The sequence below is a fragment of the Lipophrys pholis genome (assembly GCF_963383615.2).
Source record: "Lipophrys pholis genome assembly, chromosome: 17".
Classification (NCBI taxonomy): Eukaryota; Metazoa; Chordata; class Actinopteri; order Blenniiformes; family Blenniidae; genus Lipophrys; species Lipophrys pholis.
Window position 1 is genome coordinate 14068123 of NC_137643.1, and position 141281 is coordinate 14209403.

The window sequence follows — 141281 nt, forward strand, 5'->3', positions numbered from 1 at the left end:
GTGTGTGTGTGTGTGTGTGTGTGTGTGTGTGTGTGTGTGTGTGTGTGTGTGTGTGTGTGTGTGTGTGTGATATTGTCTCCTTTGTCTGCTGGAAGCACTTTGTGATGAAGGTGTTTTGTTAAAAGCGCTCTGCAGATAAACTTGACTTATCTGACCTCACAAATTGCTGCAATTGAGTCTACATAAAACTGTTTTAATTAACCCTCATTTTATACAGCCCGTGTGGTGTTCTTGCTTCCTCATGATGTATTTTATCGCCCCTTGGTCCTGTGCTTTGCCACAACCTTGTGTTTTAACAATGAGGATGGCACCATTGGTCATTCTATCGTGGTTTCATGGGATCTGTAAATGAACTGACAATTTTGTGCAGAAACATGAATTTGCAAGTAGCTTGACATGTGGATAAACCTTCCAAGTGTGGTTGTCATATGACAAGAGGGTGAAAAAAGACAAAACCCGCAAAAAACATGAAACTTTGTTTACACAGTGATAACAGGGACCTTGTGATGTTTCAATGCTTTTTCACACAATTCATTAAAGTCTCTGACTAACTGTAATAATTTTGGCCACTATGATAAGTTCTGATATGTTTTCAGATTTTTTCACTGGAAACTACAGTAGAAAATAAGGTGAGCGAGAGAATGGGGGAAGGGATATTACGCTCTGGACATATTGTCAAACGAAGACAACCACACACACTCACGCCGAGGGGCAATTTTACACAACAATGTATATTCTGATAATCCAATTTTCAAAGTCAATAATAAGTTGTGAGTGATGCCCAGAGAGGATTGGGCACTGGATGGAACTCGCTTGCACGTGGCAAAAAGTGGTAAGAGGGGTTACAGAGGACGGTCAGTATGCTGGAGGGTACATTTTGTCTTGTAAAATACTTCACTACTTTGTAAAAAGGTGCCGCTATGGCCTAGAGGTTAGAGCCTTACAACCTTGAGCCTGGAGGTTCGAATCCCACTGCCAATAGTTGGGTCAATGAGCAAAGCCCTTCACCCACAGTGGCTGCTCACTGCTCCTTAGGGAAGGCTGATCCGGCTGCCGTGATGCAAAGCAGGGTACACTCTAGACAGGTAATTTTTTCAAGTCTTACATTCTTCATAATGAAGTTTAAACTGATTTAATGAAAAGTAAATAAAATGTAAGTGCAAAGATAGAAGTGAAATCTAAGGTGTTTTGAAGCACACCTGTCCTGGCTAAATCCAATCTAAACTGCAGGCAGGAAAATACCATAAAAATCTTCAATTAAAAATAAAAAAAAACAAATACTTAAAAATAACAACTACAAAGAAAAGAATAGATGAAATAAGCACTCTCACTCACTCAACCTCTTCATTCAGTCGAGGTCGGGCACTTTGCCCATGATAGAGCCATCTCTTCCAGCTCTTTCATCACAGTCCTTTGTCAGGAGGTATTTGGCCTCTTTTCCTCCCTCCAGTTGGAGTCCACCACATGGCAACTTTGGGTATCCTGTCATCCAACATGACCAAGCCATCAAAGCCTGCGATTTTTAATTTCAAGAGACATATTCATGCTGTCATTTTTGTTAATGTTGGCCCAGTAGATATTGCAGATCTTATAGAGACAGATGTTGTGAAAGACATAAACATTTCTCATATCCTCTTTCATTACTGCGGCGTACATTGCTGGTGTAAAGCCTGATCTTTACTTTTGTTTGGACTTCAAGATGTTACAGAGTCGACTGATGGCACCTCTGGCTTTGCTAAGGCAGGCCTTGATGTCTTTATGGGCACCACTGTCTCTAATAAATGATCCCAGGTTTGTGTGAAAGAAGCATCTATACAAGGTGTTAACAGACAAGGTAAAGAAGTGAGAATTAAGGCTTGATTAAAAAGAGATAAAGAAGGTGCCTGTCTGCTGTGCAATGGCAAGTTGTTCCATGAAGGCTGACAAAGCAGAATCCTGGTTTTAATCTCCAGTGAGGGCATGTGTGAAGTATGAGGATTTAAAAAAAAATGTTATTACGTTTCAGATTAAAGCACCATTGCATGATTTACATAATGCATAACTTGGACGTTAAGAGTCTCCTTACTTCCATGTGTGTGGAGGGGTTTCCATAATACATATCTGCAGACCGCGACACAGCCGCGTAAAGAGCCTCGGTCACGTGACCAGTCAGCTGGTCTTCAGCACATCCGCCTGACCCGCTTCTGTTTACAAACCAGCAGCACAGAGTCCAACACGGCAGGATGAGGATCTCTGCGTGATCTGAACAGGTAACTCACCAGTAAGACGAGAGGCCGGGGCTGCTGGCTGTTGGCTGTGGCTGTCTCTGTGTGTTTGTGTGACTGAGCTCCAACTTTGTGTCGCGAGCTGCTGTGTGACGGAAGTACAGCGCAGGCCCATGTCTCGACTCGGTTACCGCTAACCTGCCAGGCTAGCTGTCCCTTGTTGAGTTGTCCTGCTCCAGGTCACATGTTAACAGCTTCGGCCAGCCACACGGGACAAGTTTACCTGGTTTAGTTTAGGTTAGTTCGCCTCGTTAGCTGCCATAGCTTAGCACGCGCGCGACTCGCTGCTGCTGGTTGACGTTTATCGCTTCCTTGTTAATCCCGCTGCTCCACTACACCTTATTGCACAAAACGGACAGTGTGTGAGTGTTACATTGATGATATTGTCAATGATGGGTGATTTTGTCACGCTGTCAAATTTGTGGAGGTGTTTGTTCTTGTTCTTCTTGGCTGTTTTCGTCGAGGCTGGGCCATCCTGCAGCATTTAGTGATGTGTTCAGGGCCATGCAGAGGTTCAGGAAAAACTAAAACTGCAACACACACAAACACACACACACACACACACACACACTCTGTGTTTCATACTTGTACAGGCAGCGAACAGTCTATTTGCAGAATATTATTGAATACAAATATGTCTCCTGAATTAGATAACGAAACCAAAAGATTTTACTTTTTGTTAATCCATGCTTAGGCAACAACTGATTTGTTTGGTATTAATTGAAATCTGCTGTACATTAAGTGTTAATATTCGCATGTATTGGAGATTCCTGAATGTGCAGTTTGTCTGATTTCAACCAGTTGTGAGCTGTTCATACATGCCTTTTTTTTTTTTTTTTTTTTTTTTTATAGTAATTATTTGTCTGTCTGAAATGATCCAGTGAAATAACCTTAGGTCAAAGGAATAAATGCCTCCTTTCAGTATAATCTTGTGACTCCTTGAGGTCTCTGATTGTCAGGACTCCCACCGCTGCTCTACTTTCATACAGACAGATGTCTGTCAGATTCCATCTTTGGTAATTGAATCAGGCAGTACCGAGCAAGTTCACAGCAATTTTTTGTTAAGGTTTCGAGCATGTTCTCAGGATCCTGCGGAGCATGTGACTATAAAGACTCCTGAGCTCTCGCTGTGTGAGTTTGTGGAGCTCACCAACCCACATTGTGCTCCTTGGATCATAGCTGGCAGTGACGGCTCCTCTTGCCTCTGTTCGCTGGATCCTCTATGAATATTCATCCTCTTAAAGAGCCTAGAAGCGGCTTATTTTGTATTTGATTTACATTAGAATACAGTACGCTTGAATATTGGATGTGAAGACTGGAGTGGCTTCTTTAAAGTCTTGACTATGAGGAATGAAACGAAGGACCATAAATGTCCCAAAATATGTAATCTGGTTTCATCAGTGTAATAATAAAGGAAGTTGACGGTCTGCTTTCAGTTGGAGAATAGTTTAACCTTTGTGCTTTAGGCCAATATGAATATAGCTTCTCTTCGATTTTTATCTCCTGCTCTACTTTCAGCGGTGTGATTTTCCCAGTCAGTACTTGACTAAAATCTGTTCTTTCGATTTGTTTAGGTGAACGTCTGTGCTCTAAAATACTCTTGCAATAATGGAGATTGTAATGATGCATGGTGTGCAAACAGAGAAAAGAATTGAAAAGATATTTCATGTTCAAATTCTGTGAGACGTGAGTTTGTTTCCAGACTGCTTGTGTGTGTGTGAACGGAAGTGAAAGTTAAAATGCTGTGTTATGGTCATTTATGGTGACTAATTATAACTTGACATGGAGCTGCACAATATGTCCAACGGAGACCAAGGAGAGAATCTGTCGACATATTTGTCTGAGGTCACAAAAAGCAAAGAAATACAAGGCCCATTTACAACTGGTGACAATTAAGGGGAAAGAGCCTTGTCATGTTGAATAGCAAATCTCAATGCACAAAGACATCAACATCATCTTTGTATGCGTTTGTTTTCATCGGAATTCATCCTGTTATCGCAATACTCAACAGGATTCGTGTATCATGTGCTCACATGAAGCCCGTAGTCGGGCTGTGTGATCATTTGTGAGCGAAAATAGTTAAAAACTCTTAAACTACTTTTCAATGGCTACAGTTTTGACTTCTTGGTCTCCTCCTATTAAATCCCAGGAACATCTTCTACCTCAGAACAGATGGACTCGCTGCTATTTGCCTCTTCATTTATTTATGCATTTCATTATGTATTGATTTGATTATTTCATGAAAGATTCGTGTTTTGAATTATTGAGGCGTCTCCAGGTGCTGTGGATTAAATTATGCAGAAGCTAATTTGCCTTGATTATTATGTGGTAAAGTTAAGGTGTCGCTCTGCGTTCGACTGCAGGAGGAAGTAATGAGAGCAGCGAAAGGCCAAGAGAAGGCCGACTTCAGGCGCGCTCTCTCTAACGGGGCAAGGCCTCCAGTCTTGTAACGGCATCGTCTTTCATTCGCTCACAAACGCTCACTCACAACACATAAGGCATGTCTCTTCAAAGAACAAGTAGCAACGAGAGCTATCCGAAGGGGCCTCTCTGGAAAGTTTAGACTGTCATTTTATTTTTGGAAAGATGGGACAAAGGACTGGATGTGACTGATCGCCTGCAGGGACAAAAAAGAAAAAGAAAAAGCCACTCAAAATATCTTTTGACACATCGTGAAAGGCAAATTTTTTAATGTGAATTAACACTCTGTGCAAGATCATTACAGTTTATATTTGTACCCACTCAGGAGACTTTAAATCTTTCATGCCAATCTTTTAAACTCAGTACTTAGAAATTAACTATTTCTAAATCCAACTATTATTGGAGACACTTAATCACAGTATTCCTCAGTTTTCCGCTATAGTTGTGGATTAGTTCTGATTGTTTAATGGGATAATGTCCTTTTTATGAGAGAAGGGAGAAAACCCCCACTGATTACGGGGGAGCATTTAGTCTCTGAGAAGAACAGATGTTTCCCAAGAAAACAGGCATATACATAATGCATATGAAATAATTTCTATTTTCACGGCATGTGTAGCTAATTTATGGAGCCGTGTTTCATTCAGATGGTTAATAGGTTTAAGAGATGCCTTTTGTTCTGTTATTTCCACAATTAATAAAGTGGAAGAAAACGTGATGCGGTGCCGGCGTGCGCTGCTCTGTGGGCCTGTGTATTAGGCTAACCGCATTCAGAAACGGGGGGAAATAATCCCAAGCCGGATAGAGAACGGAGGCAGCGTTGGTTAACCTAGATTGTGTCGCGCAGAAATTTGAAGCTGCTTCACACAGCTTGGCAGAGAGGAGTTGGCTCTTGGTTTACCTGGTTGGGATCTGGGTGATATTTGTCGCAGTAAATTTTTACTTTTTTCTTCTTCTTTTTTTTTAATTCATCAACATGTTAATCTGATCTCAGAGCAGTTCCAGGTCTTGCATTCACTTCCTTCTTACAGTCAGCTAAAGGAGTTCCAGTCAGTGTTGTTAGTTTTGTTTTTACTGGAGAAGTTTTGGACTGCGGGAGGGGAACAGGAGTACCTGTAGAAACAGTCGGGACACACAGGCAGAACATGCAAACTCCCCTGTTTCTTAATACTCATTTAATACTCGTAGCTTTTAGGCGCATCCAGAAACTTATAGGGAAGGGTGCCACAGGAGGTACCAAAAGTTTAAAATGGGCACTTTGAAGTGATCAAAACCGAATGTTTTTCCTTAATAATCTGACGACCAAGGGGACATAGACTTTTTGAAAGCTTTTCATTTTATTTAATCGACTTCGATATTCGATCAAACGTGTTCCACTGGTGACGTCGCTATTTTCAACTTTAAAGTTATAATTTATGTTTGAAACAAACAAATGCGCCAACAGGGTCTGATGAAATGAAAGGAGGGCTTGCGATCCCCCCTGTTTTCCAATGAAACCTCTGCTCCTTCATTGAAACAGCTACTGTTGTCCTCGGTTGATGGTTAAGCATGTGATTAGATATGACTGTTTCAGCTGCTGAGATCAATAGCTATGTGTTTTTATTTTTATTTTTTTTCTTTCTTCGTAATATCGATTGCAGAGTTTGTCTTCCAGTCGAGTCTGTGATTTAATTCCCAAATAATATCTGTGCGCGGGCATATATTACTCATTCATTTTACGCCACATTGTCACTTTCCCGCACACATTCTGACGATCTAATTACCACACATATCTGATCGCCACATATATTTACATCTTAGAAGAGTCGCTCTGTTTTATTTATTCCTCTGAACTGTATTTCCTTAATCGTCTCACGAACTGTGGCCTGTATGCAGTGTGAAGGGAAGTCTGCTGCCATCAGAATATTTAATTAATGCAATAATTTGCCTACTTAATGACCTCATTAGCTTTGCTAGTTATGTTCAATATATCACAGGGAGCACCGAGGAACATCAGGCAGCTCAAGTGCCTCTGGTTAATTTCAGCCATTCCTCACCGAATATAACCGCCGTCAGTGTTTTATGTTATGCTGTGAAGTTGTGATAAAGACAACAGGAGAATATCCTGCACTGTAACGCCACTGTTTGATCACTGCAGGGAAAAAAAAACCTGTTTAACCCAGCGTGTCAGTTATGTTTTTATAAATGGCTTTTTGGGGTCTTTCTGGTGTGACGCTTGTGACTGTTTGGATTAATTAATTTGATGTATCTTAATTCTTTAGTGGAAAATGTGTCAACTGTTGCATCTCTTTGAAGTAGATAAAAGAATAAAAGCAGAAAAAGTTGGGATAATTATTGAGATAGATGTTATTTCTACTTCTTATGTAAGCAGAAACAGCATAGTGTTTGTCGACTATTCCCAGTTAGTTTGATTCACCTCCTAGGTACTGCGTATGATTGATTTGTCTTGAAAGAAACTAACAAAATGTGAAAAACTTTATTCATCCCACTCGGGGAAATTCAGTTATGACAGCAGCTCCGTCCACATTGCACAAAGACATGAAAAAAAAAACAATTCAGTAGATATGAAATCTTTTCCAATATTAAATATTAAAACTATATAATATAATAAAGTTATGAATTTTTAACAACAAGAAGATGGCAAATGCTGTCAGTTTGCTTTTGAGGTGAACATCCAGGTAGACATAAGAGAGTCACGAACCTCAATGTCCAAATCCTGGATGTTCCCCCGGAGTGTGGTTTCCCTGTGAAAGTGTTCACATCTCCAGAGAAGGTTATGACTTCCACGTACTGCAGATCGTTCCCCTCTGAGTACTAAGCCCTGAGGGACTCCTGTACCTGTGACTACCTACCTGTTTGAGGTAGTCTAAAGTACATGAGGTCAATTATACGTATTCTAGACAAGCAAACGGCTCAAAACTGGCCCAAAAAAACCCCAACATTTTTACCCCCAAAATTCGTTGTTATTTATGTATTAGTACATTATTGGCGGAAGTTAAAGAATTTTTTTAAATTCCATTAGATTATTAGCAAAATGTTATTACAATATTGGCTCAAATATCCTATTTGGTTTTATTACTTTAAAAAGGCCAAAATTATTACATTACTAGCAGGTAATATGTCATTAGCCATTATTATTGGTTGTAGCAGTTGTGTACGATAATGCAAATAATCTTTAAGGTCTACGAAAGAACATTTAGAGATTATTTTCAACCAGAAATTATTTTATTTTTAAGATTTTAAAACAATATTACACCATTTCGCAAAAGATTTTTTGGGAAATAGGAGTGTGTGTGGTGGTGTATGGTTATATGTGTGTCCTCAAAGACACATATTTAAGTGTTTGTTGTTTTCTAAAGGGATAAAGTACACATAATATAGTATAAGTGTTTGTGTATATATATATATATATATGTGGTTTGCTGTTTATTTGAAGCCATTTGAGGACTGCGTATTAGTAGCCCACGTTCCAGTAATATTCTCCTCTTTCACATCTTTGTCCTGTGCCTGCCAACGTTAATTGCGCCAATATTTTTTGACCCTTAAACAGCCTTGTTTTTTATGGAAGAGGTGTTAAAATTGTATTCTTCTTTCCTCTGGCAGAAACACCCGTTTCTTCTGAGTTTTGACTGAGGAGAGTCGCGCGGCCGTGACGGTAAGTGCAGTGATTTGAGCAGCAGTCTGGGGAGTGTCCTGTTTGTCTGCACACACTGTTACACAATAAAGGTCAGAGGTCAAGTTCCTGCTCGGAGGTAAAATCTCCGTTCAAGGAAATTCACTGATTAAAAGTGAATGTCTAAGTCAATACCTGCGAGCTCAAAGATCACGCAGAATGTGGAGGACTGGTAGATTGAAAGCCTAAATGATTTATTTACTGTAACATGACATATTCACTTGTTCTAAATTGGATTATTTTTCCCTGTCTGCTGTCGCACCATCCAGGGCCAGCTGGGTCGCGGTCATGCAGCACCCCAATTTTGAGACTCGTCACCCACTCCAGACCGACGAGCAGCAGCAGGAGATGGGCTTCGACCCGCTCCACAATATCAACAAGAATCGCAGCAGTAAGTCAACTCTCCTGTGACACTTGGTTTAATCATGAGCATTCATTTATCGTGTTGCTTTCAACATAATACAATCCGGGATGGGACAGAGGTTAAAATGTCACTTATTCACATGACGGACACACAACAGCAACAACATTATTGTAAAAAGTTTTTTTTGTTTGTTTTTTTAGTGTTGTGCTGGGCAGGAGATGCTCACAGTGTTATTAAAAACATCACACAAAAAGTCTTTTTTGGCGACTGCCGCTGGACTTTGCGTATCAAGCTGATTCTTTGATTAGTGTAAAGGCATACTTGTACTTTTTACACACAAATGTCCGTCAGCATTCTATTCATAGTTGAAAAAAGTTGGACGTTACAAATCTAAAAACTGTATTTTTTGCGCTTTTTGGGGGGCATTCCATATATTTTGGATAGGTTCTTAATGTATCTCAGTTGTTTGTTGCTGTAAAAAGACATGAGGGATCAATAAGGATAAGATATTTATACCAAGTGCCCTAATATGATGGTTATTTGAAAGATGTACCAGGTATTGTTTCAGGTAAGGAAGAATGCATTTAATAATGTACAAAAAGCTGCTGTGTGTGTCTCATCGTCGCTTTATACAATAATACAGGATAATTTAATGCCCCAAACTTTTTCTACCTATTATTGTTTTAGATTGTAATGAACCACATGAGAGATTTGTGGAGGAATAATTACTTGTACAGTGATGGACATACTGACAGAAACCAGATAGTTCAAGATTCAGCCATGAAAAGTAGAAGTTCATGAAAGAGGTAAAAAAAAAAAACCACGTTCCATTGAGTCACAAACTTGGCGAGCTGTGCCCCCCCCGAGGGCTCAGGGTGTTTTTATGTTTACATATGCGTGTGAGAGAGGGGGAATGTTGGGGGCTGGCATGTTGTGGAACTGATGAATATTCATACTGAGCGTCCCTGTGGAGTGATCCACTCCTGCTGCTAATGTTGATAGACAGCTCTCCGACTCCAGCGCGTGTTCACCTGCAGGCCAAATTAGACTTATTACTGTCAATAAGGAGGAAGAGGAGTATGATGCTTTACTTTCCGTCATCACTTTCACTGCTCCTGGTCCTCTCCCGCTCAGGCGCATCTCTTGTTTAATAAAAACAAATAACCGATGGGTCATTTGGACTCCGTGTGACAATCCGTGTCTTTTTATGATCCGTATTGAATGTTAGGAACTCACATTCACAAGCTGTAAAGTTTTATTCACACCCAAGCTCACTCTCTTTCCTGTGGTGTACATCTCCACCTCGTGGTTGTGTGTGTGTTTTAATCAGGAGGATCACTTGACAGCAGCGCATACGCACAGTCAACCTTCCTCTCGTACAGGTGAGTTTTTCCTGTTTACTCCGGTGGGTAAATCATAAAGTCTCTGAGCTCCAGCTTTACCTCTGGATGACACATTGGATGGAGAATTTTACCCAATTTGCGTGGAGAAGCTCATAAATCTCCTCGCCCTCTGCCTCCCCTCTCCTGTGCAGGAAAGAATGGGACGACTTGTTCCTCAACAGTAATTACCTGGCCAGGATCCGGCAGGCAGGCATCAACGGTCGGCTGAGGAGCAGCCGCTTTCGGAGCGTATGCTGGAAGGTGAGTGCCAAATGGATCAAGCTCTCCGATCGAGTTTGATTAAAAGGGCTTCGGCCAATTCCCCGTCACAAAAAAAAAGAGTGCATTACTGGCAGCGTGCTCCACCTTTTCTGGGTGGAAAAGCAGCTCGGAGTTATTTGTGTGTTTTTGTGGTATCTATTCAAAATAAATCTTAAATCCTAAAAGGATGAATTCCTGTTGCAGTAGCATGTAGTGATCTGTGTACTGTGTCTGCAGTTGTATCTGGAGGCTCTCCCAGAGGATAAAGACAAGTGGATCAACAAGACCAAGGAACTCCGGGCCCATTATGAAAAAATCAAAGAGACGGTGAGAGCGCCTCTCTGTGGCCACTTTCTGCACTGTTCTGGGAAAGTGATCCTGTCGTGTATTTTTTTTCCATATATTGTGATCATAAGTGAATAGTGTTCACCTCTATCATTAACATCACTCCACACTGGTCATAGTTAGGTCCTGCACTCTGAGCTTTGCAGTCTGTCTTCCGATTACCTCTCAGTGATTGTAGTGGCGTTTTTCTTTGCAGCACATCACAAACCCTCGTAAGGCTGCAGGCCAGCAGGACCTGGTGGTCAACAACCCGCTGTCCCAGGACGAAGGGGTGAGTGTCCATCTGTCTATGAGCTGGTAGCGCTGTTTTCCTCCAGAGCTGGCGGTCATTTGTTTCATGTTTGCTTCTGAAATAGAACATTAATTTTCTCCAGAATGTCACTGTAGTGATTACAGTGCATGCCATTGATTCATTATTGTTCATTAATGATTGTGCTCGGTTTTCAGCTTAGTTGAAGTTTGTCAAAGTAATTATGAAACCATCAATTTCTTTTGAATTAATAGTGCATAAAGTTAATATCCAGAAACTAATTTAATTTAGTTCTAGAATTATTTTTTCATCGCGCAAGTGTTTTTCTTCTGCCCGCATACTTTTCTTAAAGTATCCAGGTGTGATTTCTAGAATTGGCTTTTAAATTTCCTGCTAATTACAAAGGGAGCCAGATTCTGTGTTTAGCTAATGCCCTTCTTGTTAATAAAATCCAGTTAATAGACTTTTTAGTCAGGCCTCAGACATCAAACAGCTGGTCGGCAGAGCGTGGATTCATAAAGAATCTGTCTGCAGATGAGCCATGAATCAAGTGTTATGACAAGATTTCTACTTATCAGTCAAAGGCTGATGTTTCGAATGAGAGGCAAACTGTCTTTCACTTACATGTTTTTATTTTAGTAATTATGTATGCTTTTGTTTTTGATTCAACAATAAATTTCACACAATGAGAAGTTGGAACCAGGAGCTACTTATAAACTAATCCTCCATCTGTCCATCCATCCTCTATACCGCAGTGAGCGAGGTATGAAACGATAACGAAATATGAACATGCAGCTACATGAATGTTTATTACTGAAGGTTAGAGGGATAAATAACGATAGAGTATGTACATTAGTGCAAATGATGTATTCAGTGCAGGTGGATAGTGAGTATATAATTCTCACTTTTGTTGTGGTAATGTTGTATCACAGTCATCCTTTTGGCCCAAATTCCTGGCGGCCTTTTCTTTTCCCGACATATCCAGAGCCTGTGGAACAAATTTTTCCAGGATAAAGAGCTGAAGGGGATGATCAAGCAGGACGTACTGAGAACGTAGGTACCTCTGTCCCTCTGTCAATCATCAGCTTTAGCCACATGACGTGTGCTCCATATGCTCTCTTTTTCTTCTCGCCATTAGATTCCCCGAGATCCGTTACTTCCAGGACGAGGATGTGAGGACCAAGCTGACTGACATCCTCTTCTGCTTTGCCAGAGAAAACGAACAATTACTATACAAGCAGGTATGATTGCGCAGTGTCATAAATTAAGGAAAACACACATTCCCTCTATAACCTAGGCGTTTTTATGTGGCGTCGACAGAAGAACAAAATGCCTTTGTAACCTCATCGCTGTGGGTGTCTGTAACAGGTGCTAGTGAATGAAAAGACGGCCAGTGCAGCATCGATTTTTGCAAACTGGAAGTGACACATGGCCGGGCAGTAGCTAACAATATCTAAATTAAACCTGTCATCGCTGATTAGAAATCTCGTGCATCACTATTAAGTGGAGACTGACCACAAATGAACCATATTTTCTCTCGCTCCTCCTGCCCTTAAACGTCTTCCACCTCGGCCGGGTCCCGTCTGCCTGTAGGGGATGCACGAGCTGCTGGCTCCGATAGTATTTGTGCTGCACTGTGACCATCAAGCCTTCCAGCACGCCAGTGAGACGGCCAGCCCCAGGTCTGTTTGTGTTTTGGTAACCTTTTAGTCACCATTGGGAACTTGTTGACCTGCACCTGCTCCAGTAACGTGTACCGTTCTCTTCATCCCCATATCTGCTTGGTTTTGTTCGCTCGACAGTGAGGAGATGAAATGTCTGTTGAACCCAGTGTATCTTGAGCATGATGCCTAGTAAGTATGCTACTATTTAAAGAGATTCTATCAAACACCTCGTATCTCTAAGTGTTTCCTTTTTTCACCTTTGCACCGCAGTGCTATGTTCTCACAGTTGATGGAGACGGCAGAGCCGTGGTTCTCCAGCTACGAGAGGGAAGTGAGGAAGGTCGGTTTGATGTAAAGAGCAGCTTTTACCTCCAAAATGATGGTGCCGTTTGCCAGAATATGGGCTTATTTTGTTGTCAGAAAGCCATGATATATTCGCACTTGGTTTCAATCTTGAAGCCTTCACTCCGGTTTAATTTGATAGCAGGATTGGCTACCATGGTAACAGCCCATGCATTTTAATGCTGGAGCAAACACACATTGTGCAACTTCTCTCAGAATCCCAACAGAGGAGCAGCAGCCTGTGAAAAATAATTGCAACTCCTATGTATACAACTGAGTGTTCACTGTGTGCAGCCCGTCACTACACATTTATATCACATTATCACCACTTTTAGCAATCTCTGAGTGTATTACGCTTACTCACACACAAGTTTTCCACAAATAGTCACCAATCAAAGATGACTGATGCCATCTATCCTGCTAATATATCCAGGTGAGTCCAGGGATCGACCCCCCCCAATAACAACATTTTCTATTGTCCCGCACAGTCACCCCAGCCGGTTCATTGCCACTACTGCTGTTACTTCGCACTATATTTTAATCCATCAGAAAATACTAATTTTCCTGTAGACACACAGTTTTATGTTAAAATGGAGAGACTTAAGGCAAATTCATCATATAGGGCAATATAACGTGTTTCCTGTGACCGTATCACCACAGAGCGAAAACCACCGAGTGTCCTTACCAGTAGGTGTTTTTAATGTGAACTAGCAGCAGTGGGAAGTGGTTGTGCCAGCAGTAACGTATTTCAGCACTGCCACGGCTGCAGGAGTAGGACAGTAAACAGTGAGGCAAGGAAATAAAATTGGATTACATGCTGCATTGTTTCTTATGAATCCCCCTTGTGCTCAGGCAGGCAATTTAAACCCGGCATGAAAGTTAAAGTCTGCCACTAGCAATAAAGACAACAGTATATAGAAAGGTAATTACTCAGTGCTGCCTTCTTCACGGCTGTATCGAAAAATGGTTTGTCATCAAAGGCAAGTTATCAGAACTGCATACACCTGCAGAGTTTTACAGGAAATTTGTTAAGAACGCGGTGACTACATGCGTTGCCCCAAAAATGATTCCCCCAAATCATCCCTTGTCAACATTGGTGAGGAATGTTTTGTCAGTGAGGAGGACACAGATGCTGCACATTGATATTTACATAATGGCATGCTGCTGATGCAATAATCTTCTCCCCCAGGGTAAAGAAGAGATGTTGACCAGCATCCCGTTTGCCCGGCCCCAGGACTCGGGTCCCTCTGTTGCCATAGTTACCAAAGTCAACCGTATCCAGGACCAGCTGGTGAAGAAGCATGACATAGAGCTACATATGCACCTCAATCGCCTCGAGATTGCGCCGCAGATCTACGGCATGTCAGTGTTAACTCCCTCTGTCGGCCTAGTGTTCATCAGTCCTGCAGCCAGGCTCGAATGCAGCTTCACCTTGTTTTGTTTTTATCTTCAGCCGATGGGTTCGTCTGCTGTTTGGCCGCGAATTCTCCCTCCAAGACCTGCTGGTGGTATGGGATGCTTTGTTTGCAGACAGCATCACCCTGGATCTGGTGGACTACATCTTTGTGGCCATGCTGCTCTACATCCGAGATGCTCGTACGCTCCATTTATTACTTAAATAACCCAATAATACCACATGTTGTCTTTGTTGCATGTAATTTGATAAGACAGACTCTTGACTGGAAGAATGTGATTTACTCTATGCTTCATTTAATCTGATGGAGCCATATTGCCTTAAATAGACTACAGTACATCTTTTCTGCCACGCCGACAACTTGAATTGTGGGTAAAGCTTTGTTGTGAGAATCCATGGTGCCTCCTTTTATAGAAGAAGTCCATATGTCTCAGTGTTGTTCGGTCCTGGTCCTGCCAGGCCACAGTCCTGTGTGTTTCAGACAGATCCCTGCATTTCACTTTCTTCAGAGCAATTTGAAGATCACTGGAGAAATCAGTCTGCCGTTCAGCAGCTGAGGCACATTTTCCCAAAAAGATTAAGCACTCAAACTGAAAACTATTGCATTTGGTTTCCGGCGTTAAAGGACAATGTCCTGTCGAACATGTGCTATACAAGACTGTGCAGTGATTGTTTTTCCATTATATTCTCAATTTCAAGAACTGTGTATAAAAGTGTTCAAGGAAGAGTCGTGTTTAGAGTCTGCTTCTTGCAACAAACCCGTTTGATCCTAGAAAATTGATTCTTTGTGTGTTTTTTTTCTTTTCTTCTTACAGTCATTGCTAGTAACTTCCAGACCTGCCTGGGCCTGCTAATGCACTACCCTCCTATTGGAGACATTAACGCTCTGCTGCAGAAGTCGCTATTCCTCCGAGATCCCAAAGTAAGCTACCATTATATCGACCTCATTGTTTGGGCAAAAAAAGTGTTTGTGTGGCTTTCTTGTCCTGTTGTGTTGTATAGTTAAGTGGTTTTGTTTGTGCTTTTTGCTGTTGTCATATAGTTTGCACTTTCATCATCCGTAACCGGTCACAAGTTAATGGAGAAGTAAAGAAATGAAAATGGGAGAAAAAAAACAAAAGTTTTGAGATTTACTAACTCTTACTAAGTCTGTTTCATACTTAGAAAGTACTGCAAAAGACAAGCGTAGAAAATGTCTCCATTTTCTCGCACAGGAAGTAGATTTGTGGAAGTGAAACGCACAACAACCTGTGGGCTGAAATATTTGAATTGCAGCCCTGTGGCAGAGACGAGGGTTTTTCCAAGTGTAGGAGTATGACGGCCCATTCATGGAGCTTGTTCAACACACTCCCAAGCTCTCACGTTGCACGTATGATTTTGAATCAAAGCTTATTTCAACATATGAAATAGTCTCCACAACATCTTTGACATTACGTCGTTCTTCTCAAAAATTCAAAGAAGAAAAAAAATACATTAAACGGTAAAAGTATGAAATGTGCCGTCATTGAAAGATGTTGAAGTCAATAAGCTGTTTCATAAAAGTACAGCAGAACTGCGTGTTATTTCTCTGATTAAAGCATCTTCTTGTTAAACCTGCTAAAGATCAAGACTTGGATGTCTTAATGCTGCTAGATGGTGTTACTAACATGTGGTGCTCAGACAATTAATCTAAAGATGGAAAAGTCGGAGCTTGGGGGAAAATAAATCCTGCCTATGTAGGGAAATATATCTGAAAGAGTGGAGGAAAAATTTAACATACTCTATAGTTGTTAATCATAAGGTATTTGGACCAGTTTGATGTTAATTTAAAAAGATGGTGGTTGTTCAGCCGATCACTAAATCCATTTACTTGCTGAAGCAGCTTCTTCTGTCATCTGTGTCCCTCTAAATCCATTCAGCTGCATTAGTTTATTTTTGAATGTCTGTACAGAACTCCCTCACTAAAGTCCCTCAGAGTGCTTCTACTATATGTTCAACAACCGTAAAGTGTCGGTCTGACTCAGTTTATTTACATGGCGCTACTCTAAAGCCGACTGAAAGCACGGTCTCCTGCAACTCTCTGACCTGTTTTAGCTTCCTGTTTGTGCAGAGTACAAAAAGAGAAACTCAGAAACTTTCTTTTGAGTGTGAACATTAAACATTTATTCTCCAAACCCTTCCGACGGTTGTTGTTGCTGCTTCCTACTGCACTTGTTTATGTTAAGGCAGTGACAGTGAAACCAGAGCAAGATGAAACATTAAAAGCTTGTTTGTAATGTAAACGCACGTTTCGTTTCATTTTCTTACCACTTCCTCTGTTGGCGTCTTGTTATTCCACTTGTAGGAGGGTCATGTTATGTTCCATCTTTAAACAGAAGTGTGATCTCCTTCTGTATATAAGTTAAATCTGACCGCACCAGTCCTTCTTTGACCTTCTTTGAACACCTCACTGTCCCGGTACAAATAATCCCGCGTCCTCTCGTCCAAACTCACTGACCTGTACACCCAAACACGACGACTCACCACTCCCCTGTCCGCCGCTCTCCTGGGATCAAAAAACCGGGAAAGTGTTGATCCGACATGACAGCGTTTTCCCCCCAGTGAACGACCATGTCACACCGCTTCCTCTTCATATTTACACCTGAGGGGGCGTCATCCATAATAGCTGGGGAATAGAGGGAAGGCAGGATGGAGCCTTGTTCATAAGTGCTGATTCATAAAATGCACGTATTTGCTTGTGTACGTTGTCATGCATTGGGCACATGGTCGCTTAATTTGTTTACTTTCTTGTTACTTGTTTGTCATGCTCGGCAAGTCATTTTTAAAAAAGATACCTGTGTTGTTCCTCCTTTTGCAGAACAATCCTCGTCCTGTGAACTACCAGTTCCAGCAGAACCTGGATTACTACAAAACAAGAGGGGCTGACCTCATGAACAAGTCACGGTAGAATCCAATAACCCAACTCACTGATACTGTGTGTTCACCAGAAAACACCAATGAGCATTAATAAATGATGTTTCTATCAGTTTTAAGGTGACGTTTTAATTTCAATATGAAACGCTCAAAGTCCTGTAAAATAAGCTACAGTCGCTGAACTTCACTTGCATAAAAAAACTGAAAATACGTAACCGACCTACAGCTGGTTCAACAAACATAATCATACCTCCAGTTTACTTGTCTTGCAGGTATGTCACTTCGAACCATATTTTTCAAACGCGTTCAGAAGCATTCCTGAAGCAGTTCTTCCTCAACATTAAAGCTGACTTTGCTTTGCCACCCCGCTGAGTGAAACTCTTAGATTATTTCCATGTCTGCTCCCTCTGAAGGTCTTCCTCTTCGATGTCTGTGAGCACAGTGCCGCACTTCTCTGCGTATACAGCCACCTGTAGAATAATAACACTAGTTCAAAACATCAGCAGAAGTTGTGCAGAAGTGTGGATTTAGGACTTGCCCATAAAAAAAAATAAAAAAAGGCTCCTTTGTAGAATCAGATCTGAGAGCCTTTAAATAAAAGAAAGTGGAACTCACATGAGATTTGCTGTCCTCGACAGTGAGACGAAAGGTGTTTTTTTAAAAGTGGAATGCTAAAAATAAGAATTTTGTGATTATTGTTTTTCTACACCTTTGGAAAGCTTCGCCCAGCTATCAATCCTCATTTCATAATCCAATAAATTATTTAGGATCATTCATGTATCATTAATGTCCAAGCTTGTTTCATTATCATAGTACTAGATCCTAAATATAAACCCCGAAAAATGTCTTTATAAACTGTAAAATCTGTGATTATAATTTCATGTTTGCATCTGCAAAAAAAACCCCAAAAAACAACATACATTTGACATATTTCATAATTTACGTCTCTGTTCTTTTAGGACCACTTCGAGTACAAAAGCAGCTCCTCTGAACATCAACAAGGTGTCCAGCAGCCTGCTCAACTTTGGCAGAAAGCTCATTGCTCCAGCCATGTCGGGTGCACCCAGCGGCATCTCGCCCATCAACAGTGAGGTCCACTCTTCCTCATCGTCCTCCTCGTCCACGTCCCCTGCGTCGGCACCGGCGCCCATCCTGCCGCACCCGCTGGCCGAGCCCCCCGCCCTGGCACAGACCCAGCCGCAGACTCAGCACTACCGTCTCCTCAAGTCTGAAAGCATGCCTGTCCACCTCAGCAAAGGTGAGGGAAAACAAAACCAAACGAGAAACCTGCATCAGATTTTTTTGCAGAACCACCAGCTCCTAATGTGCATTTGGGCGGATGAATTACCCTGCATGTCCAGTTTCACGTTAACGTCAGTTCCCTGATCTGTTTGGATGTGGCAGCGTCAGCTTTGACTCTCCTGTCTGTTAGATGGAGTTTCAGGTGGAGTGTCTCACGTCTCTCTCCCAGCCCAGACTCACACTGACACACAAGGTAACCGCTGTCATGGCAACCGCTTGTGTGACATGCGCCCCTCACACCCGCATTCCACCTTTGACTTTTGTCTCTGCTGCTGCATGTCAGAGCACCAAGTGTGTTGTTGTCTGCTGTGTGTACGTCTGTATCTGAAGCCTGTCATACTCAGAAATGACCAGCAGGGGGAGATGACAGCTTGCCCCATCAGACTTGATGGCATGAACCTTAAACGGTGTTGTGACCTCTGCTGTCAGTCCTGCTTTGATTGTGTAGACGAGAGCTTATGATGTATTTATTTGCCTCTTGTCTTGTGTTTTCTTAACGGAACAAATCGTAGTAGACCAACAGATTTACAGCCGGTTGATAATTTCAAAAACCCTTTATGAAGCAATTAATCACATTTGCATTCAAACGATGCATTAATGAACATCCTTCAGCGTGCAGCAGCAGCAGCAGCAGGAGCCCTCAGTCTGACTTTCTCCTGACTGCTGCCAACATTTAACAGCTGGCTGGTCAGAGCTCCTGCTGTAGCTCTCTGGGCCTGCAGACGGCTGCACATCTTGACATTAGTTAAAACAGATTGTGAGGAGAAACGCTAAATTCAGGGAAAGAAGAAAAGAAAAAAATAATGGACAGGCTCAATAATGTGTGGGGGAAAAGAAAGTTTTACAACCACTGTTAATTCACTTATTATAATACTTTCTCATTAATTTGGTATTTTCAGACAAATTAGGCATCAGAATAATTAACTGGCAAATTCAATCCACTTCAGATTAATGAATTATTGAAGTGTGTGCATGATTGGCAGTTATTGATAAGTTTCTGTTCTGCAGTCCTAACATTACTGAAATTTATACTCTATTAAGTAATTTTAGTTTCACATTCATGCTGGAATTACTAACATGGTCAGAGTGTCGAGACTTTTGTGGCTTCTTAATGTCACTAATGCTTTCTCCTCTGCCATTTGCCTCCTCCCCCTCTCTCTCTCTCGCTCTCACTCTCTCAGGCCAAAGCTCCCGGACCGTCAGCTCGGCCCCGAGCTTCGAAAGTCTCCCTGGTGGGCGAGGTCAATCCACTGCCTCCCCGCCCCCTCCCCTCTCCCAAGGGAGTGATGTCAGCACTTCTTCGCCGCCTCTATCGGCCACCAAGAAGGAGTCTTTCTTCAACATCACTCGCTCTCGCTCCCACAGCAAGACCATGGGCAAGAAAGAGTTGGTGAGCTGTTTGACCCCAACGTCTGTTCCAGTATCCTTTGTTGTTTTCGTCCAGCCCGGCTGACGCACGCCTTTCATCTCGCCTGTCAGATCGTCTCACGTCACTCTTTCCCCACAGCTTGGTCCTCTTCTTTTTTTTAAATGATCTAGTGATTCATGTGCGTGTGCGTGTGTGCGTGTGCGTGTGCGTGTGCGTGTGCGTGTGCGTGTGCGTGTGCGTGTGTGTGTGTGTGTGTGTGCTGTATCAGCAGGACGAGGATCTCGAAGCGCAGGTATCCTTCCTGCAGGGCCAGATCAACGACCTGGAGGCCATGAGCAAATACTGTGCCAAGATGATGAACACGCACATCTGTGAGTGCAGCTGCAGATAGTTTTTACCATCCCAAGCATAAGATTGACATATTTAATAGAAAAAAAGATTGTTGCTTCATTATCCATTCATATATATATATATATATATATATATATATATATATATGTCGATGCAAATGTCCACAGTAAATATGCAAGTGCAGTCTGAGTATTTCAGTTGTACATTTGGCGACTACTGCACGGTGGAGTAGTGGTTGGCACGATCGCCTCAGAGGAGGAAGTGCTCTGCCTTCACCCAGCGCCCTGGGACCCACGTGTCGGAGAAATCAGTAGTGCAACAGAATATGTTGCGTCGGCTGATTCCACATCAGTTTAGCTGGTGCATGATACTAGACCAGGCGTGCCACATGCAGTTTGAGATTTTATAAATATTGACTCTTTTCAAACTTTTTCAAGTAAAAATAGTAAATAAGTAAAATGGCCAAAAGACTCACAATAGTGAAACTGTAAACAGCTACAATAGCAGAAGTGGCTAACATGGCTTAAACAACTAAAAATCACTTAAAAAAAAAAAAAAAGTCAGGATAACGCTGCAAAAAAAAAAAGTATGTCCAATGTTCTAAATTGTAGTTATGAAACATCAGGCGGGTTATCTTTCTATTAAAAGTTAAATATTGTGACTTCAAACAAATGTTATTCGGTAGAAAGCGACTCTTTGGGTCATAAAGTTTGCAGAGTTGAAGTGGCGCCCAGCCTGAGGTCTGGGACCGAGACCGCAGAGGGTTAGAGGCTTTTATCTAAGTCATTAGAATCCAGGGCAGAGCTGGGAAACTGCCTCGGAGAGTGGGCGCGCCTACAGCTCTGTGGTTCCACTGTAATTGGAAATCAGTGAGGTGGTCCGCAGCCGCTCCAAAAATCAATCTGGGTGGTGCTCCAGGGAAAAAGAGGTTGGAAACAGTGAGTGACAAGTAAATTTGTCAACAGGTAAAATCCAAGAAGTTATTCTTCAAGAACACCTGGAGAAAGAGGATGAAGTCTTGGTGTCACTGGCTGGACTCAAACAGGTTGATTATCCCCCGACATTTCAGACACAAAACTCGTACGACTTTTTTTGAAATTCGTCTGTATTCATTTTTTTCCCTCTCCTGTCAGATCAAAGACATCCTGAAGGGGGCGCTACGCTTCAACCAGAGCCAGCTGGAGGCCGAGGAGAATGAAGAAATCACCATCGCTGACGATCACTACACCTCCACCGCAGCCGCTGAAACCGCTCTGATCAGCAACAATCACCTCAGCCAACTCCGCCAGCGAGGCGGCGTCGGCAGGCCGAGCCGGGACTCCCAGCTTGATGGGGGCGGGAGCATGGATGAGAAAGAGGAGGAGCAGGCCACGACCCCACCTGAGCAGCAGGTCGGCAATCAATCAGACATTTCCTCTTCCTGTTGTAGAGCTCAGAGACTGGTTCCTAGTTCTCCTTGTTTGAACTTTAATCCGGGATTTGAATGTGATCGTTTTCAGGTCCACAGATTGGGCCCTGTCTATTCTCCCAGGATTAGACCATGTGACATCAAATCTGTCCCGCGAGCAATGAATCAGAGAACATGACAATACTCGGTCACGTGGTTCTTGGTGGCTGTTTCGACGCACTTTGTAACCAACTGTTTGACTCTCGCTTCGCAGGTGGCGTCTTCTCTCGGTTCGGAGGGTAAAAACTGGGACGATTACATCCTGGTGTCTCAGGATGTAGATCTGCATGCTGACGGAGGAGGAGGAGGGGGCCGGGCTGCACCCGAGCGCACTCCTCCGATTAGGCGGGGGCGTGGCATGGTGCGAATGGAGCCGGAGGGCGCAGCTGGGACTTTCCATGACCCCCTGATGGCTGGCACCACCTCGGGCTCTTCCAGCCCAGACGAGGGCTCCACCCACAGCAAGGACTCTGACTTTACCATCGTGAACCCCAACGACCTGTGAGCGCTGAATCGGCCCCGTCCTCCATCTCTTCTCTGCTCTGTTTCGCGTCCCATAAGAGAAAACGAGTGCCGATCAGAGACGGTGGGGGGTGGGGGGGTGAAAATAAAGATTGCACATTTGGATTGTGACACAGAGTCACGTATTATACTCTGTCTCTTATACTGTCATCTGTGCCACTTCAGTTGTGTCTGAGCTGATACTGTATGCCGTCTCATCCACCTTCTGCCTGTCTCCACATCCCCACATCCACCCTCACCTGCCACTTCATGATTTGTAACTGTAATTCCCTGCTCCACGGAGAGGGGGTGCTGTTGAACTGCTGACCCGGTCACTTCATGCTCACCGATTGAACCTCGAACTGCATTTTAACCTCAAGGGAGTGTGACACTCCTCTAAATGTGGAGATCTGGCCAAACCTCTGCCTGTGCTACGTCTGTCTGCGTGTCTGTCTACGTCCCCACAGAGGGAGCTTTTTTTTTTTTTTTATTTAATTTTTTTTTTTTTCTGTGCCGCTCGAAGGAAAAGAATGATGACGTCCTCCTGTCGCTTATCGAGGGCAGCTTCCCCCTCCCCTCCTGAACTAGTGCCTCTGACCATTACTCTTCTCTCAGCCAAACAAAACCTAACTCTGTGATCTTACTCTCTTTCGATTGTTTGCTTCTTTTTTTTTTTTTTTTTATTTCATAGAAAATATTTTTTAATCATTTAGAAGTTTCATTTAATTTCCATTGAGATGAATAAATTATGGAGTAGGCCTGCTTTTTTTGTTTTGTTAGTTGTTGTTTTTTTTGTTTTTTTTAAATGAATTCCAGTGTAGAGGTTTTTAATGTGACAGTTTTCATTTCTCACATTACACGTGAGCATTTTTTGTGTTTTGGTGAAATGATGTAAAGCAGCACACAAAGAATGTCCCTCTAGCTGCCCATTCAGCAAAATTAACCCTATAGACCAATAAAACGACATTGCTCTTGCTACAGACTGAAGTCACAGTGTTTGTTTGAGGAGGCTTTGCTTGCTTTCACCACACCGAGCGACACTTTAATGTGTTTGTGTACAGTGGGAACACGTGGCTGCTGTGTATGATGTCGATTTTTAAACATTCGAGAGTTGTTTTAAAGATCGCTTAGGTGTAAGAGACGTCGACGCGCTAACATTTGCATCCTAAAGCGTGCAGAATTGCACAAACATGGTCAGTAACGTTTGACATGTTCGCCTTGTCGGTGTCTCGTCAAATATGAAGGTTTAAGCTCAGGTGATTTTCGAATTTGAATAATGAAGAACTGCACAGTGATGTAGAAATGAGCGCCTCACAACATTTCTTATATAAGATAAACCTCAGTAAAATACCCAATATTGTTTCAGTTTTTCCCCGTTGAATTAATGACTTTAATCGTGTGGGGTTTTTTTTTTTAACCTTTGAGCCCCGAAGCTACAAATGAAAACTGATTAAAGCCTTTCATCTGCCATATTAGAGAAGCACCACAGGTCTGTTTCCCGGACACATCAGGTGAGCGTCCCCGGCTGTCCTCTCGGCAGACATTGTGCTGCGTGTCACAGCGAATCAGCACACATCAAAGCCAAAGTCTCGCAGAAAAACAGTGGCGGACATCAATCGTTTAAAAACTAGTTTTATTTCCAACCCGACTCTTTAGGAAGAAAACGGTGAGCTGTTACAGAACAGGTCGAGCTGCATCTACTGCACCAATAAAATGTGCCTGGAATGTTTTCGTTTAGGATCAATAACTTATTGTAAAATATACTTTACGGCGAAGGGATAGAATTACATACTAAAATACTGTACAGTGTTTTCCACACAAAGTAAGCACTTTGAACACAAGTCTAAATTTGTTGGGAGGGGCAACGATTTGAAATGTAACCTTGGTTTAATCAAGCATGAGATTTTTCCAGGAAATACAAAAATACGGAAGATTTTAATGTGGGATGATATTTAGAGGATCTCGTAGCGGGACAAAAACCTTGAGGTGATCGGATGTAAAGCAGCAAATCAGGATCAAAATGGATCTAGTTGGAGTATCGTAGAGATTGAACTGATCCACAATATACAGGAAGAAAAACCTGAAACGGCCACGGAACTCGCCGGCAAAGTTTCCCATCTTTAACTTGCAGTCGAAATGTCCTGAAATCTTTGACTTGATATCTGCTGATGGCAACTTTGGTGAAGTACGAGCTGCCGCCGTGCGGCGCTGGCTGCCGTCCCAGACTGTTCTGGAGAAACTCTCTTTATGACACATCTTGAGCCTCAGAAACATTGCACATAAACATTTGATGTATTTACAGTTTTAAGACAAATAGCTGAACCTTGGCTTTAAATCCAACTACATTCATCTCCCAGCGTTGCGTTTCCTGCGTCTCCTCTCAGGCTTTTACATTCATCGACTCCTCTGTCCCTCCAGAGTCTGGTTGCTCGCGATAATACTCCCAAAGTATTAAAAAACTGTTTCCCACTGCGGCAGATTAAGACAGTGGGAATAAATGGACGACGCTGAGACAGTTTGTCACAGCAGCATGGTCGTCGGCTCGCTTATGCCGAGGGCCCCCGAGCGTTGGCGGCTGCTTGGTCCTCCGGGCCTCGTCTTGTTTGCGAGCGGACTCTTCTCAATCCGGCGCCCTCCTTGGTGAGGTTCCCAGTCAGGGCGGCGTCGTGCACCTGCTTCATGTTCTCCTGGACTTCAGCCTTGGCGTGTTTCAGCAGGTCGGCCTGGCCCTGTGAGGCAGGAGACCAAAAGACATAAGCAACCATTTGGGAGCCAGACATTGTTGCGCCGATCGACGCCCGAGGCTGGTTGTGCTCTGCGGGTTGGCGTTTGGTTCGTTCCGTTGATGCTGACCTTCAGGATGGTGATGTTCCAGCTGAAACTCTCCAGCGCTCGACTGATCTTGCATCCCTTCAGCCCCTCCTTCGTCGCCAAGCTTTGCAGCTTTTCGTGGAACTCCATGGCTGCAAGGGAAAACAAATTATATTTTTTACTGATCACGTTGGTTTTTGGGGACAGAATTGTTTGGTGGCCTTGTTTCAGAAGAGGGTTTTTCAAATATCGTCATGCAAACATAAAATGATGATTTTAAGTCATCACACTGCAAACAATTCATGCCGGCTGTACAATAATACTGCAGTAATATTGATCAGGATTGTAATATATGTTCACATAGCATGCTGCTCACTGATCAAGCAAGCTATTCAACATAGGACTTCCTATACTCCAATAGTTTTTCAAATGCAAGTCTTAAATCTCTGCAAATTCCACATATCATGTTGTGTCAATGGGAATTTTTCACTATAACGAGGCAACGTGTAATTTAGTTCCAAAGCTGTGAAAGGCTCTCTTCTCTCGATTGAAAATATATTGCAGCCCCATCACAGCAGCGGTGATTTAAAGGGGACATATCATGCTAAATCCACTTTTTTAGCCCTTAAATGCATTTTGTTGTATATTTAGAGTGTTTAGAAGTACAGAAAAGTTCAAAGTAGTCTCTTCAGGTGCTCCGTTGATATCTTTATATTCTGTTTTGGTCATATTTTGCGATCGGTTTCGATTTTTCTATTCTCTATTACGTTTTTTGAACAATGACGTCACAGTATTCTCAGCGGAACTGCCAAATTAGGACATCGACATTTCGAGCAATCCGCCATTTTTGTTTCTCGCTGCGATTTTGTAGTCCAACCGAAGTTACGAGAGGATAAGTCGAAATGTTCGGTTGTTGGATGTAGTCACCCACAAGTTTCGTTACACCGTCTCCCAGCATCAGAACCTTTTCGAAGTGCCTGGTTGAGTTTTATTTTTCACAGAAATGTACCCACATCTGTGGGTAAGGTCATTTTTGTGTGCGCGAATCACTTTAAGGACGACTGCTTCAGCAACCTCCGCCAGTATAAAGAAGGATTTGCCGAAAGACTTCGTCTGATTGAGCGGTCAGTTCCTTCTATCTATGGAGACGACGAACAGAGCACTTCGGTAAGCTGTATATAACGCTAAAAAGTGTGATGATAAGACGTCCCTGTCATTGTTTTGTTAGCATTAGCAGTTGCACCGTCTTCATATGTTAGCGCTGTGTGCTCGTTTTAGATTATAATGTAACTTCTGTGTTAAATAGTCGTTGTAATACAGGCAGTATTGTAGTAGTGGGCATGGATGGAGAAGTTAGTGTAAATATAGTAACACACCATTGCGTTACATCCATATGAAGACGTTGTTCTGTAGGTGCATCATCGTCATTTTCATCTCGCTCCGCCGGGTCCGACTCTGGCTCCAACATGTATGGCTGGATGGACAAATCTTCCCTTGTTGACATTTTGTAAATAATGTGTGAATATAAAGTTTCTGCGCCGCTAGATAATTGTATCTGTTCTATCAAACTACAAAGATGGCCGAACAGGGTGACGTTGAACCGAGTGTCACCTCTGCAACCTGGAGAGGAGGCGGGGTATGAAGTGTCTCATTTGCATTTGAAGAGACCGCCCCAAAACGAGTTGCTCTCAGAAGCGCATCAGAAAAGGGGTTGAAAAGGGGCCTGTGGAGCTATAATAATGAGGAATTCAGACCCAAGCATTGCAGTTTCGCGTTGTATAGACCACAACTGTATGATTTATATGTAAAAAGGAAGGATTTAAAAGCATGATATGTCTCCTTTAAAGCAGCGAGAGAGGACCAGGCAGGCTGGCATGATTGAGCTAAAAAAAAACGCTTTGGCATTGTCTGTTGTGGGTATTAAAGCTCACATACTGCACAATTCGACTACTCTAAATGGGACAACAGAGTACTTTCAACCAACCTCAGACAAAGTGTTTCAACATAACCGAACAAAGAATGACGGGATGCCGTGGCTGCAAAAGCAGGTTGAGGATGGCGTGCGCACTCTGCAGAGGGATTTGAAGGTGAACCACCGTGTTGTTTGCCAGTCTCATGCAGGACTCCTGCTATTACTGGCTTGTGAGTGTCTGATCAGTAAACACAGTTACAAAAGGGTAAATCACTGTTCCTGCAGGATTCATCAACCTCAGCGAGTTTCTCAATATTAAAACATGTCAGTACAATATGTCTGACTCCGGTTATTTGACTACAGGTAAATTGACAATTTGGATAAAGTTTTTTTTTCCTCCATTATCTTAAGCATCAACTTCACTGTTGGCCATCTTTTCCTACTCTTATCGTTTGCTTTTCCATACTCCCTAATTCCATACATTCAAAAGTTCTGGCCTCATATTTGCACAAGAATATTTTTTGCCTCGTCCGGTTTCCATCTTTTCGTCTCCTGATGGACCTACACTCTGAGCAGATGTTTCACATTGACGGGGTCGAATTGCCGAGTCAGTGTTGTGTTTATCAAGTATTGCTTTCAGTTCGTCGTATTGAGACTGAAGTCGCGGCTCAACGGCACTGGGAGGGGAAAAAGTCAAAACCCTCATAATTGTTTAACTTTGGGCTTATTTTTGCCAAACGGTGAAATGCAAAGAAACGACTAACCATGTCAAGGAATGACACGAGGTGTGAATGGAAAACCAGAAATATACAGAGAGAGTAGGACAACGTCATGGACGTCAGGCCGGCGGCTAGTTTGGAGTGTGCGCAATGAGTTGTGCTGTGTGTGTGTGTGTGTGTGTGTGTGTGTGTGTGTGTGTGTGTGTGTGTGTGTGTGTGTGTGTGTGTGTGTGTGTGTGTGTGTGTGTGTGTGTGTGTGTGTGTGTGTGTGTGTGTGTGTGTGTGTGTGTGTGTGTGTTGTGTGTGGTTTGCTCTGGCTGCCCCGGGCCACTGTCCCACTGTTACCATGGTAACCCGGAAGTGGGTTAACATAGGGCACACATCACTGTGAGCCATCAACGAGAGCCCAGACGTAGAACATGCCAAGTCGCGGACCACACACACACGTACGCACGCACGCACGCACGCACAGCGACAGTGTAAACAGGTTGGGCAGGAGCGTAATTTACCAATTCCAAACACATAATTCCTCGTGGCCACTAAACATCTGGAAGCGCTGGACACACACCTGCATACACATACGACGTCGCTGCTCCACATTCACACACACCTACATAAGTTGCCTGAATAATAACCTTTACTGCAGGGTTGCTAGGCAACTCAAAGCCTACGTGCCAGTATAGTGTGTATGTGTGTGTGTGTGTGTATTTCCTTGTGAAACCAAGTGAAGCCGGGGGGGGGGGTGACGGACAATATTTCCCAGCCAATACTGGGACAGTACATACACACAGAGGAACTGGGTCTTCACCAAGAGGCCAAAACAACCTTAAGGGCCAGTGAATCAGGACGTAGCTGGAACGTGTCCCTTTCACTCCCTGTCCTCTGACTGAACTGCGAGCAGTCAGGATGGAGACGATCGGACTTCAAGTCTGATCAAGTCATTAGGATACAACTGCACCATAAGCTGCGAGTGTAAAAAATCTCTACTTCCAGATGCATGCCTCAGCATGATAGAGATCAGGAGACCGGAGGGGAAGCAGCTGATCAGCTGAGGTTAATAAAGGGTTAGTTGACCTAAAATACAAGCGAGCATCTCAGCGAAGCCACAGGCCTCAATTTTCCAAGTGTGCAGACTTTGACATGCTTTGAGGACAAACAGCAAGGGTTGACGGTGGGAGGAGAGAGGAGTCATGGCACAGCTCCTCTTCACTTCACGTTATCACTGCGGCCTGTCTGTACGGAAGCACAGGAACATAATCCATCATCTCTGATGCTTTGATGTGCACTTCAGATTTTAATTTTATAGATGGCTGAACAGCACAATGGGCTACGAATGCTTGTTATCACGTATGTTCTGAGGAGCTGCAGGTTAGTTGATATGTCAACAGATGTCATTAACTCTGTGATATTGCTTTGGCCTCACAAAAATGGGATTTATCCTTCACCTCATAGAAGGTCTTGCGGACAAAGTGGATAAAAATTGTCTGAGGGTCAATGAAAACTGCTCCTGGAACGAAATTTCTTAGAAAATCTGTAAAGATTTTTGTAAATATCCTGTTTTTACTGATCCCAGGTGATTCAACTTCCTTTCTTGCTCTAAGAGCAGAGAATTCTCAGCCAGAAACATGACTAGACTCTTTCAACTATAGACTAAAGCTATATGTGGCTTTCGTGTGAAGGTCTTTTATCCCAAATGTTGACTGGATGAAGCTCCACTGATGATCACAGATATGCCATAAAGCAACAGCTACCTTAGAAAATTCTGTGTTTTCCCAATTTAGTTGTTGAACCACCTGATAAATACTGATATTGATGTGATTTCATTCCGTCTCGTCCCTTGGGGTCCTTGCCTTCCTCGCAGCCTCCAGCTATCTATCTCTGCCACTCATCTCCCCATGGCTTTTGTCTCCCTCTGCGTTTCATGTGTCGGCTCTGATGTAAATTCCCAACATCCATCTCTGCCACCAACAGTCCCACAGCTCCCGCCGACTGACCCGCTTACGTCTCTCCCACTGCCCACCCACTCTTCCCAGATGACGAGGTGGGCCTCCGTCTCGGGATCACCTGATCACCATCTTTACTCCACACACACAGGAAGAGCTTTGTTCACCAGATCAGACCTCGGCTCTGCGGCTGCTCTCATTAGATGAAGGTGCTGGCACCGGGCCGACGGCACAGGGCTGACAATCCCACACTGAAAATCCCACTTTGTCTTAATATGCGCTCACACAATATATAAAAAACAAACTGCAGTTCTGCCCCGAAAAGCCAATCGATATGTGACTTTCTGTTGGACCCTAATAGAGCCCAGAGCTCAGTCCAGTACAGGATACACAGAGTCTGGAGACAATTTAGAAACAGCGTTTATCTCCATCAAATATCCTCCACAGTGGCCTCAGCTGAACCATGGTCCTATTCTGAAAATATAATTCAGGTTTAACTTAAGTTCTCTTTTTATCCCTCCCCTCTAGTCATACTTCCCCTTTATCGGACAGTCGGAAAAGAAACATATGTTGACGTTTGAGCTCTTGTTAAAAAAACACTGATGCTTAAACATTCTTTTTGAAACTAAAACATATAAAATATGTGCCTGCAGATTTCAAAGTTAAGCACTTAAGACACACAAAATATACCATGGAGGTTTTAAATTGGTTGCACCGAGCCATTGGTTAACACTGCAAACATCAATCAGGCTGTCTCCTGGGTGTCAGCCAGAGACTGAATCAGAGCGAGGAACGTGACATGGTTAATGTGAGCGCAGTGGTGTGTTTATGGCGTTGTTTATTGCCACTATGCCAACAGTGCGTCTGACTAATGTCACATGACCCAGGGGGCCCCGCTGGAGTAAACAAAGCTCTGCCAAAGATCACGGAAACGATATCAGCAGGTCAGATTTTTGTGCCTTTCCCTGAAGACACAGAAGGATGATTGAAGATTGGGAGTTTTGCCAGCTTGAACCCCGTCAATCCAAGACATCCAGATGAAACGGGTCTCACCTTATCTAATGGCAATTAGGCAGATGTCTGCACAAGATGAGGCAAGGAGAGGCAAGGAGAGGCAAGGCAACGAAAGGAAAGGAAAGGAAATAAGCTAATGACAAAAGCATGCTTCCTCTGTGGTACAACGCTAAAGCTGAAGAGGCTGCGTGGGAGTTGTCATGAGTGAACGAGGAACATGGGCCTAGCCTGGGGTCTATTCATTACACACACATATATTATAACACACGCTCCACATAGCAGTATCTCACACAGCCACACCAGTGCAGACACACACCCGCACGCCTACGCACCCGTTGTCTGTATATGCAGGATCCTGTCGTAGATTCCAGTGGAGAGCTCCATCACTGCTCTGCTCGCATGGACCATCTGCAGTCAGGGAAATATCTATTAGCACCTAACACAAATACACACACAGTTGTCGTGCACCGTGAAACCTGGACTTACGTCGCACTCTTGTTTTTAGTGTGTAAATCACACCGTCAAGGACATACGCAATCTGCTTTATTGTCTGCTGGAGAGGAATTACATTACAAAGGAAAGAGTGAAAACAGGCGGGTGTAAGTCAGTACGAGCTGGATGTTCCCAATAAGCAGCATATGTTAGTTGTAAAACTGTGGGAATTGCAAGTAAATACATGCACACACACTTGAAAAAGTGACTAATGTGACAGCTTTTCTAAAGTAATGACCATGCACTCGAATAATCACATACACACACGGGGATGACATGAGCAGCTTCTGCCTGATTAATTGTGCACCTTCTCAGAAAAACCCTGCTGGGACTTGACCTCTCTATGGGAAAGAAAGGCTGTTTAACAAATAAGGGATTAACTACAGAAGCCTTCAATGACCATATCCAGCTCAAAACACACACACACACACGCACACGCACACGCACACGCACACGCACACGCACACGCACACGCACACGCATGCACATGCAGTCCCATTTCCTGTCACTAGTCCTTTGCCTCTCCCTCTGGGCGTCAGAATTGAGGTGTGGAATCCATTTAGCTGAACAACATTCAAATATATGCTAATGGTATTCGGCACCAACACGAGCGTTTTAACTCTGATCCGCATGGATGGAAACACAACAAACACACACACTCCTTCTCACGTGCACACCAAGGCACAAACGGTCGCAGGTCTGTGCAAATGCTCGATGCACAGCGGTGACAAACAACTGTAGTTAAATTAAAGTGTCACGGATTATACACCGAAACCTTAATCATAACTTAATAAGACTGGAAATAGACGCATTTATCTCGCTGAAGCCGGTTTATAGCTGGAAAACATGAGCGTCTCCTTTTCCTCAATCACAATGCACGTACGCTCACATTGCATATGTGCCTTGGATAGAAGGTCTAAATTGGTAATTCATCCTGACTGTCCATCATCCTGCCCAAGAGATTCCTGACGAATCTCTAATATAAAACATGAGCAAGAGCACTTTAAGCAAATACTAATTTAAGAAATATTGCAGCAGCCATACAGGAGCCCAAAAAGAGGGCATGATGTTTTTTGCCACAGCAAATTTGTAATATTTGAATATAGGATACCAGTTCAGTGAATGCTGGTCCACAGCTTTACAAAACCCAGCATTACTGGAAAGCCACAAGGAGACCCAGAGGGAAAAGAGGAGGCAGTGACTGAAAGAGATTAATGAGGGAAAGAAGGAATGGACACAGAGACAGAGACCACAGGGAAATATATTGGAAGTCAGATATGAGAAGTGAGTGCAGAAAGAAAGGACTGATATTGCATCTTGCAGCTGTGACACATGTCGAGTAACCCCCCCCAAAAAACCCCACTAAAACACTATGATTCACTTTGCTTTGCTTTATTGGCCGGCAGAGAGTTAACTAACAGACCATTTGACCTTACTCGGCCCTCTTTACTCCCGCCCTCTCTTCCTCTTTGTGTTTGTATCCGCGGGGCATATTTTCTCGATGGCTCGCTTTATTTTTAGAAATCATTACATAAATTAAGTCTGTTAAATAACTCGATGAATGTCTGCAGTTGACTTGGGTGGGAACTCGCCATGGATTTAGGTCAAGGCGAGGATGTCGCGGATGTGTTTACGGGATTTGCTAAGGCCAGAACGAACGGGGATGTTGTCCGATACATAACAATGAGACCTCACTGAGTTTTTCAGAACATATTGGCCAAAAAGGAAGCTTTTGTTTGGACGAGGGATATTTATTGTGAGACTGAGCCACCAGGGGAGGGGAAGTCACAAGCTCATTTATTGCTTTTGTTTGGGTTTTTCCTTCCTTCTGATGAATTTCAAGTTCATGAGCTACGGCTTTATATACCTCCCAAGTACACGACGAGTATGACCCCTTCCGTGTTTTGCTTCCTCACCATGTCATAGGTAGAGACGACTCGGCGAAGGACGTCGGGCAGGGGCCCCTGGGGCTCCAGGATGGGGTATTGGTCCTTAAGGTCAAACAGAAGCAACGGCGTCCCCTCTGGTCCTGACACTCTGGAGCTGAGAGCCAGGATGCACTGCATGAGGTTAGCCACGGCCGACACCCCACACAGCTCCCTGAATACTGCTACTGAGTTCTGTTTGAAAAGATAAGACACTTTTAATATGCATACTCATACATGACTATACCTTTGATCTTCTTGATCAAAATGTTTTTGCTGGATAAAAATCCCCTAAAACAAACGTAATTTATATAAAAAAAAATGTCTTCCCTTCTGTCTTCCACAAGGTTCAACAAATGTCACACACACTCTCAAATGTACTCAGGTAATACAGACAACCGCTTTTGAAGGACCTTCGAGTGAATTGGAAGAAATCCAGAGAGGTGGAAAACAACAGTGTAACCACACAGACAAAGCATATAATTACTGTTTTATTGCAGCAGGCTGACACATGCACCCACAAACGAAATTGCTACCTTCCTTTAAGGTGAGTTCAGCTTTTAACAAAACAACATTGTGAAAAACTCTTGACAGTTTTGTCTTTTCCAGAAGTATACATAATATAAAAATTGTCATCAAATTACTCAACAAAATCTAATTAGGATAAAGTTAATCTGTAATCTGAAGTCCAATGTCTGATCTATGGCCACAGTTCCTATTATGTATTGTTCATTCTGGTAATTATTGCTGGATATTAGTAAAAAAAAAGAAAGAAAGAAAGAAAGTAGGACTATGTGTATTTTACACATTGTCAAATGATCACACATGTTGAAAATACCAAATGGTGATGAGCGTTATCATTTCCTCACCTGCATGTTTCCCCTCAGGTCCGTGGCTTCTCTCAGCAGAGGAGCAGCTGACTTGAAAGCCTCATCCACAACCCGTACTCCCAAATCCCTCAGAGCTGTGTAGTCCCGTCCCTTCCGAGCCTTCCGCACTGAGAGACCCCTTTTGTGGGGCTTGCCCCCTCCTCTACGGTTGGTGAGGGCCACGTGGACGAAGAGCTTGGCGTGTGGAAGGTCCTCTCCCGTGAGAGACTGCAGAGGTACGTGTCGGTAGCCAGGCTGGACACACTCCAGTGGTATCGTGTATTGACCTGCAGTGAGACCGTCACATTTCAGTTTGGAGCTTGAAAAACGCTGATGAGTGAAATATTCACTACCGACCACTCTTGCACAAAAACAGATAGTTCAGTGTTATTCTATTTATTCTTAATCCTTTACTGACCAATGAATTCATCCCCAATGAAGTCGTCATCCAGCACCACGAAGCGGACCATGGCGAGCTCAGGCAAGTTGATCTGGAACTCAAAGCTCTCATCAAAGACGGGGTTGTCCCCGTTCTGCATTACAGTCCTGGTGCGGCGCTCCGTACAGTCGGCTGGGATGCCGTGGATTTCCACATACACGTACGGGTCCACCACATCCCCTTTGGCCCCGGAGCCTCGTGGCTTCGGCAAATTCTGACCGCTAATTACCTGGGAGGAGAGAAGTCGCAATGGTGGGGTCAGAGCAAGGGTACACCTTTCTACTGATCCATGCATAATTCTACCACACCTTCACATGGAGCAGCTGTGGAGACACACCAGGCACCGTGTCCCTGGTGTCCGCACTGAAATACGACACCTCCTGCCGCATAATAGCTGGCCGCAGAACGTAACCGCAGTTCCCATTCTGTCGAAACCAGGCCGTGTTCAGGTCCATCATCAGCCCGGCAGTCTGGAAATTCATTGACACAATCTGGCAACCGCATTTCCACAAGTCCTGGGGGTTCATGTTGCTCGAGTCAATTCGCATGGGACTGGGATACACTCGTGTTAGGAAGTGCTTGTTGTGGTTGACAAAGTCACCGGGGCTCTCACCGGTGAGACGCACAGCCAACGACTCATGGAAGGAACACAGTTCCCAAGGTTTTTGGCTTTTAGATGATGTTGGAAAGTCAATGAAGCAGACGGAGCGGCAAAGGCTTACTAAGCCAGAGAGTTCCTTTAACAGTTGGAGACGTTTGGGAGGAAGAGGAACGGGATTAGGCTGAGCTGTTAAGGATCCTGTTTTAGGACCCGTGTCCTTGTCGCTCCCTCCTGGGGTCACCCCTCCACTATTGGCAGCTTTCATTCTCTGACACATCTCTGCCCCTTCATCCTCCTCACTTACCTCTCCATCCTCACCACACAAAGCAGGCTCCAGTTTTTTACCTTTTAGTAGGACTCGATGCCTCAGGGCATTTGGCGACGGGAGGTACAAGGCCCCCTCTTCTGGGAAGTCTGTATACAGCTTATCACCAAACACCCTCACCAGATGTTGTAGCAAGACTTTCTGCTGTGGCAGTGAACAATGGTTTTCAATACTCAGAATTAACGGATACTCTGATGCCACAAACGCAAACCTTCCGATTGCCTCTAAAACACATCGCAGAACCAGTGGTGGGGAGAGGGAGTGTCCGGTGCACACCACCGGCTCTTCCTCGGGGCCGTCCCAAACGTCCACCTCCACAAATCGACAACCCATCTTCAGGGCGCGGATGTACCCGGAGATATCCGAGGGACCTCGGAACTGGTCTTCAATGAGGTAGGTGTTGTGGGAGGAGTTGATATAGTAGTGGGACAAAGGCTGGCACATGTCCTGGCACACGATGTCATGCTCACGGTCAAAGAGGTGGCACTCTGCAGAGGTGAGGTAGCTGGTGAAGCCGTCCAATGACAGGTAACCCTGCTGGCGTCCCTCCTCCGATGGCTCATGGGACAGAATAAGTTTCATGCTGGTCTCCTCATTCACCTGAAGGCAGAAGAAAACAGAAATGGAAGAGAATGATCATGATATTTAAATGAGCAACAACAGTAACACTTCGATTATATTCATCTGTGAATCACGGAGATGTTCTGTAAATGTATATACACTGATTAGTTTTACCCACTTGGGCCATGCCCTGCTCAGCCTCGATGAACCTCATTAGATCTTTGGTGTTCAAGAACTCCTTGTTGCTGGAGAACTGCACCAACAGAAAGTAGATCTCTGGACGTGTGCAGAAGTCATGGAAGACCTCAATGAACTCCTGCTTGGTGACGAGCTCGTTTCTTCCTGTTATTTTTTTGTTTTCGCTGGGGTCTTTGAATGCAGATCCGTTATCTAGACTGAGGCCACACATCCTCTCCCTAACCCTTTGAAGCTCTTTAAACCTGTGCTCCAGTTTGCCACTGCTCACTCCAGGGTTCACACTTTGGATCAACTTTACAGCTGACGGGAGGCAAATCCCTTCCTCGACGTCTTCCTGTTCGTCCGAATCAACAGCAGAGGAAAACAAATGCTCCAGCCAGCCAAGACGAAGGCTGTCCTGGCTGCTAGCCAGCATGTCCAGGGCATGTTTCCCATATTGCATCAGGTACCTGAAGGCAGAAAAACAGAGCCCTATTTAGTTTAATAGAATATTACTGTTGTAATTCTGAATAACAAAAATTTCCATTTTCCTTTCAGTCATTTTACACTGTCTGAAATATATAATACAATATCTTCAGCAGCACAATCAGTTAAGTCCAATCATGTTTACTGGCACAGCCCTTCATAACAAAGGAAACTTGAAGGACTATACAAAGGAATCAGCCCACCAAAGTCTCACTGTTCTCACTGAATGCTGAGGAAAAAGCAGAAGAAACCCCAAAAAACATTGTCAGACAGACATGAAAGACTGACCGAGATGAGTTGAATCTATTTAACCTTCCCTGTAACATCAAACCACAGTTCAACCACAAATAACACCTGTGACTACTTATTCTACTATATGTGTCAGAAAACCAGCACAGGAAGACAGCAAAGTGTCTGACCTCCTGTCAAATTCAACTCTTACTAAAGGCTGAGCTTGTGAGGGCAGATGCTGCCTGGCTTCAGGTCGATGGAAACCAGTGAGGAACCAGTCCCTTAATTGTGTGTAAGACTACATGGAAATTGTATGTTGATGCTGATCAGGTTTATTTATGTTCAACCATTGTAAAAGTTGGTCGTAACCTCAGTCATAGTAGAGCACAGAATGTCAAACAGAAGTCAAATGCTATCCTACATTAATTTACAAAAGACACATTTTTCAAAGACTTGCCATAAATATCTTGAAATACAATTCAGCTTAGAAAGAAACAAACAAACAAACAAAGAATGAACTAAGTCTGATCTTAGTGGGTTTTCTATCAAAATAACATTTGCAAATGATATCAGAATTATCACAATTTATTAAATTTCCTCATATATTTTACATGTTTTTTATTTTGTGTGTATTTTTCACCACCTTTTCTTTCCACTTGATGACAACATGTGATGTGTTCTATCTATTCTACCTTCAATCTGCTTTAGCCAAGCCTTTGGATGTGGTTAAAATTTCTCTCATATGTTTCAGATATATCGCCCTGCAGACAGTGTGTCACCAAGAAGTTAATTATGACCCACAAACATTGTTCAGGGGCATAATTTCATTGTCATATCATACCTCAGGCCAGTTACCCAAATGTTAGCCACTTCAGCGGAGTTAGCCACCAGGTCTAAGCTTTCATAAATCTCTCCATAGATGATGGAAAATGCACAATCCTCCGAGATCTGGTCATGCACTCCGCTGGTGCGGAAGGTTTCTGTGTTACGACCTGTCCGGACCTAATGCATGAGACCAGGAGAGATGCAATAAAGAAAATCAAAAATCAAATACAACACAAAACAATCAAACATAAACTGTTGTTTTGTCACGGTTCAAAGCTGTAAATATAGGTTTCAATCTGAAAGATTCGGTGAGGTTGTTCATGAAGTCAGGATGAATTTCATTCTCGTCACTGACCTCACGTATCGAGTCGAGAGAAACTCGAGCTTTATCTGACTCCTTCTTGGATGGCTCCCAGCATAGAGCCTGAAGGCCTGCATCCAGAAGGTAGTAACGCTGGTAAACACGCGAGTTGGGTCGGATTTTTTTCAGCTCGCTCCCTTCAACCTGAAGATGAAGACGTAGAGGACGTTTTAACAATGCGCGGCACAGTCCGCTTCAGGCCGTGAACAAGCTCAGCTGGATGTTCAACAGCCTCAGAAACCTTTGATCCCACAGAAACTTTTGATGCACGTATGGCACATTACATATTTAATGTCCGAGCACATAAAGCTTTTGTCCCATGCCAAAGGTCACACAGTAACTGACCCACCATTGAGTGGATGCAGTCAGCAGCACTGCTGATCTTCTTCTCCGACAGACTGCTGCTGAAAGAAACCGTCTTCTTCCTGTCCCGACCAGCACGTGATCCGTCCTAAGAAGGAGGGAGTGAAGGAGGGAGCGAAGGATAAAAGGATGGGACGGATAAAGGCAGAAGGAGGGGGAGGGGGAGCGGGAGCGGGAGCGGGAGCGGGAGCGGGAGGAGGAGGAGGAGGAGGAGGAGGAGGAGGAGGAGGAGGAGGAGGAGGAGGAGGAGGAAGGGTGTAATACAACAAGGAGAAATGAGTGGAGAGACAGACAGACAATGATCCCTCTGAAGACTATTCTTTGCTCTGGCATGACAAAAATGTGTCCAGACCAGAATGGATCTCAAAGGATTAAAAGCCATATCAGCTTATATAAGCATACATAAACACAGATTATTTGGTCTACCATGAAGAGCCTCCTCCTCCCAATCTGCTATTGTTTTTCCTGATACCATGCTAAAAGCCTTTGCTTGCCCTTGCCCTTCACCATTACACCATTAATCATACCTGACTAGACAGAGGCGGCAGGCTGCAGCATCCTAATTCTGCCGCTCCACAACGATGCTGGCGGTCCCAATCAGTTTATCTGAGCACACCATCACAACCGATCCATCTGATTTATTGACCAATCAGATGTCACCCCCGCAAAGAACCAGAAACTAACAGATAAGAGCATATATGTGGGCAAAGTTATTCAATTAAGGATATATTAGTCCTCGTCAAAATCAAATCAAAGGCTTCATTAAAGCAAATCGGATGGAGGATAAGCAGGATAACAAAATTACATTGGAGTCGATCCCGAGTGGAGTGACTGAAAACACAAACAGCCACTCACACAATCAACTTGAACGAGAAAGAATTGAATGAAAATGTAAAAGGAAAAACTTATGGGTCACAAAAATTAGATAAAAGATGAATTGATTGCATCATTAGGACTTGCACAAAATGCTTCATATACATGTTTTCAGTGGAAAATTAAATTCAGCAACCTGTTGCTTTATCCTGTTGATTTGTAGTTCACAAATAGGCAAAAGTCCTGTTTTCTATAAATGCTTCCGAAGTATCAAAGAAGTCATTTTGACCACCAATAAGATTACAAATAATTTCATATTTATCATAGATGTTCATGAATACTGATGCGTGGTTGAAAAGCTGCACTCGCGTCAGCGTAACTCTGATTTCATTCAAATAAGACTTAAAATGAACCTCAAGAGCACTCGTCTTGTATGAGAGAAGAGAGGAGGGAGGCCTTCCTCTGAAAGAAATGTGATGAATATGAAAGGCAAGAAGAGATAAGAGAAAAAAGCTGTGTTTCATCTAAGGAATATAAATGAACACATGAAAGAGAAGTAGCATAATTCACAGAAGATGAAAACGCTTCCACTCAGATGGAAGGAGTCTGGCTACCCGTCACAAATCCTCACAGAATCAATCACGTCATTGGGATACAGAAGTGTTTTCAATGGCAACAAGTTTTTTTGTTTGTTTTTTTATTCCCGTGATGAGGGAAGTGCTCTAAAAATATCGCGGCTGCCTTGGGGTATGACCGAGGGAGCGAGAGGTTGCAAGGGCAGGACCCCTTTCCAACCTCGCTTTGCAGGAAAAACGAAAATTGTGGGCTGTTTACGCACCATTAAAAAGGATTTTTGCACAACAGGCAACAATCCATTTCAACAGGAAAGCTGTGAGTTGTAATTGAGCTAATTGATTTTGTCTTATTGCAAACCTGCCCCCTCCGGAGTGCTGCGGCAACACCTCTAAAATTAACTCTACCTGAAATAGAAAGAGCCGGATGCAGCGCCAACACACCAGCAGTAAAAAGCAAATCAAGCTGATCATTGAAATAACGAAGTTCCGTTAAATAAGCCATCTTCTTGTTTTCTTTTTTAAATTCTCATACGCTCCTGGGAAAATCTCCCAACAAATGCAAACACAGACACTTTTTCACGGTGCTGCGAGTAGCTTCCACTTTATCATTCACACTTTCCTTTTCTTTCATGCAATACAGTGGCAGCCGTGGGAGATTAATGCTGGCCTCAATCTATATCTCTTCCTGTGTGTGTGTGTGTGTGTGTGTGTGTGTGTGTGTGTGTGTGTGTGTGTGTGTGTGTGTGTGTGTGTGTGTGTGTGTGTGTGTGTGTGTGTGTGTGTGTGTGTGTGTGTGTGTGTGTGTGTGTGTGTGTGTGTGTGTGACATTACCAGTAATAGTCCCTCTGCGGCTGTATCAGCACCAATCGCTGTGCACTATCCAGTTTAGAAAGCCCACATAAATAACGTTATCTCCCGTGAAACTGTTGAACTATTTGACAAGAATGAAAGACTCTCCCGATTAATAGATAGGCCATAGGTTAAAATCATTTTTGAAGTGGTGAACACTTTACCTCTAAAAACTGATAAAGCCAACTGTCAGAAGCTCTTTGAGCAGAGAAACAAGAGGATCCTTCTTGAGGCATGCTCAGCAGTTGACATTCAATTATCTCCTGTGTGGAGGCTGCCCTGCGTGCTCACCTCTGATGGCCGGCGACATAAATTACAGCTGGAAAGAGAGGCAGAGTTCAAACACACAACCAAACAACGCTTACGTCACTGTGGACTCTGAATAAATTATCCTGGCACGATAAAACTAGAGGGCACATTTTAACCTGCAGGAAATGGGGGGGGGGGGGGGGGCTGATTTTTCTGTGCAGAGAAAGAAAAAAAAAGTCTAGAGAAACAGATTAGAATTGCGAACACGCAGGAATTCAAAAACAAGCTGGGGCCGCCATCCCCTGATAAGACTCCAATTCCATTTTCACCTAATCTCTATACTGTAACGCTCCTGTCACAAAGACATCACTTTGGTTTTTCTCACATAAAACAAGATGAGCCTCCAAAACTGCCACCACCACGCTTCAAAACAGGAAGCAGCCTGTCACGCCGTCACACAGAGTTTCCTGTAACTCTACAGAGAGGCCGGTTAAATGACAACAGAGCAGACAGGCAAAGAGAAATGTGTAAAACCGTCTTCACAAAGCTTTAGATTGGGCTTTTTTAAGACTCAGATCATGGGACCGGTGTATATGTGCAAAACGTTTTGGCAGGACCAATAAACATCTATTTTAAAACACTATTTCTGTTCAGTACCAAAGACACATGAAAACAGAGACAACCAAAACCACAAAGTCCATGGCTGTATTACCTCTAAAAAGAAAACTTTGAGGACAAAACACTTTCAAATGACATGTTGTAGGATCCTCACCATCATCATCATCATCATCATCATCATCATCATCATCATCACCACAATAGCTCAGTGACTGAGAGCACCAGAATGTAGACCAGGACTGAAGGTTGCAGCTGCATTGGTGAGATTCTTCACTTTGTGTCCTTGAGCTTTAGAGCTCTTTCTATCTGGAGAGCTGGTGGTGATGTATTGTATGAACTCTCATATTTTCTAACTGTATAATGCAGCGTAACCCTTTAGGCACCTTTAACATGACTATACAATTTGTGTGCGTAGTTTTGGGTCAGAGAGATAGTGGTGCTGCTGTGTTTTATTTGTTCTCAGCTGCTGAAGAGATTCAATTAGTTTAAACATCAGGGATGACCAATACTTCATGTATTTGCATCAGCAAATATTGTAAATTCAACATTAATCCAATATGACATTGCAATCAAAGAGCTGAAGTCACATTTATCTATTTGTATGCAGGGGTTTTCTTTTGTTGTTGTAGGAACAATATATTCTGAAAGGACTATGAGAGGAGGGAAAAGTGTTCAAGTTTTAACAACAAAACCTGGTAGAGAACCGAAGATTTCATCAGCCATTATTACATTTGGAACGGCTACTATATACTTTGAGACTTGTCTCTACCCGCCTCGTGTGATGGAGATGCTTTCAAAGAATGAACTTTAAAAGAATAAAAGTTGAGAAGTCGCATCTTTGAAATGTTTCCATATTTCGCCTCGTACAACTGTGCAAACGTTTGATCTTTTTAAAAAGCAAACGTGTACATTGTGCATCACAACTAAGCAATAATTAGAAAAGTTGTCTTTTTGTTTTGACATTTTTTAATCAGCAAGATTTTTTGTTTGCTTGTTTGCTGGAAATGACCCAAAGATTACTGTGAACAAATCTGGATGGTGTGGCTGTGAGATTACTGGTGTCCCTGTTAGAACATCAACACTGATTGAACAGATGGACAAATGGACAGAGTGTGAGAGGAGTGAGAGGGACTTGGTGGCGGAACACATTTGATGTACTTATCAGAGGACACACAGATTGACAGAGAGTAATTGGGAGACTTGGAGAGAGGACAGACATAAACAAAACTGTAAAAATAGATAAGTTAAGCAGAGGAAACGCAAAGAAATATAAATACAGCTGCTTTTGGGCGATGGCGATCTATCTTTAGTGCGGACACCGTGAGCTTGTGCTCGTTTTTGCATATATTTCCCCGTCGGGTACCACCGTGGGCTCGTGCTTTCATTAGTAAGCTCAGATGCATGCATGCTATGATACATGACGGCAAATGTGTCCATTGATGCAACAAGCTTGTATCACTAATTAGTTTGCTGGAATCAGCAGAATAAGCAGGCAGGTCATTAGCAGGTTTCTGTCTTTGATCTGTTAATTAAGATTGAAAGAGAAAGAAAGACGATTTTTTTTTTGAGTTGAGGGAGAGTGAAAATCGGTCGGTATTGTGAACAGCCCTGCCGGTGGCTTTGAGTGTATGACTGCACATGATGGATGCTTAATGGCATAACTTTATTCCAAGAGCCTTTCACCCCAGAGCACAACACCACGGGGGGGGGGGGGGGCTTGCAGTCAAATGTGAGATGATCTATGTAATGTGCAAAGCACCATCTACCATAGTTTTAAAAATCCGGGGGGTCCTTCAATCAGAGTCTCACACGCATGACAGCAGCGTAGTTTCAGATGAATTGATGTATTCATCAATCCGAGCCTCCGCGCAAGGCGTAGGCTATTACACTGTGGGGTAACCATGGCAACAATAATGATGCTTTAGACAATCATTCTTTCTGACAACACAACACACACTTGATGCTTTTCCTCCACCTTCACATCGTCATTTATTTTTGTCCTGCGCAAAGCACTGAAATAATCTATGAAAAGAAATTGATTTGGCTTTAAGATACGAATAAACCTGCAAGCTCTCCCTTTAAAGTGAGAAAAAAATTTACTAAAATTGACCTTGGAAATTTACATTTATGTGCATATGTGATTAGATAAATAAAGTTTGAAGACATTATCTTTGAAAATTGCCTGTTTTTCTCCTTCTTTTTATAACTGTGTATTTTGGGCGGAATGCATGAACAAAATTCAGAGTTTCCATTTTATGTGCATGAAAAATGCAATGCAAAGATCTGAAACTTAATAGTTAACCGCTTTAAATTTTTATGAGGTAGTAGGCGGGCCTGTAATAAAGAGGTGATGATGCATGCCCAATAATCTGAAGCTGCCTGGTATTAAAGCCCCAGGGTAAGCATTGTCGGAGTTACCCCACCTACACCAGAACGTTTGCTCGCTCGCTGTTTTCCTTACATAAAACAGAACTTCAAACTCTAGAATCTGTATAAAGGATCGGCTCCTTTTTTGAACTGTCTCACAATGATGAGATGACGGGCATTATTTTAATGAACACTCGGAATTACCAGCTTCTGATTACACACTGGTCACACCAATATCACAGTGGAACTGTGAAGAAAGTTCAATCAAAGAGCTCAGTGGTTCGTGAATAACCCGGCTGCTATTGCTGAATAGGACTGAATGATCTCTATGCCTTTTGTTCACCCTTCCATCCCTCTGACATAAAGCAGGAAACAGGCAACTGTGAGGGCCGCAAATAGTGTCATCCTCACTACCAGAGGGCCATAATGCGGATTTATTGGAATTATGGCAGCTAATGTTTTTGAAATGGGACAAATTATATGTCTGTAATTTGAATTATATTGCATGCATTTGATATGACAACCTTGAAAGAAACGGACTATTACAGTAGTCTGGGGTAGTTTAAACTGATGCCTTGCTCCAGTCATCTTCTCCACTGTTGTCATCCAGCTGTGGGTGGCTGGAGCCAATCTCAGCGGACTATGGGTGAGTACAGGGTGTCCCACCAAATACATCAGTCCATCACAGGGCAAAAACAAACAGTTACACACACTCCCATCCACACCAAAGGGTAGTTTAGAGCCATCACTTAGGCTAAAAGGCAATGCAGTGGGAGGAAACTTACCCACGCACAGCGAGCACATGTAAACCCCACAGAAAGGCCCCCTGGCCTCACCCAGACTCACATCAGAGATATTCTCACTGTGAGGAAAGTGTTCCCACTACCCACCGAGCACTGCCCCATCATCCTTCCCTTATCTGTGAAAAAATAACTATATGGAGTGTTACAGGTGCATATTAACTCCTTTAGGTTAACGTCTGTGCTTATGTTAAGATTATAATAATCAATAGATGACTGAAGGGTCGACATTCAAATGGAGACACAGTTAGGGTCGTAAAGGTGCTCATGTGAAACTCCTGAGCAGCCATGTTTTTTCCTGCCATATCAAGGGGAAGCTGTGGCTTGGTTGGTAGAGCACTTGTCTCCCATTCGGAAGGTTGCCAGTTTGATTCCCTTCTCCACCTGTCAAAGTGTCCTTGAGCAAGACACAGAACATTTTTTCAGTGCAGTGACAATCTCAGAGCACAGAGTTATTATTTCTATACACAATCTTTACTGTACATATCGATGTATTTAGAAACAAGTCATTGCTATTGCAAAACATCAAATATTTCACAATCAGAGAAAGCCATACACATATTGTTTGGGTGGGGTTTACACATGCGTCTGGGTTGTGCTACAGAGGCAAGGACACTCACAGATGATGTAGCGGACTGAACAGGAAGAGAGCTCAGCGGAAAATGTGGTGAGCATTCACAGCAAATCAACGAGGCTCTTCCACTATGAACCCCTACCCTTGTGGCAAGAAGAGCAGCAGATGCTCTTTTACACTTCAACCCTTTGAAGTCCTATGTGCATGCAAGCACACACACACACATAATCAAACACACACACACACCACACCACACATTTAAGCACGTAAAAGGTTGGACTTGAAAAGGTCATCTTGTCACAGGGCTAACCACAATTTCAGCCGACGAAGCATTTGCCGAAGATATTGGCGTCACTCAGACCGAGAAACCGACAATCGAGAGACTTGAACTGGTCATCAGCTGTGAGGATGAATGCAGTGCTCAAAGTGGAGCTCTTGCACGCCTCAGTGGAAACTTTGCTGTGCCTCACTAACTAGGCGACAATTCAGACATCCCCACACACACACACACATATTACTGCAGATACAAGGGTATATGCACGGAGCCAATACAGAGTACAGACGCAGAGACATTCAATCACCAGCTGAGCTCGCAGCTCTGAGCAGTCGCTCCATCACAATCAGTGAGAAGGTTGATCCCCTCCCTGGGCCGTATGGGGCAATGCTCATGTGGGCAAAAGTGCTTTAAAGCAGACTAAGGATGCTGATTTGAACTGCGGGAGGGGAGAGCTGAGAGCTGCTCTGCCTCAACCACTAACCTCCCCAGCTGTGTGCTAACGCCTCTGGCTGACGCTGCTCCGGCAGCCACACACACACACACACACACACACACATACACACACACACACACACACACACACACACACACACACACACACACACACACACACACACACACACACACACACACACACACACACACACACACACACACACACACACACACACACACACAGAATGAAGACCCCCATTACACCGCAATAATACATTTATTGAACATGAGAATGGGTTGAGACTTTCATAAAGACGATTGGTTGTTTGGTGAAAGGTTCGGTGAGAAGAATAAAACCACTCTCATATCTGTCTGTGCAAGTAGAGAAGCTTCCCTCTGCTCTCGTGTTTCTGCTAATCGAAAGGTAATTGAATGAACTGTATCAGGGCTCTTGTGTACTAGTGAATACATTAAACACATGTGCAAACAAATCAAATTCATTTCATTTTCACAGAATAGGTTTACTGTGTGTCCTGGGTATCTGGGTAAGCGTCACTGTCATTCACAAACAGTTAATAAACTGGTGTCTTGTGAACAGAAAGCTGTAATTTTGTGAAGTGTGTAGCTTCCAATCACATGCAGTCATACAGACATTTCCTTGGCATCAGTAATGAGAGAAGTGAAAAGAAGATATTTGTTGTGCAGAGCTGAATTTTACTAGAGGGCAGGTCTGTGCAGATGTGTGTGTATGTTTGTGTGCAGGAAAGTGAAGACAATCCACATTGAACTTTAAGGAGGCCTAAAGTGAGCGGCCACCTAATTTAGCCTCCGTTTCATGCAGACAAGTGCAGGGTAGAATGAATGAGAGGGCAGCATGATGTCCCGACTGATGAAATACAATCATGACCAGTGTAATTACCTTAGCTGAAACCAACAGGGACACACACAATACTGGGACATAAATCCCGACTCCTGCTGAAATCAGTGTGGAATGTCATGTTTCCTGTTTATCTACCTACATACCAGTGGACTCCTATTGTGTGGAATCCTGACTTCAGTCGGAGGGGCAGCCTGGCAAATCGAGAAACTTGCTGCTGTGTTGAGAGATGGATTTACAACTCTTTGTTTTTTCAGACTGAGTGCCATCCATTTAAAGTCCTGCTTATGATTCAAAGCACAAGCGAGTTTGTGGTGAAAGCGCGAATGGCCGCTCATTGGACACTGAGCATTCCTGGATAAATGTGCCCACTGAACAATAAATCAAACACAACATCACCGAGGCATGCTAATTTCTGCTTCAATACAAGGGAAGCATGTGAAGCGTACAGTGTGTTTTCCCACGCTGTCCCACACCACCACTCTTTAAAGGGAGAGCAGCAGCAGGGGTAGAAGCGATGTTCCGGGACCATTAAATGTCGCACATCAAGCACGGCGTGGCGTGGAAGGCGCCACCCTCACCAGGAGTTACTTAACACCATTTCGCACCCAGATCGAGCTGCCAACCTTCAAGCAAAACAAAAGGTTTCAAATCCTCTGTTTCAAGCTGGCTGCACTGTTGAGAACAACAGTTGAAAGACGAGAGAGCGGCCTGTGTGTGGGCACGGAGGTGAGAAACATTTGTCTGTGCGTATTTCAGTGAAGGCGTAAGCGACTTGTAATCGCCAACTGCTTTTGACTTAAGAGCAATATTGCAACATGAACCGTGTGAGGAAATTGGCCAAGAGGCCGTCTTCCTGTCTCTTGCCGAGTTGGAAAGAAATCTCACACAGATGATGACATGCTTGAATATTCGTGCCTTTGCATGCTGGAGCTCTGGAGACAAGCAGGAACTAAAGATCAATATAAGACCTCCTACATGCCGAGGGGCTGAAACCATAAAAGGAGTAAGTCGGGGGGGATGAGTTATTGATTTACCGTTATTGACATGGCAATACTTCAAACGCTGTTTCAGTCAAATGAATGCAACACAAGTTGTGACTAAGTGAGACATCTTTGTGAGGAGCTTTATTCAAATGAACTCTGAGCTCATGTAAGCACAGATGAGCGCAGGCAGAGGGGTTAATTGGACAGGGGTATTCAACTATGAGCCATCCAGGGTGGACCGAATCTAATTTCTCCTTCTAATCAAAGACCATGGTAGGTGGCTTCACTTATTAGTTCCTCCCCGTCCTCCCCGTCCTCCCCATCCTCCTCCTCCTCCTCCTCCTCCTCCTCCTCTTCCTCTCCTCTCCTCTCCAGACTGTTACTAAGTGACAATGGCTGCTGGAGTCTAGGAGAAAGGAAATCTAATTTGCACATAAGTCAAAAATGTCTGAAATCGAGAGCAGCCTTTCGTTCTTCTCGTGATTCCTGGAAGACAAAACTTGCCATCTGTATGACAAACTCGCTGTCATCTCCAATGTGACACTGTCTGGCCTGATGAAAGGCACAAAGCACTTCTACTCCAATTTTCCTAAAGGACAAGTGCAGCCACAAAGGTAAGATGAGGTGACGGGATTCTTCTGCAGGTTTGACACAGATGGGGAGAGGAAGCTGACAGAAGGCAGCACCACAGTGTACAAACAGTTTTATTTCCAGGGTTGCAGCTTGATTTAATCCAGCTGTGTTTGAAGGGGGCGATGTGAGTGCATGACATACATGGATGACACAGTGGTAGACTTTTAGATATTTTTCTTAAGAGTCATTTCTTAACAGGAGAAACATTTCCAGGGGGCTGTCGTGTTGTCACCTATAATATTGAGGTGATTTATGGCCGCATGCTGCTGTGCTCAGGATCATATTTATACCATGTGGCATAACTGCATGGTTTTGCAGTCTGGTCTGGACTTGCAACAGTTTGCGTGCTCTTTTTCTTCTTCTTTTTTTTTTCTTAATCAGGTCTTCCTCCAGACCAGCTGTGCTGCAATGATGTAAATACTGGCCTACCTTAATCAGACTGCTGCGTCGGGGAATTGCTGGACCTGTGTTCTCCCACGTCGGGGACTCACAGCTGGACTCGGTTTGGACTCTCCTCACGGTGTCTGGCGCGCCACAGTTGCCGTTTGACACGGGCTCTTCTCGGTGCGCCTCCAGGCACATTCCGGCTCCTCCCGACGCAGGTTTCCAGCCAGCAACCGGTGGACTGACGGCGCTCTTGTTTTGTCCAAATTCAGCCATGGTGACACCTTCTTTTTCCTCCCCTTTAGAATCACTTCTTGTAAAAGCAGCGGAGCTCAATAATCGAACGCGCCGCGCACGGACGCGGACGTGCCATTGCGTGAAGTGAGCGATTAACGACGCGCGCCAAGAGGAGAGGAAACTTCTCTCTCTCGCTCTCTCTCTCTCTCTCTCTCTCTCTCTCTCTCTCTCTCTCTCTCTCTCTCTCTCTCTCTCTCTCTCTCTCTCTCTCTCTCTCTCTCTCTCTCTCTCTGTGTTTCTCACACACAATGAGGGGGGGGGAGGCGGCGAGGGGGAGAGACAGCTGTGAGCGACAGCAGTGACCGACACACCTTCCACTCCTTCCCCCGACGACACCTCTCACATCTCCGCGTCAGCTGGTTGTGCGCTTGCGTTCAGGAAATTTTGCTGGCACTGAGCTTGTCTGCTACTCCTCCTCCTCCTCCTCCTCCTCAGCGGCCGCCGTGGACTAAATCCTCATCACACCGCTTCACAACATTACGTAAAAACAACAAAAATATATATATATATTTTGGACGGGCACCACAATGCAACAGCAAACAATAAATCCATCATCTGTCTCTTCTCATATGAGGTGGATGAAAAAGTGGGTGGGTTTGTTTTTTCTGTATCACATCTCCCTATTAAGGAGTTCGAACTAATCTCTTGATCAGTGATCAATAAAGCTCAACAAATCAGTTATTGCCACTAATGAAGAAGAACCACCAGGTTCCCAGGTTGTGATAGGACCCTATTTTTGTGAAACACGCACCATAATTGATTCACATTTGGAACAATGGCATGGCTTTCCAGAAAACGATTGTTTAGGCATTTATATATCCAAAAAGAAAACCCTTCCCCTGCAAGATAGGTAAGGGCCTCTTCATTTCACATTTTTTCTCCACATCACAAGACAGGACATGTCAGCTGAGAAGAGTTCATGTAGTTTCCTGTGGTCTTGCATAGTTTAAATATGCAGACTCTGTATATTCAAGTTCAAGTACATCCACGTTCAAGATCTGGCAAAATGCCAGACCTCCAGTCAATCATTGTTTGTTGACAGATCTTTGCCATGAGATGTATCACTATTAGACAGTTTCAATTCATTTTTTTTATTTTTTCATATTGGTTTATGCACTTGAAATGAGGTGCTCAGGGCTCATGATGACCTGAATCACAAGGTATAAAGTCTGTCACTCTCTTTATTTACATTTTTGTGAAATGATGAGATCAGGAAGTAGAGTAAGTCAGTACAGACACACATTGATGGAGAGCTGATGTTTACCAGCTACATCTGCCTCCACAGCAATGACTTTATACCAGGTACTGTTATGAACTTTGATCAACTAGGACACAGATTTGTTAACTAAATTTACCCCGATATGGTTCTAGATACATGATGAAATGGGCAGTATTTTTACGTTCTTGGCTTTTACGCATGTATTGTTGAGGTCCTCCCTCAATCGGCAAAGACAAACTAAAGCAATTCAACACTACCACCAAGTCATGCTTTCATTTTACACAGAGCCCCTTTAGAAATGTAGAAATCAAGCTTGTGCCATACTACTGGTTTTATAATCAACATGGTGAATGGGCAACAATGTTATTACAACTAACATTTTAATATTTGAGACAGTATTAGTAGAATCTATAATCTCACCGAAATCAGGATGATGGATTTTGACAGAAAACGAGTTATTGTGCTGCAATGCTCAAGGTTCAGTGCTAAGATGACATCCTCAAGGGGAAGTGCCTAACAAGATGAGTGACTTCGCTTTACTCATCCCCCTGAAATGCAATTAAAGGATTTTTATCAATCTCCCAGGGTGAACGCAACCACAGGTGTGTGGAGGTCATGTAAATAGACGAGTGGCCACATCCCCTGGGCAGCAATGTTTCTGTGACTCAGCAGGACAAACAACATGCTCCAAATAGCTTCAATGACTTGGGACTGTTGACTTCATTATTGTACAAATCAAGGTCACTGCATCATTTGCTCACACAAAACCGCAGTGCTGTGTGATTTATGCGCTGGAAGCTTGTCCCGTTTCCTGTAATAAAACTCTTTATCATTGAGTTAATCATCAAGGGGAATCTTATCTGAAGAGATAGAAGTGTCTACCATTTCATTATCAACTCTGAATGAACTTCTTCTAGTCACTTCAGTGAAGTATGAACACTGATAAAACTAAGCCGAGACTTCTGTCATTCGATTATAAAATCACACTTTCATTCAGTGTGAGCAGAGATAGTCTGGTATATTTAGTCATCTCCATGAACTGAAAGTTTTTATTTCCTTGCAAATATGGATTTTTTTCCTGGCGATAGTTGGTCTGAGGCGCGAAGATAGTTTCACGTAAAGCCGAAACAGTGCATCTTTTGCTTTATTGAGTTCCTAACATGTCTCACAGCTTGAAACTGTGTGAGGTGAAGTGCTGGAGAATGACTCCAACTATCACTGAACACACATCACCACTTAAGTTGGGAGCATTCATAACAGGAACCTCCATCAGCTGGGTTTTATGATGTATAGATTTAGGGCTGCAATATTTTATGCCCCGTGATATAAAGTGGGTAATGGTGCAGCAGCTGAATTCTGATGTTGAATGAATTATATTCAAACACACAAGTGCTGACTCCAGAAAAAGAAAATGGAGCAATGCTGCCATAAATACAGCCAGGCAGTGCCACTCACCGCACAGAAGATCTAAACTTATTGTGTTGGGTCAGTCAGACCATCCCCCTTGGGACTTAAATGCAAACACAATCCCATTAGAATAAAAAAGTCATATTTTCTTTCTTAGAAAACATTTAGAGTTGATGTGTGGCATCTTGTATTATGATACATGGCCTCATGGTAAGAACAACAATTATCCTATGCTGAGTATCACTAGTTTACAATTAAGCTATGAATCCTCTAGCCAGGACAGGAAATCAATGTCACGCTCTGGGCCAGAACTTAATCAAGTGTGGTGAGGCCGACATTTAGCTTCTTACACAAGTAGATGGATGATCAGTTATCAGAGTCACAGTCTCGGTTTTACATTTTTAGACCAGGCAGAATTATACTAGTGTTTCCTTTGAAATGTGCATAATGTACTTGATGAATATCTTTGTTTATAGTACTTCTATAGAAACTGCAGAGTAAGGGTCTATAGAGCTCAGTCAAGATGTAATAAACACCAGCTTCAGGCAGTGTGGGGCCGTTTGGTCAGTAATAAATGCTGGTTTGCATCTGCTGCCATCTTGTGTTTGAGTCAAGAACATAAATGCTTTCTGCAGTATTCTGTGCCGCCTGCACTCATGTTTAAGAGATTGACACTAACTTGTAATGTTCACCTCGTCTCTGCATACGTTCATTCAACTTGGGGATGCAACGTTTGGCAAGAAGCAATCCCAGCTTACATTGGGCTGAAGGGAGTTTACATCCTGGATGGAAGAGACGTCAACTCTCCTAATACACATGTGGGAGGACACCAGGGTGTCAAAGACGTCCCACACATGAGGAAACATGCAAACTTCAGATGTAAAAAGGCAACCAAGCCCGGTAGTGAACTTTTTGGTTTTTGTTTGCCGAGATACAAAAGTTCGAACCACTGAGTTCCCAAGCAGCAGGTTTGAATTGTAAACTATTGAAATGTGCATCAGACCAAACTATATGATACGGAATTATTCACAACAAACATGGACGTAAAGTGTAACTAGTGGTCTGACCAAAAATTTTATTGAAAATTAGTAAGAGTGCTGTAATTCTAAATTATTTTATTATTTTATTTCTGAAGCAAGCAACAAAATATGAAACCAGCAACCATTCTTTAATAAGTCTAGCCCTATAGGACATATATATACCTGTAAATTGCATCATAGTGTAAATAAACACCAGCATCACCATATTATGAAATGTCAAAATATTAACAGATGTTTTGAAACTCAGCCTTTAGTGACTGAATTTGTATGCATGTAGAGCAAAGATATAAGTATATTTGTGTATGATGTTTACTTTGAAATATGAGAATACAATAGGACTAGAACAGTGAGTGTCAGTAAACGCTTTAACCAAGTAAATCTAATGCTAAATAGTTATTTAGTGTGAGGCTGACATACTATATGGCAAAACAAGGACACTTTGCATTGTGTGTTTGTGGAAATGTTCTGTTTCATTTACACCAATGAAATAATATTCCTGTAGTCAAAAACGTTGTGACAGAGTTCAGAATTTATTAAAACATTCCAAATCATTCCGAAACCGCAAATCTATCACTCCCTCAACCCTCTCAACCTCCCTCACTACTCATCTATCCCCCCCCCCCCCCCCCACACACACACACACTTTCTGGTAATCCCACTGAACTCGTCAACTACTACAACGGTTTCATCCCAGATAGACGATTCCCAGAGAGACGACACAGAGATTGTTTCAAATCACGGCGGGGGAAGAAAAAAAAAAAAAAAAAGCATGTCCGGCTAAAAACATTTTGATGACTTAGTATAATATTTAATAATAATAATTATAAAAGTGAACTAACAGAGAGAAGCAGCACAGCTGACGACAGCTGTCCGTGGACGAGTTGTCCGTTCACCACTGCGGGCAAGCGGCCGCTGTTGAGCTACTTTATGTGTCTTTATAAAACATATAAACTATGTGTCTTTATGTGTAAAACTACATTACTATTAATCCTAGGTCAGTGAAATGTTACAAATAATTCACTTATTCTAATAAGTCATCTAAAAGTTTTTAGTCCAACATGTCTTTTTGTTTTTCTTCCCCCGTCGCGATTTTAAACTGTCTTTATGTGTAAAAATACAATACTATTAATCCTAGGTTACTGAAATGCTACAAATAATTCACTTATTCTAATAAGTTGTCTAAACGTTTTCGGTCCCAGGTTTTTTTGTTGGTTTTTTTACTTCCCCCGCCACAGTTTTAAACTAAGTCGTCGATCTGGGATGAAACCGCTACAACAACACTCTTTCCTGTTGTCTTGACTAGCTAGCCCCTGTTAAATCTAAAACTGTCTCCAGAACTACGTAACATAAAATCCCATCAGAGCCATCTTGAAAGACTCTATAAATGCAGGCTAATATAAACTCTCAGTCATCCAGCTGGCAGAGGCATGCTACGCCACGGTTAATCCAGTGTTTCTGTGGCTTGTCAGATGGAAGCTCAATGGATAGGACGTAGTTAGTAGAGTGTCCACTGGTGGACAAGGTCCCTCGGCGAGCACTGGTTTTGTAAACAGGACAAGTGTAGATGTTTTCATGCAGGATCTTTGCCATTTCTCCTGGTTTCAGCTTGATGATGGGCAACGAGCCAAAGAGAATCTTGGGGAGGGATTCCCCGATCACCATATTCTCCCTGTCCCAGCGTGCCCCCTCTAAGAACAGCCCCCTAATGTAAGCTCCATCCTCTGGCTTCTCCTCCATGTCGCCTTCCTCTTTGGTTACCTGAAACACAGCTTGGTTTGAGTATATGTCCTTGAATAATTATAATATTTGAAATAACCAGAAGTGCGTAAAAGGATAGAAATATAACAACATGCCTCATATTCAAAGCCAATGGCGAAATTCTGAGACACGCCAGTTAAAAATGACTGAGGGAAATAAAAACCAGAGAGCCAGAAGACTGTGGGCGGCCCGTAATCGATCCAACTCTGCCAAGGAATTAAAGCATAAACATAACTATTAGTGTGAGCAAGAGAAATGTGATAAATGCTTGATAACAGATACATTCAGAGTGATGTTAAGCTCTTCACTTCTTGCCAATACGTGCTGAAATATATTGTAAATTCTTTAAATATTATCATATGACCAATCAAAGAATTTAGTATAAAAAAAAACATTTTGGCACTCCAATTTTAAATGAGCTCAAGGTCATTGTGTCCCAAACAACACTAATTCTTACTTGAAAGAACTGCAGCCTGGCTAAGAGATCAGTCACGTAGCTCCCCAAGGGCTTAAGGGAGGGGTATGACTTGGCTGCCCACATAGCGGGCACCTTGCCCACCAGCATGCTGTTGAAAACCTCCTCAAGTTCAGAAGACATGACAATCTGGCCCTTCAGAGCTTTGCGGATGTTTACCAAGCTGATGCGGATCACATCTGTAAATCTGACATAAAAGAGACAATGGTGATTAGTCGCTAATTCTGAAATCTTTCAAGGGTTCTCCACAAACGGATGAATGAACATGACTCAACTGCTACCTTTCACTTAAAGTTACTCTACCAGAATCCACACGGGAAATAGGAAAATTTTATGACCCAGTTTTCATTGTTACTGTACATCTCTGGAAGTCATACTTTTCTGGGAAGTATATTTGAAAGATATTTTCTGGTAGAAAAACTAACACTTAGTGTAACTGCGTGGTTTCAAAAGTTGTCGTTACCTGTTAAAACGGATGACCTCCTGTCTCAAAACGGTGTTCATGGACTCTTCATAGGTAACTGGGTATTTATCCGTCACCATTTCCATGTCAAAGTCTGCTGGCAACTTTGACAAGATGTCATCTGCAAGCTCATTGACGACTTCCTACAACACAACGTCACACCACGAAGCAAAATATAAGAACAGAAAGATAGGTTTCATGGGTACCGTTCTCAGAGGCGTAATAAGACTAACATGTTAATTGACATGGTGAGTGATTTAAACCATCAAACCTGAGAAGACTTGGCCCCACCAGCCGACTGCCTGGGGAGAGTCAGCAGAACTCCGCTGAGGAGCTGATTGGTTTCTTGATTATCCTTTGTGATGTCAGCATTACTATGCAGTCCAAACACACAAGGATCTGCAGATACTGGCAGGCCTCGAATGTAATCGACATATTCCTGAAAAAAAGGAAATTAAATATTTATTCTGAAAAACGATTCTGAATTCTGAATCCATAGATGATAAGTAAATTATCTATAATGTTGCTACTCAACACGGCCATGAAAACCCAACGTGGGCGAGAAAGACACTGCCTCATTTTGTTTTGTTACGGATAAGTGTAGCATAAATTAGTAATTGACCAAAACACTGATAGTACCTGATAGGAGCCATGAGCAGGAACATAATACAGATCCCCTTCACACACATGGTAGCGCTCCTGCTCTATCAGCTCCCAGTTATAGAAGACGGACAGCAAAGATAACAGCAGACGTCTGTCTTTGTCATCTGTAACTCTGCCACCATAGTTGCACTCCCCTAAGAGGAAAAAGGATCATTAAAACCTAAACATAAATCTAAATACAAGAACATATGAGTTCAGAAGTTATGTCAAGTTTAAAATGTATTACGCCAGTTATATTTACAAAAACAGGACACATTATGTATGACAATGTTACAACAAAAATAACAGATCAAAAGTTTTGTGTACAGCAGCAGCAAGTTACTCAGGAAGCTGCTCTGCAGGAGGTTGACTGCCTGCAGGTTTTACAACAATACAAATGATTACCTGTGAGATAGCTGAGTGCCTCGAGAGGAACTTCATCATAGTCTTCCAGGAACATCTGGATTTGCCTGACACTGATTCTCAGGTCAGAGTCATTAAACTCATAGGGAATATTCCAACCTGAAAGAAAAAAATGGACGAAATCAAGACCAACAGCTATTTTAGAACACAGAATTATCATAGAAATGAACCAATTAAACATTTGAACAAGCGAAGAATGAATGAAAACACACAAGGATCAAATAGCATAGGAGTCACAGTCTATTCTGTCTCTTACCCAAAGGCCCAAAGTTCCTCCTTTCCTGCACTAGAGCATGGAAGAAAGTGAGACCGAACAACAGCTTCTGCCAGATGACCGGTTTTCCGGAGCATCCAAAGAAGTTGGGATCACATATAGGATGACTCAGGTAGGACTGCAGAAGGTTGGCTCTAATTCCTTTAGGAGGCTCGTTGGTCATCTTGATTCCATTCTTCAGGATACTAACTGGGAACTTGTCAGACGGGTAACTGGTTAACCACAATCGAAAGAGAGAAGCACACAAGTGTTATTTTTTTCATTGTGTCATTTCTAAGAGAGTCTGTTTTTTATTCAAATGTAGTAAAGCCTACCTGAAGTTAGGGTCTGTGTTCTCTGGGGTGATGGTTTCCTGACATATCCGCTCCAAAGCTGCCCTCCTTGATGGCTTTGTTAATAATTTGAGCAGCGAAGGGTCCTTGTTCTTGACCAAGAGAGATGGTTTGAGTCTTAGAGCCACTCATGTTAAGGTCAGCAGCGAATTTCAGCAGACCTGATATCATAAAAGAAAAATGGCAAGTTACTCCTTCTCTATCTCAATACGGCTGTTATTTGTTAGTTTAGACACGTAACATTTTCTTGATCTATTACCTGCAGTTGGATCTGATCCTGGCGATAGCACAAAGATGAGAGGAGAGCAGCAGTTTGAGTCTTTGTAGCTCCCTGCCAGGTCAAAGGTCGGTGGTTCAACGTATGCTTGCCCCATGTTGTCCACTATGAAGTCTTGCACTGCCGGAACCAATTTATCTGGTCTGAAGCACCTGATCACTACCAATCGATCGAGTCCCAAAAGCTCACTCCACATGTCAGGCAGCTGTTCCTTGTGAGGTTTTCCAGAATCATAAAGGTTTTTCCATTTGGAGACATTGTCTTGAACATGTTGGAAGAAACCTTTCAGATGTGGAAGACTAGAGGCCCTGACGATTTCAGACCAAGATTTTTCAGACAGCCACTCTGGAGCAGGGTTAGGATTAGGATTATCCAAAGCAATGCCACCGGTCAAAAAGAATCACCAGACCTGATCGTCAATCAGGCCCTTTCCTTGCATGATGCCAACAGTCAGCAGGAGAGAGAAGAGCAGCTTATCTTTCTCAAAAAGTGAGCGACAAACATTATTGTAGATGCTGAGAGTAAAGTGCTTTGTAATGTTGTCGATTCTTTGGGTTACATCATCACTCTTTGCACTCTTAGCAATGGAATTGAGGTAGAGGTTCATGAACCAGGTCAAGGAATACTGGTACATTGGCTCAATGTTAGCCAGTTGCGAGATGCAGAAAAACAAGAAAGAGGAATGCTCAGCGACAGGACAGTAGCCCATACGAGTATCATCAATCTCTTTCTCAGTCACACTGGCAATTTTTTGCTTTTCAGAGATATCCTCAGACAGGATTTTGGAAGAAGACAGGATCTTAATTGCCGACTCATCCTCAAGGATGTTCCCTTCAGAAGACGAGAGCATTTTTAAGATCTTATCCTCGATTTCCTTGAGCTGCTTGTTGTTAGCAGCACTCTCCAGAATGAGTTGGTTCTTTTTTTCCTCCAGCTCAGGTTTGTCTTTGGCAGCCACGAGCCCCAATAGCTGGTCCTGCAAGCCTTGTGGAGTGATCATAAAATTCAGCAGGCAGACTTTCACAGCCACTTCAGGAAGATAATGCAGGTTCCTCAGTCCAGTGGTCATGTAGAACAAAAAGTCTTTTGAATATTCCACAATATTCTCCCCTATTTTTATGTACTCTACACCCTGCTGTTTGAAAGTTTGCTTTAGCAACACAGGCTCAAGTACTGGGTCAAGTTCTTCACCAACATTTTCTAAAAGAACTGGGGTCCCCGTTTGGATGCAGTTCTCCAAGATTCGCACATAGTTGGCATCCGATTGTTTGATGACAACAAGCTTATTGGCCTTTTCCATGTTTTTGATCCATTTGTTGGCTTGATCTTGAGGATCAATTATGAGGGGCCACCGTCGGGAGTTAAACACAATGATTCCATTGTCTGTGGAGAAGGAGTCCACTGGCAGTCCTGCAATCTGCCACGCCTGTATGGCCACCTGGTTTCCTAGAGTGTTACTGAGAGAAAAGTCCTCAGAACATGGGATATTCTTTTCATGGCACAGGGTGTGCCACTGCTCCTGGCACTCTACGCGGTATTCTGCTGTGAAAGCACCAAGGTACGACACAATTCCAGCCGAGAGGAGTATGTCACCTGTCAGATTTGTGTATCTGTAAAAGGGAAACATTACAATCTAATTAATTATACATTTAACACACCATAATACAAGACAATAAGATTGTTATAATGTACCTTATCGCTAGTTGTTCTGCAGCGTCTGTCCATCTACTCTTCTCTCCACCCAGACCTCCTATTAACTTCTCCAGTCTGATGAGCTTCTGGGAACATAGTTCAATCTTTTCCTCATAGTATTTCTTCTTATCCATCATGGCTGCCAGCTCATCATTGAGACTCTGCAATCTGTCCTCAACTTCTTTCAGCTCAGCTCTTTTCACTGCCAATGTGCCCATCTGCACAGCGAGCTCATCCTCAGCCACTTTCAGTTTCGCCTTTTTAGGAGCAACCACTTTGGCTACACGTTCATAGGACTCCATTGCTCGCACCCATTTGCACAGGCCCTCACATGCAGAGGACACCTTTTTAATAACAGAGGGCTGAAAGTCGGGCTGGTTAATGAACTTATCTCGGATTTTCTTGATGGCTGCGGCAGGAATGTTATCTTTGTTGTAGGTTTTGAGACTTTCCAACAACTTTAGGTCTTCTAGAAGCTTCGTCGACGGGCCCCAATAGTCCTCAATCATTTTACCTGCAAGACATCAGTTTTTAAATAATATCTCAAAAGTATACATTGAGAATCTTTTTATAAATAGTTCAGCAATAAAGAGAGTGTTTCCAAAGTGCAGATCTTACCTGAACCACTGGGATCCGGCTTTCTTTCAGGTTTAATGAGTTTCATGATACAGATGGACTCCATTACCAGTTTCACTGGACCAGGTGGATTCTTCATTGACTTCACTAAAGTTATGTCTGAAGGTTTCAATGTATTCAGGGCTGAAAGAGCAGCCTCTAACGCAGGCATTGCTTCTGCTAGATCCCCCTCACACTCATCCTGTAGGGCAAGTATAAACAATCAGTGTGTGAAAACTGGATATAGATAACAGCCAATAAGCAAACCCTACTGCAAATATGTACTTTATCAATAATCTTCTGAGACAATTACTAGATGTGATGAAAAAACTAACTGAACCTTACATGAAGTATTTTAAATTCAGCATTTGCAAAGTATACGTTATAGCCCTTAAAAGACATGCCTACCTTGATTGCTTGTGCTGCAGCTGCTGCTTCATTTGCCACTTTTTCATCAGCAGAAACAAGTTCTTTCTTAGCATCTACTTCCACTGTTTCCTTCTCTATCTTAACCAACATTGTATCCGTCTCAGCTGAGGTCTGGATGAGCTGTGGCTGCAAAGCTGTCAGCTCCTCTTGCATTACTGATACCTGTAATATATAATATGAAATAAGAAACACAAAGTACAGATTTCATTTGTTCACAATTCAAAAGCTTGACAGAGTGCGTCACCTGAGAAGAGGCAAACTCCAGTTTCTAGAGACCAGTGATGTAGCGATTCTTTGCAGTGTTCACTTCATTCCTCTTCATTTCAAGTAAAGTCTTGAATGTGAGAATGAGCTCAAGGTAGGAAGTGGGAGTGGCATAGTTGTATCTTCCTAATCTGGAGAGATACTTTTCAGACATCTCCCTGACACTTGTCTGGAAGGTCTTACACATTTCCACCACACTTTAAGTGAAAAGAAAAACAGAATGTCAGAAAAATTAAACAATGCAATACAAAGTAAGCTCATGCACAGTTAGTAGAGGTTTTTTTTTCTCTTTTCTCTTACGCTTCTTTGGCATCACTCTCCATTTCTATATCCTCCAGAAACTTATGGGCCACCATCTCCAGAGCATCATTTGGCCAATCATGAAACCAGTCAATTGTGCAGCAGTTGATGAGAGAAGGGAACATCCTGAGGCGGTTTCTGAATGCATCACCGATGGGACTCATGGCTGTTGAAAAGTGATATTAATTTTTGTAAAAAGAGTAAGGCAAATACAAATGTGAAAAAGTCATGGGAAGGAGCCTACCTAGCACAATGTGAAGCTTGGATTTCACGCGTTCAATGAAGAAGTTATACATTGACAGTGGCGTTGAATCAAGCTTTTTGCCTTCCATCCTGGCAATATTCTGAACTTTCTCAATAATGTCTGCACGTTCATCAGCAGCAAAGATGTTAGGTACGTCTCCCATGTTAAGAAGCATGCTGATGTCCTCCAGCATGGCCTCATCCTTAATTTGGCTGTCGTTGAACAAAAACACAAGACACTTTCCCTCGAAGCCAGCTTTAAGCATCATGCGCTTCAGGTCCTCTCGCCAGTCTGCTAAGCTGTAGGTCCTGGTTGGCTCAATCTGGAACAGGACGTAATCACTAATGAAAGTGGCGAGTTTAGTGGCGCTTTGCCGCCCAGATCCTCTGATGCCAACAAGTAGAAGGTGGCCGTTGTCTTGCTTCAGGACACGACAGATGCGAGAAATATGCTCAATAGCAAACTTGAACATTACGAGGGACATGGGTGTCTTGCTGAAGGTATTATGTTCATTCAGGTAGAACTCCATCACTTCTTGTAATGACTGCATGTCTGAGATTTCATCATATGCCTTCGTGTCAGAATCGGGAAGGGCATAGTCTCCGAAGAACAAGTTGCGGATGCTGCAGTTGTCTACTACTGTCAATCATTTAGACTGAGGTGACCCAGGAGCTAAACAAAAAAGAGGAAAGATTTGGCCATAATGAACAGAAGCTACAGCTCCAAGTTTTACTTTTTTGTTGGGTTACCGTTTTGTGACAATGTGTTAGATGACAAACTTCTCAAAAACGTTTTGTGTGACTGTGTACCTTTTCCAAACTCAGCTCAAAGAAGTCTGAAGTTCTCTCTCTGACAATGTTAAAGAATGTTTCATTGTCTCTGTTGTCAATGAGCCGGTCAGAGAATACACGGTAGACTTCATGGATCCAGAGACGAATCAATTTATCTCCATCCTAACATAAATCATACAAAAACATAGATAAAGCGAAGCTGCAAGAGTAATTCAGACAACTTATTTTAACAGTTGATTATATTCTTTCCACTCTTACTTGCATGTGCGTGTGTGGAGTCAGGAGTATGCCTCGTATCACTCGAGCAAAGTCTCGCAGGGTGAATATGTAGTGTGACTTAGAAGGAGTTGGAATGAAGCTGTCCACTGCATCCTTGTATACCGCCATCATGGCTTGAACTATATCCTCACCCAGCCTGGGATAAAAAATTACATTAGATTACATTTTTGTGTTGCCAATAATACAAAAGAGAAGAAATGTGGGGATGTGAATTATGGAATTACATTCTAAAATGTTCTGTTTGTAATTTAAAACAAGACATTACATTTTGAACGTGATTATTCTTCATAATGTGCTTCTTACCTCAGGAAAGAAGCCTTAAACCCTTTGCTAAAGTGCCAGTCAACAATGGAGCTGAATATCGTGGTCAGGGTTTCATCGTCGAAGGAATCAATTGAAATGACATTCAAGTGACGTGTGAAACGACCTACAATTACAAACGTTTTGTTAATTACAGTCAAACATCCAAGTGCCATTTTCTTCAATACAGACCCCCACCCACCCAAACACAGACAAACAAAATAAAACCAACAACTTTCAACAGACCTGTAATGTCATTCTTTCCACCACCAGGAGGCCCCATTGCAGACATGAACAGCACATCAACCATGTCCAGTCTGAAGGTGTCTTTCTTGTCATACCAGTGACGATGGTCAATCCACTGTCTTAACAGCTCGATTGGGGGTTGGGCATCATATATTTCCTTAGCTGGCATGTTCAGGTCATCTACAAAGGAACATAAATAAAAGCTCTCAATGACTCATGATTTAACATTTCTGTTTTGCAATATCAGTTGGTACTATTTGTGAGTCACCCTTACCAACGTAGACGACACACTTCTTTCCCACCGGAGGCCCAAACACACCCTTCTTTCTTCGGTCCAGCTTTGACATAATTATGTCTTGAGTCTGATTTGCAGAGGTGCGGGCAGAGAAGTTGATGCAGTTCGGCATGTACCGCTCTTTAGGCAGCTTTACCAAGAAGTTTGTGTTGATGACAGATTTCCCAGTACCAGTGGGGCCGACAAACAGCATGGGTATTTCATGCTCCAGGTAAGTATGCAGGAAAAAAAGCTGACGTGCAGTCTCCATGGTGGGAATGATTAGATCAGCCACCTAATAGAAAACAGCAAAGTTTCAGTGTGCATGGTAGCTCTCAGTGATTCTTTTTTAACTTGTGTGGTTTAAAAAAAACAAAAAAAAAACTAACATTGGCTTCAGCTGGTATGGTGCTCTCTTCCTTCGTGATTAAATTAGTCCAGACTTTCCATTGTCCAACTCTACGCTTAACAAAGTAGTAGTCATAGACGGTACCTGCAAAGATATATTCATATTGTTAAAAATGCATTGGCTCGGTCACTATAGTAATCAGAATACAAGTCAAATTTGTATTATTTTATAGACTGATAGGACCTTTTTCAGGAAAGATGTTGTTATTTTTGAGCTGAACACTCTTGGGTCGAGGGTGCTTATTATCCATGCCAGCGATGAGCTTGCGGAAGAAGACATCAAACTTTTTCCGACTTTCTCCAGTTATGGTCCCACCCAGAGACCACACAACCGCAAACAGGAAAAGACTCTGCAGCCACGAGGTAATGTGCTGGCTTGGCAGAGTCTCTGCACCATTGGCCTCTGATGCTGAAATCTCATCTGTTATAGACAGAAATAGTCAAACACACATACTATACATACTGATTGAGGAATTAGAAATTGAATATCATTCTCACTAACCCATCAGGCAGGAGTACAGCTTCATTAAACTATTGGCCAAGTGGATGGGAGACGTCGACACCAAATATCGACATTCCTTGTCTATAAAATCCAGACAGGGCTGAACCAACCAATCAAATAGGTCTCTGACCTATAGAGAGAAGGTTAAGTAAGTTTGAAATATTGGCACACATCACTGGTCGTCACAGTCACTGCATTGACCCGCCGACGTCTGCCTCCACCTGGTGGACGTTCGAGGTCATTACACCCACTCACTCCAGACCACACCCACACCCACACCCACACCCACACCCACCCACACCCACACCCACACCCACACCCACACACCCACACACACGAGGGAGGAGGCGGGCTTTATGTTTTTTTGTGCTTGTTTGTTTTCTCCGCACAGACTTCAGCACTCATCTTTAACTTTTGCTTTTACAAGCCAAACAATCATTTTCTGTTGTATAAGAGACTTTTTTCATTTCTAAGGTCTCAAAAAATGTTGTCATATTTCTTCACAGCAGAAGCGTTAAACTTATCGTAATTAGGGGTCACATTGAGGAGCCCGTACCAATAAAATGTCATAATAACCTATACAAAACAACAATAACTTTTGCTTCTCTATATTGTATTTGATATATTTTTTTATTTACCAAACCTGAACAAAAAATTCTCGAGGGAAAAAATAGTTAAAACATTCTGGGGTTTTTCAGAATTTTCATTGTATCCTCTCTGATTTCTTTTTTAATTAACTATCACAGTGCAGCTTTTACACTTCTGTTACTTTGATAATATTAAGGTATCTACATCCTGTTCTCCTGGCTCAGTGGTATTTTCTGTCTGATACACTTCAACACTCTGATCCTCACAGAACTAATCATGGACAGCCATTTCTCAAATCAAAGAAATAAGATAATGTTTCATTTTTCACTTTTAGCCGAGCTCAAACCCTCCAACATTTCCTGGCTTGCAGGAGACTGAAACATGATCTAGAGGAAGGTTTCTGTTGTCTGATGAAACAAAAATTTTGTTTTGAGGACATTAGATTATATCAGATGTGTAGTTATTCCAGAAACTACACTGCAAACTGACTATGCACGGTGGTGGCAGCATCATGTCAAAAGGGATGCTTGTTGAGAGTCTCCAGAATGCTTGTAAAGAAGAAGATAAAATCAATACAGCAAAATATAGGAACATTGAGGAGAAGAAAAGTAAAATAGAAAGATAAAACTCTCACCCTAAACGCAAAGAGAGTTTCCCGGTTTCACTTGAAAACGGTGTGTAAACGGGGCCCGTTGGATTTCAACACAGATTGATTGCTGTGACGGTACTCCATTCAAAGATACATCTTCCTAATACTGACTGAGGAGGGAATTAATGCAGTCACCTATTTCTACTTAATGTTAGCTGTAGGGTAAGCGCTGCCCCCTATCCTCCACTTAGGTGGAGATTTATTTATTCTATTGGGAAAAAGGTTGCGCTATGACAAGAAACGAGATACGTCCATTCACATTGCCAATGATTATCTTAGTAAGAGGAATAAAAGGGATTTCAAGCCTTTTATCAGACACGGTATGCGGCCATGCTATCTCAGTCAGTTCAAAGCCGCTTTGGGTTTCTGGAACCATTTACCGCTGAGATGTTTGATGGATACCAGAGGAGACTGAAAGAGTTTTGTTTTTGTTTTTTTCTACAAAGACAGAGAGAGAAGAGAAGAGGGAGAAGAGAAGAGAAGTTGAGGGGGAGGGGGGATAACATACAATACCCTTGTTGTGCTACATATATTATTTGCAGTTATCACACTGATCCAAATACTTTACAACTGTTATTAGATTAAACCAGCCTGAGCAGCTCTGTCTAGACAGTAAGATGATTTTGATGATGATACTATAGTGGGTTTGATGTTCAGATAAAGCAAAGCAAGTCACTTTCAGCTTGGGTTGTCCCGTAAGCCTAATCCTGGGGTGGGGTCCAAAGTGGGTGGGACCCAGCTAATTAGCTAGTGATCCATAACCCTAGCCCCCCCCCCCCCCTTAGGCCATCCCCCAAAATAGCCGCTCAATTGAACAAACTTTGTCAGCATGCTAACTCTCATATATGATTTACTTGTAACCTACTTCAGAGTATGTACACGTAGCTACTAGGCTCGTAGGAGCTGGGAGTAAAAGCAATAACTACTGGACACAGGTATATGCAGTTGTTTTGAATGTTTTAGTTTGAACAAATAGATGAACAATAACAATATACAACTACAATACCTATGGGCCCCGATACTAAGAAAAATTAAAAAAAAATTTATAAATTGTCCATTCGAAAATGTCTGTTGTGGATCCAATCAATGTTCAAATCAAGTCGGCAAGTCGGTGAAATAGTCAAGGGTAAGGTACGTAGGCTCTCGTTGGTGTGGGTCAGTGGGACTGACACAATCCTACAACAAGATGCGTTGAACGATGTGGTGGTTCACAGTTCGACTTGGATCATCCTGGGTTGACTGGACGATCAGTGGCCAACTGGGAGGTCAGTTGTCGACTGGGAGGCTCACCATCACTGGATCGCTTGTCAGCCTCATTTGACACAAAACCAAAGTCAATTTCCATAAAATACTTTTCAAGTTGTCAGAATATTCCATTTTAGCAAAGTGTAAATACATCAATTTGTATCAATAAATCCACTTAATAGATTCTCTCTTTTTAATCTTTTCTAACATAGGCTTTTAGGTTTAAAATAAAAGAAATGAAATAAACCCTTTTAATTAACAGAGTACATAAATTACAGCTTAGCTGCTTTTACCTCTCATAAATTAACTTAAATGACATTTTACCTCAAAACGAAATGGTTTTGAGGGATCAAAAGTATCCCTCAAAACCAACTTAGAATTTGTAATTCATCCTTAATAGCATGTGCTAGCCTCTTTACCTCGTGGTATTTTCACATACACACTAATGGAACACGTGAGAGCTAGCTTACCAAGAATGAGTTTTTTCTGGAGAAGCCGAGACAAATAAAAGTTCCTCTTCGTTGGATCTCCGACATCTAAAACAAGATTTCAAATCAGGATCTTATTTACCAAATAATTTATTAATTTTAACACAAAAGGTTGGGGTTTTCATACATTTTTCTCTTTTTTTAACAGTCTCATCGTAAAAACAAAACGTGCTCTAAATTAGTGCTATTAACCTACCTCAAATAGCCAAGCTCACTACTTCCGGTTTCACAGAAAATATACTTCTGGTTTTACAAAATAAAACTCAAAGTACATATCAACATAAGATGAAAATGGATAATGATTACAAATAACTACAACTGTTATTTAACCCCTATTTAGGCAGGTTACACGCTATTAGATGAAGTTGAAAAAAAGACTAAATTCTTGAAACCGCACTACTACGAACCAGGCCAGAGGGCTACTGAACTGCTGGCAAAACAAATATGGAAACAAGTGAGGAATAATATATGTAAAATCAGAGAGCCATCTACAGGTGATACAAGACATAGCCCAGAAGATAGAGAATATTTTTCAGAAATGCTGTGAGGAATTAGACACACAGCCTGAATCTGCAGAAGAGGAAATTAAAGGATGTTTTCAATTGGCAGCTTACAAATAATAAATTAACGGCAGATATCACCATGAAAGAGGTGATTGATGAGATCAATACATTAAAAACAATACATCTCCAGGTAGCCATGGATACCTTGCAAAGTGGTCCAAAATGTTGAAAGAGGATTTAACACCACTACTTCTGGACACTTTCAATTGGACACTAAAAACAATAAAATGCCACCATTATGGATTGAAGCAATAATTACAGTCATTCACAAACAAGGAAGAGATAAAGAGCATTATGGGAATTACAGGCCAATCTCGTTATTAAATGTGGACTATAAAATATACAAAACAATCATCTTAAAACGACTGAAGACCTTCATAACAGAAATTATAGAAGACCAAACAGGATTTATAAAAGGATGACAAACTCAGAAGAACTCTGCACAATATAGACCAAGCACAGCATAAAAAAAGCATTTGATTGTTGTGACGGCCATGGCCGTGTTCCGTTCTTCCTGTCTGGCTGGCTGTTTGTGGTCTTTCACAGGTGCTGGGCTCGGGCGGGTTTCATTGCTGCTACGCAAGGTCCTCTGCTGTCTGCTATGCTGATCTGCCATTCGTTCACCTTCCTGGCTGCTGGGAAGCTCCACCTCTCTTTGTGATTGCAGACTGACGACGCCTGTGAGGAAGTCTATAAAACGAGGCTTCCTCAGTTCCTTCGCCTTCTCTCTCTCGCCCGGACGGCCCAGATCCTGCCAGTTTCTGTTTGGTTATTTTGTTTTACACACACGACTTTCATTGCACCCAACATGTCCACCTCATACGGATTACTGATTTAACACTGCATACCTTTTTGTTATGTAATGATTTGTTATAATTTCAAGTAAAATTATTGTTTAAAACTTTCTGTGTGGCTCTCCCTTCTTTGTTGTGGCCTAAACGAGCGGGCCATAACATTGTGTAAATTGGAGATTCCTATACCAAGTGCTAAAACAGTTTGGATTTAATAGTAAATCAATACAATGCATAAAGGCTCTATATCAATTGCCCACCGCTAGAATTAGGATAAATAGAAACTTGACCAACAGAATTAATGGGAACCAGACAAGGATGTAGCCTATCACCTACATGATTTGCTCTATTTGTAGAACCACTGGCGAAAGAGGTCCGCCAGAATAGAGAACTGGAAGGTATTACAGTAAATGGAATGGAACAAAAATAGGACTTTTTGCTGACGACATCATCGCTTTCCTAGAGAAACCAACAATATCATTCCCACTATTGATGGAACTTTTGGAAACCTACAGACACTTCTCGGGATACAAAATTAACATTTCAAAAACACACATACTTTCATTTAATTACACTCCACCGATACTGGAATCATTCCATCTTAATTGGAGCTTAAAAAAGATTTAATATCTGGGGGTCGCCATCACTAAAGAATCATCAACACAAACACAACAGATACAAAATGACATTCAAAGGTTGTCCACCTTACCGCTGGATCTTACCTTGAGAATCTAAATAACTGAAATAAATATACTACTCTACTTATTCCACACTCTTCCAATAGATGTCCCTCATACTCAATTCATGACCAGGGACAGGATGATATCTAGATTCATCTGGGTAGGTATAGGAAGCCCAGAATCAGGTATGAAACTCTCCAGCTGCCAAAGGATATAGGGGGAAAAGAATACTTTTATGCGCCTTGGCCTCGTTACTTGATAAGCTGGTGTAAACCAGACTACACACCTAAATAAAAAGACAAGGATGAAGAGTTCAGCGGGCACCCTATCCAAAACATCATTGGAAATAAAGAAGTATACATTAAAATTAAAAAAACAACTGGATTCAATTACAATGTCTACTTTGGAATTATGGTTTAGAATCATAAAAATCTATGGGATAAGGAAGGATTGTAACCTGCTAAAATAGATTACATTTGATAGTAACTTTAAACCGGCTGCATAAAAGGGATTCAAACAGTGGGAGACCAGCGGAATTACAGCATGGTGTACTCTAGGAAAAGACAGGGAGCTGGAAAGTTTCTAAAATATGAGAGAAAAATACAATCTGGGAAAACATGAATTTTCTAAGTATTTATAAATGAGCGACTACTACAGAAAGGAAATTAGGACGGACCACTCTATGGAGGTGAATGGTGTGATTCAAACCATATTCAATATATTTAGGGGGGGGAATAAAATCAGAACATCTCCACTACATCAAAAACTGACAATAAACAAAAACCCAACTGATTATATAAAAAAAAAAAATGGGAATTGGAATTCGATGCTAAAATTCCAGACAAAGACTGGCAAAATATGTGGAAAGAACTTCAGTTATTCGCGGGCATGGGGGGAATTCACCTGGAAAAATCAAATCAGATTTCTTATTATACCCAAGACAAAACGTAAATAATCAAACGTAAATGAGCCATGCTGGAGAGAATGTGGAAAGTCAATATAGAACATACACAGATATTTTGGGAATTGCCAGAAGATACAGATGTTTTGGACAACTATACATATAACAATGCAAACAAAATAAACTAAGATAAGAAATTCCTAAGAGCGGTATGATACTTTATTTGGGTCCATCATGGCTTTGGCTTCGCGAACGAAGATTCATGAAGGAGGTCCACCCCGTTTTCTCCCACAAGACCTCTCGTGGCTCATAAGTCCAATGCGAGCACGGCAGGCTCGGCTGCAGTGTCGACAGATAAAGGATTGGTCATCTGGGTCTGATGGCTGTGCTATCCGGTCTTTCCGTTGTTGTCTCTTTACAGCTAAGTTGCTCCTACGTTCACTCTCAAAGGTTGAGGCGGCTACGTTGATGGTGTGACGCCATCCAACTCGATCCTCTGCTTGTGTTTTCCACTCGCTTGGGTTTAAACCACAGATGTTGAGAGACTTTTTGAAACAGTCCTTATATCGTTTCTTTGGAGCACCCCTGTCCCGGTGACCACTCGAAAGCTCGCCGAACATGATGATCTTTGGTAGACGATGATCTTCCATTCTAGCTATATGTCCGGCCCAGCGAAGCTGTGATTTTAGAAGCATGGCTTCGATGCTGCTTACTCCTGCACGTTCCAGGACCTTGGTGTTGGTTACATAGTCCTTCCAGTGGATGTTTAGAATGGTGCGCAGGCATCGCTGATGGAAACGTTCAAGGAGACTGATGTGGCTGCGGTATGGAACCCAGGCTTCTGAACCGTGGAGAAGGGTGGTAAGAACAACTGCTTTGTACACACTGATCTTAGTGTTGGATTTGAGGTGTTTGTTTTTCCAAACTCGTTTGTACAGTCTGCCGAATGAGCTATTTGCTTTCGCAAGCCTGTTGTCAACCTCCTTATCAATGCGAGCATCAATGGAGATGATGCAGCCAAGATATTTAAATTGTTGTACTGTTTTTAGTTCAGTGTTGCCGATGGTGATGTGGGGGGCGATATACGTGTCCTGGGGGGCGGGTTGATGCAGAACTTCTGTCTTTTTAAGACTCACCTCCAGCCCGAAAAGCTGGGCAGCCTCAGCAAAACATGATGTAATATGCTGCAAAGCTCTCTCAGAGTGGGCGACGAGAGCGGCATCATCAGCGAACAGCAGATCCAGAATTAACTGATTGAAGGTTTTGGTTTGGGACTGTAGGCGTCTGAGGTTGAATAAATTTCCGTCCAGACGATACCTGATATAAACGTTGTCTTCGTCTTCAAGATCTTCAGTGGCCTGTTTCAGCATGCTGCTGAAGAATATGCTGAAGAGTGTTGGAGCAAGGACACAACCTTGCTTAACTCCATTCTTGATAGGAAATGACTCGGAAAGTTCCCCATTTAGCCTGATCTGACCTTGCTGGTTAAAGTGCAACTGCATAATCATATTAACAAACTTTGGAGGGCAGCCAAGCCTCTGCAGGATCAGCCATAAGCCCGACCTGCTTACGGTATCAAAGGCTTTGGTAAGGTCGACAAAGGTGGCGAAGAGACCCTTATTTTGTTCTCGACATTTTTCCTGCAGCTGACGTAATACGAAAACCATGTCAGTAGTTCCTCTATTTGAACGAAAGCCACACTGGCTTTCAGGTATATGGTCCATGGCTATTGTCGGGATGATTCTGTTCAGTAATATACGAGCAAGGATCTTGCCTGCGATGGAGAGCAAGGTGATCCCCCTGTAATTGGAGCAATCTGATTTTTCTCCCTTGTTCTTGTACAGGGTAATAATGACGGCGTCTCGGAGGTCTTGAGGTAGCTCACCTTGTTCCCAACAGCACAGGAAGAGTTCATGGAGTTTTGTATGCAAAGCAGGTCCACCGTTTTTCCAAATTTCTGGAGGAATGCCATCTATACCGGCTGCCTTGCCTGACTTAAGCTGGTGGATAGCGCAAGTTGTCTCCTGAAGGGTGGGAGGATCGTCTAGCTCCTCTCTCATAGGTTCTTGGGGGATACGGTTGATAGCGGCGTCCTGGATGAAGCGGTCGGTATTGAAGAGAGTCTGATAGTGCTCTGACCAGCGATTGAGAATGGCGGTGCCGTCGGTGAGAAGTTCCTGACCATCAGAGCTACGAAGAGGGCTTTGAACCTGATGACTTGGCCCATACACACCCTTGACGGCCTCGTAGAACCCCTTGTAGTCACCAAGCTCTGCGCATAGCTGGGTAGTCTTAGCTAGATCGGTCCACCAATCGTTCTGCATCTCTCGGAGCCTATATTTATTTGGGTAACCTAATGGAAAATGACATACATGCAGGGGATAGATATCAGGTTTAAATATTGCATAAAAGGCTATACAACAAGGAACTGGGGTAAAGTGGATCCACCGACACGGGAACAATGGACCGACATAATACAGGAAATATATACAATGGAAAAACTAACATATCGATTAAGACGACAAGAAGCACAACAAAAAGATAAATGGAAGAAATTGACCTTATTTTTTTTTTCTTTTTTCCAGGAACTCGGATCGCGACAGACAATTAAAAGACTAATCAACTAATCAAAATCCTGTGGTGTGTGCCAGGCTTTACCATCTCTCGCTGGCTGTCAGGTGAAGTCGGCGGGTTTCAGGGTGACACGGTGTATCAGGTAAAAGTGCCCGCAGCAGCAGCACCGTGTACTCAGTTTATAATTAATCCACTAAGCAGCTGGAGCGCACAGAGAAGAAGAAAATGTTTAAGATGTTTACCGTGTCCCTGTCAACGCTCCAGACTCAGGAAACGTTACTGAAAACTCAACACTTGTTGACATGGAAAGTCTCCATGGGAACACCTCGGTTTCTCAGTGAACCTCGTGTGCAGATGGAGGCTTTAAGTTATGAACTATACCGGCAATGACGTCACCAGGTCACCAATTACGGGGAAAAGAATGAATAATAGTTATTATTCCTAAATTAGACACGAGGCTGTATGTGTGTGTGTGTGTGTTTGTTTCATTTTGTATACTCTATAAAATAAAAGTTTAAAGTTTAGATGTAAGGACATTATGACACTATTTTACCCATCTGGCATGCTCAACATGAAATTGGGCTGTATGTGGCCCCTGAAAAAAAACTTTTTGATGCCCCTGGCATAGACTGTATACCCCAATCTATGACAAAACCATTTTTGTTATTTAACCAAAGCGACATTGTTTCATTGTATGTGGTAATTTGGGAAAAGTAAAACATCATGGAAAGAAGTAAAGATGATTTTCTGGTCATCATTATCTCCAAGCATTTTATTGGATCCCAAACTAATGTTTATTTAGTTAATACTCAGAAAATCATACTTACAATAAAAGTGAAAAGACACTTATAGACCTCAGCCTGCTTAATGCGACAAACATGTTTGGCATTGTTAGGTAAATCAAACTATTGACCAACTACCAAGCAATGGATGGGGCACATGTTGTCAACCTTTCTATTTGAAAAGATAAGATACACAGTAAATGCTAAACAGAGCTTTGACAGAATATGAATGCTATTTTATTAACATTGTCAATGAGTCCGATCTGATGAAGAAAATGATTGATTTGGTTTATATTGTACTGCATCTCAGTTGTTTACTTCTTGGTAGACTTTTATTTTTTTGTTTTGGACGTGTGTGAATTTAATCTGCTGTTCTGAGCTTTGATCTCTTCTGAATGTATTCTTATCATCCATCACAGTTCGATTTAATCTGGATTGCTGTTCATTATAACAAGGAGCAAGTTTGTTGTGTATTTATTATTTGTAACGTCGAGCATAAAGCAGCAACAGTATACTGTGATTTATTATCTGTCGCTGTATGAAAGTTTGAATAATTTTTTTTAAATATTTTATATGTATACAGATGGGGAGACACTTTATGAAAACTTTATTTAAAACTTTATTGAACTTTACTATCAACGCGTGTCCCACGTGTCGGGGTCACGCGGGTCAAGTGGGCGTGGTCTCGGCCGGGTTTGGTTGCCAGGCATATCGGGACGTCGACCGTTTGAGTTCGTTTTAAATATTTTAAGATATGGTAAGTTTTTGCCGTGATTTCATCGGTACGCAGCAGTTTAGTGCACAAACCACAGCGAGAGGCCTTACTTGTAAGAAGACATTTTGTTTAATCTTATTTCTTGTACCAGTTAGCTCGACGACAATGCTAGCGCTCGAGCCGTGTCGGGGCGGATCAGAGAAAATGGCGCACTAATGGCTCGTTGGGAAAATTAACTTGATTAATTACGCGGTTTAAGAAATTAGTTGGTGAAGAGTATTTGTAATCCACATTATTATTGCTAGTGTACGAGGGGTTTACTTGATTCCTTTTGTTTCGTTGTGTTTTTTGGGGGGGATAGCCTATTAGCCTGTGGCGGGAATAAAGTTCATGAGGTCATTAAATTAAATCATAGCGTCAAATACAACAAAGTTTCAAAGCGCTTTAACAGAAAAACCCCTAACAAATCCACATGAGAAAGCGTAAAATAGAAACTTCATACTGACAGTAGCATCTATTTAATTCATTTGATTGATCTAAAACCATTTCAAGTGTATCTGTATGACATTTTGGTGTAGAAATGGAGTCATCTCATACAAAAACATTTTTTCCTCCTTATTTACTAAAATAATGACTATTTTAATGACAATACACGTCACATGGTGGCTGCACCATAAACGTCTGGGTAAATGAGATTCATAGGTTGATCGAGCTTGAAAGTCGGGTTTGCTTTTATGTAATGCAAATAAATCATTTATAGGTCACTTTGGTTGTTTTTTTTTCCAGGATATCAATAAGTCCAGGAGCACCACTCTAAAGTTGTCGAATGGATACATCCTACCAGAGGGCAAACTCACACCCAATACCCTCTTTGTGGGGGGAATCGACTTGAAGGTAAGACTGTTACCAACCAGTCTGCCAGAAACGATCCCAGTCCCAATGCATGTTTGTTGTCCACCTTTCACACCCATCCAAAATGTAGAGCTAGAAAATGGTGAGTGATACCTTTTTTATAGTGTCTAAATACAGTCATCCAAATTTGCTTGGCTGCCTTACAAGTGCACATACTTAATCTTTCGTCAGTACACATTTTATTCAGGTTAGGGTAAGAGCAGAAGGCGTGGTGCACACCATGGATATGTCGAAGTACACATATGATATGCATTTACTGATTCATAGTCATTTAGATATGATAAGGTTGGACTTTATTAATCCTACGTGGGGAAATTCAGTCATCACAGCAACTCAACGTTGCGAAAAGACTTAAAGAGATTGTTATTGTAAAACGTTGGATGCAAAACTTACGATTCACAAGTATTCAGTAAAATATCTCATTTTAAAAAAGCAACAATTCGTGTATTATAAATCTGGTATCGGGGCTCGGCGATTTGGCCCAAAAGAAAAAATCTTTTTCTTTTGTTTCAGTTCGAGTTTTGATTTGCACTTAAAAATAACTGCAGACATCAGATATATCGTCAAAAGTGCAACTTTATTGCTGTGATTGTCCTCAGAGTTCAAATGCATTCAAACAGTCCCAAAATAAAAAGTAAATGAGGCTCGGTCATTCAACAAATTCAAGCTTTAACCCAGGTTTAAGCAAAAGTGCAACAAGGAATGTGAGAACAGAACACGACAAATGCCCCACAAATTTGAGGGGGGGCCTTGAATTTGCAAAATAATAATTTATTTATTTATTTATTTATTTATTTTTTGTGCATGACTTGTGCATTATTATGTGGTTGTTGTTGTTGTCATTAAAGTGTTTTCGTTGTTTTTTAAAATCATTCTTCAGGTGGATGAAAATGAAATGCGGGACTTTTTTGGAAAATATGGTTCTGTTAAGGAAGTGAAGATTATCACATACCGAGGCGGAATCTGCAAAGGGTGAGTGGAGCTGTTAAAGAAAAATTATGTTCATGTGGATTAACTCAGTTTTTCATTGGCAATTTTTCGAAAAAGATATTCACATCTATGTTATATTTTCAGTTATTTATTTTTATGTATTTTTTTGTTTCTAGTTATGGATTTGTGTACTTCAATGAAGAAGTCAACATCCAGTCAATCATTGAGGTGAGTGGATATTCCTCAGTGGAACGACACTTCCGATCTGTGTGTGCACAACAAACAGGATTTGTCTTCTTTTTTTAATTACATTTTTTTTTACTATAGCAACAGATTTGTTTTAAGGGCCGGAAACTCAAGCTGGGCCCCGCCATCATGAAAGAACGGAGCTCTCGTACGTCATTATCTTGGCTGTCTTTTCTTTTTAATAACAATGTGCTGTTACTGAATTCACTTGATTTTCTAGGATTGCTTTTTTTTTTTTTTTTTCTCCATAAGGGGGACCCTTGCCTTCCCGTCTGGTTGGTCCAAGCCCATGGGTAATTCCCCCCCAGTACGTCTACTGTACTTGTTGTTCCCCCATGGGTGGAGGGGTGGCGGCACAAGCACCGCCATCGGCCTTCATGAATGGAGGCAGCCCGTACAGTCAGGTATCTTACATTGCCTACAAACAGACATGCGATTAGGAGTTCTATCTCAGGTGGCAGCCCTAAAAAGAGGAGAAAAGGATTTCAAGGCACATTACACATTATTTTTAAGACTATAGCAGTGCTCTCAATGCACAGCACTTGAAGGTGCATTATCATCTAAGAGGGACTTGATTGATACTCATTATCAGAGTCAGGAATAAAGTGGAAAATAAGCTATTAATTGTTGGGGCAAATCTCATGCAGCCATTTCATGACAAAGGTCATTGTTAATGTCTAAGTTGTTGATATTCCCAGGCAATGGCAGCCTTCAAAAACATTAGCTGTTGCACTGCAGGTTTTGCAAAACACATTTAACCATATCAGTGATATTGTTTTACCTGTTTCCAGCACACTGTACTTCACTGTACTCACTCTGCTCAGTTCTATGTATGCATATGTGCCTCCTCTGTTTGCAGCCATACTCGTACAGCAACAACTTCGGAGGGGTCATGATGCCTCAAGTGCCGATGAACTACACACAGAATCCCTACGCCTACCAGGTACATATACGCTTGGGTATTGGCGCGCCAATTCATGGGCCGCGTCCCACACACTGTCTCCAGGGCGCTGCACATATGCTCCCGCATGAATACAAGATGTAGGGTTCAGCCTGGTTTAGGTTCACCTGCTCCTGCTTATTCCACAACCGCCACTCTGCTGTAGAAGCAAGCCCGGGTTCGTTTTGTGCAGCCTTGTTTTGACAGCTCCCCCGTTTTCCCTCCATACACAGTATTCTCCACATCCATGGACAACGGACCAGAGGTCACCGCCTGTCAACCAGGTAACTAGAGCAGATTACAGTAAATTTATTTTTAAGGAAGAAGAACAAAATACATGAATCTTTATTGTTGGATTTTTCCCCACCTGTATCACATTCTGCGTTTTTCTCACGCTGCAATGCTCGTATGCACCACCAGATGGTGCTGTCTGGTTTGTTTAGACATGAAGAGACAATAGGGAGGAGTATCCTTGATCACGTTGACTTGTTCAAAACAGCATCCTCTCTAGCAGAGGACTAAATTGTGGCCAAACACAAGCATTATGGCAACTACTTTAATAGACAGAGCTGTGTGTATCCATATGATTTAAAATCAATCATATTCCAGATAACAATTCAGTCACCATCTGCATGAAATGTGACAGCAATAAATTTCCTGTAATCAGGAGTAAAGCCAGGAGCTATTACTTTACTATTTTGGGAAATGGTCCCACAAGCCACAAAGACTTGGGGACAGGCTGCAGAGTTTGCCCCACAACCTTACCATTTGTGCTTTACATGAACCAACAGCAAATACTTCAAACTCTCTAATTGACCAAAGCTGGTGTGTGTGTGTGTGTGTGTGTGTGTGTGTGTGTGTGTGTGTGTGTGTGTGTGTGTGTGTGTGTGTGTGTGTGTGTGTGTGGGTGTGTGGGTGTGTGGGTGTGTGGGTGTGTGGGTGTGTGTGTGGGTGGGTGGGTGGGTGGGTGGGTGGGTTCAAATATTGGATCATCGTTTTGTGGCTGTTTCACGCACTCTTGTATCATAAATATATGGAATTGTTCTCGCCAAGCTTCTATTGTGTTTCCAGAACTATGTGAATTGTGGCGTCCAGACCATGTTGACTGTCCTGTAGCGGAACGCTAATGAGACCCGTTCCAGGTAATTAGGAAAGCCTGCCTTTCTCTGCTGTTGTCACCACCACCACAATCTGTTTTGTATTCTTCCTTGGAGTGTTAACTGAACTTAAAAAAAGTATTTACCTGTGATATTTTCTTCACAGACAGGCCGACAAGATATCTCTGTGATGTTCCGGACGTCTGGAAGCTCACCGCCGCCTCAGACCGTTTACCCTGAATACCCTGGCGTCGTCTCCTTGCTCCTCAGTTTTCGAGAGCCATTTTAACACCAACCTGCATGAGCTTCCCGTGTTTGCCGCACCAACACAATCCCAGCCACTCTAAACAAGATTGTTGGTCAGCTACTTTTAACCCACACGAATCACAGTGACAGTCGCACAGAAACGGCAGAGCACCCTCACCACACTAGGATCACACTTTTTCTGTTTTCAGTGAAACCCACCACATGATGGGAAGACTTTTAAGACAACCCTTCCTCTGCATTTAGATTTTATGTTTGGAGTTATTCGTAATGTTGGTTTGGCTGGGACTTTTATCCTCTGCACAGGCTCTCTCTAGATTAACACTGTTACTTGGGTTGCATCAGCAACGAGAGTATTCTTGATTAACTTGGGCCAGGGTTCAACGCTCCTTCGATTAGGAATCTCCCGTAACTTCAACAAAATAAGGAAAATTGGTTATTTCTATCTGCAAGCATATTCATTCTGGTTTGTGTTTTCTTTTTGGCATCAGTTGGAGCAGTAAAACGGCAGTTTTGCCGTAGAATATTTATCAGTGCTTATTCTTTGGCCATCGGTCTGAAGTTTGATCCAGGGGTCGAGGACCATCACGGCATCAGCTTTGTTTCCCGTCATCAATTAACTAAGATTTGGTGAGAAAACAAGTTGTAAAAATGAAAGATTGAATTTGAATTGATTGGTGTTGTGTTACATCTTTTTTGGGGGGGGGGTTCCACAGATACTTCACTGTATACTAGTTTATCGGACAGGTTTTAAGTCTACTTGCTGCATTTTAGAGCGTTCATGAGCAAAATGGGCTTTTTATTACGTTTTCATTAAGTGCACATAATTCGAGGTTTGGGGTTTGAAAATATTGACTTTGGTGTTTTGATGTGCATCACTTTTTGTTTTTTTGTTTTTCTTTGAAACAGTGCACATAGTTTTATGACCTTGCCCTTGTGGCCGGCTGTGATGGCCTCGTGTTTGCTCAGTAGTTTAGTTCAGAGCCCTCAGGTTGCCTTGTTGAGGTTGTTTTGAGTGTTGTTTTGCTGGTTTTTGATAATAAATAAATAAAATGTTGAACCGTTATAATTAAAGTCTGTTCAAATGTGTTGTTACTAATCTGTTCAAGAAGATTTTATTTTATTTTTTAGGTAGTTTAATGGTTTTGTTGCACAGAAATCATGCCTTCTCCCAGACTCCCAACAAGCCTGTCGGAGGCTGCCGGGTCCCAGTCAGGGTTGGACTGCCTGTCTTCCCTGGCAACAAGCCCATCATCTCCCAGTCACAGAGCGTTTTGTTTTTGTCACAGTTTGGTGGTGTGACTGGGCTCCCCAGGGTGCCCTGTCCAGCTTCTGACCACCTACCAGCCCCACCCCTCCTAGTCAGACGTTTCTGAATTATGAATAAGTCTGGAGAGCTTCTTATGAAATATGGATTTTCAGAAGGAGACATCAACACCTCTAACCTTGAGAACAATTTAAAAGTACTTAATGGGAAAACATCTGGAAAAGGTGAGCATGTCTAGAACACTATAAACCTCAATCATTCATATATATATGCAGCTTCTTTTTTGAACAATACTGTAATTCTGAGTCTAAAACAGGAAACTTGGTTTTCAGCGAGTGTGTGAGATAAACCGCCCCCTCTCTCTCTCATCCCCTCACACACACTGCTGACAGAGGAGAGGGGCAGACGTAGTGTTTATCATGAGCTCGCAGTCAGTTGTAGTTCCTAAATGAAGGATTCATGTTTTCCTCCCATTTGGTCGCAGTAGCTGCCGGAGCCGCTGCGCGTCTCATTCCGCTGCAGCTCAGCCGCGGAGCGACACTCGTCCACCGCTTCAGGTGTGAGCGTTTCCTCTCCATTCCCTTCTCGCAGACCGGGATCCACATCTTTGGTGAGTTTCCACTCTTTAATAGTTAATTTATCGAAAGATAGTTTCCAACTTAAGCTCAGTAGCTTTATTTATTTTAGTTCTATTCCAATCGACGCTTTTACGCATGCCGCTTGACGCACGTGTGACTTTCCTAGATGTAAATTTGCAGCCTGGAAAACAACTTTAAAGACACTTTATTGAAAATCAAAAATCTAAAAATCCTCATCAGCAGGAGATCTTTGGGAACCCCCGCCCCCCGTCTTAATAAAACATTGGTGACAGTGGGGAATCGGTTTGCTTTACAACATTCATCCACCCATTTGATTTGTGTGCCTCTGCGTGCCATTTGTATTCATGGCGGAGCGAGATGAATAAGCCCCTCTGCTCGCTGTCACAGGTCGAAGTGAACTCGAGATGTATGCGTGACGGAGTAAATGTGCCGAGCGCAGATGGGAGAGATGGTGCGCGTGCGAGTGCTTGCGCGCGCTTGCGTGTGTCAGGACCGGGGAAAAGAAAAAACAAAAATGGGTGCGTAAAGCGACCTGTCATGTATCATTTCCCGTCCAACTAAACCACGGACAGCAGCGCCAGCCAGCCACGTGTTGTGAGCGCGCTGAAGTGTTTGTTGGAGTTCAGCTTGGACGCACTAAAGAGGGGTGTTTTTTAAAAAAAAAAAAAAAAGCAGAGATGCAATTTCAAGCAAGGCTGCGCCCTCAAAATGCACGAGGGCATCAATTAGTTACATGGATATGTATGGTTGCTCACTGTATAGCTGGGAATCTATTGGGCGCACGCATTACAAGTGAGTGAGTTTATCACTCAGATTATACAGACTTTGGTGTCACCAGATAAAACGACGAGAATAAGTTAAATGATGGATTTAACAACCACAGGAGCAAACCTCTTTGTGAACTGGTGCCCCAGTCCAAACATCCTCTGATTATAAACTGTTCGTTTTAGAAGAAAAATGGGGTGTGTGAGAAGCCGAGAGACAGACCCAATACATCAGTGTCATTTGTTTTGTTTTTTTTATCCTCCCCATGCAGCCTCATTAAAACACTGTTTGAGGTGACTACTTTGTTGCTCGGGGAAATCACACCTCCCTTCAGGCAACTTGGCATGCTCCCTCTCTGCTCTCCGTCTTCTCCCTCTGTCTATCTCCATTTCCTCCTGCTTTTGTCTTTTTTTCCCCCTTGATTCTCTTGGTGTTTTCATTCCCTTCTTTGGTCATGATGAGCACCCCCCCCCCCCCCCCCCCCCCCATCGCCAGATAAAAACTGAGCTGAACACAGTGGGAGGGAAGCCCACGCCCCAGGACAGTCTGTCACCTCAAATTTTAAAATTCAGTGAAATATTCTACATGCGCTGTTACAAAAGGATCTATCAAATAAACCATTTTTTCCCCCTCCATTGGCTGCCTTAAATTTTGTGATGAAATGTCATATTGCTTAAAAATGTGACTAAATCTTGAGTCACTACCTGTTTACAGGCCAAAAGCATATAAAGGATCCAGAATTTATGGTGTCATCCACTCACATATAATACACATTACAGCTTTCAAATAGGCCCATAAAGGCAAATAGAAGCCAGCAATCATGGCTGTATTTGCCAAGTTGAGCAATAAATCAGTTTCGTACATTTGGTACACAAATTAACATAATAAGCAGCAAATGCCAGGATAACAATTTTTTCCAACCTCAGGTAAGAACTGATTGTATTGTAGGTTAATGTAAAATGGTTTTGACTCAGTCTTGTATTTATTATGTATCAAAGAGTTGTTATCAGTTGTTTCAAGATGGTGAATGAGTATGACAGCCTTAGATAAATGATGGATGATCAATATGGCTATAGAATAGACGTATAATTATAACAACATAAGTTTTGAGATGTTATACTAATATGAAGTAATCCTGCTCATTTATGAGTCTGGGTTGGGCTTTGGGGTCTTTTCTGTCTTGATTTGACATATCCTCTCTGTTAAAGTTGCCTGTTGGAGTGAACAAAATTCAGGTCTTAGACAGGTGTCCACTGTGACCACCTGAAACAAACACCCTTCCTTAAGTCTTACAGGTATATTTGTGCATCTTGGAGAAGGTGCCACGGTTTTTCTGTGGGTTTCGGCTGGTGTCTCTTCATATAATCCCAGCTTGGCTCGATGGTGTTGAGATCAGGCCTCTGTGGGAGTCAAACCATCTGTTGCAGGACTCCTTGTTCTTCTTGTTGCTGGAGAGACTTCTGTTCACTTTATTCACGGGGCTCACACGCCACCTCCCTTCAGTGATTGCAGGATGGATAGTGAGCTGAAGTTGTTAGTACCTGAAACACTGACAGGAACCGTGTGATGTTTTCTGTGCGGAGTACGTCACTCTGGGGAGGTTTCAAACTCCATTTAAACTGTGATTCCTGAAAATACTGCCTGGCTCGCTATTAGAGCTTCTATATTGAGACTGGAAATAAGCCAGTTATAAAGCAGTTGGCTGATAATTGGCTCAGATGTTGATGTTGGGATACAAACACCAAACATACATTTGGATGTATTTGGAAACACAATCTTTTTTTTTAGACTGATTAACATTACATGCCGGTAAGTGTGTGAATCAATTTTTATTTTGTCAAGTCCATCTTCTGATATCTCAATATAAAATACTGATACTGGCTCAGAACCATTGTGTCATTCACCAATAGCCATTGTATTCTTACAATACGTATAGGAATACTGTGCATCCTTAATAGTTCACCGTGTAGTTAACCACACTAGCAGAGCCAGTGTTTGAATGTGTTCACACTGAAGAGATGGATGAAAATCTGCACACAAACTGACGCTTTTCCATATATCTTGTGTCTATCTTCATTATTTCTTCTTAACTTTGCATTACATCTCATTACACAAAATAGATGGATTCATGGATTATACAGCGCTATACTCTTTGTATAAAGTGTTGTTTTTTTTTTTATATAAACATTCGGCCAAGGAAAAATGATCAACAGTTGACGAAAAGAAATAAAATGTGACTTTCCTGCCCTTGTGGCATCACCCAAATGTATTTATCCATACTTGCTGTGAGATTTCCCAAGTCTGTGTGTCTGTGGCTCTCCGATGAATATTGCTTCTTGGAAAGCAGCCACTCCCCCGCTCCGGGCTGGTGCAGGAGGTTGCAGAGCAGCAGCATAACGTAGACGGATTATGCTCTCGTGTAAATCTGCTGTCATTTCAAAACTCTCTGTTACAAGAGACTCTCTAATGAGAAGCCCTCTGCTACTCCATGTCTGTCTTCTATTTCACTCCATTCCCTTTTTTTTATGATCCTTTTATCTCTCTCTCTCTCTCTCTCTCTCTCTCTCTCTCTCTCTCTCTCTCTCTCTCTCTCTCTCTCTCTCTCTCTCTCTCTCTCTCTCTCTCTCTCTCTCCCTCCTGTCTCCCCGTTTAATGGCTGTTTTTTGCTGTCAAGGCCTTTTTCTGCCTGTGTGTTTGTGCGACAGCAAGTGAGAGATTCTGTTTGAAGTCAACATGTTGAGAAAAAGGCCTTATATGTAGCAAAACGGCCTCAAGTCCTCAACTCAGAGTTTCTTCCTCCACTCTACAACCTTGGGGTTTTTTCTTGTGTGTGTGTGTGTTGTGTCCAATTATGGTTAGCTGTTTCTAAACCTGGCAGACAGAGTTTGTCTGGTAAAGCACGGCCTTTTTGATTTGAACCAGAAGTGTCTTCATACAACAAGAAAGATAATGAGATGTTGGATCAAACAGGAGAGCAGTTGGCTCGTCGGGATCAAGACTAGAACAAACTGTGCCCTATGTGAGAGCACCAGAATCAAACGCCACGAGCAAAATAGTATAAGCGAATTATTCAGAATTGTTAGGATATTTTTTATTTTTTTGCCACTGCATAATGCATAAAGAATGAAAAAAGAAGCGACTGTGAATTGATAGAATTTGTTTCAAAAAAATGCATCCTTTGCATTGGAACAGGGTAGAATTAAGATAAAATAACAGTTTTGAAAGGAGTACCTAAGGCTAGGCACATTGATAGAAGACTGTTCTTTGTGTATATTACTAAAAAAGCTTATTTTTCCTTCATATATTCGACCCTCCCATTTACTCCCTAACCTAAATCCCTTTTCCCTAACCAGCCCGAGATGAATCCTGCTCAGCGGCCGCACAGTGACCTACCTTTGTCCCTGTAGCAGACGGAGCGTATTAAAGAGCAGCCCTGGAGAAAAAGTGTTTGGAAGTAGAGCTGCATCCTCTAACTTAGTCATATCCTGGGGCCCTCTTGGCTGTCTGTCTGACTGTCTGGAGACATTGTAATAGTTTTACGAGGCTTAACAGGCTCTGCAGGGGAGCAATTTTCCTCATAGAGGCACCAGACAGAAGTAATGGATAGATGGAGGTAAGCATAGGGTTGGAGGGATTTCCAACAAAAACTGTACAAGGGGGACATTATAACACGAAGCAGAAAGAAACGAATAGGCGAGAGAACGTGATGTGCTTGAAACAATGCAAAAAGTGCACAAAAACAACACCCCCGAGTTTAGCTTGGGTAAATGTTTGAACCAGAAAGAGTTGAGGTAGACACAGAAATGGAAGGAAGGAGTGAAAATGAGCAAATCTTGCAATCAGATGGACACAAAAAGCGAGGATGAAGAGACGACTAATCAAGACCATTGTACCACCAGAGTGCAGGGAGGGGTTTCTAATCAAAGACGTTGGACAGAGGTGACGGGAGAGCGACTGAATGGGGAAAGGGTGATTGAGGTATGAGTCAAACGAGTAGAGAGGTTTGTAAATCATTACAAATAAAAAAAATAAAATAAAAAAACAGCCTAAGAGTTTAAGAGGCGAACCGGCAGGTCAAGAGGAAAGAGAAGGACGATGAGAAGAACAGAGGAGGAAATATAGCATTGACTGACTTTTTTTTTTTAATCACCCCTCCATCTCTCCTCGTTTGTCCTCATTATAAAAGAGCATGTCGTTTTGAAGGAATAATGACTCTTAATTGCGTGTTCGTTGCAGAAATAAAGATGACTGAGTGTGTAGTCTCGAGACAGCAGAGCTAAGAAAACAGAGCAAAGACCAACTTTTTTTTTTTTTTTTTTTCTTTTCCAACTTTGTAACCTTTTGAAAAGCATGTACCGTGCAACCAAAGCTGTAACTCACCAAATGCACACAACACACACAAACACGCACGTGAGCACATACCCCAACACCGGGCTTAATGTAGTCTGTGAGGATCGTTAGCCGAGTTAATGTCCATGCACTCGGTCCATTGGGAGCGACTGTGTCATTCTCCATGCTCCCCAAACAGATACAGAGATACTGATATGGACCTGCCTCTAGGGAAGATGTATATACTCTCACACACACAAAGACACACACACAGAGGGACATGCAGATGTGAGCCTCGCTGTGTGGCTCTTACAAGCCGTGGCAGACGGTGATATTAAGCGTGTCTGTGCTGATGGTTCGAGGGGACAAACGCTGTCACATCAGATTAGTTTGACGACGTTTGGTCACGCCCCTTTTTTTTCTTTTCATTTAACCCCGTCAGTCCCCTATTTTGTAATTCCTATCCATCAAATTCATCCTTTTTTGGGGGGATTTAAACTGCCTGTTGAAATTCAATTGAGTTTTTTTAAAATAGAAATTTGCCAAATCACCAATTCTCAAGGGCATCGCCTTGCCTGAGACAATCTGAGAAGCTTCAAAGTAGCACACATTTCTTTTTCGGTTCGAGGCAAACCTTGGCTCAAAATACCAATCGGTTAACAGCACATGTTTAATACGTCTCCTCCTCTTTCCCCTCCTCTCCGTCTATCTAGTTTCGTGTCACTTTGCCTGACAGGGCAGGAAATCAGTCTCATTTCTGCTTTAATTCATTCTGATCAAACATGTCGCTCTCAATCAGCTCTATTTGATTAGGAGATGCCCCATATCACAGCCCACCAAGCAGGTAATGGCTGATCCTCTCGCATTTCACAGTTGCTGCCGTGGTGTGCACGTGTGTGCTTTGTGAAATAATGTGTGTGTCAAACTCACATTCAAAGACCAGGCTGGCGGGCGTGGAATAACGCTGAGGCTGTGACTGTCACACACTCTATTGGAAGTGCTAATGCACACAGTATATTTAGAAACTCTTATCGATTCTATCTCTCCCACTCAAAGGTAGTTTTTTTTGCCATCTTTTATATTTTCATCTCACTTCGTTATGAAATGCCTTTTACCGCCCTGTTCTTTATTCTCCTGCAGAGATATGGGGTGTAGGCTCCCAAAGTTGCGAAAAGCAGAAGAGAGGCGCAGTCCAGGCAATATCTACTCCACCCTCCGGCGGCCTCAGGTGGAGACCAAAGTCGGAGTGGCCTACACCTACCACTTCCTGGACTTCCTATTGGGGAAAGAAGGTATGAGCACTTTTCATTTATCACCTCTCTTCTAATAAGACACAAAGATGACGCTCTCGCTTTTCAAGCAGTCTCTCCAGATTTCAACATTGAATCTACGCAATGAATTGTGATGTCATGCTTTCTTTAATGACAGCAGTTTTAAATTACTTGATCGCAGAGATAATTGTCATTTAGGTTGACAGTTCACGGAGCACTTTAGCACCTTTGGGCTCATCATTTTACTCGTACTGGTCACATCTGTACTGATGTGATTCAGTCTGTCATCAGTCTCATCTGCAGCGTCAACAATTGCTCAGACATGTTGGCTGCATCCTTCCCACCCAGCACCAAATGGATGGCAAAGATTGCAACAAGGTTGTTGCACATTCAGCTTCTGGAGTTTTTTTTTTTTTTTTTACCTTTTTTTGCAGATTCAGAAAGCATCAAAACAGGTATAATGACACTGGATGTTTGATTTAACACCTGTCAAATAGCTAAAAACCAAACCTCATATAAGCGTCAATGTTGCATTCTTGTATGAATGCAAGTTTTTTGCTTTATTTTCAAAACATTGCTGGTTTACACTTTTGCTTTTAGCTAATAAAGGGATACTTGTTTTATTTTTCTCCGTCATAATTGATTTTTACATGCAAGTCAAATGTGCCTCTTCAAATTTGGAAAAATGGAACAAACAGGCTCCTCATCAGCATTTCTGAGCTCACAATACCACAATGACTCTTGTTTTTTGCTTTGGAATTAAAAACAAAGTGATGATAATGAATCAGTGAGTTCGTGAATGAGTGATAAAGGAGGCAAATTTCAGAAGTGGCTCAAATGAAAAGAACAAATCTTTGTCGTGAATAGCAGCAGGCAAGTCCCATTCAAGACTTGATTCACGTTGCTCCCATTTCCAGTCCGATCTGCCTTCACATTCAGTCTTTCCACCGTATTTCAGAGGGGTTTTTATTTGTGTTTTTAAGCCTTGACTGTTTGTTTTTTCTGCTGTATTCTGTTGGACAGTACTGTGCCTTGTCATCCTGAGATCTGGTTCCACTGTCTGTGTGAGAGTGTTCTAAAATAGCCACAGCAGCTTTTCCGACTTTAACCAGTCAAATGAAACGTTTAGGTCAGCAACTCAGCGGAACTGTTATTTTTTTTTTTCTTTTCATTCTCCAAGTGTCTAGAGGGCAGAAAGTGGCTCATAAGCTGAAGTTCTGTCTTTGTGCAGCTCCTGTTGCAGAAAAGTTCAAAGACTTCTCTAATTTTCAGATTCAGCTTTATTGTGGATGTGCACGATGCAGCGATGCCCTCCAACTTCCCTCTGCTCTTCCCGTGCACATTAACAATACACTAAAGCCAACGTGTGTTCACAGGGTGCGTGCATTTCTTCACAAATATGTCAAAATTCTGTCTGGCTAATGACATGTGGGCGTATGTTTGAGTGCGTGCTCACGGCATCTTTACAATGTTTGATGAGAATCCTCTGGAGGCATCACGTTTCTAAAAATACAAATTCTGCCATTGTTCTGATGTGGCCTGTGAAAAAGTAAAAGGAAATGACAGACGGAGGATATATGGTGGAGAAAGGGATGGCAGCGGAACAACTCCTCTTCTTCCTCGTGGCATAATGTTTCTCCGAGCATGCTCTTTGCACTCCCATCACCCGACAAGCAGAGGCAGGTGCAGGTTGCTCACTGAATCCTTTTATAGAGGAGTTTCAAATGCAACACTAACAGACAGCAGGCGCAACGTCACAGCCAAGTGGCAATGGTCCGGTTGCCAGTCTGCTTCATTTTCAGCCAGCCCTGTTATGTTTGGCAAATGGGTTGGACGGTGGAGTTGGCAGTGAGAGATCTGGCAGCCCGAAATGGTGGTGGTGACCAAAACCGGCAACACACATGAGGACTGCTTGTAATTTCTTTTTTTTTTTTTTTTTTAAAGGTAGGAGGAAACAAAATTGTCTCATCACATGTGCGGCCAGTGATGTACACACAGAAAGAGACGCAGAAAGACCCCACACATGGAGCGTTCACACAAGCAGCCGTGGCAGCTCATTGACAATCACACAAAACACTTTATAGTACTTAGTCAACAGAGTTGGTGTTATCTTTCAACATACAGGCAGGTCATTTATATGGTAAACTCACTGACGCCACCTGAGCTGCTTAAGATGGGTAGACTCTATTTTCGGATAAACACAGCCACTAAGAATTGATTGTGTGTATGTGTGATTGTGAGTGGGTATATGTCGACCTCTTTCTGTCTCTCTCACCATTTGTGATAGAGAGACGAAGAGAAGTGAAGGATTCCTGGAGGATTATCTGATTGTTTGTGGAGATTGAGAGACCTCATTCCCAGCATAGGGATTTATTTGTATTTGTGTGTGTGTATATATATGTGTGTGTGTCTGTGTGAGTGAGTGTGTGTGTGTGCGTGCGTGTATGTAGGAGGCAGATAGAGGAATCTGGATGTCAGCTCATGACATTGAGGAAACCCACGGTCAAACCCATGCTTTAATTCAATTTGGCTTCCATTAATAATATTATTTCCCTGCCAGCGTGACTTGATGACTCCTACACAGTGATGAAAAACAAATATCTTTGCCAGTGCCCCTGTGAAACATGTGAGACGAGATGGCTGTTTAATAAACTAAGTTGTGTTCTCAGGAAGAGAAGCTTAACGTTCCGAATGGAGAGGAGCGCCGTGTGATTTTCAACTTGACCCCTGACCGGCGAGTGATGAAACTCCCCAGAAACAGTGTGGCGGACGATATAGTGTCAGCCTTTGTTTTATGAGCTCTTACTCTAACCCCGCCTGAGCTGAAAAAAACATCAGTGTGACTAAGCTCAACTCACTCATGCTGGGTCACAGCAACCCCGCGGTGTATCCGGGGAGGATGGGGAGAAATATGTCCGATGTTTCAGGCATTTGCCCTCCAGTTCACACATGCACCATTTATTTGATTAGACTGGGCTCGTCTCATCGTGTGACCTGAGACTAATGTCTCATTGTGCTTTACTGTCTTATTACTCTCTAATCACCAAATCCGTCGTACCTTGACAGTTCGCCCAGCACCTTTAAAAACTGTGCCGTGATCTTCATTATCCCCGTTGTAGTACTGATTGGTTACCTTGACATGTCAGCGTGAATGTAGAGTATGAAATCCAACAGCCAGGTGTGACATTTTAACCCAGCCTCCTTTGTGTTGAGGCTGTGCTCGGATAATGAGCAGGGGGAAACGAGAGAGTGGAAAATGTGAGCAGAAAAAAAGAGTAGAGTGGAGGGGGAAAAAAAAGTGAAATAAAAGGGGAGCGGAATAAAAGTCATAGGTGGATAACAGAACAGAAGGTGAGAGAATGAAGAGCACATAATAACTACAGTCTCACCGAATGGTATAGTCGGGTCTGTAGCGGGGAGGGGGAAACCAGTGTCTCTGGAGCCACGGAAAGGAGGAGAAGTCGAGAGGAAGAGAGTCAGAGGTGTGAGGAAAGAGCGAGTGGGAGCCGGGACTCGGTGCATGTGTGAGGAAGTCGGCTAGGTGTGATGCTGTGTGACTAACGCTGGTCTCGGGAGCAGCCAGTGAAAAGCTGAACTCCACTGATGACTTTCTGCCACCCTGCAGAGACGGAGACCCGCTCGGCTCATTAAAACGTACAACATGTGGCTAATGCTCAGCTCTGTGTGTGTGTGTGTGTGTGTGTGTGTTGTGTGTGTGTGTGTGTGTCTGCTATACTTGTGGTTGTCTGCACATTACACGAGTGGGACCTGTCCTACCTCGAGGGGAAAAAATGGTGAGCCTCTCAATGTTTCACATGTTTTTAAGGATTGAAATGTGGTCTTCAAGCTAAGGTTAGAAGTAGGTTAAGCTTTTAAGGATTAACGTGACCGAGCTGTCAAACATTTATTAAATGCATGAAAGATTTGACTAAACGGTTTCATTCCTGACTTTAAGTAAGGTGAATAATGTGTTCTAAGTGGTCTAGTAAGACACATCTCTAATGTTCCTTATGGGAGAAATGAGTGAGTTTTTTTATTGATGAAGGTCCATGAGAGGAAAATCATTACATTTTACGATGTTTACTTTAAGTCAGTTGGATATTAATGCAAGTCAATGCAATTTTGAGTGTGTGTGTGTGTTTGTGCACTTTTGTTACTGTTGTGGAGCGCCTGAATCTGTTTTTAATCTCGCACTATGTTGACTTTTATATCATGTTTAGCCGTCTTTTGTGCCGCTTTATTTAATTAATTGATCCCACTGATCACTGTTAAAATAGTTTGGGCCTTGCACCTTGGACATGCCGTCACTTCATCACGCAGCAATCAAAGTCTCTCTCTCAAGTGAAAACTTCAAGCACCATCCCAACATGAAATATTAAGCACTTCTGAGAATTTTTAAAACTTTCCAGGTCAGAATAAAGTTAAGGTAAGTATTATAACTTGTCAAGAAGTTGGTTGAGATCATTTCTGAGGTGTGTGTGTGTGTGTGTGTGTGTGTGTGTGTGTGTGTGTGTGTGTGTGTGTGTGTGTGTGTGTGTGTGTGTGTGTGTGTGTGTGTGTGTGTGTGTGTGTGTGTGTGTGTGTGTGTGTGTGTGTGTGTGTGTGTGTGTGTGTGTGTGCGTGTGCGTGTGCGTGTGTGTGTGACACAGAAAGAAAAGAGCGACTACACACCCACATATTATGGTAGATATTTCTTCTATCATGAATCGTGATAATATTCTTAATTCTGAAGCTGGAATCCATCAGTGTTTGCCCTGACACACTTTTCAAAGTAAGCACATTTTTCTTATGAAAGATTGTTGGTGTCCCGTACTTCAGATGATATTTCTGAATAATCGCGTCCGCAGCGTCAGTCCTTTTGGCAAAAAGCCTGGAGAAAATGCCAGCAAAGATGGCAGGGAGCTTGCTATGTGTCAAAAGTGAGCCAGATTGGAATTCACAGCATCACAAGTACATGTGTACTGTATGCGCCTTAAGCGTCACACTGTGTTCTCACCACAGCAAACCTTTTTTTTTTTTTTCTTTCCTTCTGCTTGTACTTGTCAGCCATTTTTTGTGAACCCCGCACTCGGCCTCATAAAGCAAACTCTCTGACGTGACCAGACCTCCCTTGACAAAGCTCTGATGCTGACCGTCCGCTCTCTTAACCTGCGGCTGCATTCCTCCAGCAGCAGGGAGCTCCTGGCACCAGGAAGCTGATTATTTTATAGTCACTGTTTTGGCACATATCCTCGCCCGGAACCTCTGCAAGTCATTAGAAGGCTATTTAAATAAACGTGAACCTCCAGCAAGCAGAGGGATAAGCCTTGAGGGTAGCTGTAAGTAGTAATCCCCATGCATCACCTAGCAGGCTTAGCGCAAACTCTGTCTCTCTCATGCATATACACTCAAAAAAAGAAAAAGAAAACGATGGCTTGAACACACTGGGTGAGATACAGTGGCACAAAATATGCTTTACAGTCCCACAGAGAAATTTGGGTGGATTTGATAAGCCATTTCCAAAAGCTACAGGAGGAGGGGATGGCTCTCACTCTCCACAAGCAGCTTGAGAAATCCAGGGTCAAAAAGTGAGGCGTCGCTCTGAACATGCAGCCGCTGTGATGTGGTCAAAGCGGAGGGTCGAGACAGAAATAGAGCGAGGATCAACAGCTGAACAGCCGCTCAGTCGCCTCTTGTGTCCCTCAAAGCAAGACGTGTCTGCCTTTCGATCACTTGTGTGGATGCAAGTGTTCCCACTCTTAGAGTCTTACAGTCTTAGAAATGTGCACACACTTAAACCCCTTTGGCAAAGCCCTTCAAAGTCACCGAAAAGACAATCGAACCCACACATATCAAACTTTTTATAAAGGCACACAGTATGTCTATTTGCTCTTTCACGCCGCAGCCACTACCTCCCCGTTTCTCCCCCTGCCGACGCTGTAAAACTCCAACCGGCTTTTCTGCCCTGAGCCGTTCCCATGCTCCCATTCTGCAGCAGCCTCCCTTATAAATCCCACAGTGGCAGACGGTATAAATGAAGTCATTTCCCAGCCTAAAGCGCTGCACAACACGCTAATAACTTTCTATATGCCTTGACTGAATTAGCGGCGAGGCCTTGCCTACGTCTTGTCGGTGGGTGAATGCCAGCCGTGCAGAGCTAATGACAGCTAATGACTGTTTACGGTGACAGGATCGTTGTTATCCCCCCTGCCGCCCCACCCCAGTTTCCAGCTGTTATTGTTATTATCACAGCACTGCTTTTGATAAGTCCCCACAGACACCCGTTTAAGTGTTTGCTTGATGAAAGCCTCTCGTGGTTCCAAGTGGTTGTGCCAAGACGATGTGATGGTCTGAGTTTCCCTGGGAGTTGTTTCCCCTCATTGTTTAACGGGGATGCGAGTCAGGAGAGTGTCTGCTCATGTGCTTGTATCCCTACGTAGTTGCCAGCTTCTCATGCATGTTTTTGTGTGTATGTGTGAACACGCCAGATGATGGAGAACAAATTGAAAATGAGATGGCTTGCACATTTCTTCTTTTTTTTTCATCTCCGTGTATGCATGTACGTGTGTGTGCGTGTGTGTGCGTGTGTGTGTGCGCACGCATGTTTTTTTCTTGTGTGTCTAGTTAATTTATTCAGGTTATTTTCTCTTCTCCAGACCCATGCAAATGAGATTGAATGGAAAAGGATGACAAGCATTCAGGCACAAACAGACAGCCTCATCTCTCTCTCTCTCTCTCTCTCTCTCTCTCTCTCTCCCCCTCTGCTCTGTGAACTGACTCGCTCTTTCTGTTCCCCCGTTTTTTCTTCACTTCTCCCCTCTCTTTTGTCATCCTCCTCTTCCACACACACACACCCACACACATACCTGGATTCACTCAAACACACAGCCATACGTGCAAGCTCCCCTAAAAGCCTGCGAGCAGACAGAGCGATCCAGTACAATGCACCGACCTCCAGAGGGTCGTTCTCACAAACATCGCGCTCTCCCCGGCGGGTTTGCGGTGACAGTTTGCTGCCATACGATAAGCTCCGCTAACCATTTCCACTGATGTGAGCGGGTGTTCTTCCCATTGTGTCTTGTAATAAGGGAGCCAGGTCTGTGCTGGCGATTGCCACTAATACCACACACCCAAAACAAGCGCCGTGACAGCATTGTCTTCTTGATGTTGTGCAGTAGCAAGTGCATTTCACTCAACCAGGAATCTTCGTGTGGTAATATGGGGAAGAAAAAAAAATTATTGTTTTTAAATCAACATTTGTTTCGTCTGTGCACACGTAGCAGCGTGTACGTCCCTCTTTAATATTTGTGTGTGTTATTTTTAAAGCCAGACTGTGCTGCAGACAGTGAGTACGGCGGCTAATAGTTCTGGTGTAATTAGTTTTAGATTTAGCGTGAAGATGCCATGTGTTGTTGTTCACTGGGAATTATCATAATGAAACATGCTCTGTCTTTGTTCCCTTTCAGCCTTTGTCCCGATTTCCCTTTCCCCTACCTTCCCTACCTCTTCGGGGTTTTTTTTAGCTTTTATCCATTACTATGCGATATCTTGTTGCTGCCTCTGTTGCCGCCTGTCTTTGGTCTGACCATATTTCCTATTACCCCCCCCCCCCCCCACACACACACACACACACTTTTTTTTTTTTTTTTACTTAATCATGTTTTTCTCTCTACCTTCCTCCCTCCAGAGGTGCCGGTGTCATCAGTGCTCTGTCTGTCCTCGGTCAGAGAGCTGCCGGTTCAGGTCAGGGAGCTCTACACTCAGGGCTTTGTCCTGGTTGCTGTCCACCCCTTTGTTCACCCCTGCGGCCCTCGCCATGCACACATCCAGCGGCAGCTCCACAGGGCCGTGTTGGTCCGAGAAACGCCAAGGTACACACACTCACAAACGTGCATACTTGAATTCAGAATCATCCTCCCCTGTGACGAGAAAACACAAATCTGTAAGGGTCTTTCTTGCAGATGATTAATTAGTCAGCCAGATTTAACCAACAGCTACAAGGTGCCAGCTTTTGTGACTTCATTGTTTTGCCAATTTGGACTCATTATCACCAGCCGCCTCACCTCCCGCTCTGAAATTAATTGCAGAGGAGTCTGCTAACTATAGCTCCCTATCCCAATTCTTTCACTCTTGACTATTGCAGATAATATATTATTCTGTGACTACTCCGTGCAGCCATCTCATCTGTAAGCTAGTTAGTTCCTCCTCTGGTAACATTAATAATAATAAAATGTCTGTGACATTTGAACAGAGCATTATTTTCATATATTTCCACTCCCACAGCTGGGATGCGTTCAGCCTCAGTTTCTGTGCCTCGCTGTAGTTTGAATTGATGTCAATCATTGTGTAAAGTCATGGAACAAAAAAGGATTTGGAACAGAAAGTGTAGGATTACAGATTACTATATGGTCTTGATTTCACTCAAAAGATATTTCTCTGTGTTTCACTACCAAAATTTTGCTATTTTCCATCAATCCATCTTAGACCACATTATCCAGTTCCTGAAGCCAATGCCAACAAACTATGGGTGAAGACAGGTATAAACCTGTACAGGTCATCAGTCCCACAGGACAAATTCAGAGTCAGTCTCACATTCGCATCTACAGGAACTTTGGATTCACCCATTATTTCATTTCATTTTATTTTATGTAGGCAATTTGCTGAGGATTATATTATCTCTTTTAATTAGCCTCAAACACATCAACTTACCCAGAGAAAATACATGCAAACAGGAAGAACATGCAAACTCCACATAGAAAGGCCCAACATGCACTTGAACTGCAAACATACTCACCATGATGTGAAAGTGATCGCCACTACACTACTATCCAGACTAAACTGAACTCTTTTGGTAGTGAAGATTAGACGAGGTTCAAAATGATGTTTCTGTTTAGTTTCGCCAACTTAAGCTGCTTGGATTCTGAAGAAGAGCTTACTTATTGTCCTGAGGAACAAGATGCTAAAGAGAACAATGGAGGGACGGAGACATATAAACACCCTGTTTAAAAAGAAAAGGATTAACAATCAAACTCCTAAAACGTATCTTACCATTAATAGCATACATAATAGATAAACATCGGTAGCCGCGCTCATTTTCCTTACTTTCTTTGGCGCAACTTTTCTTACCCATTCTGTTCCCCTTTCAAATCTCTGGATTGGTCCAACTTTTATACCAATTTTACTCAATTTAGTGTCGTTGTGTCAAGCATGACAGTGCGTGCCTGTTCATCAGACTACCACTTTGAAGGAACTGCTGTGACATTTCATGCAAAGATTTGGTGATATGAAGGATAAAGTTCAATGACTGGCCTGTCTTGCAGCGCTATGAGCAGATGGGATGCCTTTCTCTCTCTTACAGAATCTCTAGATATGTATTGCTTCCCAGTAATAATTTTTTTTCAGAGACAAAGTGTGTATAAGCTTTACATGCCATTTACTGAAAAAACATAATAGATTTCTGACACTTAAAAAACACGTGAGCCTCGCACATCAAATGAGCCCGCAGTCTATGCAGCATACCTGACGTCTTACAAGAACCTATCATAATTTGAATAAAGGAAATGTCTCATATCAACAAGGGCCCCCCTGTGGATTGATCCTGTGCCTTTTCATTCAGGCGGCCATGGTTTTATATGTAACCTTTCATTTTCTGTCACTTCCTCGCTTGGCAATTAAACGAATTGATATGCTTAGCCCACAGTTTTCCACCGCACTTCTAACGTGAACTCAATGAAAAGTGTATTGTGTCACACACACACACACACACACACACACACACACACACACACACACACACACACACATACACACACACACACACACTTTAGTGCACAGGCAGGTGCCAGCGCGCTCCTTTGATGCCCCTCCTGCCAAGTGGTCCTGCTGCTTCCTGGCACCTGTCACCGTGGAGACGGCTGATTGCATCATCAGTGCTCGCCAGAGGGGAACGGCACACCGAGAGAGAGAAAGCATCTCTCCATCCTTTCATCTCTTTTCTTCAGTGATGACCGTCCTCCCCCCCCCTTCTTTCCTTTTGTCCCCGTAACCCCCCCACCCCTTTTGCTCTGCCTTTTATCTCTACATCAGTGCCATCCTCTTTCATCAAAAACCCTAAAAATGAAAAGGGAAAAAAAAAAAAAATCACAGATCTACTGTTTCAATTCTAGCCGTGAATGTCACTCACGCCTCAGAGCACAAGATATTACCACGGCCTTCCCACTGACCTCAATCCAAATCTGAAGAGGCGTATCTGAATACTCCTTTTATAATGGTGCCTTGCACAGGGAGCAGGAGGAAATTCATTCTCTTTTTCTGTCTAATAAGTCTTTTGTGGCTGTGGTGAATCTGTGCGCTCCCTAAATGGAAAATTCACTCTGTGTCAGAATTGACATTACATTTCTGCTGTCATCATTCTGGGTCAATGAATGCCTCTGAACATGAGCATGGCTGCCAGAATCTATCCAGTCAAGGCTGCTTTAGGCTGTCAAGTCCCTGTGTAATGTCACTGCTTTGGTTATAATCAGGGTGCGATTTGCCAGGAGGGGGTGTACCCCACTTCTTTTCTATACATCCCTTCTACATTATTTGCCGGTGGGGATGAAATAATTCCTTCCTTTATAGCGATTAAGGCAACTTCACCAACATATTGAACAAAACTCAATCAAACGAATGTCTTTTCAAATCCAAGTAATTTTTTTCCTAACAGAAGGATTCACTTGAGCAGTTCATTATATTGGAGTGAGATCTTCAACTTCTTATCTTACAGTTCAGAGAAAAGCCAGTTGAAATGGGCAAGGAGTCGTCTGGAGACGGACGTCTGCGTGGCGGGCCAACAGGCCGCCGATCCAGAAGTGATCCAGAGTTATGTCAAGAGGGTGAGTTGAAGGGGGTCTGTAATGATATCAAAAAGTTGATTTGGACTACTTCTTATCATCAAATTCATTTTTCATGTACTCATCTTAAAATAGTTCTTACTTTGGGGGTCAGGATAAAAATAATCATCTTTGTTGCGCTTTTCAAACAACCTGCCGGTATTCAATAAACGGCGGTTTATGGGCAGTAATCACTTTTAATGCTGGGCTAATTTTTAGAGGTAATTATTATTAGTTATTATTTGAATTGAGGGCTTTGTGATACTTATTTACACGAATGGCCTTCTTGTGAAAACACGATTAACCAATCTGATGGACACCATGTTTCTTATTTCAAAACGTTATTCACCCCTTCACCATTACAAAAGGCATATTTCTGTCCTCAAATGGCATTTCAGTCCTATTAAAATGGTTAACAGTATGTAGAATGTCTCATTTAGTGACTTTACACCTGTTGCATTCTATGTCTCTGAGCGGGATTCATGTTTTCTTGGTTCTTCCATCACAGTGAAGAAAACATCACAGTGCTGCTTATAATTGTCTGCTGTATGGTAACACACCGAGTTTTTCCATTTTACTTCTTTTCTTACCTGATTGATTTCATGAATTCATGGTGACAGGAGCCAAGTGAAAAAAAAAAAGCTCAGTTGTAGTCAATTAGAACCAAAATGTGGTGGAAGAGAACTATTCCCACCAGTTTTCCACTCACATTGCTTGCTATCTTGTCATGTGGAGACTAAAGCAGAGGTATTATGACTGTAACTTTGCAGTAGTTAGAGGAAACCATAGCAGAAGTCAACCCCAAGATATTGTGCTAACTGCAGCATCATGCCTGCCATTTGTCAGCTGTAAAACTCACTTTTAGTTCCTCTGCTCATGAATCCGCCAACAGTCCTACACTGGGAAATGAAAATGTGCTCTATTGAATAGATTTGCATCTGAACACCCGGAAAGCACAAAGGAAAACCTGATTGGATGGAAATGCACATCACTGAATATAATGTGATAGGCTCCGGCAGCGTGACATGAATAACCAATCACATCACAAGCTGCCAGGGAGAGTTTGAGATAAGAACCAGGAGCTGCATCGAGCCGGCGGAGTGACAGGGTGGCGTGTGCGTGCGTGTTTTTCCAGTTTTGAAATTCTATACTTCTGTTTTCCAGTACTCACCAGTCTGCCCACATTTAATCTGTCTGCAGACGTACTCATCAGATAAAACAGTGTGAGTGTGTGCAAACTGGGCTGAGTGTGTTGGTAATATAGTGAGTGTTTTTTTTTGGTTTTTTTTACAAAAACACAATACTATCAGATGAGTGAAGTGTCAAAAGTAGTGGGTAATAGGGGAAGATGTGTCTCATTATTGTTGGGTGGTAGTTTGCAATCTGATTTCTCTCCCGTCGAGCCTGTCTGAAACTGTCAGCCCAAATATCAACTGACAATTAACCACCAGAGCTCCATGGGAGGGAGCGGCGCACGCACACACTGTCACACACGTATACACACACGGATGCGTTGAGATAATGAGGTCCTTTTGTCATTTGAATATTTGATCTTTGCAGATGATTAGGTAGGTTGTTATTGTGCCGAATATCCACCCTGCGTATGTCAGCCTTTGTTTGTGTGTAAATGAGGCTTTGTTTGTCTGACTATAGTCGAAGAGACTGTGCAAATTTTATTTGTGGTGCCGCTTTATATTTATGTGTCACTCAGAGTTATTCTAATAGAGTTCATGGGTGTGGATGGCTGATAACATTGTGTGTTTGCGTGTATGTGCGCATGCGCGTTTTTTCATATTTTTTTTTTCTTCCACCCCCTGCAGGTCCAGGATGTGGCGGAGCAAGGGGTGATGTTTGTGGGTTTTCTCCAGCAGCCGGGCGGAGGGCCCTGCTACTTGGGGAACTGGGACCCCGAGGAGCTGTCGTCCTTGCATTCGAGCCCCTCTCCTATACATCGACACCCTCTGAGTGCAAACACAAGCCCAACAGATCCTCAGGAACCACAGCAACATGAGGTGGAACCTGACCATTACTGCTCTGCACCCCGAGAGTCGGATCGCAGTGACGTTACATGTAACACGTGTAACACTTTCGTGTCACGAGAACCAGACTTCGGCCCTAAGAAACCGACTTCAGCACACACTGCAGAAGAATATAATGAACAGATCTTAATCTCACAAACTGCTGGTAGTGAATCAATGAACACATTTCATAGTCGAGGCAAAGCAGGTGGCGACAGAGTGGAGCAGCCAGCAGAAGCTCAGGTTGGTCAGGGCGCACTTGAATCTGCAGGGACAATGAGGCACCAGGAGTGCGCCGGAACACGAGCCGAACAAAACTTCACAGGCTCCACCGAGAAGCATTTCAGTCTTCCCAATCAGAGGGAAAGACGTGGCTCGGGCTCGGACGGCTGGCTCAGCTCTCCAGAACTGGATCGTAACCATTACAGGAGCTCCAACTGCGCTCGTGGCGACGGGCGAGACTCAGTCACGACGCACAACAACAACCACATCAGACTGAAGCCTTCAGATAGGGATAAGGGTGCAACTTCACCACAACAGGCTAGTAAGTAAGCAGTCTCTTGTTTATTTATAGTTTGACACCTCATCGGCGCGGCGCTCCCTGCACTTTCTAATTGTCCCCCTTCTGTGTCTGCAGGGATGCAGCTGTTCGCACTGTACAATCACACGGAGGAGCTGAACGACTCGCTGAGGTTCTACTCGCTCAGGGTGCCGCTGCGAGTGCAGAAGGAGGCCGAGCTCATCACCGAACTCGATGCCAACTGGCTCGACCACATGACTCAGCATTTCACCAACGGCGCACAGCTGATCGATGGCTTCTTCCACCTCGGAGACGGTAATGGTACCCACCCTGCGGCCATTGGCTGTCCTGCTGCTGTCAAAAAAAGGGATAAATACATCAAAACACATGTCTCTTTAATGGAGTTCAGTGTGCAGCGGGCTCTCCTGGGGGAATATATAAAAATGTGTGTTAAACCATTCTTCTGTCAAAACACATTTTCTTTTACAGCTGATTTTACTTTAAGTCTGATAGAAGCAACAAAAACTATAGAGTAAGCTTTAGGGCAAAACCACAAAACTAATGTAGTAGGTACAACAGTTACAAACTTTATAAAGACTTATCTAAATTAAAAAATAAACCAAAGCTCTGAGCAGGAGGCTCATCCTCCTATCCTGATGTATTTCATGAGAGATAAATGGCTCAATATGGAATATTGTGATGCAACTAATATCATTTCTAACCTTTTTTTTTTATCTCGTCTTTTTTTTTTTCTCATTCTCAAATAATTATATAATTATCACGTTTGCATCACAAATCAGTTTGAATTATTCAAACCTTTTGATCGTAGTACTCATTCCACCTCTGCTGGTGTTGGATCCATCATGTAGATCCAACACCAGCAGAGTGGAGTTCTTCTTTGTCATGTCATACAGTTATTTCATCTGTTGTGAAATCTATCACTTTAAAGGGAGACAAAGTAGAGCTTAAAGTATTTCTAACCTCTGGCTTTAAGCTGACGATTTTCACTACTTTAGTTCTGCCAGGCTTTTTGACGGGATGAGAAAGCTGCTCATGCTGTCGAGCCCTGCTCCACTGCTGGCTAATGGATGACATGCATGGTGTTACGTGCCGAAAAGTCCATGGCTTACACCAGAAGTCACTGTTCAGCCGCCCATGGAATAAGTAGGCTTTAGCCAAAAGTAAGCGAGGGAGCAAGAGTGAGAGATTGGAGGATGGAGATTAGTTTGGAAGTCCTGTTTGAATCCGGTGTTTGTCTCCTGACTTTGCCTCTAATTTGTCCCGTTCTTCTTCCAGACAATGGGATCTCAGCTGTGGATAGCGTGTTCATCCTCCAGAGCTCTGCAGAGGAGACCACAAACGCCTCCTATGATGCCATTGTGGTTGAGCAGTGGACTGTTGTTGATGTGAGTCTTTTGAGTTATTAATACTCTGAGACGTGTGCTTCGAGAAATCCTTCTGACTGAAAGCGTGTGCCGCTTCCTGACAGATAATAAATGAGTGGAGATGAATGAAAAGTAGTTGCGCCTGTTCTCTTGGGGCTGAGCCTCAATTTCTACAATACACATACGCAAGAGTCGACAGGTTTTTATTTTTTTTGGTGATGTGCCGTCTCTTCCCTCTGTTCAGGGTGTCGTGGTGAAAGCAGACTACATCCCTCTGCTGCAGTCTTTAGCGCCGTATGGATGGAGACTGATGTGTGTGTTACCCACACCGATCGTCAAGACAAACAGGTACCAGCCCCGCTTCTTACACACCTGTGACACCATCTCATATATGATTGTGTCCATGTACTAACAGTACTGGGGGAAAAACTGTACTTTCCTGAGACAAAGCCGACTCAAAGACATGTGCTGTAATATTGTTTAGGTTTTACATAGTACTGCATTTCAATTTAAAAAAACACTTCAAACTTAAAGTACAGGTCTGTTAGGGTGCAATGTTGAACTCCTACAATCCAATAGTCCTTTTGACACTGCTTCGTGCATTTTTCTGACCTGATGCCGAGGTTACCAAACCAGCAGAGAAGAGAAAAGGTCATCATAGATTCAATGTACGATCGATAAAATAAGAAAAAGCCGTCAACAGAGATTTTACAGAAAAAGAAAGGAAGGAATGCTCATGTAAACATACTCAATCATCCCATGGAAACCAATTTTTCATTTCATGGGGTCTTGATTAAACAAAACTAGAATAGCCAACAAGCCTTTCCTTTACATTTGATCACTTTAGATAAAATAAAAAATCATCCATCTCAGCAGGGGCTAATTGCTGCTTTGTTCACTTTAGAGTCGTGTGTCTAAGATGTTTCGTTGTTTTTTGTGATTAGGACCGACAGTGTCGCCCAGAGAAGGACAGATGGTTTGAGCACAGACAAAAAAAACAACAACACACGCACACACACTCATATGCTCCTTTCAACATGAAACCGCTTTTGATAAATCTGTCGTGAGACGTGCCCAGAAACACCATAGCTTAACTTGTGTTATCTCGTAACCTGTCATAGACTACAGCTCAGTGCGTGCAGCAGTGTACAAGCTGCTCATATTCTAAATGAGCAGGTAACTGTATTAAAACGGCTCCCCGTTTCTCTCTCTCTCTTTGTACAGTGATGGAAGTTTGTCGACCAAGCAAATCCTTTTCCTTCAGAGACCCATTTTGCAGCGCAAGAGAAAAGACTTTAAGGTTTGTCTCCTTTTTTCCTTCCGTCTCGGCAACAAATCTGTCACTTGCATCTGTTGTGCCTTTAGGGGACGTGACTTTATGTCACAGGAGGTGCCATTAAAACGCTGTGTTACTAAATATGGGATGTACAGTGAATATAAACCCGCTCTGTGAAAAGTCTAATAATAGGGAAGCAGTTGGCCTCAAACTGTACGGGATAAAGGTATAAATGAAAGGGGCTTTGTTGTAGTTTGTCAGGTGTCTGGAGAGATAGAAGGAAAAAGACATGACACACAGCACAAAACTGTCTCTGACACATCTGTTGGATTTCAGATGCTGAACCTCAGGGGTCGCAGCAAGACAAAGAAGAACTCGAGCGGAGAATCGCTGGAGGAGAGAGAGAACATGTCCCCTTTGATAGAGACAGAGATGGACAGGCTGCGAGGAAACACAACAGAGGACGAGGAGGAAGAGGAGAGGGACAGAGGAAGCGTGAGCCTTCGGAAAGGTGGAGGCGAGAGGGGCGAGGATGGCCGACATCAGAGGGGCTTCCTGCTCCCGTTGGAGAACAGAGCTTCAGTCGAGGATCAGGAGGAGGAAACGGACATTGACATAGTCCCACTGTCGAGGTTGGAGAAGTCGGTGAGATGGACAGACTTTTGTCAGGGAGATGACGGAGGGGTCAAGGAGGAGGTGAGGATGGAGGAGCGGATCAAACAGCAACTGTTTTCCGGAGTCTGTTGACACTTCGAAAGGAGAGCAACCTGACTCGCTTGTCAAAAGGAAAAGTATTTCATACGTACACTGTATTTACACTGCGTTCTGTGGCCGTCCGCTCTGTTCAGGACGTTCACGCCAAGTCTTTGAGGTCGTAGCTCCTGTAAATTGGGGTGAAATTGTTGTGCAGTGCTCTGCTCCGGCAACAGTCAATCAAATATGAGACTGAACAGTAATATGGGGCACTTCAGAGCTAGTCTCCAAGCCTTAAGTATTACTTCCTTGTTATCGGATCGAGTTTTGATTTCTTGTGGCTCACTGTATTTTTATAAGCAAAGAATTTAATTTAAGATAAAATCGAGGCACAGAAGCCTCAAACTGAATATGTAATAGACTACCTGCTGTATTCTTAAGTACTGGCTCAGAGGAGGGAGAAAGAGTGTTAGTGATGTCAAAGTTTTCAAAAAGTGTCTTGATTTCAGTTTGTCCACCAGAGGGAGTTTATTTTTTAATTTTTCTGAATGTTTTGCACAGTACATGCATCGTTGGTAGATTTTAATCAAATTTAAAATGATCAATTTGTTTGGATTTAACAAACATATCTGCTGTTTGAATTCTTTATTATCTGTAAACTGCACTGAAGCATTAATATCTTTAGCTGCACTGCTTCAGAGCAGTTGTAGTAAATTTCGAGGCAAAAACCTGGCTGATCTTTATTCTGACCTTATGGAATGTGTTGAAATCAGTTCTGTATTACTTCTTACTTCCACCACCTGTGTTGTGTAGTAGTGTAACATGTAGGCCTTAATATAGAGGCACGGTCAATAAAAAAAGTGTTTTGAAACCAGATTGACTCGATTTCCTTTATTTCCTTCGAATCTCACATCATCATCATCATAAACACTTTTCCTCGCATGAGGAAGAAATGCAGAAACGACTCAAAAATGAGTCTCAACAGCACAAACCCCCCGCAGAGAGACGGCAACAAGACGCTTGCAACCGTCTCCGAGGGATGTTCAGCGATCCGAGCCAATCAGAGACCACCTGGAGGCTCCATTACAGGGCACCATGGGATACTTACTCCACCCCGGGAAGAGAAACAGTTTTGTGGGTGTGTGCGTAACGGAAGGAGAGACTGTATACGAGATGGATGAGTGAAAAGAGGTGAAATGTTTGCCAGAATGTGGGAGATTGTCAAGTTCCGACTGTTAAAAATACACTCAGGGGTGTGAAATGTGAAAAGCAGCCGATGCAACTCAAGTCGAGCTCATCCGACAAACAGTTTCAAAAGTATCGGTAAGTGTGTGTACACACACACACACACTAACGCTTTTTAAAAAAAGAATCAGCTGAGGTATTGTGATAAAAGAAAGGTCACTAAGCACTCATGTACAGTGTTAAATAATACATCCTCGATCCTCCTGAGGCTTTAAAGCAATAGCTTCACATTGTGGGAGCCTCGTTGCTTCTTCTGAAGTTAAATAAGAGCAAATCAATCTTCTCAAAGAAGCCAATCTATTGCTTTTGCATAGATGAGTGCAAACATTAAGGCGATAACTCCTAAAAAACAAAAGTACCTGTTTACCTCAGGCAAGTCAAGTACTTGTCACAAATGAAACTGGAGCTGAAGCTATGTAACATTTACAGAACAAAATATTCATTATCCACGTCAAGCTGCAGAGTTTAAATCACAGGAAGTTTAAATTCATCTCTATTGTCTTTGTGAGTCAGCCGTGAGCCGAAGAGTGGGCGGTCCCGGCGGTCTGTAGCGGCTCGGTGCTGCAGCAGCAGGGACCGCCGCAAACATTTCCTCATCTGCTCATTAACATCTGGATCACGGTGAAATTTATGTTGCTTTCCATTTGCTCCGCTTCACCATCGTCTCCCCCCCTGATGACTAGCGAAAGGAATACAGGGCAGGAGGGCAACTCATTAGGATTGGTTGGACTGGCAGGTGGGAGGGGGAGGGGGTCCTACCACCACTTCTCAAACAGGATTTTGTCTTTCGGGAGGCCGAAGTCCATGAGGGCTTTTGAAATGGCCTCGATCATGGGCGGGGGCCCACACAGGTAACACAAAGTCCTTTGAGGGTCAACGCGAGTCCGCAGCTCCTCATCGGTAATCCTCCCACCTGGAGAGCGAGAAAGTTAAATGAGACAGTGCTGCAGAATCTCATGCCCCTCCTTCGTGGAGCTTTGATAAAGCTGCTCTACATGATGACACAGATAAATCAACAAAGACAGAGCGGCGTCCGGATGTGACAGCCACTCAGTCACACTCAGCTCAGCAGAGGAAGGAGTGGAGGTATTATTTACGGTTGATGAATGGCTGGAGGTGTGGGTCAACATCTGCGCTCTGTTGCGTGACGTGGAAGTCACAGGAGAACTTGTCAGGGAACTCCCGACACGCCTCAATGATGGAGCTCTGGGAACACGGAAGGTGGGATGTACTACATCTGTAATGCTGTCCTCCCCTTAAAGTGGACCCCCAGCAGACAACGTCTCGCAGACACGCACCTGAAAGAGCAGCTCCTGAGTGTTCTTGGCGCTGTAGCAGAGGTGGGCGGAGCCTATGCTGTAGTCGCGGCTGCCCGAGGCTCGGTTGAGATGCAGCAGATCTGCCGTGTGCAGCAGGACGGAGTACAGGGGGTTGATCCCGACGCCACCAGCAACCAGCAGCAGATCCACGGAGGGGTCAGACGGCGACGGATCAAAGAAGAAGTCTCCACCGACACGCATGGCCACACTGGAGCCCACTGTGCACTGAGAGGGGGGAAATCAAAAAATAAAAGATCAGTCGACTGTGAAGCCGAGAAACTTCAAATACTTCCTTCTGATAAGCAGCTGAAATATAAATTTTCTGCGACATGAAATATTAAACCTACATTAGCGACACAGTGAATGTGAAACTCCCCCCAGGAAGTGGTAATTGCTGTTTTTGCGCCAGCCAACCAATGGCTCTGGTGGAAGCACTTGCACTAGTTGCAAAGGTCTTTTGAAATCAGAAGGAGCGGTAAATACGCCTTCATCTGCTTTTGCACACACGAGCACACTTCTACATAATAATGCATGCACTCCTAATCTGCTGTGATGGTCCCAACACTACTCCTGCGGCTCAATATCAAACAAAGGGATCATCAAATGATCCCAGAGCTGAGAGCCGCGAGTCTCAGAACACTGGGAAGCTGCGCACACGGCTTTCTTTTACTTATTTACACAGGGAGCAGGAGCTCAAAGCTGTTTATTAAGGCTCATCATCAAACACACACATTCTGCAAATAAACTCGCGGGCTACAGAAAGAGAGAGGCGAGTGTGAAGAACACATTGTTCACAGTTATACAAGTAGTAACAAAGGAGAGAGCGCACTTTAAAAGCAGGTTGCTGCGGAGAGAAGATGGATGTTATATCACAGTATAACCTGCAGATTCTCCACTGGCTTCATTAGGCAGGGTGGTTTCAAATTCAAACTCATCTGAACTAACAAGATCGATTAACCACATTTGAAGTCGAGATTAATGCAAACCTTATTACTTCGACGGGAGTGCTAACTTTTCTCTGTCTCAATTTGGTCTGGAGCCTCAGACCGCAGCAGCAGTGTGAACGCCGACGGCCTCGTACCACCAAAACACCTCGTCATGGGAGCCACATGGACTCTGTATTCATGAAGCCGCTTCACACTGTGTGTACACGTTCAAGTACACACCGAAACGCACGAGGAGACGGCTGCAAAGCAACGTGTGTGCTCACCACCGGGGGAAACGTCTTCATGGTATTCTGACCTCGACCTTGACTCCTCAAAATAGAACCCGTTTGCCCTTGAGAGGGAACGTGTGGATCTTGGGTTAAACATCATCTTGATGAGCTTATAAACAGCCGCAAGGCTTCGGTTATCAGTGGTGCAATGGTAGAAAAAGTGAAGATTTAAGTGGTTAAATTGGTGATTCACTGGAATGCAGTCCAACTTTTTACATGTGTGTTCACACACACACACACACACACACACACACACACACACACACACACACACACACACACACACACACACACACACACACACACACACACACACACACACACACACACACACACACACACACACACTTAATGTGATTATGTCGCAATGTTCATTTCCAATCTCTTCACCACCTCAGCCACGTCTTAACACTCATCGTTTTGCTCCACTTGTTGTCTTTTTGCGTCACTCTTCTCATCACCTCACCCACACACACACACACACACACGGCAGCGACTCCTCAGCTAAACTGTTTCACAGCTGTGTGGATGACAGATGGATGTTTATAGGCATCAAGTAACTTTACTGTTACTGACGCACATATTAATCTTCTTCTTTTCTTTTTTTAACAAATCTGACAACTGTTGATTGGAGCATCGGGAGCAGAAGCACCAGACTCAGGAGCAGCTTTTATTCTGTGGCTGTTAGACCACTGAAGGCGGGTGGTCTTCTTCAGACGCGACTCAACTGAGCTCTGACCACACTTTCAATACGTCTTCTACTCTCTCATTACTATATTTTATTCTGCTTCAGCCTTCAACACATGTTCATATGACAATAAAGTCCAAAACAGATGATCACTGGTCCATTCCACCATTTTTCTTGTTGCTTCTAAACTAATAATTGCAAGTTTTAGAACTTTGTATGATGATTTAATCCATTGCTTTGACAAAGTATTTAGTGCACTAATAGTTTCTGCACCATAATGATGCCTTCAGCCTGAAAATAATAATAATAATAAAAAAAGCTTAATGGTGATATTGCACATAACTAATGACACGTGCAATCAGTGAGTATTATGTAGGAGTATTTACAAATACTACACAGAAATCGGGTGAGAAATTTATTCCATTGAGGGTTTTTTTTTTTAACTATAAATTTCTATAAAAAATTAACATATTTAGGTTTGTTGACCTTTTTGAAATAAAGAGGTGAAATGTGCTAAATATGGCTATGAAGTAAAAATAACACATCTGCCGTGAAAGTAGAATTCATATCCACTCCAATGTTTCTCTGGCAGATGCACTGATAAAAACACTCTTTGTTGCGTAGTAATGATACACGTGGCAAAATTAGACCTACTGCACTTTATCGACCATTTAGACAATCAAAACTATATTAAATCAGTTCGTTAATCAGCCGAAACGTTCCCTCAGATCAATAAACCACATTGCATTCGAAATTGGCCAATAAGACCATCTGTAATATGTGTACGTTGCCAAGAGGGGGACCTTCTCACTCACCGTGGTGTGGACCCAGTGGGCCGGCGGGTGTTTGGCGTATTTAATAGCGAGTTCAATCACCCCCTCTTGCTGAAGCAAACGTGGACTGGAGCACAAGGAGAAACCTCCCACCTTCTCCACACCGGGGATGAAGAAGTCCACCCTGCATGAAAAGAAGAGAAAGCACGACTGTCACATGGAGGAAGAGCTGGAGAGGAATCGTTCACTGACAGAGATCCAGATCCTTTTTCCTTTTATTAGAGCCGGTAACTTTAGCCACTAATGTGTTGAGTTTTATTGATCATAAACTCTGCTGAAGCGACACATATTCTTTGTTTTTGCTTACAAAAATATACAGAAGCATAAAAAGAAGTCCACAACTATTCCGGCATCTCTTATTGTGTTTAAGTAGTTGGAAATGTATACAAAATCAAAACTCCAATAATTACAGAAAAGAAGCAAAACCAAGTAGTTTATAAAGATGATATTAATATACTGAGCCTCTAAATGATTAATCAGGTGATTGTGATATGAAACGTTCTGTGGCCCGTTATTGTTTGTGGTGGTTCAAATCTTCGATGAAACACTGAAAGAGTGGCAGATCCATACAGATAATATAAATATTTGGATAAAATGTTGTTGAAAGGAGGGGAAGAACTAGATGAGGTTGATTACTACTGACGCATTATTTCATTCTTTACTAATCTAAGAAGATGTGAACAATGGATGAGTGCGCTTCATCACCTTTGACCACAGTGACTGACAGTTCACACTTTTTAACAATAGTAACTTCAACATAAAACCACCGAGGACTGGGGGTCAGTGTGTGAATGCAGGTGTTCGACCTTTGACCACATCAAGGAGGGAGCCTGTTCCAGAAGCCAGAGAGAATGAAACCAGATGGAGCGCCGCTCTGCTTTAAGCTCAGTTTATTCACAGTGTAGCATCCCGGCCCGACGACTCTACCGCAATCCCGTCTGCCAATCAGAGAGCTCGGCGGAGTAGCCGCAGAGGAAAAACAACAATGCGAGACAGCCGGGCTAATGTTCCACCGACACAAAGACCCACTGTTCCACCAGACAGAGACTCTGACTCCACAACCCCTCAGAGGCATCATAAATATGAATTCGCTGTGAAAATGCACACATATGTTCCAACCACCTCCTACTCCTCTTCCTCCACTCCCACCTGGAGACTTACAACTAACGCCGCTTTTCCCCCGAAAAACTCAAGGATTTCCATCTATTTACATTCATTATCAGGCACTGCAGGGTAACTGGCTGCCAGGTTTATTTCTCACCACCGCCCACCAACAGTATGGACTCGTGCACGTGCCACACCATTTAACACTGGCAGTGCTCCAGAGAGAACAAAAAGAGGTCTGCGTTCATCCAAGAACTGCTTGACTGGATATTAGGATCCAAAAGGAGTCACAAGAAGATAGAACACTCCTTGATGTCAGGCATCAGTCAAAAAAATTTTAAAAATAAGAAGAAGAAAAAAAAGCAATCTGTGTTTCAAGTCAACGATGCCAGCACATGAGTCAATCCAAGAACATTGAGCAGCAAGAAATTAACTTTGCTGCTTCTGGATCTGAGCTTTCCTTCAGGTTTTTGCTTGAAAATGGCACAAAAAAGATCTGCAAGTCTGGCCATCTGTAAAAGTTTTGAACGGAATCAAACGCTCACACAGACAAATCTGACACTCTCCTGCCACCAGGTGGCCACTTTGGACACTGCAAGCAGAGTCGCTAAAAGTGGCAGATTTAACTCCTTTCCCGTTTAAAAGAGAAATGCAGTGACTTAGTGCTACATATTGTTATCGTAGCTCAGAAGTGCAAACATAATGGCCTTTTCTGGTCCTGAGAGACAATTCAAAAACTATAAAATACAGTACAACCATCCAAATAAGAACAAGCTTCACCAGCGTATAACTTCAGCCTCTCACTGCAGTCACAAAATCCCCCCAAAAACAGCCAACGTAGCCAGAAGGTCAATTTGTAAGTGGAAATATATTCCTCCTGCAGCATTAAAAACACTTAGAAAGTGTCCATCCTGAAAAGAACTTTGTATATTTCTATATTATAGAAGTTCAATTTACAAGGTAAAGACCACCACAGTTCCAAAGCAGTGAAGACGAGGGTCATTTGTCTTAATTCTGATAAGGAAGCGGTTTGAAAATCTTCTACTCACCATTGTCCCGCTTTGAAGGTGAAATCAGGATGGACGGCTATCCTCAATCGTTTTACCGTCTCCGACTCGTCTATAATCCCACAGACTCGAGCCGGATACAGAGCCTGTGTCAGACATAGACACACGTTGAAGCAACAGAAAGTTCAGGAGCAGGTTAATCATCTCAGGACAGGCAGCGCAGGTTGGCGAGGCCGTTTCAGGGGGGTAGAAACTTACATTTTGCCTGGAGTTGCTTGCCGTCCTCTGCAGGTGGTCCATTTGTCTTCTAGAAGACATATTTCTTCTAACATGAAAACACGTTCTGGTCAGTTGTCCATTATTAACCAGTGAGTGAAGAGCACGGCTGCTCTGTTATGTAAGAGCATTAAACTAGCAAGTGGAGTTTGCCCTTTCCTTAGAAAGAAAACTTTTTTTCTTGTCCCCTCGTTCCATTTGCTTTGTGGGTAATTTGGAGTTAAACGTTGAACAGCTGACTTTCTGCAAACCGCTGGTTTGAAAAAAATAAAAAAAAATAAAAATTGAATTGAAGGTAAGATTGGGTGACGATAAAATGTCATGGATCCGATCAGAAAATATAAATGAATAACACTCAAATTTATTTGTCCAGATATCCGTTAAAAAGTTTAAAGTTTTACATCACATAAGTGTGAGGCTAAATCAACTGTGTCAAGCATCTTAGAAGAAAGGAAATTTATTGACGAAATGTTGTTGATCTTTGTTGGCTTGCTTTGAAAGACCTGATGGAACAGCGAGGGAATATTCATACGGGGTAACAAGCTGAAATATTGACAGGTGTGTTGATCGCATTACAAATCATACATTAGTAGGTATTATTTAAAGAAAGGACAGATTTTACATGTACAGAGTACCAGCATAATCCTCAAAAATATAAATAATTTTTGGTCACTTTGAATTTGAAGTGGCACATAAGAGTAGAAGAATTCAAACCTTGGAAGTACATTTAGATGGACTAATAGTAAAAACAAGCCTGCTGGATGAGGGGTCGCTAACACGTTGCCTTCTGCCACCTGGTGGCAAACAGGGGATGTTTAAGAGCCAATACAAACAACATAAACAAATGAGATAGATGTTGATTTAAAACAAAAGCCTAAAAAAATATATGCTTGTCCATTGAAAAAAGATAGTTGGAAAATAATGACGTTTTCACCGACTGTTAAAAGTCAAGTGCAACAGAAATAAATGATGTTACGTGTCTAAATATGTAAAAGTTAAAAACTGTTTGAGCATCTACACATAAATTGATCCTTGTCATTCAACGTGATTTGCTAAAAAGGTTTATAACGAGAAGCTGGTACCCTTGAAGCATTTTTTCAGTATCATAAAGTGTTATGACCTCTGTCCTGAATAATGACATATTATTCTCTTGTTTTTCTCTTTGGGTCTACTGTGGACTGGAATAACACAACCAGGATGACTCTTACCTGGAGGCAGACTTTGGTGGCAGCAGTCTGCCGGGGGCAGGAGAAAGCAGGCTGTGGCTGAAGCTGTGGCTGAGGCTTCGGGCAGTGGTGGACAAGAAACTGGGGATGCTCATGGCGACCTGGAGAATGTGTAAACGGAGCAGTAAACAATCAGGTTGCACTTTCCATGTCGACAATTTATATTAACATCAGGGGCGTTCAATCCTGGTCCTGGAAAGCTACTGCCCGGTAAGTTTTAGATGTCTGCCGGCTTCAATACACCTGAATAATGTCCTTCATAGCAGGGATTAATCTAAAACAAGCAAGATCAGAGGACAACAATCCCGATAAATACATTTACTCTTAATTCAATTGAACAGATACAGAGGTTTGATCGATCGGAGGTTTTAACAGAGCTCTTTGTTGGTCACTCACTAACCTCGGTTTAGAATCATCTGGTAAACTGGACTATTCATGTCAGGTAAGAGTTGAACACGTGACATTGGACCTCAATAGGACTCCAAGTAAGAGGCAGAACGACTACAAATCACTACAAACTGATCAGGAGGCAGCTAGATGCGACATTGCGATTCGCATTACCTGGATTTGTTTCTTCTCTCGACATTGGTAGAAAAATAAAATTGAGTTTGTTGACACTTTCGCGAACACTGAGGTTAGCTAAGAGGCTAAACGTTTTAGCTCGTAAATGCCGGTACCCGGTTGGTTGATTCACAAAGACACGACACTCATTTTGTTCCTTACCCAAATGAAACGACACTCTGTTCCCGTCAAATGGTCAAATGTTCACATTTCTCTCCGCTGTCTCGAAGATAACCTTGGTCATGTTATGATTACATGACAGTGTGCGTGTCTTCGGCTTCTTCTTCTTCTTCTTCTTCTTCGGTGACGTTTTACTGCAACTGACAACGTCTTCTTCTACTATTCCCCGCATGCTCACTTGATGTTAGTGCAGCAGCGCCCTCCTGAGTACAACCGGCTAATAACGCCTGGGACCTCATGAAAGGTGAAAAAGTATCACAACAAAATAAAACAAAAATACAACAAAATAAAACAAAAATACAACAAAATACCCAATTGGTGTCTTGAAACCTACAAAATTAAAATGGTTTGTGTGCACATTCTCACAAGTGTACTGCTCTGTTTGATTTAATAAAAGCTCCAAAGGAAGAAAGCACTGATTTGGTTTTTTTATGATAACTATTAAGTGTTTCTCATAAGTAATTTAGTAATTATCTATAAAGAACGGAAACAAATGTATTTCAAGATTTTACCATGTTGGGGCATTTTATTCACGTTCTCTTGAATCTTAGAACGCAGGTGAGCTATTAATTATTTCTGGCTCTATCGTGTGGTCACATAACAGTGCATGGTAAAGTGCTACATGACCTATTTATTTCCAAAGTTATTAAGCTGACGTTCACATTTAAAACCTCTGTGAATACATGGGATATTTCAAAGGCAATCTATCCATGCACTATTATGAGGCAAGGCAAATTTATTTACAGGTCCATTCAGACACAAGACAATTCACAACGCATGAAAAACATTAAAACTAAGTGGTTAAGAAAGGCAAATAAAATAAAAAACGAAATAAATAAAATAGAAGGTTTATTATAATAAAGATAATCAAATACATATAATGTATTGTTTGTTGGAACACCTTAGTAAATATTAGTGTTTTAATGTCGTGTTTAGAAGAAGTGAATGTGTCAGTTGTTGTGCTTGTTTACATTTTTGTATCTATTCCATCACCTTCAAAATATCACCATGATATGAGAGCTCTTCATGTGGAAGCTCAAAAACAAAGTCAAATTAGGCAAAGCTACTGTTCTCATGCAGTGATTTGTATGAGATTGCTCATGTAGTGGTGCACATTAAGAGCACGATTTATGTTATCAAAAGTTTTGAAAGTACACTACTGCAACCCTGCATACCTCTCTTTTGTTTCTGTGTCTATTTATAATAACACAATTTTAAGGAAGCATCTCAGGTACAAAGAAAGTGACGACGAACTGTTAAATTCCTTTCTGCATTCCTGAAGGCTTTCATCCTTAGCATCTGCAGCACCTTTACTCGTAGTTTCAGAGCTCCAAAAAAAAAATGCAATCAAACAATACAAACCCTAAAATAAAGACTACTTGTTGCACTTTCTTTAAATATATATTTTTATACTCCACTCATGCACCGGAGAATGTTTTTTTTTTTCTTAATTATATTTCTCTTCAAAATGTGACCTATATAATCTTTGGTGGCGAAACAGAACATGTCTGTGGGGTAAACAGCATTTGAGAGGACCCATCAAGGATTGCATTGTCTGAGCAGGCGAGTAAACAAGGCTTGTGTTTGTGTCATTACTGTCCTTAGATACAGTAGCCACTCACTTCCTTTGCTGGGCCTGTTCCATCGCCAGCTGACTCTACCAGTCCAACTGGCTGCCTTCCTGCTCTCTTTCCCAGGCTGAGCACACCTTGGTTCAACCTGTTGCACAATGACAAAAAGAGAATTTCAGGTTTATCTCTTCACAAAGACTTACTCGACACATACGCACATGACAAATGCGTAATGCCAGCGTGTTTCCGTCATTAAAAACATGAGCTCTGACAAGCACACGCAGTTTGAACTGCGTAGTTTAGGGTTGATATAAAGATCCGTGCATGGCTGAGTGGGTGCGTTTGATTTGCATAATACGTCTTTTTTCAGCCTATGTCCACACAAAAGGAACAGAGTACTTCTATTACAGATATCTAGGGGTTTGCCCAGTGGTTTAGTCACTCATGGTGTGAAGGACCCAAGTTAAGGGCTGTGTGGAGTTTGCATGTTCCCTCTGTGCATGTATGGGCTTTCTCTGGGAACCATTGTTTTCCTCCCATTTAATAGAAATACCCACTGAAGTGAAATGGTGACTCTAAGACTTAATGGCCTCTGATAAGTGTAAATGTGCACCCCACAACCCTGGGTTAGACAAAAGCAACATATAAGAAGATGAAGAATTACAAAGTTATAATCACATAATCTTAATCATGAATGGGTTTTTTTTTCAATGTGAAAAATTTCATTAAATTTAATTTATGGAGCATGAAAGAAAACCTTCTATTTTAACAGTAAGAAAAATGCAGAACCAGGCTCAGACGTCGAGACATTCAACTGTTCCGGTTTGCGATAGGGGAGAGCGAGAGAGCGAGAGAGCATCACTATATGTAGAGTGAGAAAGGAGAGAAGCTCAGTGCAGTAAATATCACCCAGCAGTCTAAACCTGTAGTAGCATCACTAGAGTTTAAGTCCAACCTTAAAATTAGAGACTGTGTCAGCCTCATTGACGAGAGGAGCCTGATGGCTGAATGTTTTGCCTCCCATTCTACTTTTAGAAAATATAAGAACCTTTCAGTAAGCAGCACTCTGAGAACAAAATGTTCTGCTGGGGTAATATGGGAATAACATCTCTTTCAGATAAATATTTAAGCAATACCATCCACAATATGTTTGCAACGTGTCTTCAGTTGTATCAGTAATAGTTAAAATTTTGTTGTTGAAGAAGTTCATGAAGTCATTACGTCTCAGAGTTAACGGATCAAGGTATCATTCATTTCAGATCTTTTGACCTACTTGGAAAATCACTCAAAACCAAGTGATGCGACGTGATGTGATCTTTTAACTACTGTCCACCATGCAATTCTCATACTGCTGCAATAACTGAACTTTTGCACTCTGTAGTTTACACGACGAGCATTTTAACTTGATTAAATATTATTTTAGTTGTTGTCAAACAGATTTACATTTATTCCATCATACTAGATACTCAAGTTGCTGCAAGGGATTTGTGCTGAAGAAACCTTGTGCACGAATGTCAAAATCTCAAGTTCCATCTGGTCTTTTGGGGCTTTTCCATGTGAAATGTGTATGTTCTCCTGGTATGTATGATTGTTTTCCACGTCAAGAAGATGTTGAGGTTAATCAGTGACTCTAAGTTTTCTGTCGGAGTGAATATGAGATGGTGTTTGACCTGCGACTGATGGGGACCTTTCCAGGGTGTATCCTGTCATGGTCAGCAGGGATTGGTTCCACCAGCTTGGGGCTTAATTTGGATAAATTAGGAGATTGATGGGTGAATATAAGATGACTGTACCGTTTATTAGAGAATTTAAATGATCATATGTTTTATTGACCTAAACTGAATTACAACTAATGTATATCAGCAATCAAACAAATGTAGCAACTCATTTTTATTTATATATATACGTATATATATATATATATATATATATTTGTATTTTTTTTCCACATGAGCGAGGACAGATGTGAACGCTGCAGGATCAGGTAAACTATGACTTAAGCAAGAGGAAATTAATGTTCCTTTACGCAGGACTACTCCTCCAAGTTGACTGTCGAACAAAAGCATTAATGAAATTGATTTGCAATGGAAAGAAGTCCCCCCCCCCCCCTCACTGGGTAGAAACAGTGAAGGGAATACCTTATATAACAGTCATTGTTTCAAAATCTCCCGAGAGAATCATTGAGTTTTCAACACACATTCTCCACGTGTTTTTCAGTTTCAATGATCCGATCCAGGGCTCTCTCTCTCTCTTACACCCTTACTGTGCTCTGTGGTTGGATAGAGTGATGTTTATAATGGAGATCCTTATCTAAAAATGCACGCCTGGGTGTTTCATCTATCTGGTGTAGTTTTTATAGTTAATGATCACCCTTCAGTGAGACTACCTGCAGTGAGGTGGAGAGGAAAGCGGATCACGAAGATAAGGGACAAAGAGTTAGAAAAGCAGAGAGCAAAACCGAGATCTTATACAACAAGATGACATCCTGTGATTATAATGCTGTTTAGAGCGACGTGGGCGCCGTCATTTTGAGAGGTGAGTCTTTAATTTCATTCAAATGTGATTGCTTTTTAAATGTGAAGTCTTGCAATTCAATTTTAATCTTTAACCAGTTTGGAAATGTTTTTGCCTTTTACAATTTCACCCTTTATTCAGTGAAACAACTGATGTTCACCAATGCAATTATTAAACTATGAGGTCGTCGTATCTTATGTGTTTGTGTTCACAAATGCAAAAATGTATGAAGATTCAAAGTAGTTTGGCCGAGAGGGATCAGACACAATGTTAAGTAGGTTTCCATCACCAGCGGGCAGAGGAAATAACTGTACAGAGTTTCGACTGGGAAGGGAGGTGGGAGGAGAGGAAGTCACCAAAGTATGCAGAGAGAGAGAGAGAGAGAGAGAGAGAGAGAGAGAGAGAGAGCCTGCCAGTCAGTCAGCCATACCTTTCATTCCACTGAGAGGGAGACACAGGGTTTTCTTGATCTACATTCTGATTCTGTGTTTCGGTGGGTCTTTCCTGTTGGCACCAACTGACACAGACACCATTTAACAAGAGAAACTGCTTTTAGTGGTACAACATGACATCTGGATGATGTAACTTCTCTGCATACTGCTGAAGAAATATGAGCTAAGGACACTACAAAACGTGCTTTTCATCCTAGTTATTGTTCAAGAATAAAAGATCATTCAATTCATTATTAATCTTAATACACTAACTAATATAAAACCAAGATCATTGGATGTGTTAGGAGGCAAAACGGAGATTGTTCTGACATCTCTTGCACACATGCACTGATACACCCAGCGGTATTTTGAGGATAAAAATGATTATTTTTGCTATAATTTTCAATGTTTTTGAAATTGTGCAGCTTTATTGATTACATTCTTGTTTGAAAAGTGTTCAGGGCTTATGTTTTCGTGAGCAGTCAAGACATTGATCAGAACAGCTTGCTGACTAACAAGTGGTGGAACTCAATCCCCTGAGGCCGACCGTCTTTCAGCTTTGCACATACAGAATGTTTTGCCCTTTATTTGGTCATCAAACTCCTCTAGTGGATCTCCTATTAATGGCAATAGAGATGTAGGACATTGGGATAGTGATTACAGAAATGTGTGTAAAATTATGTTATTCATTTAATCAATGACTTATTTGTGAACAGAACTCCTTCTTTTACCTGATCTAAGCGGAGCTATTGGTACGACAGCCATGTGTATTCTTTTTTTTTTGGGATATATATAATGCGCCATTTCACATAAAGACATCACTGAGTAAATAAAGTGAAGTATGAAAAAAAGTTAAAAAAATTCCATGCAAAATGTAACGGATGAACATGTACAGGAATTCTTTAGTGGTAATAGTTTAGTAGTAACTTTATGGCAATAGTGTTAGATAATAGTGTTAGAGCCATCGGATGGTGAAAGGCAGGTTAAATTTTAGTATACTGTATTTTTTGCTTCTTTAAATTCTTGTTTATTGAAAACTCAACACATCAATTAGATTAACCATCACAAACCATCTAGTGATGACAAATTTCACAACTTTTTGAAGACTGTAAGATATTCCATTCTCACTTTTTCTTCATCGGCCTGTTGTACTGTGGTGTCCCATCAAGATGAACACACACTCCTACAGTTTATAATCACGTATCAACTTCAAATGCATGTTTTGGGACGGCGAGGGAAATCGGAGAGCCCAGGGGAAACATGTAAACTCAGAAAGGGCCCCACGGTGGTCTTCGATTGTGACTCCTGAGGTGGAAACATTGGAGCACCGGGGCGAGGAGAAGCAGGAACCTCCGCCGAGGAGACACGAGACTGCGGCGGATGAAACTGGCGCCAGTCCAAACCGCTTCCTCTCACTTAATGTGAGCTTACAACAACTCCAATTGCACGTCTGGTGCGCTAATGCGTCCTCATGAGTCGAGTGACTTCCTTCGGCATAAATGCACACGCGTCTCATAATTTACAGGTGCAGGCTGGCTGAGATGCACCCAGGTGATTATCAGCACTTTAATCGCGCTAATAAACGTCCCGCTTTGCTGTTCCACTCCTTCGTGTGACAAATCAAAGCCTAAACTACTGGGCGGCCAGAAAAAAAGCTGCATAATTTGGCTCCATGTCCTGGGTTGGGTTCAGCCGATACAAAGAACTCTTTTCTTTTTTTTTTTTCAATTTGATACCGAAGACACTCGCGCTCCCATGGGTTTGGCGATGTTGCCATGCAACCACCAGCCCCGCCCACCGCAGCCCGTGGATTCACCTGAGCGGCGGTCACATGACCGCTCCCGGAGCGCCTCGTCCAATCAGGAGTGAGGACAGGTATGCAGAGAGGAGAGTTTCGGAGGCGGAAACCTGTCTGGATGAGAAGAGGAAAGTCACTCCTTATAAATATGTCAAGCTCCTTCAGGTTTTCCTCAACCGCTGCCGCAGAAGATAAGAGATAATTCCCGGGAAGAAGGCAGGAAGAGTTTTGATGGAGGGGAAAGTGATGGGGCAGGACACCTGGCTCGTGCGTGGAGTGGATATTTGTGCGAGGCTTTGAAGGATTGTCGTCTGAGGTGATTCAGGTGACTGGCTGCTGGAGAACCAGGCTCAGAGGGCTGAGTGCTGCTGATAAACATCTCAGCACAGCCACAAGTTTACACCTTTACACTTTGATTTTGGGTCGTTAAAGGCACCCGGATCCCCTCGGTTACAGCTCAGGTAAGTGCCTCGGACTTTTGTGTTTGTTTGTATTGTTCCTCTGTGAATCACTGCCTTAGTCTGAGCTTCTGCTCTCACGACTCATTAAACCAGTTTGTCAAAGCAGCTAAACATGGTGACACTGGTTATTCATAGGATTAGTTGGCAAGACTTTGTCTCACACGAAAGAAATATGAGGAAAAACTACATTTTGGTGAGACTAAAATGATCTGCAATTAAATTCAGACAATTAATGTCAATATTCTAACAAGGATTCGGAATGGTATGTTCTAGACATTGGTTTAAGGTGGAATTACTTGACTCAGAGTTCATGAATTTACAAAACAGTGAAGTGTTTGGTAAAGCTTGAGAGCACAACTACAGATTGTACTATCTCTTTCTCCAGGCGCTGTCCTGCTGTCAGACATGACAGAAAGGCCCAAATGGTGGAGGGCATTCCTGCCCAAGTGGAAGACTGCTGCCTCCAAGGACTCGGGTTCAGTAGCCACCTCTGGCTCGGACATTGAAAAGCAAAAAGACCCCACTGCCGCTGCAGCCAAGACCCCCACTGGCTCGGCCCAGAGCCAGCAAGACTCCTACAACAGCTGTGACGTCTTCCTGGATGACACGTTTGACGACTCCCATCTGGAGTCCATCTTCAATGAGCAAACTTCGATCAGGAAATTCACAATTTCGCGATCAGGCCGATTCAAGGACAGGCAAAAGATGCGCTCGACGCTTCCCCCGACGGTGAAAGAGACTGAGAACGTGGCACCAGAGAAAGAGGACACACGGTGGCAGTGAAGAGAAGAATGGGGGGTGTGGGTGCTTTGTCAAGATGCTTCCAAGAGACTGAAGCGTGTGAAGATGCTTCGTTCTCTTGAGGCGTGCCAAGAAGTTGATGATGAAGATGACAGGCATTGAAACTCTTGAGCAAATCTTTAATGTGGCACAAGAACTGATTGAATCGATGTTTCTCTTTGATTTGTGCCACAGATGTTTACAGTTACACTGTAAAGTAACGTTAACTATATCTGTGTCTGTTTATGATGGTTACTGAACCATTCTGCCAGTGATATTGGACAATCGATGCAAAAAAAAGGGCAGATTTTCTTTATAGATCTCTTCCTGTACTTGTTAAAAGAGCTCCATGGTTTTTATCTCAGTGCTCGAGATGTGCGATGTGCTTCAGGAATACAGCTCTTGTATGATATCTGCAATACTGCTGCAACAGGAAGTCTATATATTTAATAATGAAGGACAACTATAATGTTTTTTTTTGTAATGCTTATGCTAAGAAAGTTGATTCTAAAGGGTAAGAAGGATTTCTATGAAGGTGTACATGGTTTAATTATATGTGTGAGTGAAAAACGTCTGCCAGCGGCACAGCATTTGTTGTCGGCTAAATGCAGTTAATATTTTGATGACGAATAAAGTATAGCGTATTTATTTACATACGGGACCCTTAACAAAGCTATTTGCTCCTGACATTTAATGAAAAAATGGCATAAAAATGAATGACATAAGGCAGGTTTTCCTTTCAAGGACCAAGTTGTGTTTTGGATTACCTGTGAATACGAACCTGAAGGTAAAATATGATAAATATACACAATATCGGCTGCAGCTAGAAATGTTTCTGTGTGCTTCAGCTTCCTTTACGGAGATCCACTGGTGTTTGTTCTGTCCAAACATGGCTGAAATTTGGCTTTGGATAGTCTTTAAGAACTTCATCCCAGAAAAAAAGGGGCCAATTAGAGTTTATACATAGAGTCAATGGCCGATGTCAAGGCCAGGTCAGAGTTACGTTACCAGTTTAAGGGAGGAGCACGCCTGTGTCACTGCATTCCTTTCTGGCTTTTAAAGTTTGAGGTGTGTGTGCTTGTATACTTACACCTGCATGTCCATGGAAATGCTTGTGTCTTATGCACACAAAAACAAGAGGGTGTAATGACACTGGGATCTTTGAAGTCAATGCTGTGTAGTTACATCTCTGTAATTACAGTCCAAGAGTTATTGAAAAATGACTTGAGTACTAATCAATGATGAATAAAAGCTTTGGACTGGGCAAAAGGACCTTTGGCCTCTTCAGATATGTTCGAGAGTTTCAGTGTTTGTGTTTGTTGTGATTTTCTTGGACAGAATGTTGATGCACAGTTGAGGCATACTCTGCATTTTATCTTGTCCTTTTGGCCTCTGGCACGAAGTGGACTTGTTTGTGGCCAAGTGAAAAGACAAAAACATGGCATTTCTTGTTCATGACTGATAAAGTAGGATAGTGAGATCATGAACAAAAGTCACGACACTTTTGTCATGATGAAAAGAATCATATTACAGATACAAAATGGCTAAAATAAATGTTTTTAGTTATAGTAACAGACTAGGTAGTTGAGCATCTGGTCAGGTTGGGATAAATGCTGGATAAATGAAATTAAATGAAAAATATATTGCCAACAAAATATATTGGCAACAAAATGGCCATGTATTTATCTAAGTTGCCATTTAAAATCAGATTTAAAAAAAAATTCTTTATAAACACATGAATAGGGTTGTAATACATCAGTAAAAACACTAGAGGGCGAAAGTGTGCTGACATGTCTTGAACCATACACTGCAACATGTTTTAAATATGTATTTATCATTAAAATTCATTCTTTGTCATGCTTGCATGATGCATTATTTTTCTTTTTTGTTTCTTTTTCTTTTATTTTTTAACTCCCTAGGCCAAACTGGATTTGAGGGAACGGTCTGTGGTTCTACTTGCCCGGAATGAGACGATGACATTGAGCCAGACCTCCCCCCTCCCTCCGCGCCTCTCTCCATTGGTCCAGTGAGGAGTCTGGGCGGTGAGGTGCGGTGCGGTCCTGCACTGCGCGCCTCCCGGTGCGTCTCACAGGGAATGAACCGGTGCAAACAGGCAGGGGCCGTTGTTTCGTGCGATCCGGCGGGTGTGCGTCTTCTCAGGTGGGGAAAACAAACCAACCAACAAAAAAACAACAACAAAATTAAAAAAACAAAACAAAACAGGGATAAAGTAGAATGAAAAGTTTTGGAACTTTTTTTTCCAGGTGTTCTTTGGAGCGTCACAGTTTTCAGCAGAAGTCAACACAAGCGATAAGCGGCGTCCTTGCTCACTAAAAATAACTTGGGAGACTTTCTTACTCACTGTCCCGCTATGAGAAGAGCTCTGTAACGAATTTTTTTTTTTCACTGACGCCTTTCCAGTAAAAACTGGTCTTTTGTGAAGGTAAGAAATGTTTACATGAAGGATTTCTTTTCGCAGAAGTGAGTTTGTTTTGTTCATCGTAGGAGTTTGTTTGAATTGTACTAGTTCTAGTTAGTTGAATAGCTTCTGTTGATATGCTTTTACTCTGTTATTTGATTGGTTTGAGTTAGTCTTTTTAATATTCCTCTTTGTCCTAAATAAATACATTTTAGTCAGACATTTTCCCACTGTCGCATATTTGGTTTGTGTGTTTACGAATGGGAACAAACTAAGTTTTAAGATCCTTTCCTAAATTAAGAATAAGTGACTCGTGTTAAAGCTGCAGCAGTCCTCATTGCTTCACCTCACAGAGGAGAAGATACTGCAGGCCAGAGGGAAACAGCAGCTCCTCCGAAAGGGCTCAGCCACACAGAGTCCAGCTTTGCCCCTTTTAAAGATCAAACCTGGCAGTGTGGCTGCTTGACACAGATATGAAGATGGAAATAGCAACAGAGGACAGTCGACCAGTTGCAAAGAAGGGAAGCATGAACTGCACGGGGTCACAGTGGACAGGCGAGGAATCAGACACAAAAACAGGTTCTGTTCAGTGTTTTATTAAATTGCTGAGGAGGCACATGTGCAGACTCCACAAAGACCTGGATGTGCACAAACCTCTGGCTGTTTTCAGTCCTTAAGTCATGGCAGACAACTAATCAAGAATGTACGGTGGCAAACTGTTGATATGTGAGTCACCATCAGTCTGTAACATCATACTGGATCGCAGTTATTCCTGGAAAACTACTGTGGATATCTCTTTTTGGGCTTTGTTTATCAAAGTTGTTGCTCTAAGACATCCTGCCTGATGTTCAATGTAGTCTGGAGGGAAAAAAAGGACAATGTGTTTGCACGCTGTTGCATTTTCCTGTGGACATTCCTGAGTGTGCCTTTTCCATTCAGTCACTGCAGCGAGGGCCTTTTGGTCACTGAGGGTTAGGGGTCCATTACTTTTCACACAACACTCACCATTGTTCTGGTCTCAAGTTCTGCCTACTGGTGCGGCGGGAAGACGAGTAGCAGGGGCGTTCGGGAGGGGATGTGTTAGATTTCTCTGGAGAGGATGGAGTGCTCGCTGTTTCCTGTTTTGTGCTGTACGGTGGTGAAAGCGCTTCCTGTACAGGGAAGCGGGTAGGAGGTCATCCAGCGCTCCCCTTTACACAGCCGCAGCCTCGGACACGGGAAGAGAAGAAAGAGAACCCCCAAGAAGCTGTTCTGTGGCTTTGCATTTGTTTCTAATAACAGGCTGTTTATTGACGTCTGCAGGTGTGTGAGACATAAGCATGCCGGCCCCCCCTCCTCCTCCTCCTCCTCCTCCTCCACCTCCCCCAGGACCCCCTCCACCTCCTCCACCCAGCGCTGCCCTGCCACAGGTGAGTATTTCTACCCTTCCTCCCCTCAGCTCTCTCCAGTGCAGTCTCACTCACTCATGGATCCTTTTTGTTGACCATCAACCAAACACCTGGAGGGTTTTTTTGCATTATTGATTGAGCTCACGTGCGCACACACACACGCGCGCACACACACACACACAGAAAACGTCGGTGAGCAGACTCTCAGTAGCAGAGGAGTGTTATATTTCCTCAGTGGGCTCACAGTGTTCTCATGTTAAATGAGTTGCTGCAGCCGTCACACAAAGCCCTGGCGCGGAGGGATGGCTCAGTAACAACACTCTGACTTTATGAAGATATGAGAAGAAAAAAACTGTGTATAAATCTATAGTATATACATTAACAAAGTTAAACATCTTTCTTTTTTGTTTGACTACTTTTTTCTCACTCTCTTGACGTCCATCCACCAATGTCTACGTTTATTTTGTAATATATATTTGGATTTGTTTGTTATAGAACTGAGATGTGTTGTACACTTTTAAACTTTCTTATAGCATAAAGAGACGGTAAGATGCAAACCTACAACCTTAAAGTGGTCAGTCAGAGGTATACTAACAGTTTCAGTCCATTGATATGTCTTCTATAATGATTTATCCCATTGGGGCCACGGCAGTGGCGCTGATCCCATCGAACTCTGAAGACACGGTAGTCAGTGAGCAGGTCACAGAGCAAATACAAACACCTAAAGGTAATTTAAAGTCACAAGTTAAATTCAACTGTAAAGTTTTGGACTGGAGTAGAAAACCAGAGTACACAGTGAGAACTACTAAATGCAAAGCGAGATCATGCAAGCTCCAAACTCGAATGCTCTCAAACCTGGATTCAAACTGGGAGCGCTCACCACTACGCCACAATGCAGCCCGGTTCATCAAACGCTGTCAGAAAATTGCTAAAGTGACATATTGAGATTATAAAACTTCTATTTTTTTTTTGTTACGTTTTGTGTGACAGTGTCCGTTTGAGCCTCCGAAGCTTCAGTGTGGTGCAGGAGGAGGAGGAAGGAATGCCCTGCTGGCCGACATCCAAAAAGGAGCCAGGCTCAAGAAAGTAACTCAGGTCAATGACCGCAGCGCCCCTGCTGTCGATAGTAAGTTGAAAGTCGCCTTACGATGTTTGTTTCTTCCACTCAGCCACTCTTACAGTGGAGGGGGGCTTTGCATTTTGAAATATGGGAGTGTGGCGGATGAAATATGTCAAATATGTAATGGATTAGTTTGAAAGACAAGGGAGTAAAAAAGAGATTATTTTGTTCAGTGGGAGGATTGTGTTGGTCGAGCTCTTAAATTCCCGACATTAAAAAAAAAAAAAGGTGAGTACAGGCCAGGACACACTAGAAAGTGATGCCCTGCAACACAATGCAGACCAGGCAGGGAATAATGAAGAATACACCATGTGTCCTTCCAAAGGCAAGGCTTTATGAAAGTTGTGTGCTTTTGGGTAACTGTTCTGTTTTATATTTAGTGGATTTTATAATGTTTGATTGAAACTATTGTACATTTAGATCTGTTTCACTTCAAGACGAAGCCCATTTCTCTTCACAAAGGGTTAAGTTGACACTGTCAATGAAAATATCACCTCTATCTCTCTGGACTGCAACAAAACTGCAAATGGAACAGTTATGACAAAGTTTCAAAAGATGTTGAAACAGTTGCAGAATTAGTTAAGTTGAGCACCTGAAACGCTTCATTTTTGATCATGTTAGAAAAATTGCAAAACGTTTTGCTGTAAAATAGTCCCATAACTGTTGCAGATTTCTCAAGCCCATTTTGAACCTTTCTAAATTATGTTGTTGTAATTTAGAAAGTGCAAAAAAACATGAAATTGTGATGACAAAATGATCTTGACGGGATTTAATGAGTTTGTGACGAATGTGTCCATGTGAATCCCCCACACCCCCACCCCCACCCCAGAACCCAAGGGAAACAGTGGAGATCTATCTGGAAATGCTGGTGCCTCTCAGAGCTCATCGGGTGGGGTGGCACCCATGGGACCGCCCCTGAGTGGGCTGTTCGCTGGAGGGTTCCCCACTCTCAGGCCAATCGGACAGCGGGACACGGCAGGCAAGACCTCAGGTTGGTGCAGAATCGTAGATGGATGCACGTTCAGTCATGTGCAACCACGTTGAGCAGTGAAGTGACAGTCTGTGTGTGTTGAAGTGTTTCGATCGAGCTCCTCAGCCTCCCTGAAGCCTCTGTGGAACCCCCCCGCTGCAGCTGACTCCACCTTCGCCCCCGACCACCACCGGATAGCAGAGCTCCAAAGCCCCCCCCACCGTCCTCTCGCTCCCTCGTCCTCTGCACCTCCCTCCCCCTCCCACAGCAGCAGGCAGCTACCTCCTTATCCCGCTTCAGCTCCGCCCACACCTCCACCCGCTCCCCCGTCGGGTCCGCCCCCGCCTCCCCCGCCGCAAGCCTTACCTGAGCGTCCAGCCAACCGGCCGCCGCCACTTCCCTCCTGCCCTCCCCCTCTGCCTCCGTCCCAAGTTACCAAGCCCACATGGCTCCCCATCCAACACTTTCACCACACAACTGTCCCCCATCCCTCCACACCTCCTCCGCCACCTCCTCCGCCAGTTTTCCAGCCTCTGTCAGCCTCCCCGGGGGACCGCTCCTCTGGGTGCTTCTACCTGCCGTCTCCTTCCCCGGCCTACTCTGAACCTTCCAGATTTCCAATTCTGCGTGACAGCCCCCTGGGACCTCCTCCTCCACCTCCTCCTCCCCCACTCCCATCTTCCTTTACACCAAGCTGTCCATCCAACCTCCCTCCTCCACCACCCAAAGTGCCCCCTGTGCCTTCGCCCGCCATGCGCCCGCTACCTCCCTCATACCCCTGCAACGCCCCCACCCGGCGGCCCCCGGCGGTGCCCAGAAGTGCAGGTAAGAACTGAACTGTTTGGTGTATTTTATATTAATAAAGTAATGTATTTAGTTTAGTTTACCGTTTTACTTTAGTTTTGTACTTTGGTGTCATTTACAGTTTTAGTGCAGTAGAGTTTACGTTCGCCGCGTGCTTGATTTTAAAATCGATTTTTAGTTCACTTTTGTTTTTTAGTTATGTTTAGTTTGCAGTTGTAGTTTATTTCGGAGTTTAAACATTAAATCTGTAATCATCAAATAAACAGAATTCTCAACGTGACATGGACATTTTTAATTTGAATCACATCAAATTAGATTGGATTTACACTTTTGTATAGAATTAAAACGAAACACTTACTTAGTATTCTGTTACTGTACGCATTGTTTATTACTACGAGGTTGAACAGACGCGGTGTCCATCAAATACTGCCTTTTTGTAGTTCTTCTTTAACAGAAATATTCATGTTGCTGGTTTTTATTCGCCGATGTCCGACTCCTCTTCTTAACAGGGGTGGGTCGGCTCGCCCCTCCTCCAGCTCCTCCGGCGCGTTCCCCCAGCACCGAGCTCTCCACCCGCACTCCTCCGCCTCCACCGCCGCCTCCCCTGCCCCCATCCAGCCTCAGGAACGGACACCTGCACAGCCTGGGTAAGACGTAGACCGTCGACAACACATCGAGTGTGATAAATAGAATTGCAAGATGAAATTGCATTTGACAAAAACACTGCCCATGGAAGATCTGCAGCGACTTACCTGTAACTTAATGCATTGTTTTATTTCAGCTGATGACTTTGAATCGAAGTTCCAGTTCCACCCTGTGGAAGACTTACCCCCGCCTGATGAATTCAAGCCGTTTCCAAGGATCTACCCCAGCAAAGAAAACAGAGGTAGCGCCTCAACTCATTCAGAATTTCTGTCCTCGCCCTGTTCCCATTGGCTGAGTTCTCCCTTTTCTTCCTCTTTGCTGTTTTTACAGTAAACCCAAAACCACCTGCAATAAGGACGCACCTCAGATGAGTTGAAGTCCCACCCTGAGCTTCGTCCCCCGAAGTGATCATCGTAAGAGCCACGCGCTTCATGAGATATGCCATGCAGTTGTGTGAAGACAAGTGTCAAACCGGGTCTGATGGCGCTCTGACCTTTTCCAGTGTGGAATGTTTTGAATGTGCATGAGGAGGAGGCGGGTTCGCCCAACTCTCGCTCTGCTCACACTCGACATGCGACAGACACACAGAGGCGCAGACCCTTTCACAACCGTGTCTTCCTACTTTATTCAATGTGACTGTCTTACGGTTAACTTGATCATTTCAGTATTGAAAACTCATTTGAGACTTTTGTTGCATTGCCTTGAAGTTGAAGGTTTTTGTTTACCCCCCCCCCCCCCCAAAAAAAAACAAACATCTTACATATATAGTGAGACCATATGGAATTGTATTGCATTATTAATAGAAAAAAAGCGATTTGAATTTATGCAAAGTAACTTTTGACAACTTACCTGCACTGTAAATCATAAAGCAGAAGTTCTAAATATTATTTTCTTTAAAAAATTAATTAAATACTCTCATCTCCTCTTCAGTCTGGACCCTGTCCCTGAAAACACGGTTATAAAGTATCATCGAAAAGTCAGCCTGAAGAGCATCAATAAGTTCATGTCCAGTGTAATTTTGAATCATCGTCCTAAATAATAATGAAACAAAAAAATAAAAATCTCTTAAATTCAGAATGAAAATAAATATTAAAAATACCTAATAGCTGTTGCTTATAAAGCTATACATCTCTTTTTATTACACAGAGAACTGTTGTGTAAACTCAAGTACTGCTACCCTTTTACACAACACTTAATGATAACGATGCTCTGAAAAGGCTCTCCTTGAAAATGACTTTTTAAGCAGAGTGAAATATGGAAATTCCACATTTACAGTAACAACCAGAAGCTCTCTTGACTGAAGTGCATAGCGCACACCCAATTTCTCTTAAAGACACAATGTGAGAGTGTTATTACGTGTGAAGTTTTGGAAACTATTCTCTTGGACTGCAGGGTAAACTGAACCTCGGGTGCCTGCATATCAATGTATATAGAGAATAATGGTGCCGTTATCTATTGATGCATTTTTCCTGACTCTGTATCCGTTTTAGCGCTGATGTTTATAATATATGAGGTGTAGGATCTCCTTTCTCGAACAGACTAATGTTAACACTGAGAAAACAGTGTCACCTACTGGATCAATGTGTGATCACCAAATAAACCAAAGTCTTTTTGTTTAAAAAGTTCACCTGTTCTCTTTATTGCTTTAAATACAAATTCACATACATTACGTTTAACACTGATGTGTGTGTCAGGTCTTAAAAAAATAGCACAATATTAAAACAACAGTTACTCCAGATGCTTCCCATGTTAGTTTTCTATCTTATCTCACCGACAACTTACTGTCGCGACAAACATTCGCAAAATATATTTGAGGGTATTAGCGGCACATAAATCATTTAACGTTCAAGGCCTTTCCTGGACAATGGATTCTGTTCACACACTTGTCAGTTATTCCGACTTGTCAAACACAAGCGTTTCAAATTACTTTAATAATTGACAAATCTCACCGAGGTCTTATAATTATATTTTCAACTATAATTAGGACAAACAGTCTTAGATTAATTACACCAGCTTCTATGCAGTTATATGATCAAAATGTCTGTTTAACACTAGGAAAATTGAATTACAAAGAAATATTCTCACAGAAACCACAGTTAAGAATGGTCCCCCCCCCCCAAAAAAAAATATTTAATAAAATTAACCCTGAAAAAGATCACCAGCTACATCAACCCATCAGCTCAACATCTACCACAGTATGAACACTTCTGCACACAAAAGTAATGGACACAAACCACGCAAACATAAAACTGAAACAAGGCTGAAATAGTTCAGATATCATGAGGGTTTCTTTGCACATATTTCAACTCTTGGAATCAGGATAGAGCCTCGCGGGACGTCAGAGTTCATCGTGTTTATAAGTGAACTCTCTGGAGGATATAAAGCCGTCCTTGTTCGCATCCTCTTTGGCGAAAATATCCTCCACCATGTTCTCATGCAGAGTGTCATTAGGAGGGTAGCCATGGCGCTCAAACTCCTTCTTCAGGTACACTTTCACCTGTCAGATTAAATGCGACACATTTTAATTTAGGTGTTAAAATGAGATGACCTTCATTCATTGTGCTCAAGCGAAATATACATGTTGCAGTAACGCCATTATTTTTTAGGGAGCATAACATGAAGCAATACGAATACAGTCAGGAGACTTTTCAATGAGATAAATACATTTCATCTATACATACGTAAAACAAGGAAAGATTTCCAGTCTTTTTTTTTTGTTATACATTTAAATTTGGAATTTCGAGGTTGTTAACATGCATGACAGCAGTATCTCAAAATAGTGTCATTCAGATTAAATTAAATTAAATGATCGACTCTTTTTCGTCTACATTTTGTCAGTGTAGAAGTAATTTATAAAAAAAATGCAAAAAAATAAAAAACATTGGTGTGCATCTAAATATGGAAAAGGTCCGATTGCACAGAATAGTAACGTAATAAGATTGCAAAGAATGATGACAATGTTATATTATGTACGTGTTGCTGTGGTGAGTAACACCTTAGACATAACCATGCTAGATTAAACAATACTTGTTTTATTAGTGAAAAGTCTGATGGGATGGGAGGGTGGAGCTGTGGTAGCTTTTCCTTTTACACTGTGAACAACAATTGATAGTTTTAGGGCATTATTGCCCCTTTTCATGATGTCTTCACTAAACTATATCAGTGCGGAATTAAATCTGCATTTTCCTGCACCCGTTGCTGTTTATCTTCACCAGGTTTGATCATATTTGATATGGACAAATAACAAGTCTAACTGCATTGCTCACGGTCTGATTGAGAGTCTTTTAGCTAAAGACCTAAAAACATTTGCTGTTATTGTTGTTGTCCTCACCTCTTGCTTGGAAAGCCTCCAGTCATCATTGAGGTCCATCTCCTGGAAGGACTCGTGTGACCTCGGCCCATTTCTGATCTCCATCACCTCGATGATGAAGGTCAAGGTGCTTTCTGGTGGGATTTTTCCTGCAGAAAAACAAAAGAGGAAGTCAGACGAAACTGAAACAAAGTGCACTTTCTCAAGAAGGAAACAGTTGGTTTGACACAATAATGAATAATGCCACGAGGTATTTGTCAGAAGTTTTTTGCATGGGAAATGTTAGTGAGGCACAGACGGACATGTGTTATTGGTTAGGCTGAGTTGTGCTTACCGGGAGACAGCACAGTATTGTTCACATGCTCAGCGGTGAGAAAAAGTGGACTAATGTCACTGAATGAAACCTTCATTCAGTGTGGGCGTCCTAGAAAGCCATTCAAAACAAGACAGGTATGACATACACGCATGCAAATAATACACAATGCGTCATATTGACAAACATTTTACAAGACTAAAGGTGAGAACATTTTCATCAGCGTGCAGTGAAGGTTTGGATGAAGCGATGGTACCTTTTCCTTCTTTCCCATAGGCCAGTGCCGGAGGTATGATGAGCTTCCTCTTTTCTCCAGCGCACATGTCCTGCAGGCCTTTGTCCCAGCCTTTGATCACTTCTCTGATGCCCAGTGTGAACCATACCGGCTGATTGTCTCCGTGCGTTCGACTAGCAGATAAACACAGACACAGAAACATGCCCGAAGGCCAGAGTAAAGAATGAGGGTCCCACAGAGAATCAAAGTGGACCTCTTGACTGTAATCAGGATTTTCAAAGCATTGACTCAAACTGTAAATCATGGAATTCTTTGAACTGTGTCCATGTCCATGTGGCAAAAAAAGGAGAGTCAAATCAATGGACATGCAGCAACTGATTTATGCCATCACGTCACTATTGAAGAACAAATCTGTGAGCAACATTTCCAGCCCCTTGTTTAAACATTATCTTGAAGAATGAAGTCTGTTTATGCAATATGTGCCAACTTTATTATCTGTATGACTGAGTGAGTGTAAGTTTTGTGAAAAATTCATTGGAGACATGTCCTTTTTTGTACTACAGTCAAACATAAATATCAGTTTTTCTGAAAAAAAAAAAAAAAAAAAGACTATTTTTGAGTTCATACAACACAGGCCTAATTTTAACTTCATGAACTACATAGATGTGTTCATGGAGCTGTAATTACTGCTCAAGGGCACATGGCAAGTTATTGAGATGTTGACATTTTTCTATTGTGGCGTACCCACCACTGTTGTTGACTTTTGTTTCAATAGATTCTTTGAGATGAGGGAGTCTCTATTGAACACTTCTACTTATTAATCCCAGACCAGGAAGTTCCAGATGTTGCAGCAACACAGGCACAGATATAGCACATTAAAGTATAGGGGTAGAAGAAAAAAAAGGAATTACAATAAATGCAGAAACTATATATATATATAGTACACAAGATGTACTTTTCTTCAGAGTACATCTGTATTTCTTCTGCAGGCTTGAGCACATGGTCCCAACATTACCTGTGCACGGCCCTGCTGACCTGCAGTCAGTCTGAAAGATGAAATTAATCTTACGTGGAGTGAAACACGGTTCCATTCTCGAAGGATCCCTCGTGATGCACCAGCATGATGTCTCCATACTTGGACTTTCTGTGGCAGATGAAAGGTCTGTGCAGGACATCTATGGTCACCTCGGCCTCGGGCAGCTTCCCCCCGCTGACCGCCACCAGCACGGAGGAGCAGAGCCAGCTCAGAAGACCCACCAGCATGCTGACACCAGCAAGTTTCGGAGGACAGAGCAGAAACAGCCCCAAAACTTTACGAAATGTGCAGAAACTGCAGCTGTCGGAGCTCTACGTGGCAGTGAAGTCTCATCAGGCAAGTTGTTGCAGGAAGCTTTTCTCTGATTGGCTGCTTTGGGGCTCGCGCGCCCCGCCCACAGGCACTCCCCTCATCTTCAGACACTCCCCAAACTCTGAAGTTTGTACCTGATCTTTATTAATCAGACAATGTTTTATGAAATTTACAGACATGCAGGCAGATTATCAACTATTCACAAGTTACTGTGTTCATTTAGTCGTAACTTCATGCTGCTGCAGTATTCACAAGTTTTCTTGGTTTGCTATTGCTCGTGACAACATGACATTCAGTTTCCTTCTGTCGGATTAGTAGTACATTCATTTCTTGTGGATTGCACATTTACAGCACTGGTTAAAGCAGTGCATTGAAACACATCATGCATTGCACGTCATGAATTTATAAATACATTGCACATGAACACACACATTTACACAACCCTGATTTGCATACTACAGAACATATAGTATCTTTAATGTCACTGCAATTTAAAGAAAGGTTTTATTTCCCCCTTTCTTCATAAAAACGCAGCTTATTTCTGCATTAACAGTCAGCAAGTCATACACATTGAGTTGAGTTGAACTGTACGTAATTCATATTAACTTGTTCAAATGGTTCCCACTGTCACCAGTGTCTGTAACAGTGCTGCAGCCGATGGTATGACAATAGCAAGGAGCTGTTCTCTGAGGCCAGTACAAAATGAAGCCCTCAAGGAGGGGGAGCCTATTTCAAGCTGACTCCCGTAACGTTCCCCCGGCTCAGAGTGGACAGAAGAGCTTTCTCTTTCGTACTTCTCTCGCTCTTAGTCCACCAGATATCAATGCAGGGTTTGACTTCAGTTGCAATCCGAAGTATCATCCCCTTGATCAGGAAGAGGAGTTGCAAAGATCTACTGTGTCCATTTATTAAACGCTTGAATTCAGGTGAAGTACTTGCAGCCAGTTGAGTCAATCAGGCAGGAGTCTGTGCATCTGAGATGCCCAAAGGATCTGTGGAAACAGAAAATATCTCAGTCATTGCATCAGTATTTACGCTTCATTCCGACATATATTTAGTTGCTTTTAATTAAAACTTTGTCAAGTTGGCCACGTCCAACAGCAGAATATTCACTTTCTTTTGCTAAGGGCGAGAACCAGGGAGATCAGCAGGCTTGGCTCGTCCCAAATATGAAAACTTGTCACATCTCGCAACAACTGGCAACATCCACCATGGATGCTGACACAGGGTGGAGGGTTGGTGTGACTATTTAAATGGTTTAAAATACTGAGGGAATATGTGCACCCTCAAACATTTAAACAAATGTTAAAGAGATTCAAAGTTTGAATGTTTTTGTCAAAGTGGCCTGGTTAGTTTCGTTGATCGGACTCCAGGTTTACTAAATCTTCATTCCAATGAACTTGTTTTGGAGCCATTCACACAGGGGCTCACTTGTAATAGTTGCATACCACATATAAAGACTAACTCGATATGTCAAATGAAAGCATCGAGCCTGCATGAGAAGTGTCATGTTTTTCACTATCTAAATGAATTATTACATAAGACAAAGCTGATGAGGGGGTATGAACGGACTGAATGTGCTGTCAATATTACTCTAAATAATTTCAACATAGGTATAAAAAAAAGCTATTTCTATATATTGCAAAACGAGCAGAGTGGTAGAATTTGTGTGTCTGAAACACTTGGCAGGTATTGCCAAGACAATACACCATCCTCCCAGGATGGATCCAGTATAGCTATAACAACTCATTCAAATAGCTTTTGAAATACGGGTGCAGCTAAAAGTAAAGCAAGTACATCCTGAATAGCAAAGTGTACTCGAAAGCAAGGCGTGTATTTGCTGTGGGGTCTGTCAGTGAGCATACCCAGGAAGATAGGATTTGCAGGTCTGATAACCGAAGTCCTTTCCGTCACACTCCTCCATGCCTTCGTGGCGGTATCCATCCCCACAGTAAGCCCACTTACAGTCTGGAGTGATGAAAGCAAGAGGATAAGGACAGTGTAGTGACAGAGGCAGGAGGGAGGAAGGATTCGGGGGGGGGGGGGGGGGGGGGGGGGGGAGACGTTACTAATGCGTTTGGCACTGCGAACTGTTTCAGCGATGCCAATCCAGCATTTTCTTGCTAATTGAATTGAACAGAGGCAGAGAGTAAAGAGAGGATGGCAGGAAAAGAGAGTGGGTGAGATTAATGAAAGATCAAGGAAAGGTTTCACAGGGCCTGCTGCTTTTATCCTTTGCCACGTGGGCTCAGACTCGGTGGCGCATTGTAGTAAAGCCCTGCGGGGCATCTCATAAACGTCTGGGTGTAACAACATGGGGTCTTCTGCCAAGAGCCAGTCGACTTTGTAGTTGGAGACCGTGTCTGTTTATTTGGCCTCACACAAAACGTGCACACAAGGTTCACAGCACAGGAGCAGCTTAATCTGACAGCAACAGGAAGTCATTTCTTAAAATTCTTCCTATTAATCTTCCTGCTTTGCTTCGTTTCCTGACATTTCGACACGTGTGAAAGGAAACATGTAACTCACTGAGACAGGCATCAGTGACAATCTGGTTTCCATCGTCACACTCCTCTCCGTGCTGCGGCTGCACTTTCCCATCGCCACATGCGCCAACTCTGTCCGGAACCTTCTCTGTAGACTGGAACGGCTGGAAGGGCTGGATGGAGAGTAACAATTAGAAAATGCCGAGAAGTCCCACAATGGCCAGTTTGACTGCAGAGACTATCAGAAGGGATGTCAATGTATTTAAGTAAAGTGGATGAAGATTTAAAAGATGTAAATAACCGGGTACATATCATAGTCATCAGAATAATCATTTTAAACTAGAAAAGTTCAGAACGACCAAAAAGCATCCTCCAAGATTGTCTCTAAAAGAGGCTGTGGAAATGTTCTCCAGTTTCTGATTTGCTAAAACACTAATGCATCCTTTTTTCTTTCTTTTTACCTGTATGGGCTTCCATCCATCTTTATCTCTGAAATACAGCATCCTCTGATCCTTCCTGAATGCTATCGAACTGTCAAGTTTTAAACGGCCCATCTCCTCCTCGCTGTTGACCACATATATCTACACATACGCCCATACAAACAAACATACACACAAACACACACACAAACACACACACACCGTTAGCAGCCGAGTTGATGTTAATCAAGTAATGACACGGACTTTGTTTGGATATTGAAGAGCTGCACTGTGAGGAAAGAGGCTCTTACTGCAGTGACTTTACTGGCACCGCGCCGGTCTGTGTAGCTGCCGTACGGTGCATTATTTGCTCCAGGAGTTGTGTCACAGTCGCAGCGACCTGCTGGACCTGGAAGACCCTTTTCTCCCTTTTCTCCTACGAGATAGAGACCTGCCAGAAACACACAGTGCATGAGGTGAAAGATGGAAAACGCACACACACAAAGGTCAGTGTGATAATTCCAAGTAAATGGAAGTCAATTGTTCGTGTTTCTGTACCGGAGGCAGGAGGTCCTGGTGGTCCTGGGTGACCGTTCGGCCCTGCAGGTCCTGGAGGGCCCATGATTCCTGGAGATCCAGAGTGGCCCTTTGTGCCCTGGAAATTAAGGAATAGACACAAAGAGAGACACACTAAAGATGGTCGACATCGAAAGCCAAAACACAGGAGCAATTTCTTTGTTTGTGTTTTTCCTCCACCTGCTTGCCTCTCTTCCCCGGGCGCCCAGTTGGTCCTCTTCTCCCCGGGACCCCTTGGCCCCCCTTTGGTCCCAGTTCACCCTTGAAAAGGAGCAAAGTGAGAGGAGCAAATCATCAAATGAAATCAAATCGATTTATTGAGCTTCCCTACCTTCTGGCCGAGCATCCCTGGCAAACCAATGGACCCCTGAACAGAGACAAATCAAAGCTATGGTCACATGGACGACCAGAGTTTCACTTTATGTTGAAGAAGAAGCAGCGTAATAACATTGTTCAAAGTGAATTTAGAGCCCGCTGTCAAAGCAAGAGCATTTCTATCAAACCTTGTCGCCTTTTGGTCCGGCTGAGCCAAGATCACCACGAGCACCCTTTTAAGGAAATAAGAGAAAATAAAAAGATGAGAAACTTGTAACAAAAAAATAAAAAGAAACCTGCAGAAACATGAGGCACCTTGAACATGTCATACAGGATTCACCTTATCTCCTTTGTAACCAGGTAAACCCTGAAAAGACAGCAAACACATAAAAGAAAAAAAAAAATCAAATATAGGATAATACAATAACACCCAATCCATAAATTTGCATAAATGTACCCGTGATGTTGCAAACATGTGACATACCTTTGTTCCCGGTGGCCCTCTCAGTCCTGGTAAACCCATGAGTCCTGGATCCCCTTTCTCGCCCTGTAAGCATAGGATTTGTTGGTGTTACATAGTGCATTGCTCATAAATAAATGAAGATGAAGCATTCTTACACGCTACTACATTAAAATATGAGTCCATGTCTTGAGGGAAGGCCATGACAGTTACCTTTGGTCCCTCTGGGCCGGGCCAGCCTGGAGGTCCTTGTTTCCCTGGAAGGCCTGGAGCTCCAGTGCGACCCTGCAGAAACATCACTCACTGAAACCGTTGATGCATCTTGTACCCCTCGCTCATTTCTATTAAAGGTGCATGAAATTAAAGAATGTGCCAGATTTATAAACGCTTGATGCTGAAGTTGCATCATCAGTAAGTTTAATACCTTGATCACATTTAAAGCTTTTTACCCCTATCCTGTCACCAGAACGAGAACTATGAGACTATTTATGATATTTGTAACATGAGTCAAAACACATCAATATCAAAGAACTACATTGAGGGTTTAAGTTATCTTGGAAAAATTGTCATGAGCACTTACAAACTACAAATATTTGGTTAATTCTACAACAATGAAATCAAAATAAATCTGTCAATCTGGTAATGTCGGTTAATTAAGATCTTATTTTCATGGTTTACTGAGGAAATACATGCACAAGTCCATCTGATCTCCAATGTTTAGCTATAGAGGAGGAACCGCTAGTGCAAAGCATCAACATCAGTGTTGCTAAATATTGGACTGCATGAAAGCCTCCATCGATCCGGCTCTGCTGCCAGTTCCTTCTGAGCAGAACAGCCAAATATGTTATGCAACAACCCTCACATCTCTGTGACACCTGGACCAGTACCGTGGAGCCACTGCCACAGGAGCGCCGTGCTCTCATTTAGCTGGCCCTCATCAAAAAAAAACAAAAAAAACGCAGCCTGTAGAGACACCACGGAGCTGCTGCTGCTGCGTGTGTGGAGTGATTTATCACGGAAAGAAAAAGCACTTAGGGAGATTAAAGTGCAGAAGTGGAGTGCTGAAGAGGCTGGATCAGCAGGACGCAAGTCCCGTACAAGGACTGATGGAGCCAGGCCAAGAAAAGAAGAAGAAGAAGGAAGAAAAGGGGAGCAGAGGAGAAATAGAGAAATGGGGGATAGTGAATGACGGGAGACATCCAGGGATGGTGATCGAGCGCCGCTGCGTATTTGCAGCGGCTACCGTGACTAATGTAGCGTGACCCATTTAGCAGCTGCGGGAGGATATTTCTGAGCACATCAATAGACAAATCACATCAGCGAGATTGAGGATCCATCCAGGGGGACAAGGGAGACAGCGAGAGGGAGAAATTCAGATCCCATTATTCCAAGGACATGCGAGATGGACCAGAGAAAGAAAAGGCGGACGAACGAGACACGAGAGAGGAGGAGGAGGAGCAGCTCACCTTTGACCCGGGACGTCCAATCTCTCCCTGGAGGAGGACAAATGAGGGGAGAGGAGACGCGGCACTCGTTAGAGCAGAGAGGAACACAAGGACACGCACAAATGCTTCTGCAGGAAAACTACATTAGGGACATAATTCACAAAAGCGCACACCTTCTCCCCCTTTGGTCCTCTTATGCCTGGCAATCCACCATGACCCTGAAAAATGATAGCAAATTTATATGCAGCTCACATCTCTTATTTTGAGCACAGGACATCTGAAAAATCAATAATTGAAAAATGTCATTTTGTTTTATTTCAGTGCTTTGTTAACAATATTAGCATTTTCTGTTCTTAAAATGACAACAGCAACCTAAAAAAAAATGATTACTGCTCTGAGATTTCATCTGAGAAGAAAAATAAATATCAATCTTGCATTTTCCTGTGAAGCAGTTCCTTACCTCTGGGCCGCTTGGTCCAGGTGGGCCTGGAGGTCCAGGTGGACACCCTTGAATCACCGGCTTCTGTTTCTCCTGCACCCCTCCTCCAAAAACACTTGGTTCCAATAAGCTGATGGCATCCTTCAGCCAGGCAATCAAACAGAAAGTAGGTTTTCAACGAGTGGGTTACAGCAGGCGTGTGAAATGTGGGGTGTGTCATGCAAACAGGTGTGTGTTTGTGAGGACCTACAGGACTGCCTCGCTTCCAAAGCTGAGGCGGAGGAGGGAAGAGCGGCGGCGGAGGAGGTGACATGAGACAGCAGGGGTCGAACTTCATGGGCTCATCCAGCGAGCTGAAGGCTGAGAGGACGACACACACACACACACACACACACACACACACACACACACACACACACACACACACACACACACACACACACACACACACACACACACACACACACACACACACACACACACACACACACACACACACACACACACACAGCAGCAGCAGCAGCATCAGGGACAGTCTGCCAGGAAGTGTCACAGCTGCAGGACGAACTCAGTACACTCAATACACTCTCCAGGGAGTGTGTGTGCAGCACGGGCTCACATACTCTTTACCTGAGTGGGCTGAGAGGAGACGGTCGGCATACGAGTGATGGGACAAAGTCCATGCAGGACACAGAAGGATGTGAAAAGACACTGCAAGTCTCACCAGGTCCATGCTGCTGGTGCAATTTCCCTGAAACACACACAGGAAGACACACACAACTTATCACTCTATTCCTGTTTCCTGCAGCCTAATGCAGTCACTGGCAGCTGACACTTTTCTTTTTTTTTTTTTCCATCTGAAGAGTGTCACTATTTCATCACTCCATCCCCCCCTCCCCACACGCACACACCCCTCTCCCCTTATAGCACAATAAACTTGTTGCAGCGCCACACTGCAGCAGATGCAGACCCACCACTGTAATCCCAGCCGTCACCAGCCCCCCTCTGAGCCAAAATTAGACCGATGGGAGGCCACGCACTGGCAGAAGTCATGTCAACAATAGTAAGACAGTCACACGTCCATTCACACAAACGTTTTGAATGCACCTGCAAGCAATGGGATTTTTTTTTTCCCATGCAGAAATTACAGCGAGTAACCTATTATCAAAATGTAATAAAAAAAAAAAAAGCACCGCTTTACATTCAACCAATGTCCTCTACATCCATGTCCTTTCAATCAAGAGGGTCTGTCTTACCTCCCACTGGTGTAGACACGCTGTCTGGAGCTCCTCTCACCTAAATGAAAAGCTCCTCTGACATTCAGCGCACTGTTGCTGATCTTGACAGCTAATACATCTGATCCACTTATCGATCCCCACCGCGGCTCAATAGCAACACAATTGTTGAAGGAGGAACACCCCTCTTTTTCTGTTTCTCCCAGCAGAGGCCACAGGGAGCAGCCCACCCTCAGTCCCCCAGGATCCTGATCAGATGGAGCAAAAGGCCTCCTGCATCGACTTCAAGTGATCACTGGAAGGGTCCGACACTTTGAGCCGCCTGCCTTCACTGCCGTCACGTTTTCTCACCACATTTATGCTGATGGGCTTTTTTTTTTTTTTTAAAAAGCAATGGTGCCCTCTGCTGGATGTTTTAGCTTACGACAGAAATAAATCAAACAGTCCTTTATATTATTGAGTAACTTAACTTCCCAATGTTTCCTGTGCGGTATTATAAGGAACAACAAGGGGAATTAATTCTTACAGCACAGATAAATATATTTAAATATGTCTAGTGTTATTAGGATGGATTTGATAAACTATTGCTACGCCTCTGCGTCAGTTGAGTTCCTGTGTGAGCATCAGTTAATGTGTCTCTCTCGCTCTAGTGTAGAAGATTAATGGGTGAAGGTGTAGAGTGGCACTAACAGGTAAAATAATGAATACACCAGTGGTTGAAATATCATCTCAAAAGCAAAATTTGACAACAAGGGTATTTTATTCCTAATTTTATTTTGTCCAGGACAGTATCAAAGTCATCTAAACATACGAAGACAGAAAGAATAAAACAACGATTCAACAGAAAGTACAAATATGACATGGTTTCGTAACTATTCATTATTGGACAAAGCCGATAACAAAATAAATTATTTAACTACGAAGGGGCGTATTTAACGAAAAGAAAAATATGAATCTCTAAGATTTCTCAGTTCATTTATCAAACCGATATGAATGTATAAAATACATGAATAGAAAGGAAACTCACATTTTAAAGTGCAACCTCATTGTAAATATAAAATCCATTACCACCCATTATAAAGTGAATAAACAAGGCTTGACGCACACACACAAAGACAAATGGAA

At 42.7% G+C, this 141281-nt stretch overlaps 10 protein-coding genes across 24 annotated transcripts in view; 4 read left to right on the top strand and 6 right to left on the bottom strand.

The window, feature by feature from the left end:
- Positions 1-2146: 2146 nt before the first annotated feature.
- Positions 2147-23218, top strand: tbc1d5 (TBC1 domain family, member 5). 6 transcript variants are annotated; one of them, XM_080484952.1, is made up of 23 exons: positions 2147-2249; positions 8286-8337; positions 8625-8746; positions 10050-10101; positions 10254-10362; positions 10600-10689; positions 10904-10978; positions 11943-12010; positions 12096-12198; positions 12551-12639; positions 12760-12810; positions 12892-12961; positions 14153-14325; positions 14417-14559; positions 15193-15299; positions 17214-17299; positions 18229-18527; positions 18702-18764; positions 19753-19961; positions 20209-20311; positions 21257-21336; positions 21425-21682; positions 21953-23218. In XM_080484952.1, the coding sequence occupies exons 3-23, from the start codon at positions 8644-8646 to the stop codon at positions 22241-22243; spliced, it is 2622 nt and encodes an 873-aa protein (XP_080341078.1). In that variant the 5' UTR covers positions 2147-2249; positions 8286-8337; positions 8625-8643; the 3' UTR covers positions 22244-23218. The 6 variants fall into 6 exon arrangements, with proteins under 6 accessions (XP_080341078.1, XP_080341079.1, XP_080341080.1 ...); XM_080484953.1 differs by having other exon boundaries at positions 20212-20311; XM_080484954.1 differs by having other exon boundaries at positions 12892-12952.
- A 635-nt stretch (positions 23219-23853) lies between these two features.
- LOC308123343 (inactive phospholipase C-like protein 2) lies at positions 23854-49422 on the bottom strand. The gene is made up of 12 exons (XM_080485775.1): positions 48776-49422; positions 38280-38381; positions 37925-38074; positions 37586-37746; positions 36029-36497; positions 34672-35889; positions 34343-34592; positions 33925-34211; positions 33047-33250; positions 30971-31046; positions 25093-25202; positions 23854-24968 (listed from the first exon to the last, which is right to left on the bottom strand). Exons 1-12 carry the CDS (start codon positions 49004-49006, stop codon positions 24786-24788), a joined length of 3441 nt encoding a protein of 1146 aa, XP_080341901.1. The 5' UTR covers positions 49007-49422; the 3' UTR covers positions 23854-24785.
- A 4675-nt stretch (positions 49423-54097) lies between these two features.
- Positions 54098-71558, bottom strand: LOC308122958 (dynein axonemal heavy chain 3-like; the record flags this gene model as incomplete). Its single annotated transcript, XM_080485141.1, is given in 29 exon segments — positions 54098-54451; positions 54547-54657; positions 54909-55113; positions 55390-55532; positions 55661-55828; positions 56029-56186; positions 56437-56553; positions 56711-56955; positions 57043-57098; positions 57100-57221; positions 57320-57737; positions 57741-58947; positions 59030-59543; positions 59648-59846; positions 60053-60235; positions 60318-60341; positions 60345-60534; positions 60638-60803; positions 60882-61524; positions 61527-61553; positions 61691-61834; positions 61931-62087; positions 62255-62378; positions 62498-62677; positions 62772-63066; positions 63161-63264; positions 63364-63600; positions 63682-63811; positions 71472-71558. Coding segments are annotated over 29 exon segments (6708 nt in total).
- Positions 71559-71737: 179 nt separating this feature from the next.
- dazl (deleted in azoospermia-like) lies at positions 71738-77801 on the top strand (the record flags this gene model as incomplete). The annotated part of the gene is made up of 8 exons (XM_080485142.1): positions 71738-71752; positions 74444-74551; positions 75450-75541; positions 75676-75727; positions 75827-75893; positions 75998-76149; positions 76605-76688; positions 77757-77801. The coding sequence occupies 8 exons, from the start codon at positions 71738-71740 to the stop codon at positions 77799-77801; spliced, it is 615 nt and encodes a 204-aa protein (XP_080341268.1).
- A 1887-nt stretch (positions 77802-79688) lies between these two features.
- On the top strand, positions 79689-103894 carry rftn1a (raftlin, lipid raft linker 1a). The gene is made up of 10 exons (XM_080484237.1): positions 79689-79923; positions 86147-86298; positions 93944-94127; positions 97022-97130; positions 98948-99689; positions 99783-99980; positions 100962-101071; positions 101295-101398; positions 102275-102350; positions 102663-103894. The coding sequence occupies exons 2-10, from the start codon at positions 86151-86153 to the stop codon at positions 103071-103073; spliced, it is 2082 nt and encodes a 693-aa protein (XP_080340363.1). The 5' UTR covers positions 79689-79923; positions 86147-86150; the 3' UTR covers positions 103074-103894.
- Positions 103566-112837, bottom strand: oxnad1 (oxidoreductase NAD-binding domain containing 1). Of its 6 annotated transcripts, none has more exons than XM_080484238.1 (8): positions 112657-112837; positions 111916-112034; positions 110690-110756; positions 110474-110577; positions 108303-108444; positions 105563-105808; positions 105362-105470; positions 103566-105177 (listed from the first exon to the last, which is right to left on the bottom strand). In XM_080484238.1, exons 2-8 carry the CDS (start codon positions 112026-112028, stop codon positions 105020-105022), a joined length of 939 nt encoding a protein of 312 aa, XP_080340364.1. In that variant the 5' UTR covers positions 112029-112034; positions 112657-112837; the 3' UTR covers positions 103566-105019. The 6 variants fall into 6 exon arrangements, with proteins under 6 accessions (XP_080340364.1, XP_080340365.1, XP_080340366.1 ...); XM_080484239.1 differs by having other exon boundaries at positions 110690-110738; positions 112657-112799; XM_080484240.1 differs by having other exon boundaries at positions 103887-105177; positions 110690-110960; positions 112657-112790.
- Positions 112838-122267: 9430 nt separating this feature from the next.
- wipf3 (WAS/WASL interacting protein family member 3) lies at positions 122268-129200 on the top strand. 2 transcript variants are annotated; one of them, XM_080484192.1, is made up of 9 exons: positions 122268-122389; positions 122494-122672; positions 123951-124057; positions 125027-125162; positions 125986-126147; positions 126232-126951; positions 127440-127577; positions 127712-127816; positions 127906-129200. In XM_080484192.1, the coding sequence occupies exons 3-9, from the start codon at positions 123968-123970 to the stop codon at positions 127944-127946; spliced, it is 1392 nt and encodes a 463-aa protein (XP_080340318.1). In that variant the 5' UTR covers positions 122268-122389; positions 122494-122672; positions 123951-123967; the 3' UTR covers positions 127947-129200. The 2 variants fall into 2 exon arrangements, with proteins under 2 accessions (XP_080340318.1, XP_080340319.1); XM_080484193.1 differs by having other exon boundaries at positions 122325-122672.
- Positions 129193-132828, bottom strand: LOC308122409 (peptidyl-prolyl cis-trans isomerase FKBP14-like). Its single transcript, XM_080484194.1, has 4 exons — positions 132503-132828; positions 131455-131606; positions 130907-131034; positions 129193-130072 (listed from the first exon to the last, which is right to left on the bottom strand). The coding sequence occupies exons 1-4, from the start codon at positions 132694-132696 to the stop codon at positions 129914-129916; spliced, it is 633 nt and encodes a 210-aa protein (XP_080340320.1). The 5' UTR covers positions 132697-132828; the 3' UTR covers positions 129193-129913.
- Positions 132829-132904: 76 nt separating this feature from the next.
- LOC308123144 (uncharacterized protein) lies at positions 132905-140505 on the bottom strand. Its single transcript, XM_080485469.1, has 18 exons — positions 140178-140505; positions 139552-139672; positions 139172-139281; positions 138943-139062; positions 138656-138700; positions 138504-138530; positions 137251-137322; positions 137062-137124; positions 136918-136944; positions 136766-136810; positions 136594-136629; positions 136443-136523; positions 136245-136341; positions 135998-136137; positions 135729-135848; positions 135311-135440; positions 134647-134749; positions 132905-133773 (listed from the first exon to the last, which is right to left on the bottom strand). Exons 2-18 carry the CDS (start codon positions 139652-139654, stop codon positions 133704-133706), a joined length of 1389 nt encoding a protein of 462 aa, XP_080341595.1. The 5' UTR covers positions 139655-139672; positions 140178-140505; the 3' UTR covers positions 132905-133703.
- A 374-nt stretch (positions 140506-140879) lies between these two features.
- Positions 140880-141281, bottom strand: part of LOC308122468 (cytochrome c-a) — a 1919-nt gene continuing 1517 nt past the window's right edge. For all 4 annotated transcript variants that reach the window (XM_080484282.1, XM_080484283.1, XM_080484284.1 and 1 more), the window contains exon 3: positions 140880-141281. This exon is cut by the window's right edge and continues 449 nt beyond it. The gene's annotated coding sequence lies outside the window, so the exon portion shown is untranslated.

What these genes read in the sequence shown, in the direction of transcription:
- tbc1d5 (XM_080484952.1), top strand. Translation starts at nt 8,644, where the DNA reads ATGCAGCACCCCAATTTTGAGACTCGTCACCCACTCCAGACCGACGAG. An exon ending in TATCTTGAGCATGATGCCTA is followed by an intron (nt 12,811 to 12,891) that starts GTAAGTATGCTA and finishes TTTGCACCGCAG; the next exon opens with TGCTATGTTCTCACAGTTGA. An exon ending in ACGAGAGGGAAGTGAGGAAG is followed by an intron (nt 12,962 to 14,152) that starts GTCGGTTTGATG and finishes CTTCTCCCCCAG; the next exon opens with GGTAAAGAAGAGATGTTGAC.
- LOC308123343 (XM_080485775.1), bottom strand. Translation starts at nt 49,006, where the DNA reads ATGGCTGAATTTGGACAAAACAAGAGCGCCGTCAGTCCACCGGTTGCT. An exon ending in CACAGCTGCTCCATGTGAAG is followed by an intron (nt 34,593 to 34,671) that starts GTGTGGTAGAAT and finishes CTCTCCTCCCAG; the next exon opens with GTAATTAGCGGTCAGAATTT. An exon ending in CATTGGGGATGAATTCATTG is followed by an intron (nt 34,212 to 34,342) that starts GTCAGTAAAGGA and finishes GTCTCACTGCAG; the next exon opens with GTCAATACACGATACCACTG.
- rftn1a (XM_080484237.1), top strand. Translation starts at nt 86,151, where the DNA reads ATGGGGTGTAGGCTCCCAAAGTTGCGAAAAGCAGAAGAGAGGCGCAGT. An exon ending in TTGGTCCGAGAAACGCCAAG is followed by an intron (nt 94,128 to 97,021) that starts GTACACACACTC and finishes CTTATCTTACAG; the next exon opens with TTCAGAGAAAAGCCAGTTGA. An exon ending in GCAAGAGAAAAGACTTTAAG is followed by an intron (nt 102,351 to 102,662) that starts GTTTGTCTCCTT and finishes GTTGGATTTCAG; the next exon opens with ATGCTGAACCTCAGGGGTCG.
- oxnad1 (XM_080484238.1), bottom strand. Translation starts at nt 112,028, where the DNA reads ATGAGCATCCCCAGTTTCTTGTCCACCACTGCCCGAAGCCTCAGCCAC. An exon ending in ACCTTCAAAGCGGGACAATG is followed by an intron (nt 108,445 to 110,473) that starts GTGAGTAGAAGA and finishes CTTTTCATGCAG; the next exon opens with GGTGGACTTCTTCATCCCCG. An exon ending in CCCACTGGGTCCACACCACG is followed by an intron (nt 105,809 to 108,302) that starts GTGAGTGAGAAG and finishes CCCCCCTCTCAG; the next exon opens with TGCACAGTGGGCTCCAGTGT.
- wipf3 (XM_080484192.1), top strand. Translation starts at nt 123,968, where the DNA reads ATGCCGGCCCCCCCTCCTCCTCCTCCTCCTCCTCCTCCACCTCCCCCA. An exon ending in GGCGGTGCCCAGAAGTGCAG is followed by an intron (nt 126,952 to 127,439) that starts GTAAGAACTGAA and finishes TCTTCTTAACAG; the next exon opens with GGGTGGGTCGGCTCGCCCCT. An exon ending in CCCCAGCAAAGAAAACAGAG is followed by an intron (nt 127,817 to 127,905) that starts GTAGCGCCTCAA and finishes CTGTTTTTACAG; the next exon opens with TAAACCCAAAACCACCTGCA.
- LOC308122409 (XM_080484194.1), bottom strand. Translation starts at nt 132,696, where the DNA reads ATGCTGGTGGGTCTTCTGAGCTGGCTCTGCTCCTCCGTGCTGGTGGCG. An exon ending in GGAACCGTGTTTCACTCCAC is followed by an intron (nt 131,607 to 132,502) that starts GTAAGATTAATT and finishes TTTATCTGCTAG; the next exon opens with TCGAACGCACGGAGACAATC. An exon ending in CTATGGGAAAGAAGGAAAAG is followed by an intron (nt 131,035 to 131,454) that starts GTACCATCGCTT and finishes GTTTTTCTGCAG; the next exon opens with GAAAAATCCCACCAGAAAGC.
- LOC308123144 (XM_080485469.1), bottom strand. Translation starts at nt 139,654, where the DNA reads ATGGACCTGGTGAGACTTGCAGTGTCTTTTCACATCCTTCTGTGTCCT. An exon ending in CTGGACCAAGCGGCCCAGAG is followed by an intron (nt 138,701 to 138,942) that starts GTAAGGAACTGC and finishes ATCATTTTTCAG; the next exon opens with GGTCATGGTGGATTGCCAGG. An exon ending in ATGGATGGAAGCCCATACAG is followed by an intron (nt 135,441 to 135,728) that starts GTAAAAAGAAAG and finishes CTCTCCATCCAG; the next exon opens with CCCTTCCAGCCGTTCCAGTC.